At 34.9% G+C, this 128250-nt stretch overlaps 1 protein-coding gene across 5 annotated transcripts; it reads left to right on the top strand.

Annotated features, from left to right (window-relative positions):
* Positions 1-39769: 39769 nt before the first annotated feature.
* LOC149552352 (uncharacterized) lies at positions 39770-124943 on the top strand. Of its 5 annotated transcripts, none has more exons than XM_089787893.1 (2): positions 39770-40490; positions 124552-124943. In XM_089787893.1, exons 1-2 carry the CDS (start codon positions 40118-40120, stop codon positions 124602-124604), a joined length of 426 nt encoding a protein of 141 aa, XP_089644019.1. In that variant the 5' UTR covers positions 39770-40117; the 3' UTR covers positions 124605-124943. The 5 variants fall into 5 exon arrangements, with proteins under 5 accessions (XP_089644019.1, XP_089644021.1, XP_089644022.1 ...); XM_089787895.1 differs by lacking the exon at positions 124552-124943 and adding an exon at positions 67195-67637 and having other exon boundaries at positions 39771-40490; XM_089787896.1 differs by lacking the exon at positions 124552-124943 and adding an exon at positions 67178-67637 and having other exon boundaries at positions 39771-40490.
* The last annotated feature ends 3307 nt before the right edge of the window (positions 124944-128250 follow it).

The raw sequence follows: 128250 nt of genomic DNA, 5'->3' as shown, positions 1-128250 counted from the left end.
TTAGGGTTATGTTTTAACATTTACAATACAATTTTAGCATTTACAATTAGGGATAGGATTATAATTTATCATTGACAACTATGAATTAGTATTTATAGTTAGGGTTTTTAATTCAAATTGCAATGTAAGTTTAATATATATGCTTTCGTTATAATAGATATAAATTACTACTGATGCAATGATATAGATTTTTTTTCCCTTTATGTACTAACGATACTGATACACTTCCAAACAAATCATACAAGATTATTAATATAAAAAAAAACCTTTATATATATATATTTCTTCATTAAAAACAAGATATTGAAAAATAATCATCTTGTTACTATATTTTAAATATTTTGAGACCGCTTGTTTCCATGTTTATATGCTCAAAAACTTTACCAAGAATGGAAATTCTATTGAAATGTAGAATTGTCTCCTAAATTTTTAAAATCGTCAAACACAAATATTTTGATGCTAAGACAAAATACTATTACTTGAATAGATGCACATTTATAAAACACATAATCCCTTTCTTCATATGATTATTAATTCCTTTTTTGCGAGTGGTTCATCTACTAATGCCTCATATAACTCAAATACATGTTACATGTTTTTTTAAATTGCTGAAAAAAATCATTGGATAGAATAATGGTGAACTGGATAAGAAAACAAATTCAATTTGTATTCTCATGTAAAAATCTGTAAACTGAGAAATAATTGGTATGCTACTCAATAGACATGTGGAGAATAAATGGCCCTGCACACCTCCATGGAAGCTCTGCAAGCCACCCGAAAATGACTTTCAAGTTTCACTCGGACTCGTTCTCTGCCCTTATTATCGAAGCCTATCAAATCAATTATAAAACTATGACTATTTCTATCATGTCCAACAAATCAAACTTTATTCAGAGCACCACTTTTAAATAGCAGTTCAACAAATTTAAAAATATATTTTAAAATATGCAATGGGCCTTCAAAGCTATGATTTGCAGGAAAACAAATTTTCTAGCCAACATGCAAATATGCAATGCTCCCAATGTAGTGCGATTTTGTACAAAATACATGTAATGAGGCCACGAGAACCCATTTTTTTTGGCTCTCCAAGGTTAAAAATGCCCAAGTCATTGAATGCATTACATATTCTAAATATCCAATGACCCATTGAGAGTGTGATTTGCACCATTACACACATTTTAAATTTAATGCAAACATGTGATGTCTTAATGAGAGTGTGATCACATTTCCAACCATCATACACATACATTTTAAACATGTAAATTCATCTATAGGATCCGATTTTGCATTCCAACACATGCAAATGGATTTGAAAGTCACATTTTTGCATTCCTAAGTAAAAAATGCTTCAAACGCGTACATTTCAAAGGCATGATTTCACCCAAAGTGCCTAGAATTTTGCCTTTTCATCCATGTTTTGGCTTTTGAGAGCCACATTTTTGCATTTGGAAGTATGTTTTGGCATTTGAGGAACACCAAAACACCTTATGTATTAGCAATAAAAGGACACATTTTCATAAAAAAATGACCTAGAAATCTTCATTTGGAAGCCATGTTTTTGTATTTGGAGACCATGAAAATGCATTCTAAGCTCAAATAATCCAACATCAAAGGCACGTTTTTGCATTTGGAAGCTTATTTTGGCATTTGAAGACTATATTTTGGCCCTTTTCCATAAAAAAATGACCCATGTTTTGACTCTAGAAGGGCACACTTTTGATTAAAATGCCTTAAGAACATTATCCATGCAAATGTTTTGCATCCTTAAGGTTTTTTGATTTACGTTTCACCATTACATGCAAAAATGACCAAGTGTTTAAGCATGAAGATTTATATCTACAACTTTGAAATGGTCAAAGGATATCGAGTTGTATGCAAATACACTTGGAGAGTTAGATTTTGAAGAAGACTCTTACGTTTTAACTTCTCTTTCCTCCACACTTGGCTCTTTGAGCTCCAAGTAAGTAAAATATTTCAACTTTGCTTTCATTTCTTGTTTGCTTCGCTATTATGTTGCATTGTTTGGCTCATCTTTGTCCATTTGTTCAAAAGCATGCTATATTTTTTGCATTTTTCCTTTAAATAAGATAAAATCTTCTCATTTTAAATGCTTGAAAATCCTCCAAACACCAAAAACAAAATTACATGTAGAACATCTTGAAGTTTCATGTTCGAGTCAATAGCAAGAGATATGTTTTTGTTTTGTACTTAGTTTTGCATGTTTGATTGCTTGTTTTGGTTCCTTTTTGAAAGAAAGTTGAATCCTATCCAAGAATGCAAGTGCATCCACATCCTTTCACCTTTCATGTTTTTATGTCAATCCATATTTCATCAATTTTCCAACACATGCAATTACATCCTACAAACTCAATTACATGATCACCTCAAGTAATTACCATGTGTAATTACCACTTTTAATGACATTCAGAGAATCTGATTTGAGTGAAAAATCACATTTTAAAGCACCCAATCTCTTATATTGCACATGCCCAAATATCTCCAACTTGAATTTTTGGTCACCCAAAGCAAAAGCTTCATTTTGCTCACATGGAATCCACCATCTTAAACCCAAATTTGGGCCTTTTTGTCCAAATTACTTTCTAATTCATTTCCAGCCATCACATGTGTTCCATAAGTATCTAACCAATACTTCAAACAACCATCCCTCATGTATCTGTCATTGTGACTTAATCCCAATGTTTTCAAGGATCTAATCTCATTGGAAGATGTTTTCATCTTCAATGACGCACTCTTCAAGATATGTCAGAACTTCTTCAAAGAATAGTGACATCCCATCGAGAAGACATGCTTTGATTCTCAAGAAACAAATATTCATGTGGTATCCGCTTTCCTAATGGCAGCCTTGGAACCCGAGTTCATGTGGGAATGTGCTAAGCATTTTGAAAAAAATTAAGAATCAAAGATAATTTAAGTCGCTGATGGGAAAGTTGTTCTAAGTTTGCATCTAGACATAATTGAGAAGGTCTTCAAAGTGTAGGAAAATTCAAAATGTGCAAATTTGACAAAGGAGAACTCACGACAATTGTGAAATGAGGAAAAACTTGATTACATCAAGTTTTCAAATGACAATGAGCAACTCATCAAGGAGATTCAGAGGCTATCAAAAGACACAAGACCATGGTTATCAAGGTGAATCCAATGGCATGAAATACATTAACTGTCAATCCTGTGAGCATTCAAGATTGCATCATCAAGTACAAGGCCTTTACCAACAATCTATAAAATTGATTCATTCATAATCAACAGCTTAAACATTTTCTTCAAGTGTTTTTTCAACTTAGTAGTCATAGAGGATGAGTTGCATGTGATGCAATTGCATGTAATTCGATTACATGTCAGGACGATTACATTTCCTCCTGACATGTAATCTAATAATTCTTGTCACCTAGTTTTACTGGGTCAAAGTAGTTGAGTTGCTCCCACTTTTTCCTCATTTTTATCACTTATTTTCCTATATAAGAAGTGTGCCCTTTTTGGAACTTCTTTCTGGCATGAAATACATGAACTATCGATCCTGAGATCATTCGAGATTGCTTGTGGATGCCTTATGTCATGTACAACCTTGTGAAATGTGTTTATGTTTTAATAGGTTATTTAACTTGTGATTGATTATATTTAGTTATAAATTGTACTTTATTATGTGTCCACAAAATGAATTTGTGGATATGAGGATGAAAATTAGTGTGAAACATAAGAAAAAATTATAACTCTAGTAAGACACTAGATATAAGTCTTTGACAATCAAGTATGAATGATGCAAATGATAATGATTGTAATTAACACTTGCGCCTTCGAAGGGTGCAAGAGTTACACCAATAGTGTTATATATGTCAAGTGATATCACTATATTTGTGTAAGCCCACTTTTATGAAGTTTCATTTAGTGTCACCAATAATCTCAATGAGAGCATTTTTTGTGTTTAAAATGATGGAAGTTGTTTGTATCTCTTACCACAATTTGTCTAAATAAAATTGTTATAGTGTAACAATCAATAGATACCCAAAGGTTTATAACAATTCTAATCGTTGTTCTAAGGGGTGTTAATTACTCCAATTTTCCATAGATCTCATGCTTCTTGGATGTGATCTATCTCCTGAGTGGGTCTTTTTGCTACTATGTTACATTCCATTGCAATTATTTTGATTTTAATAGTAGTCATTAAATTTCTCTTGGGAACAAATGCATACCATATTTGAACCTCCAATCCATTTTGATCTCCAATTCAACTACAACTAGGGATCTCTTCAATTCATCTATCACACATATTTGCATTGATATTTGAGAGAAGAACATAAGTTGTAAATACTCCTACACTTATATTCAAATGTGATTTACATATTCTCAAGATAGTCAACATGAGCAAGAAAGTTTACCATAGAGACATAAATACAAGGTGTAGGTGTAATGTGAACCCTTGACAATTTCCAAATCCTTGTCAATAATTCCATTTCGTGCATATCCTACAATCGCTTGAGTCTATGAAATAATGACTCTTTGAGGTATTCTTTCAAACAATTCAAATGTATTATCTATGCTTCCCCATTTTGCATACATGTCTACTAGGGCATTATCAACTACAAATGTTTGACAAAATTCCCCTATTAATTTGATGAATTTTCATACCGTGTTGTAAAGCTTCCACTTTGGCACATGAAGAGAGAATATTGACAAATGTTGTTGTCCATGTTTACACCCATTAGTTTCATTTTATTAAAAAATCTAAAGCCTTTTCAACAAATTCATTGTGTGCATATCCTATAACCAAAGCATTCCAGGACACAAAATTTCTTTCTAGTATTTTGTCAAATAGTTTACGTTCTTTACACATACTCTTGCATTTTTCATACATGTGCACATATTCATATGTGATCTATGTATTCTCCAGACAATCACCACGAGAAAGAGCGATGGGCTACACACAATGATCAATTGTAGGTGTAATGTGATAAGAGTTAGTCATACGATCTAAGTATGCACAATTGCATTTGACTGAAAGTTTCCAAAGCCTTGCCAATGAAACCATTTTGTACATGTCCTATAATCATTAGAGTCCATGAAATGCCATCTCTGTGAGGCATTATGTCAAAAATCTCAAATGCATTATTTATGCTTCCCCATTTTGATACATATCTACTAGAGCATTTGAGAATAAAATGTTTGAAAAAATTCCTCTTCTTCATAATTTGATGAATTCTCATACCTTGTTGCAAAGCTCCCACTTTGGCACATAAATTAAGAATACTAAAAAATGTTGCTAAGTTTGGATTTACACCCACTACTTTCATTTGCTTAAAAATCTCTGAAGCCTTTTCAAAAAATACATTTTGTGTATATCCTATAATCAAAGCAGTTTATGACAACACATTTCTTTTCAACATTTTGCTTTAACAATTGATGTTACTACTACAATTTCTCCCAAAATCCATCTTGTCTTTTTTTTTTTCTTTTATGGATGTCCATATCTTATTTCAAAGCTCCCATTTTGGCATAGGGATTAAATCTGAAAGAATTTTTTCAAAAAATAGAAAAGAAAATCCTAGGCTTATATTCATGTGCAATCTATGCATTCTCTAGGAAAATTTAAAGGTCTATATATGAACATAGTTGAATATTTAAATTTGACTTTATTGTGACAAATATTTATACTTGCAAGGAATTCTCAGAATCACAATTCTATTGGATTAGATAAGAAGTTAAATTGAAGTATATAATTATTAGATGAGACATGTTTATGTCTTTACATTTTATTTTCTTTCGTAATGCAAATTGTTTTAATCTAGCAAATTGGGAAAAAAATAGAGTCACAAAATTGCATTGCTATCAAACAATCACAAGGGTTTGAGTTGAGTAAAGGTGTAATGCTTAGCAATTTGTAAAATTAAATTACAAATTGTCAAAGATTAACCAATATTTTACCTTTGCTTCTTCCATAGATGTCTCCTATATGTTTTGGACATGACTAATGGAAATAATTTTCCCATGCAATGTTGTATTTTTCTTATCCAAACTATCCATGGACTTAAGTATCTACCAATGCAAGTGTTGCTTCTTCCTTCTTCAAGCTCTATTGAATGAACTCCATGGTTGGGGATAGATAGGATAGTAACTTTAGTAAATTCATCATTCTATTGCCTTGATCTTGTTGTAGTTGCCTCACCTTCTATAAAATCTTCACTTTTCCACTATATGTTGTGGCTGATCTTGAATCTAGATCAAGCTGACTACTTAGGTTCCCCAAATCCTTTTGTGCTTCTCCTTTCTGGTGTTCTAGATCCTTGAAAATCTATGAATAGTATGATACTTTGGTGAACATTTTCCCTGCTTCAATTATTTTTGTTTTGATGTCCTTTATCAAGTCCAATAGCTTCTCCCAATCTTTAATAACTTTCTCCATCAGTTTGCTTACCATTTTCTTCTCCAAACTCTCCTAAAAAATGTTCACTGCAGTTGTCTACAAATTTGGACCTTGATCATCAATTTCCTTGATCAAAGTGTCTAATTGATCTATTATTGAAACATCTTCATTGTAGGGCATACTAGGAACTGCTTTTTCTAAAATATTTTTGGCTTGTCCTATGACTCTTACCTTCATCTTCTTCTTAAGCTTTTCCCTATCTCTTATGACCTTCCTCTTCACCTTTTTTGAATATTGAAATAATTATCTAGGCTTTAACTTAGTAATATCTATCGGAACATAGGAACTTCTTCTTATTCTTTGGAATCCTCCTCTTCTTCTTCTATAAGAAGTTGCACCAATTTGTACCTTTTCTATGTACTTGGCTCTAGGCTCAATTTTCTTTTCAAGTAGTATTCTTCTTTATTCTTTTCTTTCTTTTCAAGTAGTATTCTTCTTTATTCTTTTCTTTCCTTTCTTCTTGCTGACTCTCTCTAATAGTTTCTTCCCTATGCTTAGGTAATACTGCCTCTTCTTGTGCCTTACATGACTCTTGTCGATCGTTTATGTTAGTTTTTTTTAGCTTCATCTCCATTGGTTGGTGTGGGATCACCATGCTTTGTATTTCAATGTTCCACAACTATTTAGAAACATCATGGATAACATCAAAAATTATCTATTCAACTATGAATGTATCATCCAATATAATAGGCAAGGATTGATCCTTTCCTCCTCAATATTCAAAATTTTATTCCACATATCAACCGTTTCACCATGTAGATTTTATGTATCTTCACTAAGAATCCTTGTTTCTTTGTTCTTCACACCAAATTACTTCTTGTGAGCTTCATATAATTCTTTGGTATCCTTAGGTCTTAGCTCATGTTATACCCCAATTAGAGTTTTCTCTATAATGCCTTTATCTATTTGTAGGGCTCATAACCATCTGACATCAATTAGTTGTTACAATTCATTAGGAATGAATTAATATAATTCCAAGGGTGTCATGTTAATGATCTTATGAACATGCTTCTCTATTGTATCTTCAATTTTATCCACTCCCAAAAGTGTATTTTCTCTTAACTACTACCAATCCACTAGTTTCTATGATTCCTCTTCTGCTCTCATTAGTGTCAATGCATTACATTTTACACTTTTCTTCTTTAGTGGTAATGTTTCCTTATTTGACTATGTTCTTTCATCATCTTCTTCATCTCATATTTTATCACTATTTTTCTTTCTAGAGATCTCCTTTGTATATGAAGTAGCTTGGTATCTTTTCAATTGTCCAGTCTTTGTTTCTTTAGCCATCAATTTAGTCTATCTTCTCTTCGCTCTTATGAATGATGAAGAAATGTTGTCTGATGGGTCTTCAATCACTATTATAGTAGTGCCTTGTGTACTTTCTTTCTTTCCACTAGTTTTCAATTATTTGGCATCCTCCTTGTCTTCCTTTATGTCATTAGTGCTTTCAATTCTTTCTGAGTACCTACAAGAGCTTCATTGAATGTTACAAATCTCATTTATTTCTTGTCCTTGGGTTTGGGCAATAGTTCATCAACATTTTTCCTTATAGAATCATCTTCAACCTCATAGCTCATAGGTGGAAGCCAAATGGCTATGAGGTCTAGAACTTGCATAATGCACAAGTCTGTATCCACTAGGAAAAAAATGTCATTCTTATACTTTTCCACAATGTTAGTAGGGATTATTTTTCATTTATGAATATTATATTTAAAATATTTTAAGTAATCCCACATAATAATATTAAAATTCTCACCTAACTACTTTATTTATTCACATATTTGTGTGATTACTAGTCTGTCCTTGGACCATGTAACTCGACCTTTTCTTGAAAAATAATTTTGGATGTAAAAAGAAGATACATACAAGTAGGGATCCAAACTTCATTGATTTCTTCTTGTCTCTATTTATCCTCTTCATGTTCTCTAGTAGTTGGGTCTTGATCATTTCGCACAAATCATACACTATGTAATTCTTGAAAATCTGGCAAGTTGCATGGATAACATTGCTTGGGATACCATTTGTTTTGCTAGATTGGTATACTGTGTCACTTATTACCATTGAGGTAAAATAAACTTCCTTTTCTTCAATTTCCTCAATTATCATGACTCTTCCATCATATTTGGATTTGGTTAAGTTTGTAACCAAACTTGTTGGTATTTGCCTCAACGTACACTCTTCTCTTTACTCTTGAAACCTTGTCACTCTGTGAATTATAGTCTTTAATATTTTGTGCGGTTTGTGCAACCATATATATTGATCATGTACTCTTATCAACATTTATTGTATCTAGTGTGGATGAAATTTAGTAGTAATATCCACTGCGTAGGATAAAAATTAGGTATATAAATGCTTGTGCTTATCTTATAGTATTATAATTATACACATATATTTATATCTATTTTTTATTGATTCTTCTCTTGGCTCTCCTATTTTGCAATGGATATATTCTTGAACATCTTCTAGCGACAATACTCCCAGTGGGATAACAATTAAAGCACCTAACATATCTACTACAAGTGTTTTGATTTGTTGGGTGTATTCTAGTTGGAGTTCCTCTGCATTTATGACCAAGAAAAGTCTTTGAACATTCTTGTCCATTTTGGTTGAATGAAACAATGTACAAATCAAACAATAAACTAAACTAGTAGCTCATGATGTACTAATTAGGACTCATGAAAGCATGATAGAAATTCTTTGCACAAATATTAAATCAATCACAATAATTGCTTGACAATGCTCAAGATAATTCACAAACACACAAATAAAAGTAAAGTTGTGAAATAAAATCCAATTTATCATTGTGAAATAAACATTGCATTCATCAATGGTTTAAACAATACCTTCACCAAAAATAGGAATAATGTCCTTCCATAGATTAAAAAATTCTCACTAGATAGTGCTTCACCAATGGTTATGACCAATAACAGCTAGATTTATATCATGAAGTCTTTTAGAGAGGTGACTACATAGTACAATCAACACAAAAAAATTACAATCTTTACAAAAAATAAAGTCTACACAAAAATAAACACAGTAGAATCTTAAACCACAATGTGCTAATTTATCATAGCATTCTTAACTCTAGGGGATTGGTACATGATTTCTCCTTATATGTGCTCCCCCTAAGAAAATATTGTGCTTAGTTTGAAGATGAACCCTTTGCACTAGGGAATAGTATTTTTCCTTTAGATGACTTATATTGTTTTTGATTTTATTCTTTCTTTACTCAAGCCTCCTTAATCTCATTTATGATCTCATCAAGACTTACAAGATTCTTCGTTTTCCTTTCTTGTGAGTGATTAGGCAACTAGTTCCTGACTCTTTAATCTCTTGTAATTTGACCACCCTTGTTGCACTGAAAACAAAGTATTGTAAGATAATATATAACAATGCCTCCTTGTTCTCTAAATCTACAATACTCTGTAAGATGTCGAAACTTACCACATACTAATCATGTGGGATTAAACTGTCACTTTCTTCTGTCAAATTTCAATGGTTGAACAGACGACCTAGGGGTTTTTGTCCTAGATTTTCATTCCTCAGCTTTGTGTCTCTACTTATATCATGTGTAAGAGTATCTATTGAAAATACTATTACTAGGTCTACTTTAGGTCTATATCTAGACTCATATGCAACATAACCATACTTATGACAATTATAACAACGACCTTCAAATGAATTTGACTTTCACTAGTTTATTTCTACACACATTCATTTTATAAACAATCTTTCCATAATTAGAATAAGTAGGTTTGTTAGACCTCTTACATGATTTTTTTGTGGTTCCTTTCTATCTGTGTTGTTGCTTCTTGGATTCACCTTTGAATTACTTAGTGATCATGAAATTCCTTTGCCTGCGTAACCAAGATTAATTGTATGATTTTATTTCCCTTGGTTTTTTAATTGACCATCAAGTTTTTGCAAGGTATAACTGCATTACTTCAACTTTTCATTAGCATCTTTCTCACTTTTTAGATCCTTTTTAAATTTCTCATGCTCTTATTTTAACCTTTAATTCTCAGTCACAATTTGTTGATTCTCCATAGTCTTTGCATGAAGATGTTCATGCATGATAACATTATCTTAGGCAATGATGAAAAATTGTTCATTCTTTTATTTTAATGCATTCTCAATAGTTCTCTTTGCATATTTCGTAAATTTTCTAGCTTCCTCACCTACTCTTTTCCCTTCAAGATCTTCCTAAATCATGAGTGACTGGCTTTCAAGTTCCCTCTTTAGGTTTTTCACTTTTCTTTCAGATTTTGATTCTTTTCCATCAATACTGCAATTGCTTCTTCAAATTCTTCAAACATGGTTGCTTCAAACAATTGATCAATATAGTCCTCACTTTCATTTATCCTATCAGTGAGCTCTCTTCTTATGACTATGGACTTTTTAATTTTTTCCTCCAATTCTTAAATCGTATGCTTAGCACTTTGAAGTTGTTTCTCATACCATTATAACTTTCCATGATTGTTGATCTTTCTCTTAGGTTGTTAGGTTTATTATCAAAAAGACCAGCGCTATGATACCAATTATTAGGATTTTTAAGTATTGAGAGGGGGGTGAATAATTACAAATAGGTAATTTAAAACTTCAACCACCAATCTACTAAATTAAAATATTGACCTCCAAAATAAAGCATATGACCAATGAAAGAAAAGAAAACATAATAATATTAAACCACAACACAATTATTACACATAACACAATGATTTTGGTATTGTGAAAATCCTTGTTAGAGGTGAAAACCATGGTGGGGATGCTCCCCATAAGCTCACTACTGAAATAAATGAGCTTCCCTATTAAGAGCATATAATTACCTTTTTTGAGGGTCCACCCCATGGGAGTGATTTCTACCTTGTTAAAAGTACAAACATATCTTCTATTATATATATATTTTAAATGATTTCAACTTCTCTTTCAAGAGCTTACTTGGTTAAGGGATTTACAACTAGAACCTATTAGGGTTCACTCAATTCAAGAATTTGTCTATTGTAACTATTAGGAAATAACTAAATCACTGATCTAGATATGACACTCCTTTCCTATTGGATCAAATAAGTTCTTTGCTCTTCTCTAGTCTGCATCTTGATCACAAGCTTAATACACTTCATTAATATGTCTCTCTATATGTTTTCCTTATTAGAAAATATTCCTTAAGAACCATTTGGTTACACATAATTTTGCTTCTTAATCCTAACCATTCATTCAAATCTTAAGGTTCTCGCTCAAACACCTTAAGCATATTACATATCTTGATATCTCAATATAATTTATCTTGACCACTTCAACCTTCAAATGGATTTCACTATTAATCACTTGGAATAGTTAAAATGTATTACATTTCTCAATGCACCACTTTAATACTGCCTAATGATCCAATTGATATCAACTCATCATCTTATAAATTTCACTCTTGATTAACACATCATCCAATACAATAGCTCATACTATACCTTTCAATGATATTGAATCTTCTAACTGACTCCAAGTTTTCTTCCTTTTCTTGACATCTAGAATAATTCAAAATATTTACATCATTCAACCAACTAGGTTGTGCTTGTAAACATGCAATTGGATACTTACTTGGGTGATTGCATCACTTAATTCCTCTTCTACCTTAACTACTATGAAGTGCTCTGTATATTGTCAAAAGCATTGCTCTAATCATTGATCATATACTATCTTTGTTAAACCTTCACCAATCACGTTCCTTCAACAATCATGTGCTTGTCCTGATTCTTCTACCATAGTTACCACCATAGTTTCCATCATAGTTGCCATCAATGAAAACCATATATCTTCATGATTTTTTACATCAATCTATCATCATTATGCCAAAAAATACTACACATTTTCAATATCTTCACCAACCAGTCCTGAATATGTACCAAATGTCGCTAAAGTTTACTTGAAATTACCATCATTTGTTGTTATTGTTTGAATTGTTAAATGAGCCTCTAAAATATATTCATATGTAAGCCCATTATGAATAAAAATAAGGTATGTCATGCTCCAACTAAATTCTTCTAATTATAAGCTTTCTTGCATCAAATGTTTTCCAAATACATATGAAAAGACAAAATTGACCCATAAATGATAGAAATGAATGTTATATATGTTAAATCATGTCATTGTATTACTGGTGTAGAATGTTTGTTGATAAAATATTTTTAATATAGTAAAACATTTGGTAGGATAATTGCATCTTTATTATGATGTAAGTTTAATTATACTTTTTAAACAATCTTAGAACCAAATGGAATGGAAAGATTCCACCCCCTCTTGGCATTCTGACCGGTTTAGGGTTGTAAAATGCATTATAATTTAACATATGTGGTATTGCTTTAAAATTTATTTTGATACAAAATGTGACTTTCACCCTAGTTTTGAAATCTTGCTCTGAATCAAACTTAGAACTATTATTACAAGGAGCTAGGCTAAGAATTGCCAATATCTAATGCATTAAATTACTTTTGTTTCTTTGTGCACTTAAGAATTCCTTGGTACACATGGAATACACCTTGTTATACTTTTTCTTTTCTTAGGATCATCCTTTCTTTTCATAAAATTATTATCTCTACAAGTTTTAACATTATCTTTACACCATGTTTCATCCACAATGAGCTTGACAAGGTCTTGATTAGATTTTCCACTTATTATTTTATTGTTCACCTCCAGAAGAATGGGCGCATTAACGAAGTTTTCATTATCATTAATGAAGCACAAAGTATTGAAGTGGTAGTTCTAAAAGGCCAACGAATTCTGGTTTTGTGTTATGCTATCTCATGAAATACCTTAAGTTTTCATTCATGTATTTACTTCATAGTTCCAATGAAAGGATTTTCTAAAATACAATTTAGATAGTTATTGAGATGTATAATCCACAAAGAGATTAATGCAATCATGTAATTAAGAACAATAAAATTTGAATTGTCAAAATTCCTTATTTAAATTGTCACCTATATGTAAAACTTCCTTATGATTGAAAGAAGAGAAGTATTTTCATGAGTAAAATTTATTTTCATTTATGTTGGGCTAGCACAAGGATAAAAAATATATGGACATGGTTTTATTTTATTCAAAGCTATGCACAAACTATATGCACATCATTTCAAAAGAGAATAATGTTATGTCCAACTATTGTACAATGATCATGACCTTTGCGTAAATGATAGGATTCATTCAAATGTAACAAGCTATAAAATATAATATCGATTGTAGAATTTACTCAAATATAATCCTACATAATATGAATAAGATAAATTCAAGTCACTATAGAGAAAGACAATAAAATTACCTCTTGAAGTATAAGAGGAAAATAGTTGCAACATAAATAATGAGAGAACTGGAGCCAAAGCTAAACTATCTTTGGTAAGTTGTGAGAAGAAAGTAACAATATATCAATGCTATATAGAAATTTATTATAAATCTTTAGCATGCTTTGAGGAGCAGAGTAAAATTGTGGCTATTTATAGACATAGGATTTTACTTGATGCGTCAATTAACATAGTTTCTAAAATCTGTCGTGTTCACCTACATGTTTAGTTAGACAATATGATTGCCACATGAATTTCCCCTTGTGACAAGCTTTTACCATGTATCATTGCTAGCTTGCACTTCATTTCAAAGAAAATAATCATTGTGTGGCATTATAAACTACTAATCAAAAGTTTGAGCTCTACATTTCTAATATTAATATAAACAAAAAGATTTCAAAATTGAAGCTAAGATTCTTTACCACATTGGTAGTGAAAAACATCATTTAAAGTAAAGTTTCATGTCAAAATTGCACCATACTTTAAAAAAACAAAAAAAACTAAAAGAATGTCTTTGATGAAACAAAATTGCACTAAATCATTAATAATAAATATATAATAATTAAGGTGGCATATCAAAATCACTATAACAAAATGAATTGTAGGCACAAAAAGGATACCAAATAATAGAAACTGATAAAAGTTGAGCTATTAGGTGAAGGGAGGTGGGCAGATATTTATTCAAATAAATATCACTTTAATGATATGTAACAATTATACCTTGTTATCAAGTGTATAATAGTAACCTTTAATGTATCTAACATTGTTTGCACAACCAATACAAAACCACTGTGGATTTCAAACATATAATTTTGTGGATTCTAAGTTACCTTTTTTAGCATGTATGTTCAAATACTATTAAAATTTATTTTAAATAATCTATCCCTTTTTAGATTTATCTTACATATCATCCATACAATTTACTTTGATACAATAAAAACACCAAACCTTAACAAGCCCAATCACATAATATATAAAATAGGACAAATGAATATTAAATAACTAGTCATAAATTATATATGGAATATATTTGAAATCCAAACTCAAAATTTATAAATATGTGAAGGATGGATTAAATATTTGATAAGTGGATAAGAACATCAAATCTTAAAATAAAGACAATTGAATGAAATGAATAAATAAATAAAGATGAAATTTAGATCTAAAAACTAGAATACAAGCTCTGAAAGTATAATTACATGATAATCCCCATGTAATAAAGCATATATATTTTAATATAATACAAGCTCATGTATTACATTATTTATCATATATATAAATGGATATATTAGACTATTAGATATCTTCACCAACATTTGCTACCTAGCAATTTGTTTAGGGTAATGTGTTCAAAATTTTGAGAAGATTATGTTGACCCTTGTTCTACATAAGAAGAACTGAAAGGTTCATATTAAGTCCACTAGAAATTAAGTTAACTCATATAATATAATGCGAGAATGGGATTAAGCCTTAAGTGAATTTGACAAAATGAATGAATGTATTCTTGACTTTAATTCAAAGATGTTCAACCTATAACATGTAGTGAAAAATCCTCGTCAAATGTATCTTTTAAAGGTTTCATCTAGAATATAATTACTTGATAAATTTAATTGTAAATATTATTGTCACACTTTAATAATAAAATTAGGGATTTAAGTAATCAATCTAAGTGTGCAAGGAATTGTGGACCCTTGGCTAGAAAGCCAACTAAACAATAAGTTTTATAAAGATAATGGTTGAAAAATAAACTAAGACCCCCTTACAAAAATACATTTTAGTGTTGTGTGTTAGCAAAACTTATTCAACTTGAACCAATTTTTCCCCTTCTTTACATTCATAGTTTGTTTTGAGTTTAATGAATAACTAGTGGATTTTATCTGAAGTCAGATGACCAATTAATAGATGACAGGCTAGGGAAAAAATGTTCCCCTCAAGAGTTAACACAATTGATAAATCTTCTATAATAAATTGTGGTGTGGCTTTGAATAATTCTTAGTCAACTTTGATTGGCTTTTGTGGATCATTTTAGGACACACTAGTCTGTAGGTCATGAGGTGCTATCTCCCTCCTCCCCTCCCCTTATCTCTCTATATATATTGAAACAACTAGGGGAAGAGACCTAGTAGTTGTATGCATTAAATATGGGCCTTTGAACTAACCACATGCTTCAACATAGTCATTACTTGTCAGGTTCATCCAAGAATGAACATGAGGTTGTTCATCTTGAACATCTACACAATGTGACATGTTGCCTTCTATTTAGAAATGCTTTTACTATGCGCTCTCATAATTGAGAGTTTGGTAACCAGACCAACTAAGAACAAAGGATTTGATGAATACAAAATGTAAGATTATGCTAAGAATATATGCAAATTAATCTATATTTTTGAGATTTTATATGCAATATAAATGAATCAATCTATATGATTATGTAAATTAAGCTAAGAACAAGATAAAAAAATTTAATCTAGATGTATGTTGTAATGCCCTGCCAAGGGATCTAAATAATTAATCTAGAATTTCACTAAGTTTGGTAGCATTTTTTTTTAAAACATGAAAGATAAACTATTCATAACATTCACGGAAGCAATAGTAACATCCAACTGAAAGTAAACATAACATACATACATAACAGGCTACATTCTTTAAAGATCCCTTAACGTTGAATTACATCTAATCATAACTATTCTTTCAACATTGCATCCTTAGCAATGATACATCCAATGTTCTTAAACAATATACAAGTGTCCTTTAAGTAATTACATTTTAGTTTAGCTCAATCATCCACTATACATGTCACAAGGTATAAAAAGGCTTAAAAGAATATACATAATTGAAATTAAGTACATCATCATCTAATTCTAATCCATGATGCAATAACATAAATGAAATCACAAATCGTACATGATACAACAACACAAAAGATATAAACATCCATCATACAAAATAACCATATATCACAAACATAAATAACTAAATGCATGGTTCCTCCCAACCGTTAATAGCATCATTAGACCATCGTGGATCCTAGCCATCCCTCCATGCGTAACATTCCAAAGCACTGAAAAGATCATCGGTATTAACATAATAGGAATGTCACTCCTAAATCATACTACATCATATGCAGAAAGTAATCTAACATGCAAAGTAAAGCATAAGATAACATCATCTAACATATGCAAATCATCAATATAAGAAACATACCAATAAATATATCCATCATAGGGTATATCATCTATCATAATGATTCAAGAATAGAATGAAGATAAATACCAACCAAGAATGTTTCAGCCACGGTGTCTCGGACGGATCTCAAATGATAAGAGTGGAAATACACTACCACCCGACCGCGTGGAACCTAAGTGGTCCACTCCCACCATGCTGAGGAGATAATCTCAAGTCCCAAATAGGCTACCCAAATCACATAGCATAAATACTCACTAAGTACAAGAATCCTAAAAGTATACAAACTCACAGGTTCCAATCACAAAATCGACATCTACTTCCCAGAGGCACACAATGACATGTAGGAAACCTACTCTGCAAGCAAGAAAGTGTCATCGCATATATCATGTACAAGTTACCCTGGCAATTAGCTAAACTCCACGGGTCCATATTGATCCTCATGCGGCCACTAGTATCCTCTCATACTGACGAGGCATACTATGGAATGCAAGGTCGCAACCAAGTGTTCTCTCTACTCCCATCCTAGTCTGTACAAGCACTCGAGGCATGGGTGAGAACCAAAACAATTATCTTTTTAGGTTCATTTAATCCCCATTTAGTGTATAAATGTTATCACTTATTAACACAACTTACAATGAGTTACCTTGGCAGCCACTTAGAGCTCCGACCCCCATTGCAAGCCACTTCCCGACACTACAAGTAGATAACCTACCCTAAGCTCATGGAATCATAAATCACCCCAGTCCTATACAAGCGACTGGAAAGAAATACCAAAAGATAATCCACAATAAGAATCATCAAATATCCATAATAAAAACATCAAATCTCCATGAGCATCTGAAAAGCATCCATAGAAAATCATGACCACAACAGTTCTCTATTGGCAACTGAGGGCATCACTGATAATCATAAGTATCCATTGGTTCTCAATAACCAAAATATATCTCAAAATCATACTGATCGAAGACTCTAAAATGGTTGAGTCAAAACATGTCACAACATGACATCATCAAGAAATAAATCAACATTTCAGTCCCATCATGGTGACTGAAAAATAATCCAAGGATAACTGATCGATGACTCAAAAATGATTAGGTCAAGTGTCTCATATAAATACATCTCAACTCCACTCATGAGCAATAACAATCAGTAAATACAAACATCTCATAAAGCATTCCATCACATAACCATGGTTGGGTATATAAAGATCGAGACCAAATAACATCAACATGCCATCACATCTCATAACCCCCGAGCCTCTGGTAACAACCTAAGACTGGTCAATACTAGTCAACCCAAAAACTCAAAGCAAGAAGCATAGAGAATACACAATGCAAACACATGTTTTGGTTTACTAAAATCACATAGTTGAATAATGTGTGGAGTTTCAGTTTCAGTTTACCAGTATACTTCAAGTGTATAAGATTTACCATTTGACCTACACATCAACCCGTTTGTTTCCTCGATAGCATTATTCTTTCCATTATTTAAAATGATATTCTAAGAATAACTTAAGGATAAATATCTACTCATTGGCCTTTAATTAAATTGTTCTCTTTATTTAACTATGATCAATATTCTAGTTGATTAACTCTTCTTTAATGTTACTTCAACTTTTCAACATAATCAGAGGATCATTATTTATTAAATTTATAAGAAGGCCAGTTACCAGTCCTTGAATAAGAAGATTATAACTTTATTAAAATGATCAATTAAATCAATCAATTAACATAGATACACAATCCATGATCTTTTAACATTCTAATAGTTCTCAATTATATATTACTAAGTCTCACCATTAAAATATCTAAGGTCATTATTCAAGTCATCAGAATAAGACTTATCAACTTCGATATCAATTTTTTTTTACAATCTTGTTAAAAGAATTATATCAATTAAATCTTTATTACATAACATAATTATTAATTAAATCCAATTAACTCTAGTTAATTGATTTAATTAATAATTACACAACCATACCATCAACCCAATGAATATCAGTTGGCTAATAACTAAAAGTCAGCCATAATCCAATACACAAATATTCATATTCATAATTCAATAATAATATCTTGTTAATATTTAATAACAAGCTATATTGGAAATCTTATTAATAATTCTATAATAACCAAATTCATCACTCTTCAACAATGTTCCCATTAATACTTTAATAATAACAAGTTATAATAGAAACCCCAATATTAATAACCTCAAATAGTTTTTCCCCTATGTGTGTTGATTTAAAATTCAATTAATTAATACTCCTCTAAATTATTAACCAATTCAAATTGATTAATATCATTTACAGAACTTCAATCATTAACTTTAATCCGGTTAATTATTAACTATTTAAACCATTTATACTATTATTTATTAATAGTTTGTTAGACCCAACAAACATTAATAAATAAAAAACTCATCAAAATTATAAATACTCGATCTATAGAATCCTTCCATAAACTCATTAATTAATATTTGACTAACTTTTAACACCATTAAGGTATATCAATAAGTTATTTAATAATTCAAACGTATTAACAATAACATAACCAACCAAAACATAGCAATGTTATAACGATGTTATAATATAATAATGACTCCTTGTCAAGTACATCTTGATCCAATATCATTAAAGTCTCATAATTTAAATCTCCATAATATAAATTATCATCTCTCAATTATTTAATATATATTAAATAGTATTTAATATACATTAAATAAATATAAAAAGTCCACTATATGAACTATATTAAAATCTCTTCTCTATTAATAATAATTGACAAATTATTATTAATCATTTATCATTTTTTAATAAGTCGATTAAGAACCCCCAAAATAATAGATAACTTAAATATTTAAAGCTCATTCTATTATCACTATTTAATTGACTTGGTTAATTAGATAAATAAACTTTTGTTATTATAATTATATATATATATACATATACATATACATATATAATAATTAATAATCAAATAACTTCATCATACATAAAAAAATGAATTACATTATTTTATATATATATATATCTATACATATATATACATATACATATACATATACATATACATATACATATACATATACATATACATATACATATACATATACATATATATACATACATATATATATATATATATATATATATATATATATATATATATATATATATATATATATATAATAATTTCAAAATCGAATTACTTAAGTCATAATTTAACATTTTACAACATACATATGTTAATAAAGCCGAATGCTTCGACTGCGATTTTATTTATATCGCATTGCCCCTTAAAATTTCGTGCGACCTCATACTTGACATGTCGTTAGTGGGGAGCACGCATTAATGGTCAAAATCTTTTTTTTAAACCCCGCCACTATATTCAAAGAAAGGGTCATGCGACCCGCAGGTCACATGTACCTTGTGAACACGCGGGTACTCTGCGACTTGCGCAGGTATGTCGCCTGGGGGGGGTACGTTGGGGTCCCTCCAAAATACTTTTGTTAAATTTTTTAATTTTTATAATAAACATTTTCAAATAACGTTTTATCATATGCGATCCGTATTCCGCATTTACACTGTCGCGATTTTTGGTTTAAAAGCAACTTTTTAAAATAACATATGTATATATATATATATATATATATATATATATATATATATATATATATATATATATATATATATATATATATATATATATGCATATATGTATATATATGTGTGCATACGTATATGTATATATATATATGTGTGTGTGTGTGTGTGTATACAAATCATTAATCAGTATTACAACATTGTATATATATATATGCAGATTTTATATATATTTAAAAAGAGAACACATATATATAACTTTAAATAAGAAGAGCTTTCAAATTCTTTAAATTAAGAATTTTCTCTTTAAAATAATTGTTCTCTAAATTTAATCATTAATTTCTCTAATAGGTTTGACTATAGATTTAGAAACCCTTTTCAAATCTATTTATCAATTTGATTCTAATTCGAACCCAAACCCGTTTCAGATCTAAATTCCTCCTCAATTGGATCTAGGGTTTTCTATTGTTTTCTTTGCAACTGTACATATCTAGATTCCAATTTCAAATTGCAGATTCAATCACAAAGAGTATTCAGACACATATAACAGACACGATGAAGACAGGAAGAGAAAGAGTGCAAATGGAATAAGAGAAAATATCGAGTGCACCTGGACACTGATGCTAACTTTCCATGCCTCAGAAGTCCATAGAAAATCCCTTCTTTCTTGAACATTCGCAATTCCTCCAAGATCCAAGCCAACTGAAACCTCCAAGTGACTACAAATGCTTGAAGAAGCATAGAAGCATGTAGGAACATATAAGCATGTAGAAGCATATGAGCTTCTCAAATGCATGTAAGCTTTGAAGCTTGTCCAAACACACTACGAGAGCCTCTATTTAAAGGCCTCTAAGATGCATCTAGAATGTCTCTAGAAACAACTAGAAGATAAGCATGACAACTAAGTATGAGTCTTCTCCAACCTTCTAGATGAGTCATAAGGTTTTAGAGACCATGTGCTCAAATACAATGCTAAATCCTAAGTGTAGACAACTTGTGCATACTTAGAGTGCAAACTCCTGTGTTGTCTACATGACAACTCTCGAGAATTTGCAAACTCCTATGTGATCAAATATTAAAATAATGCACATTAATTAATATAATATTTACTTTACTCTTTCCGATTTAATTTATTTATTATTAAATCTTATGCACTAACTTTAATAATTCCATTTATTCTTATCTTAATATATTTGTATTTTAATCACATGAAATCTAGAGTCTTTTAATAAGTTTAATATATTTTCCACTTTTAAATTTATTTCCAAAACTTAATTGCTAAAATATTTATTAACTTAAATAAATATTATCACATTCCAACTTTAAAATTATAACTTTTATCTTCAAATTTAATTATTTTATTTTATTAATTTTCTAATTAATTAAATAAAATAAATATTAAAATATCATATTAATTTTTCATTAAATTAAACCATTAATTAAATCTTTTAATTAGGCTTAATTAATAGAAAATACACCAAAGACTCATAAGGTAAAAATATGAAAACCCATCATAGCCAAAATACATACAAAATCAAACCAAGTGTTAATATCATGAATTATGTTATCCAATGTATTCGAAGGGTACTCAACTCAGATACTTGTCCTAATTTCCAATTAGGACAAATGGCTTAAAGGGTTGGGATTTGGACTTGAGAATTTATCTCCCCTCTCTTATCATTGAGTTAATGTGATAGGGTATGCTCATCCTGGCAATTCAAGGAAGTCGATACCCGGTACCTGTAACCTACATAAAAACTACGCATGTACAAGCACAATATATACTAAACTAAATAGACAATGGCAGGAAGTGGTGCATCGTGTAGATCTTGACTAGCAGGTGACTATGACTCCCTTCCTTAACCACATCAGACATGCCATACATAAAGAAAACAAACACACACACCATACGCATGCAAGTATGGGGTAAGTATCCATAAGAAAACACATGTAGTAATAAACCATCTAACTAATCATCATCAATAACTGGAATAATGTAATAATCATCATGCATACATGAAATGTAAAGTCTAAGTAATCTCATCATATAATAAACTGAATCTATAACACAATATCTGATAGTCTCAAAACAATGTTACTAACCAACAACATAAAACTAGCTCTAAAAGAGTTCAACAATGATAACTAAAATGCGACCTAGGGGCAGGCACTACATATGCAATGTAAACTAGTATGTGAAAATAAATGATAGCAATGGAGTCTTGAATACAAAAATCCTCGAGTTTGCAATCTAACTATGATTCAATACTCATAAATTGCATCCCCTAAAATGAGAGGTAGAAGGTCTCTTTTATAGAATCTTATAACCAATCAACAATCGAGATTGAATCAAATGAACAATTAAGATGTGAAGACAATCCAATCATAATGGCAAGTTTCCCTAAATACAAGAGTTAATTGATTACTTTTGAGATGACTGATGTAGTTAACTAATTTACTTCCTTTTCTGATTTCAGTCAACTCAATGTTTCCAATTCCGAATTGAAGAGAAGATTTGAAGATAATATTTGATTTAAAGAATTAAATATGACCTCACAATTAAATATGCTTATTGATTGAATAATTAAATTCAACAATTAGGATGAGGTTATTTAATTAAATAAAATATATTTAATTCCCTTTTGACATGTATTAGCTAAAGGGGTGAATTTAATTTAATTAAAGTGCTAGTACTTGTAATTAAATTAATTCAACTAGAAGGCTAATTTAGCCAATTTAAGTTGATATTCAGGAACTAAAAAAAAGAAGTGATTAATGCAAATTAAGGGTTTTCTACACTTGACACTTAGGCCAAGTAAAGACAATTAGAATAAGAAATGCCTAGTACAATATGAATTAAACAATCAAGAGATTGATATTGTAAGATTGATGCATCATAATTGGTTTAGAATGGTAATGTGCCAATTTTGGGGTATTACATTTTCTCCTCTTTGAATTAATGTGCTAGTTGCGTGTTGATTCAAAGGAATCACAAGTCTGAAGCACAAAACACGAACATATATTAGCTTTGAGATTGATGATACGAAGACTAATTGGTGATATTTTTTAGGGTTATCTCCATGTTGAAGCTTAACCCTCTAGAGTCGGGATAAAACACCTAGATATTGGTTCAATAAAGAAAAGATTGCCATGATTCATAGGATTGTCCCTACGAAAAGGCTTAATCCTCAAGAGTTAGCATTAGAATGCCTTGATACCTTTTCATTAAAAGATGACAAGATCCATCACAATAAATAAGATTGTCCCCAAAATGAGGCTTAATCCTCAGGAGTCTAGGTAGAACACCTAGATACTTGTCCATTGAATAATGAATGAAAGAAAGATTAGGATTATCTCCAGAATGAAGCTTAATCCTCCAAAGTCCTGATAGAACACTTGAGTAGTGGTCCATAAAAAAGATAACAAACATATAATGAGTCATAGGATTAGCCCCAAAATGAGGGTTAACCCTCAAGAGTTTAGACATAACTCCCAAATACCTATCCATTGAGCTATGATAAGGACTACTATAAGTTTGATCAACTGATCGATAGATAAGATAGATAACATATGATGCCAGATAGAGGTAACAAGGATGCCCCTAGTGATGGGATTCCCAAAGAGATGGGGACATTAATTTAATATTAGGATTGAAGCACAATTTGATTGATTCATTGACGTAATCATCTTGCCCCCTCAAGAGTGAAATCAAAAGATGACACATCAGAAGAATAATGTGAATTAGTAAATTGAACATATTAGTGTGATCAAAGATTTAGATGAAAGTAGAATATATTAAACTAGCATGGAGAAGATTTTGAGTTGGTTCAGAGTAAGTTTGAGGTCTGATTGACCAAGGTTGACCTTGATTGACTAGAGTAAACTTTTGATGAAAAAGTAAAGAATTTTGAGAAAATGTTGATATATGAGATTCTACGATGAATATTGCATCAGAAAGATGGACTACACGAGTATTCGATCATGTCGGTCCCAAAATTTCAAAATACAATTTTGAGCTATTTAGAAGTGTTAGATTTCAATTTTGATCCCTAAAATGAATTTAGAGTAGTCAAATTAGCTAGGGGGTGATTAATCGATGACTTGTGCAGTCAAGAAAAAATGTGACACATATGAGAGGTCTTCTATCTCTCAAGTTGATGAATGCAATCAAATGAGTGACCGAGATAATATCATAATGCAAATCTAAAATGAAATGCATTCCTATTCTAGATGCAATCCCTAGGACTTGGTTATTGAACCCATAATATATAGTTTTCATCATAGAGCATTTTGTTGAGGCCACCAGATGTGTACAAACTTCACTAACATTACAATCATGGTAATATGAATATGATATTAGTCGTCAATTTTTTAGAATGAGATATAAGCATTAAGGCACAAGAAGCAAGAATGACTAGAACATCTTTTCCTATTAATTTAGCAAGCAAACATAAGCATGACATCACAAACACTTGGATGACCATAATGTTTCTTGCATACAAGCACACTAGATACATGAGAGATCATTCTCATGTTAAGTAATCAATAAGTATTATGTCTATAACAACAATTGCATTCGTAACCTGAGACAGAAGTGTGCTAAGCATACTCATAGTGACCCATATGTTCACTTCACATGATGAGTATCAGTATTAAACTTTAGCATAAAAATTCACTCACACAAACAAGGAGAAGAGAAAACCTCACCAAATTTTTCATATAAAATGAGTCAAGGTACACATGGCCATCCAACATGAGATAGGGGCTCTTATAGTGGACACCCTTTTTATATGAATCCTTTGGATCATTGGAACTACACCAAAAAATAGAAAACAAAGAAATGATCATGCCCCCAGTCCTTGCTCCTCTATTTGAATTTAGACATGCTAGAGTTTCTCAAAGGGAAACAAAAAAGAAAAAGAAAAAATCACAAAGAAAAGATCAACATAGCTGAAATTGTTTTAGTTTTCAATTTTAGTTTTAGTGTCACTAGATTGATGTCAAATTTTAAAGTTCAAAACATTCATGAGAAATCTCTTCAGTAGATAGACAAAAATAGATAGATAGTCAGGAAAAATGCTAAATGATGCAAGAGAGATTTTCTTTGAGAGGAATCTCATCAGTAGACTAAGCGACATGAGGCAGACACAATTAGGACAACTGGTGTCTAATGCTAGAGAGATCTCCATCGAGAGGAATCTCATCAGTAGACAAAGAAACAATAGGCAAACATAGTTAGAACAACTAACGACTGATGCAAAAGAGGCTGTCTGAGAATGTAAAGTGTTGCCCCTTAGACCAGGTAGGTTCCCCTTAGAATATGACTAGTTTCAATCAATGTAGGTTCGATCAGAGTCTCAAAGATAACTTAGAGTGTATGCATGAGAGAAAGAAACAAACTAAAGTGGAAAGCAAAAAATAAAAAGAAGGAAAGTGACTGTATAGAAGCTAGAAGGTGCATTGTGAGATGAAGCAATTGAAAGAAGAGGTACTTGTCTACTAGGTTTTCACATTCTTGGTAGCAATTCTATTTTTTTTTGCTACCATGATGTTTGTTTGCTAGGTTTTCATCAATGACACTTTTCTTCTTTTTCAGATTTTTAATTTTTTTCTCTTTTTATAAACTTTGATTTCTTTAATTTTTTTGGTATAATCAAGGTGCCTATTGCTAGGTTTTCACCAGGATAATTGATATTTTTAGGACTTTATGCAATTTTTAGACATTTTTCATGACATTTTAATATGTAAAAGATCTTCAAAGTGTATCAATTGTAGAACCTTACAGATGAAGGGTGTTGATTGGCTCCTTGAGTAGTTCTCCTTCAGTAGTTGAGAGTTGATAAGCATCCAATCCGAACATTACAGTAATGATGTATATACCAAGCTAGTTTGGGTCAAACTTACCCTTCTATACCCAATGTTGCTAATTCTTAGGGTTCTCCTTTAGAATGAGGTCACCCACTTGGAAGCCCCATGGTTTAAATTTCTTATTGTAGCTCTTGGACATCCTCTTTTGGTAAGCTCGTAAATGATTGAACACCACTTGCCAACATTCATCCAGTAGTTCTAACTCTTGCAACCAAGATATTCTATAGTCATCATTAGTAATGAGGCCCTTTAAAGAGATTTGCATAGTAGGAATCTCAACCTCAATTGGGAGGACAACATCTGCTCCATATCCTAAAGAAAAGGGCATTGTCCCTGTAGGAGCTTTGATACTTGTTTTCTAAGCCCATAGAGCCTGATTGATTTGAAGGTGTTAGTCCCTTCCATATTTGTTAACTGTGCAATGTAGGTTTTTGAGAACAACCTTATTGGATGCTTCCACTTGTTCGTTACCCTAGGAGTAATAGATGAAAGACCAATGTTGCATGATTTTGAACTTTGAAAACAACTCTTTCAAATCTTGGTTTTTGAATTGCCCCCTATTTTTAGTGATAATGGAGGAGGGTACACCATACCAACAGATGATGTAGTTAAGAATGAACATAGCTACAATTCTTCCATTAGCCTTAGTAAGAGGGACTGCCTCTACCCACTTCATGAAGTAGTCTGTACCTATTGTGATTTACTTGTGTCTATTTGAGGAGGAGGGATGAATCTGACCCACCAAATCAAAGGGCCATTGCTAGAATAGCCAAAGTGTGATAAATAGAATTAGCTCCCTAGCTAGAGTGTGAATCATATTTCCATGGAGTTGGCACTATTTTCAAGACTTAGCATATTTGATTGCCTCTTTCTCCATTTCCAATCAATAGTAACTAGCTCTAATAAGTTTGTGAGCCTGTGTCAGGCCATTTGAGTGTGATCCACAAATGCCTTCATGTACCTTAGTTAGCACACATTTTGAGTCTTTAGGTTCTAAAAACCTAAGGATTGTACCATCAAGACCTCTCCTAAAAAAGTCCTTAGTGATGATGATATATTGTGAAGTATTAAAGATAAGGTGATGTTTCTCATTCTGGGTCAGAGTATCTAGAACAATCTGGTCCTTTAAATAGGAGTACCCATGTTTGGTGTGTTAATAGTAGAGTATAATCATTAGGAAATTCAACATTTTATGGTTGATAACTTTGTATTGGTGATTGTATTAGTTGATCAACAATCACTTGTCCCTTGATAGCTTTTTGTTCTACGTACTCAATGTTGAACTCACTTAGGATCATAATCCATTTTTCCAATCTTCCTATGAGGGTAGCTTTGTTGAGTAAATAGTTAAATGGATCAATTTTTGCAATTAGTCTGGTAGTGTGAGCAAGCATGCAGTGTCTAAACCTTGGAACAATGGAAAAATAATGCATAATAAGATCATGATCTAAAACTTGCATCTCTGAGTATGTCCACATGGAGTTGATATTCTTTTCTCAAAAGAAAGCAATGAATTCTTGTTTTTCCTCAACAGATAATGATTATGCAAGATATATGATATGAGGATGTTCCTCAGTACCCAAATTTATTGGCTATATTGGTTCTATCAACACTAATGATCATTCTTGGAAGTGACTCAGAAGCACATCAAATATCCCATCCTTAGGTGCCTTAGAGAGGTTTTAACTTTCAGATATGTCTATTCTTTTTACTATTTTCAGCTCTAATAGTGCCATAATATGGATTTCACCATCAAAGTGCTTATTCCTTTTTCTTTTGATTGTATGGTTGAGATATTTGATGTCAACTTCATTCATGTTGACACTATGCTCACTAGTGGAAGGAATTATTAGTTCGATAACATGTAGGTAGCAAGAGAGAATGTAGTTATTTTGGAACATGGGGACTTTGCTAGATGTAGTGTTTGAGTTCTAGTCTATTAGCTCAGGATAAGTGAGTGAAAGAGAAGAAGTGGGTTCAATTGCATTCATAGTTTAGTCATCAAATGCATGGACAAGTAAGTCAAGATCTAGAGTGATTTCATCCATAGGTATGTTCAAATTCCTCTAAATTCAAATTACATCAACCGAAGACATGTCGACATTAGTAGAGGCTGACTCATCAGAATGAACCCTAGATTGCTCTCCTATTTTGAGTTGGTTTTCATATGTGAACTCTATTGACATTCTTATTAGAAGTTGCATATGAAAGGGAATCAAATGTATACTCTCAAGAATTAGTGCTACATGGAGTCAAATTTAAGTATTCCCCAATAGTCATGGGTACTTGTTCTCTGCTTTTAGTATCATTTTGATTTTGATCAATTTTTTGAACAGGTAAGAGAATGACTAGACTCACCCTATTCTATTTGAGTAAGAAGAGTATCAATATTATTCTTAGTAGAATTATTGTAAGTTTCAGCAGTACTGAGACGTGGTACAAAGTCATTAGGCTCTACAAAGAGTGTAGCATGATCTAGTGGAATAGGATAAGGAAAGGTACACTCATCATTAGAACTTTTTTCCTGATTATTAGACTTAGTTTGATACTCATGCTTAGATGAACTATCAGACTTTGGTAAAAAATTATTGATCCCCAAATAAAAGGGAACTTTCTTGAAGCCTAGGATTACAGTATCACAAGGTCATTTAGATGTAGCTTTAATTGGATCTATCAATCTATTATTATTGTGTCCTATATGACCATTAGATTTGTAGCCAAGTCGTTTCATCAGTTTAAGACCTTGTCCATATTTTTTAGGAGTTATTTCATGAGATTGAACTATGAGATCAACTGGGACCTCTTCTTTGTATAACCAAGCAACAATGGCTCTATTTTCATCTTCATCTTCTAAAGGTACAAAGGTGCCATTAAAGATAGTCTTAGGTGATACTACAGATAGTCTCTTTATTTTATATGGTCTCCCATAATGACAAGGAGATACATAAAGAGATGTCAGAGACAAGACTGGTTTAATTTGATATTTTCCCATGCCGATTACTTTCAATTTAAGGGTCTTCTCCATTTATTTCAGCTTCTTAACATGATTGTTAGTAGACTCTCTATTGGTTGGAACAAAATTGTTAGCGGACTTCAGCATGTTACAAGTGTAGCTGGTGTTGGTGGGTATAGTTACCTTTGATCCTTGGAATGATAACTTCACAAATTGATGATATGTTGAAGGTACTATTTGCATTTCATGAATCCAAGGCCTTTCTAACATTATGTTGTATACTAAGGTGGAGTTGCCAGATGGGATTCACATTTCTCCTATCTTCAACATTTTAGACTTAACAAAATATCATGATGATGGTGCAGATGAGGGGTTGATGCTAGAGCCATGTCTAATTCCCACTTCTAAGAAGGAGGAGATAGAAAAGATTTTGGATAGTCGAGTGGGTAGGAGTACTAGAAATAGGCAGTACGAAGAGTACCTGGTGAAGTGGAAAGGATGACCAATAGAAGACTCAACTTGGATATCAACAATAAAAGTTTCCCATTTGGGTTTCCCTCTACCAGCCATTAAGTGACAGGGTCACTTTTCAATCTACCCTGGGTGTCTGATGTAGGAGCATCCAGTGGTGTAAGGGCAATCCTGTATCACCCAAAAAATTATGCTTAGAAATAGTTTCTGTTTAATGTGTTTTCATTTCTAGATACCCATTTTGGTCAAATACGGTTCCAACTCTCATAGTTCCACTATTAGTTTTTTGGGTTAGAGGTTTTAAACACCTTGGGTTACATGTAAATGCAGAAAATGGGTTATTTTGTAATTGAGAAAAAATTATGATCTGTTAGAGGGTGTAATTTGGTGGGATGATTATACTTGTGATTTGCAGTGCTCCAGAAAAAGAACTAGGTCAAAAGGCTTTACGGTTAGAAAGTTATTGTAGTTTTAAGTTTCTCGAAGACCTCCTAAAAGCGCTTCAAAGTCATGTTTGAGGCACTAAATGGCCTCGTACGAGCCCAAAAAATGGGAGACCAGCAAAGCTTGTCCATAGAGCTATACAACACTTTGAGAGCTTTCGAGTAATGTAAACAGTTCATTAATCAGAGTCCCGATTCAAAAGTTATACCTCCCAGAAGTTGGGCTACCGTTTCTAGATTCTTCTATTTTTACACCGACTTCTAACAAGATTTTTGGAACCTAATGTTTTGGTGGTGGATGCCAACTAACATATTCTATAATTTATTCCTAACCCTAAGCCAATTGGGGTCTATTTAAGAACATTTTTGGCATTGTAAAGGTAGTTCTTAGTGGAGTTCGGGAGAAGGCACTGTGAGGAGAATTTCTCTCTAGATTCAGTCTATTGTAAGCCCATAGGGCATGTTTTTGGGTCTGTTTTCCTTGAAATGAATGTAGTAGTAGATTTTTACTAATAATAATATTTCCCTTTTCCTATTGTGTTCATTCTAGTCTTCAGTTTTGTCCCCATCAAGGAGATGTAGAAATGAGAAAAATATGACCAACTGAGATAGAGAAAGGTCCATGATGACAAATAAATGATTAAAACCCAAGAGTGGCCATTAAGAAGTGATAGAATACCCTAGTTTGACTAATGTTGATGAAGAAAGATAAAGCATTAAAACTAGGTCAAATCAAGTAGAAGGATGATATGGAAGAAAAGTGAAGTGAACTAAATGGGATAAGAAGTGTAGAAATGATGAATAGAAAAGTCCCCAAGATGGATAGAAAATGTAAGAATATGATAGAAGATCTTGAGGGAAAGATTTGAAAAGGACAACTCTAGATAACAGAAGGAAAAGGCGAGGATGAAGAATCTAGTGAAGAAGAATAAGAGAAACATTCAAAAGGAAACTTGAGCTAGGTTTTGTCAAGCCCAAGGCAACCAAACAAAACAAGATTGTGATTGTTGATCCTAAGGTGAAGGAGGATCTAAAAAGAAATGTGAAGAAGCTAGTCACACCTTTTAAACTTGAGCCAAAAAGGAGGATTATAACCAAATCCAAGGTAGCTTAGTCCCTAGCTGCAAAGATAAAATGAAGCCCAACAAAGAGGAAAAAGATAAAAGGAATTGAGTAGAGCCTACCTAAGAGGCCAAGAAGAAAATTGGTTGTTACACCTGATGAGGAGGATGATGATGAAGAGGAAACCAAGTATGGTGATTTGAGAAAGCTTCAAATCATACACAAACTACCTCCTATGACCATTGGTAAAGTATGTGAAAAGACTAGGAATTTAGCTAGCATAAAAGGACTTAAGTAGATTAAGTATGATTCTTTAAATAAAGTTGATCAAGAAAATATTAAAAAAGATATGATGGACATGATGAAAAAATTCAGATACACACCTATAGAATTAGGAGAAGGTATTCCTAAATATTTGTATAAAAAATTAGATGCTAAATGAAAGTGGACATTATCCACTAAGATGCAAATAAGAGAAACAACACTAGCATGGACAGTGCCTAATTTGGGTAAGACACACATGTCTATAGCCCTAAAATATTTTACAAAGAAATTCATGCCAAAAGAGAGGGCATACAAAATTTTGAAGAATAAAGCCAATGAATTTGATAAGGACAGAATTATGATATGGAAGAAAAAAATTGGCTTGCTAGTTCCATTAGAAGAAGAAAACGAGGAAGAAGGAAGAGATATTGTAGAATTGGAGAGTCAAGATGATGATGAACTTGATAGAATTGAAAAAGAAATGAGGAAGTTAGAGGAGAGTGAACAACAAGATGTTGTCACAATAGAGGATATTATTGATTCATCACCATAGAATTAGAATATATTAACTGAGTGAAAAATGTTGAATCAAATACCTCAGACACCTCTCTTCCATGGATCAATCCATTTTTGTTGCAAATAAAAGAGTATCCACAGATTGATAGTCCAACAACTGATGTTATAGATGTTTCAAACATGAGTAGTGAGCAATAGGGTAAGGAAATTATTGTGCTCTCATAGTCTACATATGCTATTGGTGAGAAAATAAATGAGAAAGGTGAAGCAGCTCAATCTATTAAAGAAATCATAAAAGGAGAAAAGAATATAGAATCAACATAGGCCAAGAAGCCAAAAGAGCAAGAGGCTATCCAAGCACTTATTCAATTTTTGAGTGCAATTTCTACTAACGCACTAACTATTACACATGTTCAATAGGGTATATCAACTCAATAGGAGCATACTAAACAAAAAACACTTGGACCAAGTACAAAGGGGAAACAATTATAGATATCACTGCTTAGTGATAGCACCCCTTGGTCACAATCATTGACATAGAAGATTGATACACCAAAGGCACCAGTCAGTTTAGATGAGGTCATCACCATGCCAAATATGACCTTGACAATATGACCCTAGAACAAATGGAAGATTTACAAGCTTTTATAAGTCACGAGACAAAGTAAGAGAAACTAAGGAGGTAGTACAAACAAAAGTAGGTACTTCATTATGTTAAGGAGGTTTTTGTTGATGCTTTTGATATTCATGATGTAAATGAGAAACATCCAATTTTGGATTAATTAGTGTATCTAGCTGACAAAGTACATAATGAAGACATAGAGACCAATGATAACATAATGAGATGGTTTGAGAACAATTTTTTAGAGAACATCTCAATAGAACTTTCAATTAGACAGGTTGAGCTTTCTAACCTTACCACTAGTTTGGAAGGAATTTTGATAGTCATTCATTCTTTGTATATGAAACTTTGTGATGTTGATTTCTTCACTATGGAGAATCAACACTCCATCGATCAAATCTAAGAAGACTTGAAGGCTTGTACTATTTCATTGAGCAAGAACACAAGTCAAACTCCCATTCTTGTAATAAATTGACATTTAATCAAGGAAGATTAGCTGAGTTGATGGCTAAAGACAACAACATTCAAAATAAATTGATTTCAGTCCAACTCATATTGCTATCCCATTTGGAAATAATTCAGATAGACTTATCAATTGCACAAAATCCAGTTAAGAGAGATCTATATCTCTCAATAGAAGATAGCTTAATTGATCTAGCTACTCAACTAGAAATTCAGATTCAGGTTCTTGAATCAGTCTGAACCAGATGGAATAAAGGATTGGAGGTAATTGTAGAAAATCACAAAACATTTTTGGACTACTATAACTTGACCCATGCCAACCCCAAGCCATAGCGTGAAAAAATAAGGGGAAAATCATTCATGACATAATCCATAGGGGAAATCATAAATAATGTATAATAGAGTCAAGTTTTTTGAAGACCGAATCAAAGTCTCAGGGGGAGTGTTACTTTTAATATTTTGTACTTTTGAATAGAGTGCTAAGTCATGACAAAGTTTTTTGCCACTAACGTCAAAAGAGGAGATTATCAATCTCTAAGCCTTGTTTCCTATTAGTGTCCAACACTTAGTCATTCTCTAGGCAACATTGGTCGGTCATCACTATGATCAAGCTATCCTAAGAATGCTGAGCTACATGGAGGCTTATATTTCACTACATGTTGAGCAAGTCAAAGGTTTTTGAGCACTGCAGTAGAGACCAGGATACTATACAAGTCGAGTAAAACATATGGAGACCGAAAAATGTAGATTTAACTTATATCAAGTGAGTCAGTATATGTCGAGCCTATAAAAAACTGACAGACGACATGAATGTTAGTTATGACCATGTGTCAAAATATTCAATTTTTGAGTAATCCAATTTTGGCATATGTGTTTGTAATGGCACAAAATCTCATGTAAATCATTTTGACCAACTTTTATATGACATTTATAGATTTAAGAGACAACTAAGGGGAAAATTATGCATTTTTTTAGAAGGCATTAATCCTAAGAAAGACATATTAACCAATCATAAAATCATAAGGGTTAAATGGAAAAAGAATGAATTTTGGATCATTGATTATAATCTAGAACCTTCCACGATTGTCTATTTAAGAGGAATCTAACCATAAATCACTGTGAAAGTGAAGATATGCAAAGGAAGATCAAGAATGAGCAAAAAGACTAAGGACAAAGCAAGAAGGATAAGTTTGATAAAGAGACTAGATAGAGAAACCTAGTAGCGAAGGGAAGAACAATGCAAATCAGATAAGAAGATCATATTTAGATACTAAAGAAAGAAGGTCTATAATAAGCTTCATGGAGAGAACCAAAGGATGGGGTACTAAGATATTCTAATCAATGTATCAGGGAAAATATCTTAATAGAGTGGTTTTAACAGACCTTGTTAAATCTCCTAATAGAGTGCTTACTTCATTGTAAGTTTAAATCCTTTAATCAAGGTAGAATTAATAGTCTTTTAACACTTTTAACTGAGAAAACCCCTCACAGGGTAGATCATCAAAAGTGAGCAAATTATATCCCTAACAGGAAAACTTTGTTGTTGTTGCATTAAGATTTGTGGGTGTTATCCCCACTCGAGTTTTACCTTCACCTTGGAGGGTTTATGGGTTACCAAAATATTTATTTTATGAGTTTACATTTTCATGGTTGATGAATTTTATGCTTATATAGATTTCATTTTAGTTTTACAGTTTATGAGTACACGATATTTGGTATAAATATGAGATGGATTTGGAGTGAATGCAGTTAATCTATTATTTTGTTTAAAAAGTGAAAATTTTTATAGATCCTGATTCACCACTCCCACCCCTACAACAGAGTCAAGTTTTTTGAAGACTGAATCAAAGTCTCAGGGGGAGTGTTACTTTTAATATTTTGTACTTTTGAATAGAGTGCTAAGTCATGACAAAGTTTTTTGCCACTAATGTCAAAGGAGGAGATTATCAATCTCTAAGCCTTGTTTCCTATTAGTGTCCAACACTTAGTCATTCTCTAGGCAACATTGGTCGGTCATCATTGTGATCAAGCTATCCTAAGAATGTTGAGCTACATGGAGGTTTATATTTCACTACATGTTGAGCAAGTCAAAGGTTTTTGAGCACCCCAGTAGAGACCAAGATACTATACAAGTCGAGTAAAACATATGGAGATCGAAAAATGTAAATTTAACTTATGTGAAGTGAGTTAGTATATGTCGAGCCTATAAAAAATTGAGAGACGACATGAATGTTAGTTATGACCATGTATCAAAATATTCAATTTTTGAGTAATCCAATTTTGGCATATGTGTTTGTAATGGCACAAAATCTCATGCAAATCATTTTGACCAACTTTTATATGACATTTATAGATTTAAGAGACAACTAAGGGGAAAATTATGCATTTTTTAGAAGGCATTAAACCTAAGAAAGAAAAATTAACCAATCATAAAATTAGAAGGGTTAAATGGAAAAAGAATGAATTTTGGATCATTGATTATGATCTAGAACCTTCCACGATTGCCTATTTAAGAGGAATCTAACCATAAATCATTGTGAAAGCAAAGATATGCGAAGGAAGATCGAGAATGAGCAAAAAGACTAAGGATAGAGCAAGAAGGATAAGTTTGATAAAGAGATTAGATAGAGAAACCTAGTAGCGAAGGGAAGAACAATGTAAATCAGATAAGGAGATCATATTTAGATACTAAAGAAAGAAGATCTATAATAAGCTTCATGGAGAGAACCAAAGGATGGGGTACTGAGATATTCTAATCAGTGTATCAGGGAAAAATCTTAATTGAGTGGTTTTAACGGATCTTGTTAAATCTCCTAATAGAGTGCTTCATTGTAAGTTTAAATCCTTTAATCAAGGTAGAATTAATAGTCTTTTAACACTTTTAATTGAGAAAACCCCTCATAGGGTAGATCATAAAAAGTGAGCAAATTATATCCCTAATAGGCGAACTTTGTTATTGTTGTATTAAGATTTGTGGGTGTCATCCCCACCCGAGTTTTACCTTTACCTTGGAGGGTTTCTGGGTTACCAAAATATTTATTTTATGAGTTTACATTTTCATGGTTGATGAAATTTATGCTTATATAGATTTCAGTTTAGTTTTACAGTTTATGAGTACACGATATTTGGTATAAGATATGAGATGGATTTGGAGTGAATGTAGTTAATCTATTATTTTGTTTAAGAAGTGAAAAGTTTTGTAGATCCTGATTCAGACCCTCCCCCCCCCTTTGCCCTCTTTGTATCTTGTTTCCCAATAAGACTTCCAACAATTATAGGATTTACAAACTCTTATATTCATCACATTCAATTTTTTTAAAGTTGAGGTTATGTGTGAACTAGATCAATTTCTCCATAGGTTTTGGGAACTTCCTTATTTAGTACTTTCTCCTTTAAATGGTTTTTTTTTCTGAAATCTTTTTCTTTATTGGTACTTTAGCCTCTTCTTTGAATTTTGTCATTGGTACAACAAGTTTTAAAAACTCATCCAACCACCAAATGAATTTTTTTGTTTGAATTTCAACTCAAGTCATTGTCAACAAAGTGCCCCTTTTACTAACCTTGTTAAGGGCTTTATTGGTTTTACAAACTTCTTAATTCACTAAAGTGGTTCATTTCTCTTTGAAGTCCTTGATTTTTTTTTATTTTGTCAACTCGTCTTCCTTCTATGTGAATTTTTTTAGTGTTTTGGTGAGATTTGGAAACTCTTTTGGTTGCTAACATTGTTTACTTCTTTTGAAACTATGCTCTGAACTTTTGTCATTGGAGTGCTTCTTAATATTGACTTTCTAAGAAGTTTTAAATTTTTGTTAAACCTCACAACTTACCGACTCAATTGAAAAGATTCTTAACAAGGAAGACTTTTAGAGGTTTGAGAAGTTAGCAATACCTTTATAGTTACCAAAACATGAAGAAAAGATAACACATAACTCTTGGACTTAACAATTTAACTATCAAACTTTTGAAAATTGAAATTTAGCACTTTACTTCAACATACCAAAAAAATAGATAAAATGGAAAATATTAAACTTTTGGTAAAAATGGCAGTTTGCTAAACCTCATTAGTTACTAACATGGTTACCAAAACTTACAAAAGAGTTGACATAGTTAAAATGACTAAGTATAGAGACTTTTTGAGAAGCCCAAATAATTAATGAGTATTTCTAGGATATTCAAACGTGTTAGAATGTTACTTTTGTCAAAGTGAGATGAAATTTAGGGTCAAGAAAAAATAATATAGAAGACCTAGGAAAACCCTCATCAACCCAACATTCTCCTCTTTTTTTGTATAGGTGGTAGGTTTGGTAGATACAATTTAGGGAGTAGAATGAGTAGAGAAAGGCCTACATTTTGTGCTTTTACATAAATGAAGTATCTAGGTTAAAATTTCTCCAAGTAAAAGTGGCTTAAACTCTACTGACAAAGATAAAATATAAGAACTATATTAATTCTAGGTTTACCAATTCTATCTACATCTAGTCTTTGTAGGTCAAGACCAGGTCCATAGAAAAATAACCCCCCTAATTCAAGGTTCAATTTAAAATGATAGGTTCCTTTCTCTCCTCTTTTTTATTTTTATTTTTAGATCTAATTTTTGTCACATTGCACATGTTTAAAACCCTTCATTTTCAATCTTTATCCCTATATCCAACATTCAATTTGAAAAGTTTTGATATTATTTTTAACTCCTACATAAGGACTATTGGATCCACTATGTAGCCTAGTCCTTGAGCCAAGTGGATCTTTTCTCCCTCAAAAGTAATCAAAATGGAGATAGGCCTAGTCCCTAGTTTGCATGGACAAGCTAGTGGGCCATATTCCCTTACATTACATGTGAAACAATCTCGCTATCATAAAAACACCTTCAAATCTTGTTATCTTAACTCATAACATGTGTAAAAACATTAATAGATACACCAAAAGGTATTTTTCCAATATCATGAGCACAAAAACCATGGGAAATAATTTTAAAAATAAAAACCTTAAAATAAATTTAAAAAGAGAAAATAATCATTGACCTTCAAACCACCCTTACTCCTAATAGGGGGATCCCTTTCAGTACACACATTATTGAATAATGTATATTACACATAGGATTGGAAGGACCTTGTGAAACATTTTAATAAAGGTTACTCCCCATAAAAACCACATATCATTAACATAAAATTCAAATGAGCATAATATATAGAACTAGGAAACTTGCAAAAATAACATCAAATCTTAAATTTACACTCAACAAAGGGATAAGATGTCATGCTAAAATGGCACGGGTTGCATTACATTTAAGAAATCATACATGTCATTATATTTATTGTGAAAACACCTAGAATAATGTTTGAAAATCTCACTCTTCAATCTAAGCTTCACCTTGATTTTGCTATGTTGAATTACATTATCCATTCAGCTCTAATGGATTAATCAATCCTCCCATGCCTTAGAAATGTAACTCCCGAGATGCTCATCAAATATGCCAAAAATAGGCCTTTAATCACTTTTAACACCTTCTAGCTTAATTTGATTTGTAACTCCTCACTACTAAAAATAACTCATATTCTATATAATAAGACTTTTGAGCCTAGCACCCTATTGAGCCCAACTTTTTAAAATTAAAGAGCTTGGAGTGCTTTATAACATATTTGTTATGAATTAAGGATTGACCATTTCTTAGTACCCAAAAGTTTGTTTAAAGGTCTAAAATTCAATTTGATTTTTTTATAAGATTTTAAAACCTTAAAACTTTATTGTTTCAATATTTGCAAATGATATTTGATTAGTAATGTTATCATACCTTTTGTTTAACAATTGTGAAACTCTAGGTAAATTTCCATGTCCATACATGATCAAATTAAAACTTTTTAGAAATACGAACTTTGGTAGCTTTGGTTTCTCTTAAAAATTTATTCACCAAATTAAGAAATAAAAAATAAACACTTTTTATTGGGTGATGGAAGATTTCTCTTGCACTCTAGATTAGCTTGCATGACCTTTTTTATCAAATACAAGAAAATAAGACATTGAAAGCACTTACCTGAAATGTAAGTGACAATTAAAAGATTGTCTTCTATGTAATAAATTCTCATTCTATCACATTCTATCATGTGTGTGACTATCTATACAATTATATATTTATAAACCTAAATGACAAATGTATCCAATCCATGTCCATCTATTTAATCTCTACTACTTTTAAGATTATTACATTTGAGTCCCTTTGATATTCTCAATCTTCCATAACTTTAAAACTTATTGTGATGCTTCATAATTGCCACACTCATGTGATGTTGAAACATACATAAGAATATCGAGTAAATTGGTAGATAAATAATCAAGGAAAATACTCTCAACTAGGCGAGATGAGCCCACTTGTAATGACAGCGAAATTAGCAGAATTGACATAATACTTTAAATGGAAAAAGATAAGTGGGCACATGATGACCATAATACTAATAATTCAAATGATTCCCAAGAATAATTCGGAACAGTCCAAAAAACAAAAGAATCTTTTTCCACAAATATAAAATTGATCAAGATCACGCTTTGATCTTGTATGGATTTTAGGTTATGAAAGGTGAGATGTGGAGGATCTTTTTCACAAATATGGGAGCGGTCAGGATCAATTTCGATCACATGAATCTGATCCGGGGGGAAAGAAAGGGGCGAGATTGAAGATTGATTGGGCAATTGACAATGGAGTGGATGAGAGGCGGCATCATTGACAGCTATGAAAACAGAGGGAGAGCAAAACATTAAAAAGCTCGCATACATCCAAGGGTTAAAATGTGTGGGGGCAGCTGCCAATGGCAGTGAATGATTTCGTTTCAAAGATGGTAATTGGCCACAAGTGGAGAGCACAGTGCATGTGGCCCTTTTGTATTATTGGTGTACCATAATGAGTGAGGACGGCAATGGGCCATTGCAGAGAAGTCAAGAATGGAACATGGGTGGAATCAAATCAGATTGTGGGAATGCGAAGAGTGAATGCGTATTGGACACGAGGGCATATTCTGGTTGCCCCATCTCTTTCTACCCACTTCCCTCCCTCCTTATCCCCCTTCCCATTGCCGCTCTTTCACCCATTTCTTCTTCTTCTTTCTCCTTTCTCCTTTCTCCTTCATGGCGCTGCGAAATACATAGCCTGGAACGAAGCACGCTGCCTTTCTGTTTTTGGGGGAAGAGGGCATGTTTCGTTTCAGTCTTATGCATCTTCATTCGTCAACCACTTTCACGCCCATGGATCCTCCCTCGTACTTTCAACACATGAAGGTTTCCTTATGCAAGGTATGTATTTTGTGTAAATATAGCACCACTTTTGAGTCCTCTTCTCACTATATGTTTTGCTCATTGTAGTTCTAGATGAAACATTCATTTCGATCTTCTACAAATTGATCTCCTTCGACCTTCTTCCCTCTTTCAGCGATGGGAGTTGGTCAATATTATCGCTTTTAGATTTTAGCCTCTTCAATGTTTTTTTAGGGTTTGATCTATAGCTTCTTAATCTGAATCTGGCTTCTTTTGCCTTGCTTCTTGAGCTCTTTGATGTCCTAAACTGAAGCATTCGTAATGTGGAACTGATTTATCATATCAAGGATGTATCAGCAAAACTTATCACACACAAATTTGTCCAGTGGGGAAATGTTATTTTAACTTGGTGAAGTGTAAATTTCCGTTGTTTTTGGGTTTATATGATATTATGAAGTGATGAAAGATGGGTTAGAGTAGAACTGTTTGGTTTACAAACAGCTTACTTCATAATATGGGACAGATTGATAATATGGTGTAAGGAGGATTCTTTTGTATGGATCTTGTTTTGTATACAACTTAGTTCAATTTTCCATTGTTTTGGGGTGTACCTATATGATATTAGGTAGGAAGATAGGTCGAAGTATAGCTGTTGCATAACAGTTCTTTCGAAATATATGGTAGAATAAATAGTAACTGTGTATCTTGATCTTTGTGAATGAATAGTAATGAGCTGTGTAAGAGGTTCCAAAATTAGATTATTAGGGGATCTAAGATCAAGCAAAAGCCGTCTTTTTTCTCATAGAGAAGGAGATGTTTCTGTTTTCTGATTGTTCTTAGTAATATAGAACATTCAGCAAATCTGTTTTCACACAACTTATGTCAGTGGCTAAATGTAAATTTGCACTACTTTTGGGTGTATCTGATGTTATAGTTATGAAGACAGGAGTAGAGTTGCTGCATAAGCAACTTCTTGGAAATTGGAAATAAGCGTTTTGATTTCTGTGAATGAATGGTAGTGAACTGTGCAGGAGGCTCAAAACTAGATTATTAGGGGTATTAAGACTGGGTAAGGCATCTTTTCAATACAGACTGAAGCTTTTAACAATTTTCGTTCTACAATTTCAAAACATTTGTTTATTGGATTCCTTCTTGGAATAGTTAGGGCATGGGATTTCACAATGATAGAATTATTTGTCTGTAGAAGTTTCAAATGTAAGAGTTGTGGTGTATTTAATTGCCATTAAACAGCATTATATTTTGATAACCAAACGTACACTTGATTTTGGTCATTTGGAAATGGAAAATCTACAATTTTACTTTGTATTAAGATGTACTTCCAATTGAAAATAGGTAAGACCAGTGTAGCAAATAAAGCAGACTAGAAAGACATGAAACTTGTTGCTATTGGAGCACCTGATATAGACATTTTGGCGATGAGGGAAGGGATTCTACGGAGGAGGATCTCATAGTGTTTGCCAACCAAAGTAAACCCAATTTGAGTAAAAGAAAGATTTATAAAAAAAAATTTAATGTTCATTTGGTTTCGGTTTAGCCGTGCAATTTGAACCTAGTTGTTCTTATGTTGCTTCTTGATTTATGTGTCCACTTTTCACTAGGGCATCTATAGTTTGAAAACAAATTGATCATATCATTTGGTGCCTGAAGTTTAGTTTACACAACTTAGTTCAATGGTTAAATGCAAATTTTTACTGTTTTTGGGTAAATATGTTTTTTTATAGTCAGCTAAAGATTGGTTGAAATAGAGTTATTTATTGAAGGGAAATAAGATCATTCTAAAAAGTCTTTTGAGATTTTGAGATCAATATATCAATCTAATATATAATAATTTCTTCAATAGCTTCCAACAAACTAATACTAGAACACATTATTACACTCTAAAAGCAAAAACAAACATAGTTTGACTCTCACAATTAAAACCTTATAAGAAAGTGATTGCAAATTATAGATTTATGAAAATCTCAACATTGCAACATATAGATTTAACAATTTAGAATCACAAAACTAGAAGAATAAGAGAAAAGAGAAAAACATAGATACATGCATTCATACATATGTACATACACATATATGTATGTATGTATTTGCATATATGTATATGTACATACATACATACATACATGTATATACATGTATCTATATATATGCATACATATACATATACACATGCATGTATGGATGTGTGTATGTATATGTATATTTGTATTTTTCTTGTTTGTCTTATATATATTGAAGACCCTTCCAAGTATGTGTGTGTGTGTACATTGAAGACCCTTTCGAGTATATGTGTGTGTAGGTAAAACTCTTTTAAGTGAAAACCCTACACACCAAAACATAAAGTCAATGAATTATTTAGAAATAAAATATTTGTCTGTCTTATATATATATTGAAGACCCTTTCAAGTATGTGTGTGTGCGTGTGTACATCAAAGACCCTTTCGAGTATATGTGTGTGTGTAGGTAAAACTCTTTTAAGTGAAAACCCTACACACCAAAACCCTTTCAATTTTTACTTCAAATTGGAAATAAATGATAAGACCTTACCAAAAAGTAGCATCTTCCAAGTGGGTGCCAACTTCCTAGAAAATCAAATATATAACATCTCATCACTTCCTAGAGGTCTTAGAAAGTGAATGACAACTTAGGAAGCTAATAACTTAGGATAAATTAATTAATTAAATAATTCAACATTTTAGGACTTTAACGTTGAGACACCTTAATGCCGACATTCTCCCACTTGTCAAAAGCATGTCAAGGATCTATAACATCAACTTCTTTCGACCTAAAATGAAAAAACCATATCATCAAAACCATCTACGAAACCACACAAATCTCAAACATGCTCTCGTGCTCCATCCAAACACTAGTCCAAGCAACACAAGAATAGGATCTCAATAATAAAAATGTCTATAGAATACTACATAACTCCATGGTTCTCATGAGCTATACATAAGCATCAATGACATCAACTTCAAATCCCAATATATAAAGTAATCCTTCATAACAAGCTAAAAGACTAGTTAGAACAACAACTAAATTGAATGCACCCATCCAAATGATAAATTGGTGTCACTAAAAAATAGCATCAAAACAAAAAATGATAATCTGTCCAATCACCCATAAATTGAAGGTAGATAACATAAAAAAACTCATGTCATCGACATAACCAACCCATGAATTGCAACCTCAAGCTCCTTGTGCAAACCATCTAGTGAAGACTAAATGCATACTTGAACTCTTGCTTCATAAGAATTGTTGAATATAAATTATCAAATGCATATTTAGTCTACCAATCACAACACAAAAAGTATAACCACGTAGTATGAATAACCATCCACAAAGGCATGCAAATTTTGTTGGACTTGCAAATCTCATTGGCATGATGATTGTAGAATGGTGATGCTAATAATTACCATACTAATGTGTTGTCATTGATTGATAGCCAATGAACAAAGGAAGATAAGGACATGCAGTCTAAATAACTACATGTAGACTCCTACACTGCGCATAATAAGAAAGAGCTAAGGTCAAGTTATTACAGGAAAACATGTAAAGTGACTAATCATAGACAATAGACAAAGTACGACGAGTCACCAATGATGTGACATAGTAAATGAATGTGTACACTATAGCTTGATGTAACAGAACAAAGAGTTTTTGAACATACATAGAGAGTGAAGGACTAAGGCTACACATAGGTCTATAGGGTGACTAGAAAGCCTACCAATCTAAACCCTCATAGAAGATGTCACGGGTATTATGAGAGTAGCTCAAGTATGCGATTCAAAATCTAAATGCATCTACTTTGAGAAGGATTTCTTTTTGGGTTTTGGTGCCCAACAATGGGTGATTGCATATATTGTGTAAATCTTCATTTTGGAAGTTGTTGAAGTTTTGAGAAAAAGACAGAGTGAAGAAGAATATAGATGCACATCAGAGAGCCGAAGTGGGACACACTGGTGGCTGTAGACAAAGTTAAGCAGAAATAGAGAAAGGTGATACAACGTTGATCATAGAGGAAGTGAAGACAGAGAGTGAAGAATAAGGAATCTTCAAGGTATACTCAAAATATTTATAAGTCAAGGTGTGTCATTTATTTAGATCTACCATTTGATTTCTTTCTTACCATTGCAACCATTGTGTAAGCTCTTGACCAGGCATGCTTCTGTAGAAAGCATATTGTAAATCCTTTGTCTAGGTACCTCCTAGAAGGAGTGTTGTAAATCCTTTAACAAGGTAGCTTTAAAAGGATAGTTTATGTAATCCTAACAAGTTATTACCATTCATAACTAGATGGTTACTAGAAAGAACAATTGTAGCCTCTATCCAGGCAACCTTTATCTGCAGTAGAAGGGTAGTGGGTATGTTACTCCCACCATGGTTTGCATCCTCCCATCAAGGGTTCCACATAGAAAAATTCATGTGTCATTGATGTATGATTTTTTTTGTGAGTTTGTATTCTTTTATCTTACAACCTTTTTCATTGTATTATTGTTAAAGCAACTGGTATTTAGTCTTCTTGTTGTGATAGCTCAGTTGACCAGTTGGAAAGTTTGTACTAATTCACCCCCCCTCTCAGTACTAGTTTGGGATAATAATTGGTATCAAAGCGCGGACTCTAGTAGTAACAAGATTAACAACTTGAGGGAAGATCTAATGGAATCCTTCAAACTTTAGAAGCATCTTGAAGGTGATCTCTCCACCATTAAAGATTTGAAAGACAAGTTAAGGGTTTCCTTAATGAAGAGAAAGAAACTCAGCGAGAGTCATGAATTCAATGAACAATTAGAAGAAAACAATAGTTCAAATGAGGTTGAAGAAGCCATCAGAGGTGTCATGACTGACAATGAGAAGCTAAAAAAACCATTGTTTAGATGAAGAACGAGCAAGAGGATACAGTAGAAAAAATAAGAAAATTGCAAAAAGAGAAAGATAATGCCATTCTAGCCAAATGTGAAGCAAAAGAAGCACTAAGATTAGTCCTAGAGGCTAAGAAAACAATTAAGGAAACAACAAGAAGTAGAGATGCACAAAGAGTTCAAGTAGAAGAGGATGATAACCATCCTAACATGGAGTAGTTCACACAACTGACTAAATAGGTACTCAAGCTAATTGAGGAGATGGAGAGTACAAATGAGAGAAATGAAAAACAAGAAGGTTCAATGAGAGCTTAGAAAAAATAGATGAATAACTACAAGCTCAAAGAAGGGACAAAAACGCTACCAATCTTGGATATAAAGACAACAACAAGACTGAGGAAGGTGAGTCTTATGGAGGTAAAGATCTGAACTTCAAGAAGCATGAAAGGGTATCACCTAAAGGTATGAAACCTAAGAAGCCCACCTCTTATTGTTGTGGTAAAGTAGGGCATACTTCAAATGTATGTTGGCACAAACAGGTTTCCCCTAGTATCCAATGTAATTTTAATGGGTATTGTCACAAATACCACCAGTATGGCCATACTGCACAAGAATATCAATATCACTTCAACGAGAAAAGAATTGATGGATATTGTTACTTCTATAGGATCTATCCTCCTAGGTCTTATCTTCCCTTCATCTATCCACTTATAAACTTCTCTCTATACTAAAATGGCTAGATCTCAAAATTTGTGCTTGATTTCTAGGATCTGAAACCTGTTTTGGGATCTTGGTGTACACTCGATTTGTGTAACACTCTAAAACTTTCTATCCAAGTGATTCCATGAGTTTAGAATGCTTGGATGCCAGGTTAGAGCTCCATATCCACAGAGTGCAAGAGAGTATGATTCAAATATGAAGGCTCTCAACTGAGTCTTAGAGATACTCTTCTTGCTAGTAAACCATGCAATGAGAGGTTCTTTGAGACAAGAGCGAGAATGCAAGTGTCTACAATGAGAACACTCAAAATGAAATGCGAATATGAAGTAAGCTAATATGAAATGCAAAGTGCAGCTATGTTAACAAGATGAGAGTATTACCATATCCAAGCTAATCATGCTATGTGAGCTAGACTATTGCAAAAGAACTAAACTACCATGCAAGATGCTTCTAAACTAATATGCAATGGTGATGATAGAATGAGACAAGGAATTAGCTAGAGAATAAACCTTAAATGCAAGCTAATATGCAAAGTGGTTTACTAGCAAGAAACACATAACATTTAGTCTCTTATTTCATCATTGAGTGTTTATTAAGGACATCATGAGATCATACAACCATCACTAGTGTAACTATGATGATATGAATATGATCTATATCAAATAGGAATGTGGAAATCCAATTTAAGCATCAAAGACATGTATGTCAAGATGGCTATGCAACTAGATTCCTTAGGTTTGATATAGTAAGATTAAACCTATATCAAGCCACAAGTGCCATGATAACCCTCGAGTTTGGTCTTGCAAAAATAGTCAAGGATAATACAGTTGTAAGTCAAAGTGTCAAATAGGACAAGCATGAATGTTGTAAACACTATAGACGAACAAAGTATAACCACAAGCAAAAAGCAAGAAAAAATGCCCCATGCACCTAGTCTTCTAGTCCATGACATCCTCGAAAGACTATTAGGGAGGGAACACATAGCAAATAAATCATCATAGACAACACACCAAGTAGATAAAGTTCATCATAGCTCAGTTATTTAAATGTTTAATTGTGTGTGTTTGTGTGTGTAAGTTGTTTGGCCACCTCTTCAAGACTTGATTATGAGAGTGAGAAATATCACGACATCAGAGATTGTAGGTAAACTATCTAAAAAATGTTGAGAAAAAATTGATGTCAAGTTGGGGGGTAGTGTTGAGAAAAAATATTTTGTGAGTTTCCAAAGAAACCCTAATGCACAAGGAAACCTCAATAGTCTAAGCAGTTATGTCCTCGCGACAAGGACGAGAAACAATTTCAAGTTAGGCAATGTGTTGTGAAGTGGGTGAGTGAGGCCAATAGACATAGGTGCAAGGGTCTCAAGTAACACTTATTTCTAGGTTTTCAAAAATTTCTAGGTAACACTTGACAGATTTTTTTAGGACTTTTTTCAAAAAATTTGGCATTTTTGATTTTTTTTTTTTTGGCGATACATCAAAGTGCCTATTGCTAGGTTTTCACTAAGAAGATCATTTTTTCAAGACATTTTCTGATTTTTAGGATTTTCTCAAGATCAATAAATATGTACAAGATAGCTGAGTCGCGAGCTTTTAAGCATAGAACTTCTTCAAATGTAGGACATTGATAGGCTCTGCAAGTTCTTCCACTTCAGGAGTAGACAGTTGATAAGAACTAGACTCAAATACTATTGTGATAATGTACAAACCTAACCAATTAGGTTCAAACTTTCCCTTCTGCTCTCTATGTTGTTGATTTTTTGGATTCTCTCTAAGCACAAGTTCACCTACTTGAAACTCACGAGGGTGAAGTTTCTTGTTATACTGAGTAGAAATATGCTTCTGAAAAAGCCCTCATGTGATCAAAAGCAATCTTGTGGCATTCATCAAGAGTCTCTAGTTCTTGTACTCGCATAGCTCTATGGTCTTTATCGGTTATCAACCCATATAAGGAGACTCACAAAAAGGGGATCTCAACTTCTAATGGGAGAATGGCCTTATAGACATCGACTAGAGAAAAGGGTGTAGCCTCTGTAGGAGTATGAATGGTAGTTCTATAGGCCCAAAGTGCTAGATTTATCTATAAGTGTCAATCTTTCCTAGACTTGTGAACTGTTCAGTGTAAGATTTTTAGCAATTTTTGTTGGAGGCCTCAGCTTGGCCATTCCCTTGAGGGTAGTAGATAGAGGACCAATGTTGTTTGATTCAAAATTTCTTGTATAGTTGTTTGAGGTCCTTGTTCTTGAATTGTCCTCCATTATTAGTAACAATGGAGGAATGAATACCATAACGAAAAATGATGTGCTTCAGTATAAACATTGCAACATGTTTGCTTATAGTAGTAGATAGTGGCATAGCTTCAACCCATTTGGTAAAATACTCAGTTGATATGATGATGAAATTGTGACTACTAGATGAACTTGGATGAATTTTGCCTACCATATCAAAGGCCCATTGTTGAAATGGCCAATATGTCACAGAGGGAATCAACTCATGTCTAGGAGCATGAATTAAGTTTCCATGAAGTTGACATTTCTGACAGTTTAGCATAATGGACAACTTCAGCTTGCATGGTTGGCTAGTAATACCCCACCCTAAGCAATTTTCAAGCAAGTGCAAGGCCATTAGAATGTACCCCACAAATGTTGTCATGGACTTCAACGAGTGTCATTTTGGACTCTTCTAGCTCTAAACATCTAAGCAACGTTCGGTCTAGACTCTTCCTATACAAGTCACCATAGACCAAAGCGTAATGTGAAGCATTACAGAGGATTTGGCATTTTTGGTTACACGTGAGGGTTTTAGGAATAACCTAATCATGCAGGTAAGAGAAGATAGCCACATAGCAGGAGGAATCATGAACCACAACAATGTAGATCACCTGGTTACCTGAAGAATCATAGGCAAGATGACATAGTCCTTCCACCAAGAACTCAAATCACAATTCATGTTCTTGTAGTTGGAGGATAGATGCTAGAGTGGCCATAGCATCAACAACCTTGTTTTCTACTCTAGGAATGTGCTAGAATGTCACAAAAGTGAAATAGTTCCTTAGAGCATCTATCAACTTCTTGTAGGATATCAACTTTTCATCCTTTGTTTGATATTCATTTTTTACTTGGTTTATAACAAGTTGAGAATCTCCATAGATGTGCAATTTAGTGATTCTCCATTCAAGAACCATTTTGATCCCATCTGTTAATGCCTCATATTCTACAATGTTGTTTATGCAAGGGAATAAGAGTTTGTAAAATTTGGGGATTGTATAACCTTGAGGGGAAATAAATAAGACACTTGCTCTAGCCCCATTCTATGTATGAGAACCGTCAAAGAACATTTTCCAAGTTCTCTTCATAATGTACATAATTGAGGCATCTGGAAACTCAATTTACATGGGTGTTGTATCCTCTAGTAGAAAATTAGCTAATTGGTCAGCTATGGCCTATCCCTTGATGGATTTACGTTCGACATACTGAATGTCAAATTCAGAAAGAATCATCATCCATTTAGCCAAACAACCAGTAAGCGCAACTTTTCTCAAAAAATATTTCAGAGGATCAATTTTGGCAATTTCGTGAACTGCATGTGCCAACATGTAATGTCAGAGTTTTTGAGAAGCAAATACCACTGCCAGGCAGGCTTTCTCAATACTCGTGTAGTTCATTTCATAAGCTAACAAAGTATGACTAATGTAATATATAGCCTATTCTTTACTAGTCTCACCACTTTGTGCTAATAATACTCCTAGAGAAGAAGTTGTAATTGAGATGTACAAAATCAAAGGTCTTCCCAGAATGGGTGGCATAAAAAATGGAGGTTTAGCCAAGTGCCCTTTGATTTGGTCTAGACTTTGTTGACAAACTTCATTCCAAATACGAGTAGAGCCTTTATGCAAATTCTTGTTAAAATATTGAGCTTTATCAACCAACTGAGAAATGAATCTTCTAATGGATTGGAGACGTCCTTGCAGACTTCTAAGTTGATTGATATTTCTCAAAGGAGGCATTTCCATGATAGCTTGGACCTTTTTAGGATCAAGCTCAATACCTTTTGTTGATATATTGTAGCCTAGCAATTTTCTAGAAGTGACACCAAAGGCACACTTTTTTGGGTTCAGCCTAAGTTGAAATTGTTCCATACGATCCAATATCAGACTAAGGTCTTCAAGATGGGTGTCTCGTTTTCTAGATTTAGCTAGTGTGTCATCAACATAGTCTTCCATATTTTTATGCATCATGTCATAGAAGATGGTGGTCATTGATCTTTGATAGGTAGCACTAGCATTTTTGAGCCCAAAGGGCATGACATTCCATCAGAAAGTACCCCAAGCACGTGTAAAAGTTGTCTTCTCTTGATCAGCTAGAGCAATCTTAATTTGGTTATACCCAAAAAAGTCATCGATGAGGGAGTACATTTCATAAATCGCCATCATGTCCACTATCATCTCTATGTTTGGTAGTGGAAATTCATCCTTGGGGTATGCTTTGTTTAGATCTTTGAAATCAGTACAAGCTCGAATGGATTTATCATGTTTAGACAGAGGTACAATTTTGGAAATCCACTTCGTATAGTCAATAGCTCTGATAAAGTTTGCACTTATGATTTTTTCCAACTCTTCTTTGACCAAGAGGGCTACATGTGGATGTATCTTTCTTAGTTTTTGTTTAATAGGTTTTACACTAGGAGAGATAGATAAATGATGCATGAGAAGATTTGTGTCAAGCCCTAGCATATCTAAGTATGTCCATGCAAAATTGATCTTCTTGTCTTGAAAGAATTTGGCAAAATTCTCCTTTTCTTTAGTTGATAGTGATTGAGACACGTGAATAATTTTAGAGATTCCTCTGTCCCTAAGTTGATAGATTGTGTAGGTTCGATGAGAATCAAAGATCTTTCCTAAAAATAGCATGGCAGAATACCAAGTACCTCATCCGCAAGTGCCTCGAGGAGGTTTCCACCATTAGATACGTCTTTTTTTGAAAACTTTTTTAAGGTTCAGATACTACCACAAAGTGGTTTTCCCATATGATCACTTATTTTTTCTTTTAATTTTATGAATGAGGTACTTGATATCTGATTCTATCATGTTAACTGTGGGTTCATTGGTGGAAGAAGTGATGGGTTCAATGGAATTTAGGTAACAAGCAATCTCATAGTTATTTTGAGAAGACAATAATTCAGGTCTTTGATTTTGAACCGACCAATCTATGAGATCAGGATGAATCAATGAGAGTGATGTGGAAGCTTCAAGGTTGTTAATGCGAAAAGAGTCATCTCTGGTGACATGTGAAGTCCAGCCTATAGTGAACATTGCAAAGGAGTCTAGATCAGGAATAGACCTAGAGGGACCAGTGTGATCCACTAAAGCATTTTGCAAGTCAAACTCATCTGACCCTATACTAGACTCTTTGACTACATTTGGTTGGGTTGCATAGGTGTGAATCACATCCACCCCTAGTTCACAAGATACATTTAACAGGCTTTCCCATTCGTACTTGTGAGAGTTTGTACTCTAATCTCTAGCAATTGAATGAGCAATGTTTTGTCTAATTCGTCCTCTATTTATGTCTTCATGGCCAGATTCATCTTGTTCCTGCTATTGAGAAGTGGAAGCTTCAACATCATTATTGGTAGTTAGTGTTTCTTCTCCCCAAAGGAGAGAAGTGCGAGGCATAAAGTCCTCATCTTACGAAGTGGCAAAAACAAAGGGAGAATCATCATCCTCTAATTCACTACCCATGGGTGCTCTTCAATCAAATGTTGGTATTTCATCTTCTAGCCCAAAACCTAGGCCAATAGTATCTTGAGTGTCATGACCTTGAGTATGACTTAAAGGTTCAACTAGAGCCTTTTTGTTACCAGTTAAGGACCTGTGGCCCTAATAGCCCATATTTGTGAGAAATTTATATCCTTTTCCATAATGTTTAGGAGAGATGGGAGTAGTGACTATGACTTCCTCCTCATCTTCCTCTTCCCTATAGATCCAATCTTTGATTGCTTTTTCTTCTTTTTTTGCTTCTAGGGGAACTAAAGATTGTACAAAGTGCCAAAAAGAGTCATTGTAGAAGTAGAAGACTTCTTTTTGGTAGAAGGATTCTCATAAGACCGAGGGGAAATAGGTAAAGAAGCAATAGAGTCTATAATGTATTCGCCCATCTCAAGGCTCATCTTTTTCAATTTTTATTCACACTCTGTAAAGGATAGTGTCAGCTCATGAGAAGAGCGATTATGTGGAACCAATTTTTCTGCAATAGATAATGTATTGATAAACATCGAGTTGTCATCAGGGATATTTATCTCAGTACCATTGAAAGGGAATTTGATTCACTAATGGTACGTAGACAGTACTGCTTGCATGTCACAAATCCATGGTCATCCTAACAAAAAATTGTATGCAAGTGGTATGTTTAGGACTTGAAAAATGACATTCTTCTCAATTGGACCAACTCTAATTGGAAGCACAATTAGTTTTTTACAAGGTCTTTCGACCTCATCATAAAATTTTATAGTGATCTTGCACCTAGGGTTAATGGAAAATTCAGACATGCCTAACTATTGGACCACATTGAATGAAATGATGTTCAACCCTACACCATTGTCTATCAAGACTTGGTGAACGTGAGTACGAAAGATTTGAACTTCAACATGGAGAGCAAGGTTGTGGGGATGACTAAGAGCTCAGTCATCTTCTTCAAAAAAGGTGAGGTAGTGAGGTGAAGAGATATGGTTCACCATAGCTTGGAATCATTCTACATCAGTATCTATGGGAATGCTGGCAGAACAAAAAGCTTTTTCAAGCATATGCTTGTGCAAAGGGGATAATTCTATCAACTCAAAAATGGAAATTTGAGCCAGCGTACATTGCAGTTGGCTAACAAGGTAATATTTGGAGATCCTGGAGGTAGTTGGTTGTTTATAAGATGAAGCATTCTTAAGATCATGAGCAACTTTTAGGACAACTTTAGATTGCCCCCAAGTGACAACGTTAAGCAGTTCAGTCTGTGAAGAAGAAGATTTGGCCACTCAGAGTATCACCTTAGGTCTAGCATCATTATGGTGTTGGGGAGTATTTTGTATTTTTAGGACAACTTTGGGTCTTTCATTCTCAGGTTGGTTGTCATCATTAGAACTTGCCATGCATAGATACTCAATGGGCTCAAACATACCTATAATGTTGTTTGTGTCAGCATAGGCATAGCTGATCTTGGTGTCATGATTCTTCTTAAGAGCCTTGGAAGTGTTGTGGATCCATAACACATGCCCCATTCCCTCAAGGAATAGGGGACCCCCTACTTTTTTTTCGAGTCCCCGAACTCACAGTTCGAGGATTCGAAGAAATGTTAGAGAGTCAAAATTTAAAAATCGTAAAAATCAGATGGATGGAAAATTGGAAAATCAGAAAGAAACCAAAAAAAAGGAAAAATCGAAAAAGATATAAAAAAATTAAAAATTCAAAAATATAAAAATTGTAAAATTTTCAATTTTTTTTTTTATAAATATAATAATAATAAAAAATTTAATGCACCCAAGCACCACACATATGCACGGGGCGCACATCACCCATGGTGGTGCGTGGCGCACACCTGTGCACTTGCGCAGGGGCAGGCCGCGCACCTCATGGGTGGGCACGGCTATAAAGCCCCCCCCACATCTTCCCAACTTCACAAAAACTTTGAAGTGCCAGTGCACTAAGGTATCCTCTTTGTTCTGCGCCCATGCGCGCGCTCCACGCTTGTCTACTACGCTCTGCACTCACACCCGCATAGTGTGTTTGCACCATGTCGTGTGCTCGTGTGTGCTCTGCACTCATCTACCACGCTCTGCACTTGTCTACTACGATCACACCTACGCAATGCATTTGCACTACGCGGCATGCTTGTGCTTGTTCCCTGCCCATTGCGCGCTCTCTGTGCCCATAACACAAACCACTTCGATGTCGTGCACCCGTGTGTGCACCTACTTCACGTCCTGCCCTGTGTGCCACTCATTTCCACTGCTTTGCATGCAAAATGAAACCCTCCACTGCATTGCGCCTTCATTGCTCCACTTGCGCTTGCACCATGCACGTGCTTAGCATCGCACTTAGCACACCACGCATCCACCTCTTAGTCAAAAAAACCTTTAAAAATAATAATAAATATAAAAAAATAATAATAAAAAAAAAAAAAATAATAAAATGAAAGAATAATAGATGTAAAAAATAAACAAAGGCGCCCAAATTGAGCATCTCATTTTTTTTTTTCATGTTTATTTTTTGTTAATAAAATTTGAGTGCTTTTGTGTTATTTTAAATTTTTTAGGATCTCACTATTCTTACTAATAAATGTTTTTCTCATGTCGTGCAAATATTATGGCATCCACTTCTAGAGAGAAAATGGCACCAAAACCCATTGTGTTCAAATTTCATGGCGTGCCATCAAAGTTGAGATTTCAAGATGACTATACAGAAAACAAAGATACTGATTTGGGACATACAAACTTGGGAGAGATCCTTAGAATCTACAAGAAACCCATAGAGAGATCAACTCTAGTATCTGCCTTGATCCATTCTAGGTTGGTGAGCATAGCTTCGCATCTCGTATTAGTGCAATTAGTATAATTGATTATGACACTAAACATTTTGTTGCTAAAGAGAGAGTGATTAAGAGCGTGACAAGAGAAGTGGTCTTGGACCTCCGACCCGAAAACATTGAGAGGGTCTTCCACCTCCCAAGGGAAAATCAGTTCACAAGACTCTCTTATGAAGCAACAAGGAGATGGTACAGGGAGCACCCCAAAGAAGCATCGAAAATCATCCAATCCTCCTACCTCATTGAAAAGAATCCTTTGGGCAGGGTCACAGGAAAGGTGGACATGACTAGGGGATACATGAAGGAAGATATTGGCTACTCCATCATCCTTTTGAGTAGAGTTATGGGTCTACCAGCAATTGGCCACTCAACACTTTTATGGTCAACTTCGTTGAGATAATCAGGATAGTGAGGATGCCACTAGACTAGGCCACCACACTAATTGAAAACTTGTATGAGCAATTAGGGGCAGTTAAGGAAAAGAAGAAGTTCTATATGAATTTTTAAATGGTTTATCTCCTTGCAGCAAGGGCGACAAACTACCCTAGTTTGTACAAAAGAGGTAGTATGCAAGATCTTAATGCCTGGCCCTATATTGTCTACCCTTTGCTAGTGAGGAAGAAGCTCTCAGTAGAAAGCAAGGAATACAAAATTAGAATGACACATTCATTTTTGCGGTCATCTGATTCATAGAAGGTGATTACGCAAAGAGGCTATCTAATGAGGCAATAGCACAGATAATAGTTCTCAGGGCCTACTTCATCCAATTCAAGACATTCACATATCTACGAATAGCTGGTGCCACTATCAACCCCAAGAAGCTCCCTAGATATCCAAGTGACAAAGCGGTGTTATTAGAGATTGCTCGACAGATTGAATTTGTATGAGAGGGCTAAGAGATAGAGGAGACCTTGTTGGACATGGCCTCTGGTCATAGGACCATACCAAGTCAAAAGGAAGCAAGATATTTTTTCTTTTGAGTGGGAATGGGAGAATTATCCCCTCAAATAGTACAATTCCCCTAGGCTCTATTTTGATAATATCGGGAGAGTAGAGAGTTTGGTTGGTAAGGAGTTCCACCATGAAGATGCTATTGAAGATCATTGGATGAATGCAACAAATGACTATGATGTTCGCATAAGAGAGTATTGTAGGATGAATTTGTATCTAGCAGAGAAGACTCTCAAGCTGAACATCCCAAAGGAAATAAGGCAACGAGATTCACGGGAGCTGCTGCACCCCCTGTTCAACTTGGACAAAATAGGAGAGAGACCCATCATGAAAGCTAAGGTTGACAGGGAGGAGGGCGATGATATTAATCATTGGGAAAGGCATGTCTTTAGAATGATGAAGGATTGGATCAATAAGCCTTTTCAACTTGATCTAACTCTTGACACCGTGATCTTCCATGCTCGAGCCTGCCCTGAGAAAGGTAGAGGGAAAAAAATTACAATTCCTACTTTTGCGGCCTAGTCTCCCATCAGGTCAGAGATAGTGTACCAACTTGACTGCTCTATGGATACTACCATCCTCTAGAGAGGAAAGGAAAGAACAAGAGGAAGAATACCTCCCCTCAAAGGATTCAAACAGAACAAGGCGAAGCACAAGCATCTTCCCAGCAACAGGAAGAGAGTGTACAAGGGTCTGAGGATACTGTAGCTGCTCAAGTCCAAGATGACCCTCAATTGCCTCCCTTTGTGCCTAGCCAATTAGAAGAGGGAGAGTCTGAACAAGTTTCCATTCCTCCTTCGCAAGAAGAGCCAACATCCTCTTCTACCTCCACAAAACAAAAGAGGATCAAGATCCGAATGAAGAAAAGGCAAAGGGTGACTAGGAGAATGGTGCCTTTTTTGTCTATTCTTGAGACCATTATGGAAGGAGAAGAGGAGGAAGAAGAGGAGACAAATGAAGAAGAACAATTACCCCTACAAAGAAGCACTTAGCTAGCCAAAGCCACCGAGCAAGAAAGGAGAAGAAGTACAATAGGCATATTGCCATCCACCCTAGCAAGACCCTTGGAAGTTTCTTCTTCGGAAGATGAAGTACAAAAATGGGTGGATAAGCAAAGTGAAGAAGGTGATGACTTTTTCAAAATGTCAGATTTTGATTTTATGGCCATCAGTATAAAACTAGTTGGGGATAAGATCAAGGATACCCCTACAGGTGAACCTCAATAAGAAGACTGGACACAAATGCCGCCAGATTCACAGGGTCACTCCTCTGCCCCAGAGTTCAAAAGATGAACAGGTTTAGAAGGAACCATCACAAGAGGAGGAATAGGAACAAATGGTGATCGATAAGGTGCTGAAGGAGGGACAAATGGTGGAATATTCTCAACCACCTTCCCAAGACACTGAGGTGCAAGCTACATGGTCCACTGAGACTAAGACCACAGAATAAGAGCCCTCACAAACGGAGAGTACTCTGAGAAGGAGCAATAAGGGGAAGGAAGTAGCAGAACATACTCCTTCATCCTTGAGAGGCAGGTCTTTGGTTGAGCACATCCCAAGATGGCTCCAAAAAGAAATGATGAGGAGTACCAAACCTCAATTACACACCGATGAGGAAGACATTTTTGAGATTGTAGAGATTTTGAATAAGCCTTAGTCCCCATTGCCCGAGGCACAACTGTTGGTGTTTGTCACCAATACACAAGACTAGGAATTGTTTATGCAAGTGGCTATCCCTCCTAAAGACACAAATTCAGAAACCTTGGTCCCCAAGATTATCAACTCAAAGAGGTTATGTTGGGAAGACCCACACGAGATACAACTTGATTAATGGTGACCATGGGAATCAAAGAAATCCTCAAGAGCATGGAGCAGGAAGAGGTTCAACTCTAAACACTTCAAAGGAAGAACGAGATCCTAAGGGGATATTTGGCCAAAGTAGTTGGTCCTCTTGATCCTGAGCACCCCAAGGACACATTGAATATCTTTCTTAGAGAAGGGGGAGCTATGCATATGGATCCATTTTTGAAAGCCTATCAACAGTGGTGGGAAAGTTTTGAAGAGAAGGGAACTTTGATAATCCAAGGGAACTTAAAGTTATTGCACACTACACAGGAGAATTTAAATAAAATGATAAGTGATTTTGAAGCAAGACTTTAGCATTATGGATGAGGTAAGATCCTGGAGTAAGGACTTACAAATTTTGCAAGCCATAACGGGGAAAAGGTATAGAGTTTTGATATATGTATACAAAGGGGAAGAGTTAGATATGATTGATGATTGGATAGAGAAAATAGTGAATAACAATAAAGTGATGGAAACATTATATGCAGAGATCCATAGGCTCAAGGACCAAGCTCGAGAGAAAATTTTGGAAGCAGAGAAGCATTACATCGATGCTTGCCTGGATATTTTTGAAGATGAGGAATGAGAGAATTAGTTACCTATAGAGACAGTGGTAGATAATTTTAAGAATATTTTTGTGGAAGCTACTGATGACAAAGATATTCGGCAAGCCTTTAGGACTAAAGAAGCTTTGTTAAATTGGATACCTAGCTTGAGAATTTTGCTGATACTTGAATTAAGGTAGACAAATATAGATAGAAGGTCAAGGATAAATACGAGGCTTTAAATTTACTAGTTGCAACTAAAATTACTGAGATTATAGAGAAATTCAAGGGCAAACATCCAAACATAGCTTTGGGATGAAGAAGAACAAAACCCATATGCCAAAATTTCAATTTTGACACTTAGTAAAATTTTGAGATTTTGGACCATTTTGAGATGCACAAGTCTATAGCTTTAGAGCTCCTCAAGTGTGCATTTTCAAAAAAGTTTCACCAATAGTTAACTGCCAGTTCCAAAAAATAGAGCTTTTCATGCATCAGAAATGCATTTTGACGGTAGTTTAACTCCTACAAACACCCTATGAAGGATCAACTTCCAATTTTGGCACTTCTAGACACTTACACTTTGACTTGAAGCTTTCTTTTCTTTCTTCTCTCATAATTCTTTGTTTTTTAACATGTAAAGATTCATGCATCCAATTAATTAATGAAATATGGATGGAGTCCTATTTAGCAACAATTAGATTGTTAGTTTGTATATAATTAGTTTGTTTTATTGTTTAAAAGCATTTTATTGCATGAAGAATATCTCTCACTCTCAACACCAATTGAGGAGATGATTTCTTATAAATACTTTATTGTAATATGTAATAGGGTCCATCGTTATTATGCAATAAAATTATGCTTTTGGTGCTCACATTTGTAGTGTAGTGATTCTTGCCTGAATGTGTCATATTATTGTGAATTTTGTTCATAGAATTGTGAGTGAGACAAAGGTTTATTGCTTTCTTTCTAGTTGTGAAATCTTTTAGTTCTAGTGTTTGCTACAATTTGACAAATTCCACTAACGTATCTAGCTCGAGAAGAAATCATCAAATTGTGCTTGCATAACCTCTGTCTCGCATGAGCGCACTTTTTGTGGCCTTGCAATTTGATGAAGAGTGAAATATCATATGATCATTAAAGTTTCTCATCAATGATTGCATCAATGGAATTGAGGAAGCACTGCTCCTACTTTCATTCGTTACCTACCAATTTCTTCGAAAGCTTAACTCACAGACATATTATTTTATGTATCTTATATCCGTTAGGATTTCAATTTCACATTATTTGCTTTAAAATTCTTGTTATTTTCTTTATTAACCCCCTTGTTAGAATAGGATTTCATATTAGTTGCATAGTTAGATTGCATTCATAATAAACATAAACATACAAAATATAGTTCTTTTTTAGTGTTATTTTTGAAACAGTGTGCAGATTCTTCATTTCACTTGAGATCAAAATGAACCAGCAAAGGCCTCCTCATGAGCATTCACATTTATCTTCAATTGAGAAAATTTTAGTAGGTCGCAAGATCGCCTAGAACCTTGGAGTTGATTCACAAAATTATATTTTCAAGAGAGATATTTGCAAGAATTCTTGTCATTTAGCATGATGTAAAATGACTTCTCAACAAGAAGTTTTACTTTTCTCATATTTGGGCAAGGGTTGCTTAAAAGCTTTATGCTCAAAATTTTTAACAAGGCCATCTATGACAACTTTACGAGCCTCGATGAGATCTTGGATACTGTCTTTGAGTTTAAAATAGTGTTCAATCTTATGACCTTTGCATCTGTGGTAACTGCAAATATGATCTTCTCGCCACCAAGAAGGTCTAATGGGTGGGTCATAGGAACATGAATTATCTGGTAGTGTAACCAACTTGTTTGCAATCAAGGTTTTTAAGTGTAAGAATTTTCCTAAGGGAAAAATTCACCTAGGAACTAAGAACTCAAACACAAGCACATAGTAGACCAAAGTAGACAGAGTATGATCAGAATAACAATGTATTTAATAAATGGTTCATGAGAGTACACTAGGAGTGCCTGAATATAAAGGCCTCTGAGATACATCTAAAATGTCTCGTAATCAGCACCATGATGTGTCATACAACTAATCACATGTCCACCAGATATGGATTATCCTCCATTAAGCATGAAAGTAAGTGCGGTGATGTGAGGATAAGCCTACAAGGGTGTGACACGCAAATCAGTGTTGTAGACACCATGTGCTTAAATAGAGTTGCATACTCCTATGTTGTCTACATGACAACTCAAAAAGGTGCACAAAATCCTAAGTGTCTCACAAATAAAAATAATTAAATAATGTAAAATAATTAAATAATGCATTAACCCAAGTAAAATTAAGTAAGTGTAATAAGTAAATACTTATTTACACCAACACCCCCCCCCTTAAGTGCAACTTAAGGGAATGCCCTTAAGCTTACAAACTAGGATAAAGATGCATAATGGGTCCTAGCTACTAGGCCATGTTAGGTACCCATGTACATAATGAAAATGCAATCTCTCATAAAGCGGGGAAAGAGGGAAAACCTCATGGGAAAAACCCTCCCCCAAAAAGAGAGATAAGTAAGGATGCATCGATGGATGGAGTAATCAAGACCCTCCATTACGACATACATCTAGTATATACATAAGAGAATAAGAGAAGGAAGAGAGACAGGATAGGCTCCCCCCCCAAGAGAAGAATGCCAACAAGTAAAAGCCACTCCGATGAAGAAGCTGGTCCATGAATGCAGAATGGTGTTCCTCCCCTTAGGAAGAAACAAAGGAAAAGGTACAACCCTGAAGATGTATGTTGGCCCTGAAACCTGCTCAAGTATCCCTGTACTGATGTTGAATTTCACCCCTTAAAACTATGCTAAAAAGAATGAATGCAAATCTAGCAAGAATGTATATTGAACCTATTCCACTGAACCATCTGTCTCCTCTACTAACAAAGAGACCTCCACTAATTATTGTTCATAAGGATCCACAATCACGCCAACCTATGAAGATTGATCATGTAGAGAATGGACATGAGGGTCAGAGTGAGCCCTCGCAACAACTATAGAAGAATCATCATCAATGAGAAGATGTAAGTCCTCAAGTCTGTCTCCCAAGTCAAGTGAAGCTGGAGCTGGAAGACGAGATGTACCATGTTGTGATGGACCTTTCACTGTGGCAATGTAAGCATGTGGACTAGACTGATGTGACCTCTCACTTCAACTATCGACAGAACCCCACGTGTCTGAACCTATTGAAGCAATATCGCTGGTGTCACTATCAGTTTCCACTATGTATGATGTGCAAAGAGGAGTAGAGGATAAGCTCAATGAACTTTTCTCAAAGTGAACATCCTTCTCCACAAAAATCTCATGAGTCTCTGGATCCATAAGTCTATAAGCCTTTGTATTGTCTTCATAACCAATGAAGGTACAAGGCCTAGGTGTCGGTGCCTTGCAACTCCTGGAAGAAAGGTTTGCCGATGATGGACAATCGAAGACTCTAAGGTGACTCACAACTAGTTTTCTGCCACACCATGCCTCAAAAGGAGTCTTGTCATCTAAGGCTAGATGAGGAAACCTATTAAGTATGTGAGTAGCACTACTAATGGCTTCAACTTCTAGTGTAGGATTGAGAGACTTAGCCTTTATCATGCAACTTGCCATGGTCTTGAGAATCCTAATCCTCATAGTTGTAACATCTGTCTTGTGCAGACTAAATGCTGGTGAGTTCTGAAGATCAATCCCCTCAATTCTGCAAAAGTTCTTAAGTTGTCTATCTACATATCTATTCTCATTGTCCATTATTAGTAATTTGATGGCTTTGCTTGACTTGTGCTCAACATGAGTCTTGAAGTCTTGAAGCTTATGAACCAGTTCACTCTTATGATGAAGGAAGAAGACCCAAGTGAATCTTGAAAAGTCATCAACAAATGTGAGTATGTAGCAACCTTGGCTAACTAAAGTCACTGCAAAGGGTCCTGGTAATACCATGTGAACTAGCTAAAGAACAACTGGAGCTCGAGAAGACTTCCCTTTATCATAATTCTCCTTGAGATTCATATCCACTAAACAAGATGAAAACTCTCCCTTAGAAAAGATGATATTAGGTAGACCTTTGACCATATTTTAGAGCAAAGTTGCTGAAGAGAGCGGAAGTCAAGGTGACCAAATGACTCATGCCATAAGTTGATTTGTGAAGTAGAGTGAGTTAACAAGGCTTGGGAAGGACTCTTAGGCACAAAGTGGGAGAAGGAGTATAACCTCTTGTCATCATTGACTTTTTCCACTACTACCAATAAATCATCTCTAAGGCTTCGCACCATCACTGAATCTGGAAGGAACTCAACCTTGTTACCATCTCCTAATTGTGTGATTTGGTAAATTGATAGGAGATTGGAGCTTAGATTTGGAACGTAGAGAACGTCTTTGAATTCCCCATCTTCCATTTCTACATGTCCTTTCCCTTCAACTTCCATCTTAGTATCATCTCCTACGAAGATGTGTGGTACCTTTGATTGCTTCAATGAAGAAAAGGCTTCCCTTGAAGAACCCATGTGGTAAGAGGCACTTGAGTCAAGTATCCATTCCGAAGAAGAATTTGTGTTTGCCATAAGTGCTTGAACTTTACCTTTTGAAGAGGTTGGAATAGACTCCTTGGAAGTACCTGGCACTTGAATCTTGTTCTTCTTGAGTAGATTTTCTAACTCATCGATTCTTTTTGTCTTGCAATGATGCTCGTCATGATTTGGCTTTTTACAATATGCACAAAAGAGTTTGTCCTTCTTTTCATTACTTCCCTTCTTGTTTGAAGAAGAACCACCTTGTTGAGAGGAGTCATGTTATGTATCAGATTGTGTTTTCTGCTTCCACTGCTTCTTCTTCTTGTTGCTTTTTCCCCCTTGACTTGATTTGTGATCATCACTAGCCACCAAGGCTATGGTCTTAGATGACTTGAGAAGTCCAAAATCTACCAAGTGAGATTGTTCAACAATCAACATGTCTACAAATCCATCAAAGGAAAGCTTCTGATAAGTAGATCCCATGATTAACCTGTGAGTATTAAAACTCGAAACAAAGTTGGCATACTCAGAGGGTAGCTTCTTCAGGATGTGATGAATCACCCTGTCATCTGTAATGGGATTTCCACAATCTTTTAGAAGTGCCCTATACTCATTGACTTTGATGATATAATCTTGAATTGTTTCATAATTCTTAGGATCCAAGAGAAGTAGATCATCCTCAATTTGAAATCCCTTTTCTTCATCCACTTTACCATACAACTGATCAAGTTTATCCCAAGCTTCTTTAGATTCTGAACAATTTTTAATATGGAAGAGAAGATCGCTATGTACACAGCTCCTAATAACACCTAAAGCTTGTCGATCTTGTCTTTGCCAATCAATGAGTTCTTTAGCATCAGTAGGTTTGGTAATTTTACCATCAACATAAAGACTATATCATTTTTCCATTAATCTACTCCATGCAATATCTTTCCATGTAGAATAGTTGCGTGAAGTTAGAGGAGGACATTTAAAACCCATGATGCAAAAATGAAAAGAGCACAAAATAGAGACACAAGAACATAGTGTACACCCCCTCTTTTCACTCAATCAAAAGACCCCCCCCAAAAAAGATGATGTTGGCACTTTATAAGTAGTGTGTTTACAATGGACCACTTGTCAAAATGAACAAAGTGTACTTTTTGATTTTGCTTTTACAATTACCTTATGAGGCTTAAATTTGTCACTTAAGCACTATAGCTTAGTTTTACAACAATTCTGAAAAGAATCAAAGCTTTACAATGCCAAAGAAGGCCTAATTCTGAAAGTGAGAAATTGGTCTAGACAACACTAGAATCTAACTTCAAATTTTGAAATTAGACAAAAAAATACACACTTTCAAAAAAAATAGAACTTCAAAAAGTGACCAGATGTGCTCGTACGGAGCTTCTGAAGTTGCAAAAGGCAAGATTATGCAGGTACAATCACCAAAAAATGCAATTTTTGCACAATCTGTGCACCAAAATTAGAAAACAACACCACCACTAGAAAATTCAAGAAATTCTACCTGATTTCAAAAAAAATTGCACCAAAGTAGAATTTGGATGTTCAAGATATCGGCTCGCAAAGTTAGGTTGCCAAACTAAAAAGCAATCTAGAGAGGGGTTTGGAAGAAAAACTATGATTGTAAATTTGATGGTCAAATGGCCATCACTACAATTGTAAAATGCCTAGGAATGATAGTCAAACGACCATCAAATTTAACCTAGGCAAATGGTGACGTCAGCAAAAAAATTGCACCTTCGGATGACGTGGCAGCTGAGTCACCATCCGTACTGTATGGAAAAGTACACGTGGCAGATCCGTACGATGATGTGTCATGTCTAATTGGCGACTGATGTGGCAAAAAAATCTAGTTTCCACATGATGATGTGGCAGTACCAGCTGCTGCGTATCAGTAACAACTTTAGAGGGTGGGAGTAAATTAATGAATGCCACGTGGCATCATTTTAGTCTTGGGCAGGAGTTTTTTTTAAAATCCGCACACTGGAAAACCTCAGTCTATGTCAGAGTTGCAAAAAGACATTGCTAAAGGTAGATGCCCTAGCTGGAAAGATGAAAACGACCGTCGATGCCAAAAAATGAGAACACTAAAAGTTGTCCGAAAATGTGCGGAGAGGATGCTGCGGGCGGTGAGTGTAGTCGAGGTCAGAAAATTGTTGTGTGATCGTCGAGAAATGGGAGGCAGGCCGCTACCAAAAATTGATTAACAATCGCCAAAATTGCAGATTTGATGCTAAAAATTTTGTTGGTCGGTCGGTAATGTCAATCGACATTAGAGCTCGCTGCTGCTCGCCAAAGAATACAGATCTACGGATCGATGTTGGTAACCTTACACCAAAGATGAAAGAATTCTAAGGGGTGGATATTCCTTACGATCTGTTAGAGGCCAGAAAATGTAGCAGTGGAGGATGTCGGGACGGATGCAGATGCCACTGGGATCTTGCAGGTCAACGGGTTTAATCCCACATCTATGGTGGGAAAGCACTTTGTGCTTTATAAAAGAAACACTGTGGTGGATGCAGAGTGAAAGAATCTACTGGATTTATAGTTCCGTCCAGATGGTGAAGTTGGTCACTGTTAATGCAATTATAAAGGCCGTCAATTTGTTCAGTATGGCCACTATAAAATTTGCCCTATTGCACCAAATAAAATAACCTGCGAACAAACAATATACCCTCCAAATTGGTAGATCCAGGGTGTCACTGCCTGGGTCTGCTAAAAAAAAATTTCACTACTTGTTTCCAAAAATATTGACGAAATTAAAAAATGTAGAGGAAAATAAATTTGCAAATATGAAATTAATCAAATAAATCTGCAAAAAATGACCATACCCATACGACAAATCGAGGCCTTCAGGTTTTGATTTGCAAAAATTTTTTGCCTCAAGGTCAACTTTGGGCCAAGGTACCCAAGTTATAGTCGATTTTCACCGATTCATCATTTTAGATGCAATGACGAGGTCAAATCTGGTGCTAGACACTCTCAATTTTTGCAGCACTCCATATTCAGGCTGAGGTGATGAAGCAAGCGTGGTCTCGAATGACTATGTGATGAGAAAGTCTCTATGCTCTGATACCATGTAAGAATTTTCTTAAGGGAAAAATTCACCTAGGAACTAAGAACTCAAACACAAGCACATAGTAGACCAAAGTAGACAGAGTATGATCAGAATAACAATGTATTCAATAACTGGTTCATGAGAGTACACTAGGAGTGCTTAAATATAAAGGCCTTTGAGATACATTTAGAATGTCTTGTAATCAGCACCATGATGTGTCATACAACCAAGCACATGTCCACCAGATATGGGTTATCCTCCATTAAGCACGAAAGTAAGTGCAGTGATGTGAGGATAAGCCTACAAGAGTGTGACGTGCAAATTAGTGTTGTAGACACCATGTGCTTAAATAGAGTTGCGTACTCCTATGTTGTCTACATGACAACTCAAAAAGGTGCACAAACTCCTAAGTGTCTCACAAATAAAAATAATTAAATAATGCATTAACCTAAGTAAACTTAAGTGTAATAAGTAAATACTTATTTACACCAACATTAAGACCACTTCATAAGGCTCAACCATCAGTGTATAAACACGTCATTTTTTGGTAAGTTTAGAGCTCTTGTCAAATATTTGTGGTTTCAAACTTTCTTGTTGTTTTGTAGCATAGATGGCATCAGAAGGTTAAACATAGGTTCCTTGGTCTTAGGAGTGTCCGCTACTCCTTCATTGACAACATATTTGTTTTTATTCCAAGGTTTGTCCTTGTCTTTGCTATTTCCATTATTATTTTTGTCTTTGTCCACAATAATGTCACCCTTCTTGATAGCAATGTCCTCAATGTGTTATGCACTCTCAACCATTTCATTAAAGGATGTGAACAACTATTTTCTTAAGTCAAAGTATAGTTCAAGTACCAACGTGTTGACCAAAATGTCCATTTTCTCAGCTTCATGAACTTGTCGAGGGTACCTAGAGTATAGGGATCTCCATCATTGTAGGTATGTTGCAAAAAGTTCTCCCTATTTTTTTTTATTTGGCACAAGTCCAACATAGTTACGAGATGTTGAATGTTATAAGAGTATTGTTGGATAGAGCGTTGTGCAAGCTCGTCAAATTTTTTAAGAGGGGGAGTCAATTTTCTGAACCACTCCATAGCTTGCCTTCTTAAACTTCTAGGAAACAAACACATTAAGGTAGGAGTTGTCATGCATGAGATCCATGCTAATAGCATAGAAATGCCTCACGTGATCATGAGGGTCACCATTTCTATCATATTTTTCATACTTAGGAACCTCTATATCCTTAGGAAATGGAGGCATGTATAAACTCCTATCAAATGGAAGAGCACATATTGATTCAATAAATGAAGTTTTAGGTGGCTCTTTGGAAGTTTTCAATTGTGCAAGTTGATGAGACTAGAATATGGTCTATTTTATCTTTTCATTTTCAGTTGAATTTGCAAACTTTCTAAAAACTTTGATGTTTAAGAACGTGATGTTTATGATAATTTTAGACAAATGTGTGCATAATTACTTTCTAGGACTAAAATGATATGCTATAATTACTTTTTCCTGCAGCAATGTGACATAGTGTAAACTAATTTAGATGACATATTTTGAATTAGTCCTAATGTATGTTATTACTTTGGAGACACTAATATTTTGTAGATTCAAAGGCGAAGTCAACTTAGCTAAGCGGAGTCAGCAGCCTGACCAAACAGTGGTAAATTTTATTAATGACCTTCCACATCACCAACCATTTTGTCCATAATAGCTAGTACCTATTTTCATGAAAGTAGGAGTCAAAGTAGGAAATCCAGGGGACATAAGCTCCTAGATTCATGTTCCATTTGGCACCAAAGTTAATACATCTCTTATAATATTCAATGTCATCCATTGTTTCGGTAGTTGATGGAGTCTAAAATTTAGGAATTCTATTCCTAGTTTGTGCTTAAATAACTAGGAGTTTGTGTTCTAGAGTTAATGAATTAATTAGTTGTTTTTAGTAGAAGGAAGAAGTTTTCTGAGTCTTTGAGTATTGAATGTAATCTTGTTATTTATCAATATGTATGTTTACTGTTGTTATGAATAAAAATATCATTTCAGGTTTCCATCTTTGAGTAGTTCTACCTCACTTCTCTGTGGGGTTCCACACAGGAAGTGAACTAATTAATTAGCATAGGATTTACCTTCAATTCATAGAATTAGAGTAGATTCTGTTGTTCTTGAAGCCATTGATATTAGAATTAGTGGACTATTCCTGCAGCATAGGTAGTTGAAGTAATTCTCAGCTGTATTTTCATGTTTTGCTAAAATAGATTTGATTCTCAACTTTAACATATATTTCCTGTAGCATAATCATTTGAATTTTCGTAGAATAATTTTTAATTTGAGATAAGTTTGAGCATATACTTTGCAGACACCATTTCAAGTTTATGCCCCTAGTTGATAAATTAAATGAGTCCAAATGAGTTGGGTTAGAAACACTCAGGATGTCCAATCTTGGATTAAGCAATCCATTGTTGTAGTATTTTGATCCCTTTCTTTGGCCAAGCATTTTGGTGTCATTGCTGGGGATGGTGTTAATTCAAGCCAATCGTTGTAATTGCACTTTTATTTCCTATAAAATAGAGTTTAGTGTTAAAGAAACATGTTATGCTTAGAAGAAGAGACCACCTTGGGAGATTCCTTCCTCATGATAATCAGGAAGAACCATCCAATGATGTTCATCCTAAACTAGATGAACCCCAAAGAGAGAATGACGAAGACAAACCTTTTGAAAATTTATTTGTTGATATTCAAGCTAAAGTACTTTCTTCATCTTCAAAAGAATCACTCCACCTATATGAACTTTTTTTTTGAGCCTGCATAGCAAGATAATCCACTAGCTATTGTTATTTATCAAGCACCACCTCTTCCTCCAGGAATGGCTATGCCTACCTTTCTTTTTCCTATTCCACCTTAGCAAGGGAATCAAAATTTGAAGTACATACCTACTGCTACCCTTCCAAAATTCTATGGCCTTATTATAGAAGACCCTGAAACCTTTCTCTTTGAGTTTGACATTCTTTGTAGGACCTATGACTAGACAACTAATTCCCATAAGTTGAAGTTGTTTCCCTCTACTCTGAAGGAGACTACTCTAAGATGGTTCATGGGGTTGGGTGCAAATGTTGTAGGAAACTAGACTAAAATGAGTAATTTGTTTCTTCAAAAACATAAAGAATATTGTAGAGGTCAAGATATGAAGGGGGATGACATTTTTAAAATGTCATAAAAGGAGGGTGAAAACTTGGAAGACTATGTTTCCAGATTCTTGTTCAATGTGCAATGGAATACACAACATAACTTAAATGAAGAATCTAAGAAGCATCTTTTTCTAAGAGGTGTACAAGAAGAAAACATGGAAGCCTTGGATCTAATGGTTGGAGGAGATATTACACAAAGGACTTGGAATGAAATCAAGGAGATATGTCAGAACTATTCAAGAGATACTATGAAGAAAGGTAGAGGATTAAGGAGCTTACTAGATAAGACCAATAGTGGGTCAAGAGTATCTAAGATGGAGTTATCTAACCTACTATCTAACTTAAAGCAAGATATCATTAATGATGTTGCTACTTAGTTGGATACCATGCAAGCCCAAAGGAAAAAGGATGAAGTTGATGCTATGCTTATTGAATTCTACTCTCATTGCAGAGAAAGGAAGAAGAACTACACATGCAAGGCCATTGCAACTATGAATGCACAACCAATTCCCACTAAGTTCAAAGCAATTGATGAGGATACAGGAGAAGTGATCTATGTTGCTCAAAGATGACCATGGGCTTAGAGAAAAGTTATGCCTCAAGACCCTCTAAATAATTCTAGTTATAATAATAATTAGTGGCAAGGCACTATTCCTCCAAATTTTTCCCCTCAAGGATAGAATTGAAAAAATAATTGGCCCAACCAGTAGCCACAATATAACCAAGCCTACCAACAACCACCTCAGTATCCCTAGTAAAATAATCAATGGCCTCAACAAAATAACCAGTATCCTCAGTGGGGCCCTAGTCAGCAACCTAGCTATCTACCAGGGGAATTGGCAACAACTACCTCAGTGGGGGCCTAACCAATCACCTTAGCAACAAGCCTTGATGCCTCTACCTCAGTAGCAAGCCCTAATGCCTCTAACTCCTACATCCAATGCTATCCCACAAAAGCAACCAAAACTTCCTACTCAGCTAGCACCAAATCCCAACAATAAGCAATAGCCTTGTTCTTTGCCAATAAATAATATTCATTTAAGGTCTAGAACCAAGTTGCCTCCACCTAAAGGACCTATAATAACTAAGATTAATGATACTGAACATGTTCCAATAAATCAACCAGCTGATGCCTCAATTCCCCTACCTATATAAGCATCTATTCCTCGATATCCACAATGGTTAGTTCCTACAGCTCCATCTAAACCAAATCCTATAGGAACTGATCTCCTAGACTAGCTTAAGAAAATGACTATCGAGATTCCCCTATTAGATGTGTTGGTGTAAATAAGTATCTACTATTTACAGTTTACTTAAGTTTACTTAGGTTAATACATTATTTTATTATATTGCTTTATTTTATTATTTATTTAGGTGAGATACTTAGGAGTTTGCATACTCTCATGAGTATTAGAGCATGAGGACATTCTCTTCACATAGTCATTTGAGACCATTCTTGCTTTAGCACCTTGACCCAGATTTGGAGAATCTGCAAAAATTGGGAGTGTCTAGAGCCAAATTAAAGCTTGCCATTGTGTCCTAAATGTCGATTTGGTGAAAATCAACTATAAATTCTCCTATGTTGGGCCAAAGTTGATTGTGAGGTAAAAAAAATTTGTAAACCGGCACCTAAAGGCTTGATTTATAATTTGGTAATGGTCAGTTATTCAATTTGTGCATTTATTTTTAGATCTAAATTTTAGTTTATTCTCTACATTTTTGAATTTGGGGTATTTTTGGAAAAAAAATCAGCCCTCCAAGCCCCTACAGAGAATTTTTTTTTTGTAGGGACTAGGTAGTGACATCCTGGTTCCTGCAGAGAATATTCTACAATCAATTTAGAATATTTTTTTTTAATTAATCGACGAACTATTCATTTGGTGGTCAAATTCTAGCCTAAACTTGACGAATAGAGTGGTAACCAACATATACATTCTGAGAAAGTGCATCTATCGGTGGGCACCGAAATATTTACCATCGATTGTGCCTACACCTTCCGACACTTCCTTTGTTCTATGCTTAAGTGGGCTTTCTTTTTAAATAATTGCAAATCCCCACTCCACATGCGTGTGGGACTAAACTGTCCCACCACTAGCATCTGAAATATCTACTCTTGCCCACAAAATAAAATTCTGGCTACCCACCTATTTTTCAGCTCTCGACGACAGTTTAAATCCTGATGCCCATGAATCAGAGTCTAGCTCATCTTTTGACCACTCCCACAGATGCCACGTGACCTTGCCATGGTGCACACCATATTGTACATGTCAACAACTTGTGTGTCATTCCATATACTATGTCGTCATCAAGGGGTTGAAATTTGTTGATGTCACCAAGTTCACGAGCCTAAATTTGAGAGTCGTCTGACCATCATCTAGGGGCTAAATAGAACTACTGCGACGACTATATGCCCATCAAGTTTAACCCCATATTTTTCTGATACAACCCCTCTCCAAATTGATTTTTGATTTTGTGGTCTAACTTTGGGAGGTCATATCTTAGTCATCTAGACTTCAAATCAGGTGTGATTTTTTTGAAATTGAGTAGAATTTTTTGAACTTTTTAGTGGTTTAGCTCTTTTCTTGTTTTGGTGCATGGATTTGTCAGAAATTGTATCTTTTGGCTACTGTACCTATCTAATCTTACATTTTGCAACTTCAAATGCTCCATATGGGCTCATATGGACATGAAAATAGGTTTTTTTTTTTGAAAGTGCGTTATTTTTTATTGACTTTCTAGATTTGCAATCATATTATAGGATTGTGTGGACAAAAGTGTCACTTTTAGAATTAGGTCCTTTTTTGCATTATAATACTTTGATATATCTTCAAAATTGTTATATATCTAAGATACATTGTAATGTTCCAGTTTTGAACTCCATAAGAAGGTTGTAAAAAGAAAAATCAAAAGTCCACAAAGGCCAAAATTGGCAAGTGGCCATTGTAATCGCACTACAGATAAAGTGACAAAAGCCTCTTTTTTGGGGGGGTTTCTTGATTAAGTGAAAAGGGGGGGTGTTCTTGGTGTTGTGTTTCTTTTTTTCTACTATGTTTTCTTTCATTTTCTACATCATGGGAAATTTTAAGTTTCCAAAATTAAATGCACATAACTATGCTACATGGTCCATTAAAATATGGTGTCATTTAATGCATAAAGAAGTTTTTGAATATGTAGATGGTACCCTTCCTAAACCAATAGGTGATCAAGTATCTGCCAGTGAAATCACTAATTGGCAAACAATGGATAGGAAAGCCCTAGGTGATATTTGTTTGAGGGTTGAAGACAAGATCATATATTAGATCCAGAAGTCTCGTACATTAAAGGAAGCTTGTGATACCCTCCAAAACCTATATGGTAAAGTGTTAGAGGAAGATGTTTTCAAAATTGAAGATGAGCTTGTCTCCTTAGATCCAAAGACATTTGATTCCATATAGGATTTTATCATAAAGGTGAATGAATTAAGAATGAAACTAGATGATTGTGGGAGTCCTATTAAAGATGACAGATTAATCTATCTCATTCATAATAAGCTGCCATCTGAGTACTCCACATTTGTTTGTACTTATAGCACTTCAAAGACTACATTAGGGTCTACCTATTAGAAAGTCTCTTTTGATCACTATGCTGAACTATTGGATAAAGAAGAAAAGAAGTTTAAATCAATGGGGATTCTCAATTCACCTAAGTCTAAGGCATTGGTGGCCAATAATGAGGGTTCTCAAAATTTAGCTGGTTAATCTTCAAATAAAGGAAAGGGCAAGAATAAGAAATGAAAAACTAAAAAATTAGAGGATGCAAAAAAGACAACACCACAATCAAATCAATGCAACGAGTCTTCCTCAAATTCAAATAAGAAGGGAGACAATAATAAGGACAAGAAAAAGTGTGCTTATTGCAAAAAATTGGGTCATGAAGAACATGAGTGTTATCATAAAAAGATTGATGAATTAACAACCATCATGAAGAAACATAATGTTCCACTGCCTAATGCTTACAAGGAGAAATGGTCTTCATTAGATTCAAAGGGCAAAGGGAAAGCATTCATGAAAAATTCAAGTTCTTCAATGGAATGGATTCTTGACTCAGGTGCCTCATATCATATGAGTTCTTCAAAAGGAGATTTTTCTTTATTGAAGCAATCTAAGGTACCACACATCTTTGTAGGAGATGATACAAAAATGGAAGTTGAAGGGAAAGAAAATGCGGAGATGGAAAATGGAGAGTTCAAAGATGTTCTCTATGTTCCTCACCTAAGTTTTAATCTCCTCTCAATTTACCAAATCACTCACCTTGGAGATGGTCATAAAGTCGAGTTCCTTCTTGACTTAGTAAAGGTGCACAATCTAAAAGATGGCTCATTGGTTGTAGTGGGGAAAGTTAATCATGACACAAGATTGTATTCTTTCTCCCACTTTGTGCCTAAGTCTCCTTCACAAGCCTTGTTGACATAATCCAATTCACACATCCAATTATGGCATGAGTGGTTTGGACATCTTGCCTTCTACTATCTTCAACAACTTTGCTCAAACAAAATGGTCAAAGGTCTACTTACAATCAACTTTTTCATAGGTGAATGTTCAACAAGTTCAATGGATATGCATCTAGAGGAGAAGTTACATAAAGGCAAGTCTTTAAGAGCACCAGTTGTTCTTCAGTTGGTTTACATGGTATAGTAGGTCCTTTTGCAGTGACATCAATTAGCTAGGGTCACTACATACTTACTTTTATTGATGACTTTTAACAGTATACTTGGGTCTACTTTCTTCATCACAAGAAAGAAGTGTTGGATAAGTTTCTAGCCTTCAAGATTCATGTTGAACAAAAATCAAGGAAAGCCATCAAGGTTCTTCTGATGGATAATGAAAGCAGATATGTGAACAAAAGACTTAAAGAATTTTGCAAACTTGAGGGTATTGATCTTCAGAATCCACCAGCATTTAGTCTGCACAAGACAAATATTGCAGCATTGAAGATCTGATCTCTTAAGCCTATGACATGTTGCATGATACAAGCCAAGTCTCTTGATCCATCACTTGAAGTTGAAGAAATCAACAGTGTCAATCACATACTTAATAGGTCTCCTCAACCTACCTTAGATGAAAAGACTCCTTTTGAGGCATGGTGTGGTAGATAACCAGTTGTGAGTCACTTCAGAGTCTTTAGTTGTCTAGCATGGGAAAACATATCTTCTAGGGGATGCAAGGCACCACCACCTCGGCCTTGTACTTTCATTGGATATGAAGACGGTGTGAAGGCATACAAACTTATGGATCCTAAGACACATGAGATTTTTGTGGAGAAGGATGTACACTTTGAGGAAAGTTCACCAAGCTTATCCTCTAATCCTCTCTGCACATCATACATTATGGAAACTGATAGTGACACTAGTGATAGTGCTTCAACAGATTCACATACATGGGATTCTATCAATAGTTGTAGTGAAAGGTCATGGCATTAGTATAGTCCACATGCATATATTGCCATAGTGATAGGTCTAGCACAATAGGGTACAACTTTTCTTCCAACTCTAGCAATAGAAGATGACTACATAGCAGATATTTTGGGTTTGTTTGTGAAGTCATACATAGCAGATTTAGGGGACATCATTGATGATATAATATTCTCTTTGATGGAGAAGATCTTTATTCAATTATTGCAAGGGCTCACTCTGACCCTCATTTACATTCTCTACATGATCAATCGTCAAAGGTTGATGTGATTGTGGATACTTATGTACATTAGTTGCAGGAGGTCTCTTTATTAGTTAAGGAGACAATACATTCTTTGGGATAGGTTCTACATTCATCCTTGACAGGGATAGTTGAATAGGTTTCACAAACATTATCAATCATCAAGATTCTTTCCACACACAGTGAAATCATCTCATTTGTACCTATGGTATTTTTTCTTCTAAAGGGGAGGAACACTATTCAATGATCCTGGACCAGCTTCTACATCAGAGTTGCTATCATTGATCGGCACTCTTCATTTGAGGGGGGGGGGAGGAGACTACCTTGTCTCTCTTCTTCTTCTCTCTTGTGGGGGGGACCTTTTTCTCTTTTGGGATAGTGTTCTTGTCACATTTCTCTATTGTATATACTTGATGTATGTCGTAATGGGGGGGTCTTGATTACTCCATCCATCCATGCATCTTGTCTTTTCATCTCTCTTTTTTGGGGAGGGTTTTTCCTATGAGGTTTTCCCTCTTTCTCTGCTTTATGAGAGATTGCATTTCATTATATACATGGGTACCTAACATGGCCTAGTAGTTGGGACCCATTATGCACTTCATCCTAGTTCTTTTGAACTTAAGTGCATTCCCCTAAGTTGCACTTAAGGGGGGGTGTTGGTGTAAATAAGTATTTACTATTTAAACTTTACTTAAGTTTACTTAGGTTAATGCATTATTTTATTATTTATTTAGGTGAGACCCTTAGGAGTTTGTGTACTCTCATAAGTTGTCATGTTGACAACACTGGAGTAAGAAATTCTAATTCAGCACATGGTGTCTACAACACTAGAGTTTGCATCATTAACTGAGTTGTCATGTAGACAACACAATTATTCACACTCCCATTTTAGCACATGTTGTCTACAACATAATTTTGCATGCTACACCTTTTTAGGCTTATCCTCTCATCATCGCACTTACTCTTGTGCTTAATGGAGGATAACCCATATCTGGTGGACATGTGCCTAGTTGTATGACTTATCATATTGCTGACTTCTATGAATTCTAGAGGCCTTTATATATAGGCACTCCTAGTTTACTTTTATCAAACATTGAATGAATATATCATCATTTTGATCATACTCTCTCTGGTCTACTATTGTGCTTGTGCTTGAGTTCCTTGGTCTTGGGTGAATTCTACCCTAAGAAAAATTCTTAAATGATGCACTTAAGGAGATTCCCCTTTACAATAAATATTTGAAGGAAGCATATGTCAAGCAACCTAGTAGTAAGAAAAATGATCCTCCTACTGTCCATGTGTTGGGACAACTTTCTAATTTAATGTTGAGTAAAGCCTTGATGCCTAAGTATTCTGACCCAAGAAGTCCTGTGGTTACCATACACATAAATAACATCCAAATTCGAAATGTTTTGGTTGATTTAGGAGTGCCAATTAATGTCATAACTAGAGAAGTCTTGTTAAGACTTAGCATTATTGGATTAAGGGACACTCTTATAATACTTTAGTTAGCAGACAAATCAACTATCAAGCCTGATGGTATGATAGAAGATATTATTGTAACCTTGGATTCCCTAGATTTTCCTTTAGACTTTTTTGTGCTATCACCTAGAGGCACCTTGGAGGATATCCATTAATGTAAGGAAGACCTTGGTTGGCCAATATAGATGCATGCATTGCATGTCAATCAGGAAATATGACAATATCAGATGGTGCCAAGACTAAAAAGTTAACTCTGTACTCTCTTGTACAACTGCAACTAGATCTTGACCAAGTTTCTTGGCTAGACCTTGGTGATGATCCTTCAGAAGTTAATTCTATTCAAAAGCTCATGACGCTTGAGAGAAACCTATTTGTTGTATCCTAGGAAGAACATGATATACTGGCTTCAATATTTATTAATTAGTATGATTTTGAGGAGTCCACTTCTAGAAATCCTACCAGAACTTTACAAACTATATTGCCTAAATGCGATGCACCTCAATCTCCTATAGCACTTGATTACCTTCATAAATTATTATCCCATGAAATTAAATCTCCATCAACAGTAGAGGTTTTCTAAATGGATAAGGTAAAGAGAGTTGAGATTGTTGTAGGAAAAGAGTTGAATATCAATAATGACCTTACTGGATCTCAGATAACAAGTCTCATTAAACTATTGCAAGATAGTTAGCAAGCCTTTGCATGAGACTATAATAACATGAAGGGTTTAGATCCTAGTGTTTTACACATAGGATATTTATTAATTTAGAATGTAAGCCAGTGAGACAACCCCAGAGGAGAGTAAACCGAACATTAAAAGATATAGTCAAAGTAGAGTTACAAAAACTTCTTAGTGTTGGATTTATCTATCCTATTTCTAATAGCCAGTGGGTGTCACCTTTAGTTATTGTTCCAAAGAAGGGAGGAAAATGGATAGTATATGTAGACTACAGGGAGCTTAATAAAGCCACTAAAAAGGATCACTTTCCTCTACCATTTATTGATCAAGTACTAGATAACCTAGCAGGAACGAGACATTTTTCATTTTAAAATGATTTCAAGGGATATAATCAAATCTAGATCTCTCTAGAAGATTAGGATAAGATAACATTCACCTGTCCATGGGGAACATTTTCTTACTTCGTCTTACCATTTAGATTATGTAATGCACTTGCAACTTTTCAACGAGTGGTACTTAGCATATTTTCTGACATAGCTGCTACTTGTGTTGAAATCTATATGGATGATTTCACCACTTAAGCTCATGCCAACTTAGAGAATGTGCTAAAAAGGTGTCAAGAATACATCCTTTCTCTTAATAGTGAGAAGTTTTATTTCATGATGGAAGGAGTTGTTCTTGGCCACTACCTTTCCTCTTGTGGAATTCAAGTGGACCCTACAAAGATTGTTGTAATTACTAATCTACCAACACCAACCAAGAAAACAGATATCAGAAGCTTTCTTGGACATGTAAGTTACTATAGGAGGTTCATCAAAGACTTCAGTAAGCTTGTTGCCCCATGTACAACTTACTCAAGAAGATAGCTGAATTTGACTGGATAAAATATTGTGAAGCAGCATTCCAGCAATTGAAGGATGTTTTCACTACAACACCTATTCTTAGAGGACCTGATTGGAAGCTACCTTTTCACATTCATACTAATGCATTTGATACTACTTTAGGAGAAATTTTGGGACAAAAAGAAGGTATTTTTGAGCATGTCATTTACTATATTAGTAAGAATTTGCAGGGTGCTGAGTTGAATTATACTATCACTAAAAATGAATTGCTTGATATTGTGTATGAAATTAATAAATTTTGGCATTATATAACAAGCTATGAGGTCTTTGTCTACACTAATCACTTTGCTATGAAATATTTGATGAACAAACTTGCTATTTCTGGTAGATTAGTATGTTGGCTACTCCTCATGTAGGAGTTTAATGTGAAGATAATAGATAAACTAGGTTGAGCCAATGTAGTAGTAGATTTTCTATTATGACTTCAAGTACCTGATGATCCTATAGCCATAGATAACAACTTACCTGATGAGCATCTATTTTCAGTAGAAAGTTATAACCCATAATTCATAGATATAGAAAATTACCTTGCTAGAGGAAGAACACCACCACACTTTTCACCCAAGCAACGTTGTCTCTTGGTCAAAAAAAGTTTCAACTTCTCATGGATAGGTGGGTTGATGTTCTACACTCGACCAAATCAAGTAACTCATCAGTGTGCGAGGGAAGATGAAACCTATGACATTCTATGAGCATTTCATGATGAACCATGTGGGGGTCATTTTGTAGCGAAGAGAACAACCTACAAGATTTTAACAACTAGATACTACTAGCCTACTCTCCACAAAGATGCAAAAAATTATACAAGGGAATGTGATCGATACTAATGCATGGGAAGGCCTAGTAAATATGATGAAATGCCTAAATGACCATAGGTGGTGGTTACACCTTTTGACAAGTGAGGTATTGACTTTGTTGATCTAATAGAACCCTCTTCTCAAGGAAAATCATACATCTTAGTATGTATTGATTGTGCAACTAAATGGGTTGAAGCACAAGCTATGACACATGCTAGAGATCACATAGTAGCAAATTTTCTATATGAATACTATTCACCAGATTTGGAGTACCTAAAAAAATTGTCATAGATCAAGGAGCTCAATTCACATCCAACCTAATTGTAGAACTCATGAAGAAGTACATGATCCATCATGGTACATCTTCCCCATACCATCCTCAAGCTAATGGTCAAGTAGAAATCACAAACAGAGAGATAGAAGCAATTCTCACCAAGACAATTGCTATTCACAAATGGGGCTAGGTTACCTGGCTTCCTGAAGCTATTTAGGCTTACAAGACTATATGGAAGAGCACCACTAGATTTACCCCATTTGAATTACTTTATGGTAAATTTGCTTCCATGCCTATAGAATTTAAGCACAAGACTTTAAAAACTACTTTGGAATTGGATGTTGATCTTTCAAAGGCTCAAGAAGATAGGTTATTGCAACTAAATGCCCTTGATGAATACTACAAATCTACCCTACATAATAATTTAACAACAGTGAAAGAAATGGCATGATAAGTTCATCCATGACAAGAATTTTTCTATTGGAGACTAGGCCCTGCTATATGATTTTCATTATCAACAAACTCTAGGAAAATTCCAAATTTGTTGGCTTGGACCGTATGAAATCATTTATGTGTTTGAAAATGGTGTTGTGCGGCTCTCTATCATTGAACCTGTTCACTTTAAACTACTTGTTAATGGGCACTACTTAAAACTCTACCATAAGCTATCTAGTTGTGAAGAGTTCCTACAATAATTCCAGCCATCTATTGATTCTACGACTCCTACAACAACTGCAAATGAGTTTCCCACTCATTTGTCATCCTCTCTCTAAGAGCATTTCGCTCATCATAATAAACTATTTTCTTAGTGAAAGTATTTTCTCTGTAATAATTCCACCTCACTCCACTTTTTCTTGTCTTCCACCTTAGCTCATCCTCTATCAACTTGCATGACGGTATCATCTGACAACATGAATTACAAGGTTCATATACATACTCAACTTACAACTTTTTTTTAATCTGTTGTTCTATTTTTAGTTACCTTTTTCACTAGCAATTGTAGAAGCTATTGCCTACTTTAGTTGGGGGGAGGGGTATTATATTTCATTCATTTTTTTTTAATCATTATATGTTCATGCTATTCTTTATATGCTGCCACACGAGAAAAAGAATGATGTGATGTGATAGTACCTTTATGTCACACATTTTTGCAAATTGGTAAGTATGAGTTCCAACTTGTGTAATGTCCCCTTTCTAGCATTCATAGCATGATGTTGTCGTTAGCCTATTTCCCCACAGTCCCATAGGCTAACTAGGACATTAAAGGGGCTTAGAGGCCATTTGGCCTAGACAGTTTCAGTTGCAGGTCTTTCTGAGGGGTTCTAGGGCAACTTTGGGCATACTTACTATTTATAGTAAGTCATCTTGGACATGGCGGGACATTCAGTCACAGTGGTATGTCGATGGTAATTGTTTAAAATTGACAGGAAAACTTATTTACCATTGATAAGATTTGTTATGCATTGATAAAGCCATTTTATAAAGTTAAATTTAAATATTTAACTTTATTAATGCATAGACTATAGTTTGTGGGAAATATTTAAATTAAAAGAGTTCCCTTTATTTTTATAACACATTGGAGACATAAGGTACATAAAGGGAGTTATGTTTTATCCCACATTGAGAAAACAAAGGATTGAGCTCTTGTGAGAACACTATAAAAGAAATGGAAGAGTTTTTTTTTTTTTTGTATGCTTGGATGAAGATTAATGTTATGTTGCTGGATATCTAATTATCAGGCTTGGAGGATGGAATCCCTCTTTGCTAGCATTCTCTTCACTATTGGAAGACACAATCAGGAGGATCAAGGGTGTTTTCACTTCAAGAAATACACTGGGTTTTATTTGGGGCGTTCGCATAAAAAAATTTAAAAGGGTTTGAGATACAGATCTAAAGTTAGTTATTGCTATAGTGCCACATGAACAGCATTTTCTACAGTCGGCATGAACAATATTTTGCTATAGTACGGCACGAATAGTGTTGGTATCAAGTTTACTTGTTTTTCTAGCTGATTAGAAGTTTGGAGGGCTACTGACTACATCTGCAAAATACTACGACAACTAATTCCAGGTTTCTTCTGTCAAATTTTGATACTTTGCATAATAATTGTTGAATACAAGTCTGAATAGTTGTTGCAGCCTTTAAGGCAGCTGTAAGTGCACATCTACATTTAAAAATCACCCTTTATCAGCAGATTGAAAGAGTTTCCAGATTTTTCATATACTGTTGAGTGTGTGCCAAGTGTTTGTGAAAATGTTATGATGTGTATTATGCATTTTAATGTCACTTCATAGTTGTTCGCAAATCTACTCATTGGAAAGCAATTTATTGAGGAAATCAGCTTTATGAGTTTGCATACAAAGTGTTTGACAATATTCCTTAAGTTAAATTTCTACAAGTCAAAGTTCAAATCAGGGGAGGATATTACAGTGGTATCAGAGCTATAAGTCTTTCCATCCTATGGAGGTCTCATAGGAAATTTGGAACTGGCGGATAGAGGGGAAAGTGTTTGATGAAATGTCAAAACACTAAAATCAGAGCATTTATGTTTGAGCATGTGACAGGGGCCTTATAATTTCTGCAATACCAGAGCAAGACAAAGTAGGAGTTCAGACCTGCAAAGCAAACAGTCTAGTTCATCCGTACAGGGGGGTATAGAATCCAGTCATACAAACACAACAGAGGTATTCTTTGATCACGACAGCAATATGGGTGACCGAGATGACAGGAATACAAAATTAGGTGGAGGCGGGAATGCCGGTCCAGAGCCTAGAGAGGAAAGATTCTTACAGTTATTAGAGACCTTGGTACAGGGTCAACGAGTAGCAGAACAAAGGGCACAGGAACAGAATCAAAGATTGGATCTTATGATGCAGATGATGGCTCGTCAAATGGGGTTGAATGCTAACATGGGTCGAGGAAATAATCAGAATGGTAACAATCAGAATAGAAATGATCAGGATGGGACACATAATGGAGATGAACAAGTTGGGAACAATTTCGGTCATGCACCCCAGCGAGCTAGGACAGTGAGTTCAAGGCCCATGATTCCTACATTTCCTCCTAGAGCTCCAGAGCAGCTCATACTAGAGCCCTAGATTACTGATATACATGACCAGTTGAGGAGAGATTGGGAAGCCGGTGGGCTAGATTTTACTGCTGCAATTACCTTTAGGGAGTATATGGATGTGCAGATGAAACATATGCCACGTGGACATGACAGGAACTAGAGCTATGAGCTACGGAAGAAAGTAGGGAGACTTGAGTTACCATATTATGATGGCTCAGGAAAGTCTACAGTAAGAGCTCGGGTTCAAAAGCTTGACACATACTTTCAATTGAATCCTATGCTCGAGGAAGAAGCTATTAAGTACGCAACAATTCATCTGGATGGGTTAGCACACGAGTGGTGGCATCATGGTATGGTCACTATGGGACATGCACACATTACCTCATATGTGGAGTTTACAGAGAGGCTGATTGAACGTTTTGATAGGAAGGATCCAAAAGTCCATTTCAAGGAGTTAGCTCAGCTTAAACAGTGGGGATCATTGGAAACATACATTTCAGAGTTTTAGAAACTTGCAGTGTTAGTAACAGATGTATCTGAATGGAGGATACTAGGTCTATTTATGGATGGGTTAGCTGATCCATTGAGAGGGTGGATTAAAGCTCTCAACCCTCCCACTTTGCAGGAAGCCATTAAGAAAGCTCGTGACATGGATTCCTCTTCATCTTCAAAAAATAAATTCTAGGCAAAGACTTTCCCTTCAAGGAAAGATAAGGACAGAAAACCTTTTCATAAAGAGGTTCAGCCAGCTAAGGAGGAAAGTAAGAGGTTGGACAATGAGACACTTAATGATCTCAGGAAGAAGAAACTTTGTTTTCATTGCAGGGAGCCTTGGGATTTGTCACATAAGTGTCCATTAAAGAAAAAGCTAAGCAGATGGAGTACTTTTCAGCCGAAGAGTCAGTAGATGGAGATTCAGAGCAGTCATCCGAATCAAATGGAGATGATGATAGTTCTTCACAGGAGGAAGCACACGGTGATAGCACGATAGCTCAGTTGTCAAGTATACAAGAGGCTGTCACTTTTAGAGTTAGGGGAACCTTGGATGGACAGAGAGTTGTGGCACTCATTGATACAGGGGCAACACATAACTTCATTGATGAGAAGTTTGTGACACACAGAGGGCTACATACAGAGGAGCATAGGGGATTTAAGGTGATGGTTGCCGATGGCTTCAAAATTGAATGTACCAAGAAAATCTCCAACTTGCAGCTTCGTTTGGGAGATTATGACATGATAGGAGATTTCTTTGTGGTCAACATTGGTGATCAGGATATGGTGCTTGGGATGAACTGGATGAAGTCTCTGGTAGAGTTTACATTTAACCTTGAGAAAATGGAAATGAGGTTTGAGGAAAATGGTAAGAAGATAGTGCTCAGAGGTTTTTCAGATGGGAGACTTGGAGTGGTGTCACTCAAGTGGATGCAGAGTTTCTTTAGACATGATCAGGTGCAGTGGGCAACAGAGTTTAGAGTAATGCCTGAGATGACAGAGCAACATAAACAAGAGTATCCACCTGATGTACAAAAAATAATAACCAAACATACTAAGGTGTTTGGTGAGATACCTCCAGGGAGACCCTCAGATAGGGGAATCGAGCATGTTATTGAATTAGAGGAAGGGGCTAAGCCAGTTATCATCACACCTTACCGCCATCCGAAGAGATGTAAGGATGAAATAGAAAAGGCAATTAAGGAGTTGATTGACATGGGGCACATACGGCCAAGCAAAAGTCCTTTCACTTCTTCAGTAGTATTGGTGAAGAAGAAGGATGGTACAATGAGGATGTGCATTGATTATAGGGAGCTAAAAAAGAAGACAATCAAGAACCGATACCTTATCCCGCACATCGATGAGCTTATTGATGAATTGCATGGTGCATGCTACTTCTCCAAGATTGATTTGAGATCTGGCTACCATCAGATACGGGTTAGAGAGGTGGATGTGGAGAAGACAATTTTAGATGCCACTATGGACATTTTGAGTTCTTAGTCATGCCCTTTGGGTTGACAAATGCCCCTGCCACTTTCCAGTCCTGTATGAATAGAGTGTTCAGAGATCAGTTGAGGAAGTTTGTGTTGATATTTTTTGATGATATACTGATATACAACCGTACTTGGGAGGAACATTTGAAGCATATTGATACAGTGCTCAGTATTCTAGAGAGGGAGTCATTATATGCCAAGATGAGTAAATGTGAGTTTGGGATGACAGAGTTGCTCTATCTAGGGCATATTATTAGTGCAAGAAGTGTTCGGGTTGACCCAGACAAGATCAGGGCCATTTTGGATTGGCCACCACCTAGGAACACTTCACAACTCAAGGGATTTCTCGGGCTTTGTGGGTTCTACAGCAGATTTGTGAAGGGATTTTCACAGATAGCAGCACCACTTATAGATTTGACACGGAAAGATAGTTTCAAGTGGTCAAAGAGGGCTTAGGATTGTTTTGACAGGTTTAAGGAGCTAATGAGTACATGTCCTGTTTTAGCCATTCCAAATTTCACCAGGCCCTTTGAGCTACAGTCTGATGCCTCGGGAGAGGGCATAGGAGCTGTTCTCATGCAAGACAAACATCCCATCACATATGAGAGTAGAAAATTATGAGGTGTGGAGAGAACCTACAACATCTACGACAAAGAGATGCTAGCAATCATGCATGTGCTAGCTAAGTTCAGGCAGTACTTAGTGGGAAGCCGGTTCACAGTAAAAATAGATCATAATAGCTTGAAACATTTCCTTGGACAGAGGGACCTTAATGACAGGCAACAGAAATGGGTGAGTAAATTATAGGCCTATGATTTCGACATAGCCTATGTCAAAGGGAAGAAAAATATTATTGGAGATGCTTTATCTAGAAGTCATTTGCTTGCTATTGGGATAGTCATGGATGATTGGAGAGAGATGATCTTGGCAGAATATGCTAAGGATAGTTGGGCATCTAGCATTATTGAGCGAGCTATTCAAGATAGTCGATATACTGTCGTAAATGATCTGATCATCTACAAGGAAAGGATTTATTTAGTACCCAGGTCTGCTATGAAGCAGAAGATTTTGAGGGCATTTCATGATTCACCAATGGTAGGACATCCCAGATTCTTTAAGACATATCGACAGGTGAGAGAGCGCTTCACTTGGAAAGGACTCAAATCAGAGGTGCTTCAGTTTGTGAGCGAATGCCCTGTGTGTCAGCAGAACAAACAGGAACATTCTTTTCCAGGTGGTTTACTACAACCCCTACCCATACTAGAGAAGAAGTGGGATAGCATTTCCATGGATTTTATCACAGGCCTCCCCAAGGCATAGGGTCAAGATTGTATCTTTGTTGTGGTAGACAGATTGACGAAATTTGCACATTTCTTTGCAATTTCGTCTACATATTCAGCAGTACAAACAGCATAACTATTTTTTCAAGAGGTATTCAGACTACATGGGATACCACGGAGCATAGTCAGTGATAGAGACAGTAGATTTATGAGCCACTTTTGGCAGGAGTTGTTCAGGTTATGTGGAACAGAGCTCACTCCGAGTACCAGCTACCACCTCGAAACTGATGGGCAGACAGAGATAGTGAACAAATGGGTTGAGGGGTACCTTCGAAACTACATTGCAGGAGAGCAGAAGGCTTGGGTGAAGTGGCTACATCTAGGGGAGTATTGCTATAATACCTCTTTCCATATGTCTATTTAAAAGTCCCCTTTTATGGCACTGTACGGGTATGATGCTCCTAATTTTTTGGATTTGTTATTTGGGGACAGCAGGGTGCCTAAGGCCAAGGATACTTTGCAGGAGTGCCAGGACATTATGCGATCCTTGAAGGAAAATTTGCAAAAAGCACAAAATCAACAGAAGTAATATGTTGATCAGCACAGGGTTGAGAGGTCTTTTGAGGTGGAAGATATGGTGTACCTCATGTTACAACCGTATAGACAGTCCTCTCTCAAGAAGAGTGGAGCAGAGAAATTGAAACCACGCTACTATGGACTGTTCAAAGTAATCAAGAGAGTGGGCGAAGTAACTTATGAGTTGGAGTTGCCTGCAAACAGTAAAGTGCATAATGTGTTCCATGTGTCACGCCTTAAGAAGGCATTGGGTCACAATGTGGTGCCTTCAGTAGTATTGCCACCTCTTAATGATGAGGGAAAGCTTATCTTGGTTCCCGAGGCCATACTTGACTCCAGGGAGAGGGTGCTTCGTAGGAGGACTATCAGGGAGTACCTAGTGAAGTGGAGGAACCTACCTGTCGAGGATACTACTTGGGAAAATGAGCAGATATTGCAGCATCCAGAGCTGAAATTGCTTGAGGAAAAGCAATTTTGGGAAGGGCGAACTATAATGTCCCCTTTCTAGCATTCATAGCATGATGTTGTCATTTTCCTATTTCCCCATAGTCCCGTAGGCTAACTAGGACATTAAAGGGGCTTAGAGGCCATTTGGACTAGATAGTTTCAGTTGCAGGTCTTTCTGAGGGGTTTTGGGGCAACTTTGGGCATACTTACTATTTATAGTAAGTCATCTTGGACATGGCCGGACATTCAGTCAAAGTGGTATGTTGATGGTAATTGTTTAAAATCGATAGGAAAACTTATTTATCATTGATAAGATTTGTTATGCATTGATAAAGCCATTTTATAAAGTTAAATTTAAATATTTAACTTTATTAATGCATAGACTGTAGTTTGTGAGAAATATTTAAATTAAAAGAGTTCCCTTTATTTTTATAACACATTGGAGACATAAGGTACATAAAGGGAGTTATGTTTTATCCCACATTGAGAAAATGAAGGATTGAGCTCTTGTGAGAACACTATAAAAGAAATGGAAGAGCTTTTTTTTTTTGTATGCTTGGATGAAGATTAATGTTATGTTGCTGGATATCTGATTATTGGGCTTGGAGGATGGAATCCCTCTTTGCTAGCATTCTCTTCGCTGTTGGAAGACACAATTAGGAGGATCAAGGGTGTTTTCACTTCAGGAAACACACTGGGTTTCATTTGGGGCATTCGCATAAAGAAATTTACAAGGGTTTGAGATGCAGATCTGAAGTTAGTTATTGCTATAGTGCCGCATGAACAGTATTTGCTACAGTCGACATGAACAGTATTTTGCTACAGTACAACGTGAACAGTGTTGGTATCAAGTTTACTTATTTTTTCGGCTGATTAGAAGTTTGGAGGGCTGCCGACTACATCTCCAAAATACTACGACAACTAATTCTAGGTTTCTTCTGTCAAATTTTGATACTTTGCATAATAATTGTTGAATACAAGTCTGAATAGTTGTTGCAGCCTTTAAGGCAGCTGTAAGTGCACATCTACATTTAAAAATCACCCTTTATCAGCAGATTGAAAGAGTTTCCAGATTTTTCATATACTGTTGAATGTGTACCAAGTGTTTGTGAAAATGTTATGATGTGTATTATGCATTTTAATGTCACTTCATAGTTGTTCATAAATCTACTCATTGGAAAGCAATTTATTGAGGAAATCAGCTTTATGAGTTTGCATACAAAGTGTTTGACAATATTCCTTAAGTTAAACTTCTACAAGTCAAAGTTCAAATCAAGGGAGGATATTACAACTTGGTACTTAATACAAAATTAAGTGATCTTAAATGTTAACAATGTCAGTTGCTTAAAATAGGTACTATCACTTGTCTTCTCATCTTGTTCCAAGTTTTTCCATTTTTTTTGAAATTACTCTTATAATCACTTTGGAGGAACAATGGGAAGTGATTTGAAAAGAAGAGAACCAACTTACCATACAACATTGTTGGGAGATGTAGTTTGTCTACCTATATTTCAAGCCAAGGGGTGGATAAATTAGATGTACAAACTATCTACATGGGATGAGGACCTTACCTTACAATTATTGCAAATGCTAAGGGATGGTTTTTCCACAATGAGAGGAATAAGGGATTCGTTTTCACCCAAAATTGTAGCTAAGATAATGGAATTGTCTCTAGTAGGAGAGGAGTTTTCAAATGCATTGGACCCAGTGTTAGCTAAAGCCCAATTTATAGTGCACACAGACCCACCGCTTCAGATAGACTGAAAACAAGGTACAATCGACACATCTTTACTAGAATTGTTTAACCAATGTGCTATCTATATTATGAGATATTTTGCTTGTGAGGGGAGACATTCATATTTGCATGCAATGCATTTCAAATTTTTGAGTTGCTTAAGACATGATGACTACCCTTTAAATGTTCCTCATTTTATGTATCACATTTTGTTAAAAAGAGATGCTATAGTGCAAAAAGGAACCCTAAAAGATTTTTCACACCACTATTTTATTAAGCTCATCATAGAAAAAGCCCTCAAGGAACAAATTGGGATATCTTGGGATGATTTTATTTCAAACAATGTGCAAAATCTTGTTAGGCAACCTGTGGAGCAAGTTGAAGAGGAAAGAGAACCTCAGGAAAATCCTATAAACCTAGCACTAGGCTCTTCCTCATCCACACCTAAGAGGTCACAGAGAACCCCAATTTCCACTCCTATAGCTTCTACCTCTAGGTCAGGTCCAACATCTAATAAGGGTAAAAGAAAAATTAAATTTTCCCCAATTACTAGCTCTCCTACAATTCCTACGGTTTATAAGAAGAAGAAAGGGAATGTACAAGAAACATCTTCAGAACTTCCTACAGCTTCAATGGTAGCAGAAGTACCCCTTAGGCATAGAACTTGAAGGAGCCAATCATCTATAAAACTTGATGAGGGTGTGTCTTTTTAATCCCCTGTATTCAAAAATGTAACTATTGAAAAAGAGAAATCCTCTTCTTCTAACAAGGATAAGATCATCATTGAAGATGGTTCAAATGAAGAAAGTGCAAAACATGTGCCTGCAGTAGCAGGAACATCCTCTGTCTAGCCACCCATCATTTCCATAGATTTAGACAATGATGATAGTGTATCTATAGGAGTTGTAGACTCTCCTCCTATTCTTCAAAGAAGAAAATTTCATGAAAAAGATATTGGAATAAATTTGGAAATAGTTAACACTGTTGCTAAATAGATTCTTTTGCAAGGACTTGATGCTTTAGCCTCTGCATCCTAGCAAGTTGTTCCTCTTGGTCCTTCACCTGTGTCACATGTTACTTAGCATCCTAGTTTCACTATTTCATTGTTAAGCATTATTTCATAGCTATCTAATCAGGTAATGAGAGAGAGAGAGAGAGAGAGAGAGAGAGAGAGAGAGAGAGAGAGAGAGAGAGAGAGAGAGAGAGAGCCTCGACAAAACCATTTTCAATCAAACTCAAGAATTGATTGAAAAGGATGTGGAGATTGAACAATTAAGTAGAAAACTTACAAAAGTCACTACCATGATTCCTAACTTGATGTCTTGTCACTCTCCTTCTCCTATTTATGTTCTCTTTTTGAAAGAACAATTTGTCAATTATCAGATGACCTGTGTAATGCAAGTTAAAAGTTTAACATTGAATACTCCTTAGGAATTCTTCCAAGCTTTTCATACTGCCCTTGTAGCCATCAAAAATTTACTCTATGAACTCTTTTTACATAATTTATTAGTCCTTGACAATAGAGATTGGAACCCTCTACTTTATGTGGGTGATATTCAACTCAAGGCATTGATGTCTTGGATCTAAAATGAAGCTAGCAGAGAAAATTAGGGCCACTAGTATAGAGAATTAGAGTATGAGATTCCACTTTTTCTCAGGCCTGAAGCCAAGGATACCAGAATACTATACTATTATTGGTTAAAGTTGTTTAATCAAAATCCAAAAATTGGATTATTTCTCCTTTAAGGGAGGTAGCCTATCAAGAATATAAAGCTATGGAAGAAATAAATCCTCCTACAACAAAGCAGGGAAATCAATGGCATTGGATAGGATTGAGTAAAGACTTGTAGAAGAAAGAACCTCATTCTCTGTTGAATCTTATCATGGCTACTCAGCAAGCACCCTAGTACATTAAGCTAGGGGAAGAAAGAAAAAGTGATTGGATCCCTTTAACTTTTTAGCCTCCACTTCTATTGTCCCCATTGCTTGCTAATAAGTAATATTTAGAGATATTTGATATGACAAAAGACCTCTGCAGATGGGAAGTGTATAGGAAGAGTAAAGGCTTTTATTGGAACTATGCTATAGGAGGTAAAGGATAGAGTATTCCCTCAGATTTTAGGATGGCTGCAAGGGTCAAAATTTTCATGTTTCCTTGAGGAAAAGTCAAATTTTTAGTTGGGGGGAATGATAAGACTAGAATATGGTCTATTTTATCATTTCATATTCAGTTGAATTTGCAAATGTTATAAAAATTTTGATGTTTAAGAACATGATGTCTATGATAATTTCAGACAAATGTGTGCATAATTATTTTCCAAGACTAAAATGAATATGCTATGAAATGATATGTCATTTGATTACAAAATAGTGAGAATGATGTTTTTCTTCCTTAGCTAGGTTCGGTAGTTCTCTTGCAACAATGGGACATAGGCTAAACTGATTTAGATGACATATTTTGAATTAGTCTTGATGTATGTTATTACTTTGGAGGCACTAATATTTTGTAGATTCAAAGGTGAAGTAAACTTAGCTAAGTAGATTCAGCAGTCCAAGCAAATGGTGGTAAATTTCATTAATGACCTTCCACATCACTAACTATTTTCTCTATAATAGCCAATACCTATTTTCACAAAAGCAGGAGTCAAAGTGGGAAATCCAAGGGTCGTGAGCTCCTAGATTCATGTTCCATTTGGCACAAAATTTAATACATCTCTTTTAATATTCAATGTCGTCTATTGTTTTGGTAGTTGATGGAGTCTAAAATCTAGGAATTTTGTTCCTAGTATGTGCTTAAATAACTAGAAGTCTGTGTTCTAGAGTTAATGAATTAATTAATGGTTTTTACTAGAAGGAAGAAATTTTCTGAGTCTTTGAGTATTGAATGTAATCTTGTTGTTTATGAGTATGTATGTTCACTATTGTTATGAATAAAAAGATCATTTTAGGTTTCCATCTTTGAGTAGTTCTACTTCACTTCTTTGTGGGGGCCCACATAGGAAGTGAACTAATTAATTAGCATAAGATTTACCTTTAGTTCATATAATTAGAGTAAACTCTATTGTTTCTACAACCATTGATAGCAGAATTAGTGGATTGTTCCTGTACCATAGGTAGTTGAAGTAATTTTGAACTATATTTTTATGCTTTGTTAAAATAGATTTGATTCTCAGCTTTAGCATAAATTTCATGTAGCATAATCATTTAAATTTTCATAAAATAATTCTTAAGTTGAGAGAAGTTTGAAGCATATATTTTGTAGACACCATTTCAAGTTTATGTCCCTGGTTGATAAATTAAATGAGTCCAAATGAGTTGGGTTAGAAACACTTAAGATGTCCAATCCTGGATTAAGCAGTCCATTACTATAGTATTTTGATCCCTTTCTTTGACCAAGCACAAGTTGTTTCCTTAGTTCTTGCATTTCTTCTAATAGGATTTTAGCCTCAATAGGCTCTCATTTTTTGATTATTCATTTCGCATCAAAACCTTGGGGGAGTTTCCATCCTTTCATTGTCATATACTAGAAGTATTGATCCCCATTTTTCTCTAAAGCTTTTAGCATCAATTTTTTAGCGAGCTCATCTTGTTGAAATCTAACAACATCTTCATTAGTGATTTCCTCATCACTTTCATTATGTGATTGTGATGGTCTGGGTAGTGATGGGCATGCTTTCACATTGACTCTAGGAGTTCTTGGAGGTGTGTGATTTCAGTTATTGCCACCAATGGGAATGTGTTCAAAAGGATTGTGATAATGATCTCTTTTGGTTTCATCATCATGTGTATGAGGGTTAGCTTCTGTAATCACCTAAAAATGGTCATCTAGACTATTAGCCCCCTTTTCAACATTTTGGATAAATTAATTTAATCATTTACCTAGACCAAATTGCTAATAATCAATTTATTTGATTATAACCTATAGTTTTACTATGCTATCCTAAGTTCATTATTAGATTAAAAGAACATGTCCCCTTTTAATTAAATAAAAGACCCCATTCTTCTAACCCACTTAAAGTGCACACATAAAGTCCTTTTTCTATTTTGCAATTAAAAGAAAAGGCTTTGTGAATTTTGTCTTATATGACAAGTCAACTTATATTCTATTGGTTGACTTGTGTGTGCACATGGATCATTCCTCTTTTCAAATTCCACCGTTGATCATCCACCATCTTCATCTTGATCTCTACCATCCATACATCTTTAAAAGGGAGAGAGCTTTCCCCCTCATCCAATCCTCATTTTGAATATTGTTATGCTGTAGGTTTTCTAACAGGTTTCTTTGGAGCTTTGTGGAGAACTTCTATTTCTTATCTACATTCTCTCATCCATGGCATCATGGCATTCTAGCTTAGCTTAGCTTTTATTTTTACATGTAGCTTAATCTCACATAGCTTAATAATGGTATTGTAACACTCTCATATATGTTTTAGCATAGCTGCACTTTTCATCTCATTCTAGCTTAATTTTCATTTGCATTGCATTCTTGAGGAACTCCTTGGGACATTTACATTCTTGCATCTTGTCTTTGGAACCTTCCATTGCATGGTTTACTAGTAAGAAGAGTATCCCTAAGGCTCATTTGCGAGCCCTTGAACTTGAAATACACTCTCTTACACTCCATGGATAGGGAGCTCTAAGCTGGCATCCAAGCATTCCGAACTCATAGAATCGTTTGGATAGAAGGGTTTAGAGTGGGACACTTTCGAGTGTACAGCTTCAACTTGTTGATCTACTCTTTCTCTAGCATGAATAGCTTCCATAAGTCTTTCTTTTTCACGTGCTCTCTTCTAAGTAGCATGTAATTATTTTTGGATGCATGTTAGTCAAAGTGTTTTCACTTATGGGTGTGTCAAAGGGTGTTCCAAATGGGTTCTCAAAATTGTAAAGTGGATTTTGCTGAATGTTTGTTGTTTGCATTTGACTAGAGTTAGGATCTTCTACACAAGGTTTTCTATGAGGGTGTCTAGGTGGAGTCTTTGATTGTTTGAAAAAAAAAGGGGAATAACTACCGTTACCAACCTGAAACCTAGTTTTGACTAACATGTAAGGATGTGTGTTTTCTTAATAGGATGAGAGGAGTGTTTTAGATTTGAAGCTCTTACAATCTGCAAGAATTTTCCTTAGGGAAAAATTTCACCCAGAAACTAAGAAATCAAACACAAGCACAACTATAGACTAGAAAGTAATATGATCAGAATAATAATGTATTCGATTCAATATGCCCATAAAAGTACACTAGGAGTGCCTGTATATAAAGGCCTCTAAGATGCATCTAGAATGCCCAAGAATTAGCTACATGATAAGTCATACAATTAGGCACATATCCACTAGATATGGGTTATCCTCCATTAAGCACGGAAGTAAGTGCAATAATGAGAGGATAAGCCTACAAGGGTGTAACATGCAAATTAGTGTTGTATACAACATGTGCTAAAATAGAGTTGCATACTTTTGTGTTGTCAACATGACAACTCAAAAAGGTACACAAACTCCTAAGTGTCTCACAAAATAAAATAATAAAATAATGCATTAACCTAAGTAAACTTAAGTAAGTGTAAACAATAAATACATATTTACACCAACACCCCACCTTAAGTGCAACTTAGGGGAATGCCCTTAAGCATATGAAACTAGAATGAAATGCAAGATGGGTCCTAACTACTAGGCCATGTTAGGTACCTATGTACATAATAAAATATAATCTCTCATAAAGTGGAGAAAGAGGGAAAACCTCATGGGAATTAGCCTCCTCCAAAAAGAGAGATAAAAAGGGATGCATGGATGGATGGAGTAATCAAGACCTCCCAATTACTACATACATGTAGTATATACAAAAGTGAAGAATGAGAAGCATAAGACCTCATAAGAGGAAAAAATACCCCCCCTCCCCCCCGCCCAATAAGAAAGAAGAGGAAGAGAAACAAGACAGTCCCCTCCCAAATGAAGAATATCGACCAGTGATTGCTACTCCAAGGAAGAAGTTAGTCCAAAGTGTAGAATGATGTTCCTCCCCTTTGTAAGAAACAATGGAAAAGGTACAAGCTTGAAGATGTATGATGACCCTAAAATCTTCTCAAGTATCCCTATGTTGATGTTGATGGTCACTCCTTCCAACTGTGTTGAAAAGAATGAATGCAAATATAGCAAGAATGTCTGTTGAACTTGTTTCAAGAAACAATCTATCTCCTCAACTAATAAAGAGACCTTCAACAACTGTTGTTCATAAGGATCCACAATCATGTCAATCTATGAAGATTGATCATGTAGAGAATGGACATGAGGGTTAGAATGAGCCCTCACAACAACTATAGAAGGGTCATCTTCATCAAAGAGAAGATGTAAATCATCAAGGCTATCTTCCAGTCTACAATGTATGACTCCATGAAAAAACTTGCAATGTCTATCATGTAGTCATCAACTACTGCTGGAGCTAGAAGATAACATGTACCCTATTGTGTTGGACTGATCACTATGGCAATGTATGCATGTGGAATAGAGTAATTTCATGACCTCTAGCTGAAACTATCGATAGAAACCCATGTGTCTAAATCTATTGAAGCACTATCGCTAGTGTCACTATCAGTTTCTATAGTGTATGAAGTGTGGAGAGGATTAGAGGATAAGCTAGGTGAACTTTCCTCAAATTGAACATCCTTCTCCACAAAAATCTCATGAACCTCTGGATCCATAAGTCTGTATGCCTTAGCATTGTCTTCATATCCAATAAAAGTACAAGGCTTAGGTGCTAGTGCCTTGCATCCTCTAGAAGATAGGTTTTCCCATGCTAGACAACTGAAGACTCTGTAGTGACTCACAACTAGTTTTCTGCCACACCATGCTTCAAAAGGAGTCTTCCCATCTAGGGCATTATGAGGAGGCCTGTTAAGTATGCGAGTAGCACTACTAATGGCTTCAACTTTAAGTGTTGGATCAAGAGACTTTGCTTTAATCATACAACTTGCCATGGTTTTAAGAGTCATAATCCTTAGTGCTACAACATTTTTCATGTGCAAACTAAATGCTGGTGGATTCTGAAGATCAATTCCCTCAAGTTTGCAAAATTCTCTAAGTCTTCTATTCACATATCTGTTCTCATGGTCCATTTGTAAAACCTTGATGGCTTTCCTTGATTTTTGTTCAACATGAATCTTAAAGGCTTGAAGCTTATGAACCACTTCATTCTTGTGATGAAGGAAGCAGACCCATGTGAAGCATGCAAATTCATCAATGAAAGTAAGGATGTAGCAACCTTGGCTGACTGAAGTCACTGCAAAGGGTCCAAATAAAACCATGTGAACCAACTGGAGAACAATTGGTGCTCTAGAAGACTTGCCTTTATCATACTTCTCCTCGAGATGCATATCCATTGAACATGATGAAAACTCTCCCTTAGAAAAGTTGATGTTAGGTAGACCTTTGACCATGTGTTTTGAGCAAAGCTACTGAAGAGAGTAGAAGGAAAGATGACCAAACTGCTCATGCCATAAGTTGATTTGTGAATTAGAGCGAGTCAACAAGGCTTGTGAAGGATACTAAGGCACAAAGTGGGAGAAGGAATAAAGCCTATTGTCATGATTGACTTTCCCCACTGCAACCAATGAATCATCTCTAAGATTACACACCATCACTGAATTTGGAAGGAACTCAACTTTATGACCATCTCCAAGGTGGGTGATTAGGTAAAGTGATAGGAGATTGGAGCTAAGGTTTGGAACATATAGAACATCTTTGAATTCCTCATTTTCCATTTCCACATGTCCTTTCCCTTCAACTTCCATTTTAGTATCATCTCCCACAAAGATGTGTAGTATCTTTGACTGCTTCAATGAAGAAAAGTCTTCCTTTAAAGAACCCATATTATAGGAGGCACTTGAGTCAAGTATCCATTCTAAAGAAGAACTTGAATTTTCCATAAGCACTTGCCCTTTTCCCTTTGAAGAGGTTGGAGTTGAATCCTTGAAAGTACCTGACACTTGAATTTTGTTCTTCTTGAGTAGATTTTCTAACTTATCAATTTTTTTAGTCTTGCAATGATGCTAATCATGAGTTGGCTTTTTTCAATATGCACAAAAAATTTTTTCATTCTTTTCATTACTTCCCTTCTTGTTGGAAGAAGAATTGCCTTGCTGTGAGGAGGATTGTTGTGTCTCAAATTGTGTTTTCTGCTTCTACTTCTTCTTCTTCTTCTTCTTTTTGCTAGAACTTTTCCCTCCTTGACTTGATTGGTGCTCATTACTAGCTACCAATGCTTTGGTCTTTGATCTTGTGAGAAGTCCTAAATCCATCAAGTGAGATTGTTTAACAATCAACATCTCTGTAAATGCATCAAATGTAGGCTTCTGGTAAATAGTGCTCATGGTTAACTTGTGAGTATTAAAACTCAAAACAAAGGAAATATACTCTCAAGGTAGCCTCTTTAGGATGTGATGAATCAACTTGTCATCGTTCATGGGATTTCCATAATCTTTAAGTAGTGCCTTGTACTCATTGGCTTTGTTGATGTAATCTTGAATTGTGTCAAAGTTTGATGGATCCAAGAGAAGTAGATTTTCCTCAATCTAAAATCTCTTTTCCTCATCCACCTCACCGTACAATGCTTCAAGTTTGTTCCATGCAGGTTTGGATTCCATGAAACTGGCAATGTGAAAGAAGAGATCTCTATGCACACAATTCCTAATAATTCCTAAAGCTTATTGATCTTTTTTTTTCAATCAATGAATTCTTTAGTATCTGTAGGTTTGGGTATTATACCATCAACATAAAGACTGTAACCTTTTTCCATTAATCTACTCCATGCAATATCTTTCCAAGTAGAATAATTATGTGAAGTTAGAAGTGGACATGTAGGTGAACCCATGATGCAAAAAAGTAAAAGAGCACAAGAGAGAGACACAAAACACAGTACACACACCCCCTTTCAATCAATCAAAAGCCCCCCCCCCCCCCCCCCCCCAAAAAAAAACAAAAGGATGATTTTGGAACTTTATAAGTAGTGCGTGTCTAATGGGCCACTTATCAAAATGAACAAAGTGGACTTCTGATTTTTCTTTTTACAACAACCTTTTGAGGCCAAAATTAGGAACTAAGCATTGTAGCTCAAATGTACAACAATTATGAAAAGTAATTAAAGCATTGCAATTCAGAAGAAGGCCTATTTTGAAGGTGAGATTTTTGTCCACACAATTCTAGAATCTATCTACAAACTTGGAAAGTAGACAAAAAAAATGCACTTTAAAAAAAAAATAGAATCTATTTTTGTATTAAGATGAGCCTTTACAGAGTGTTTGAAGCTGCAAAATGTAGGATTAAGTAGGTATAGTCACCAAAAAATGCAATTTTTAGAAAATCCTTGCACCAAAACTAGAAAATAACACCACCACTTGAAATTTTAGGATATTCTACCCAATTTCAAAAAAATTGCACCTGATTTGGAGTCTAAATAACCAAGTTATGGCCTTGCAAAGTTAGGCTGCCAAATCAAAAAGCAATTTGGAGAGGGGGTCTAGAAAGAAAATTGCTAGCTTAAATTTGACAATCAAATGACCGTCATAGCAGTTCAAACTTACTAAAATGATGATCAAGGTTGTCAAATTTAGGATCGTAGAATGATGACATTAGCTACCCCAAGCCTTGTGATGACATCGGCATGATGTTAGGATGATGTCAGTTGTATAGAAAAGTATGGATGGTACAAAAAATGCACATCTCTACTGACCTATCATATGGATCTAACTTGGTGGTGATGTTGTGCTAACTGGATTATTTGACATGGATTTGTTGAGTGTATGCTGATGTTGTAGTTTGTCTAACATGTCATTTGTGGATTGGTCCACGTAACAAAGACATGGCCATAGGTTGTGTTGTCTAGGTAGACCAAGGAAATGGCACCACGCGGTGCAAGGAGGACCCCCAATGGGAGATATTTATGCAGTAATAGCCTAAATCTTCTTGCGAGCACCGAAGAGAAGTGTCAAAAAATGTTCACGTGTTGAGAACCTACTCGTTGGTGGCTAGATTATGCAAAGCCATGTCAGAGAATGTTGTACTATCACTGACAAGATTTTGGAGCATCTAAAAACCTACTTATGGGTTGGTTTTCATTTTCGTGGGCACCAAATTTGTGGGTTTTATCCCACATTGATTGTGGGAAAAGCCCTAATGTTCTTTAAAAGAACCAAGGCATGCACTCAATACAAACAAATGGCCAATGATATTGGGCCTTCACTAGATGTGTTGTATACAGTTCTTAGAATGAGGTGTCATCACCAGATTTGGTTGGCTGGGAATTTGTTGAGACTTTTGCTAGATTTGGTGAACCTTTGACTAAGGAATATTCACTGTAGCAAACAATAGCAAATAGAAAATTCCTCCTTGCAAGGCCAGGGTGTGACTACCTAATTCTGTAAAAAAAAATCTGCTAGCCCAATTGGGCAAAAAAATTCTGAAAATACCCAATTCAGAAATAAATTGTAGAGATGAAATAAAATTGTAGATATGAAATAATTGAATTGCAGATCTAAAATATCATACCCAAACTTGCAAATCAAGGCCTCTGGGTGCCAATTTGCAAAAAAAATTGCCTCATGATCAACTTTGGCCTAGGATAGGAAAATTTATAGCCAATTTTCACCAAATCAGTGTTATGCATGCAATGGCAAGGTCAAATTTGGCTCTAGGCGCTCCCAATTTGTGCAATACTCCAGATTCAAGCCGAGGTGATGAAGCAATAGTGGTCTTGAATGGCTATGTGAAGAAAAAATCTCCCAACTCTGATACCATGTAAGAATTTTCCATTGAGAATATTCTTCTCAAGAACTAAGAACTCAAACACAAGTACAATTGTAGACTAGAAAGGAGTATGATTAGAATAACAATGTATTTGATTCAATATGCCCATTAAAGTACACTAGGATTGGTTGTATATAAAGGCCTCTAAGATGCATCTAGAATGCCTAAGAATTAGCTACATGATATTTCATACAACTAGGCACATGTCCACCAGATATGGGTTATCATGCATTAAGCATGGAAGTGAGTGCGATGATGAGAGGATAAGCCTACAAGGGTGTAAAATGAAAATTAGTGTTGTAGACAACATGTGCTAAAATAGAGCTGGGTACTTTTGTGTTGTCAACATGACAACTCAAAAAGGTACACAAACTCCTAAGTGTCTCACAAAATAAAATAATAACAGAATGCAATATAATAAAATAATGCATTAACCTAAGTAAACTTAAGTATGTGTAAATAGTAAATACATATTTACACCAACACAATCAAGAATAATCACTTGTCAAGGTAGAATAGATGGCTTGTTAAAGGTGCTCAAGAATTTATAGCACTAGTGACTTGAGCCAAGCGAGTGAGCAAGAAGCTCAATAGAAAATAGCTAGCATAGAATGGTAATCAAATTTTGACAAGTGATCATCAATAATTGAGACTTACATGTGATAGACTAAACTCATCTTTTCAACTTGTGACAACACCTAACATATGGATTTGTGACCGGGACTAGGAAGAACTAAAGTGACAAGACCCTAGATCAAATAAAGTGGAATGCAAACACTATGTCAATAGAAAAAGACCCAAGTGATATTCTTCCAAAACTCAGGTGACAGTACGACAACACAATATATTGTACAACATAGCTTATAATATCAGTGTGACACTTTCCTCTTGGGTGATAGTTCACATAAGGTAGGACAAAAAATTTTAGTATAGCAAGGCAAAAAATTTATAATAGTAGGGTGACACAATTTTTGGAAATAACTATTGCGTCATATTTCTCCAAAGAGTGTGTAATAAAGTGTCAGTTTTGTGTAAAAATGACAAGTTTTGACTCTAATTTGATGTGTTTTGGTTTGACAATCAGATAGTTTTCAGACCAGAGAGTTTTAGATTTCAATTTGTGTCGAGTAACAGAAAGGTTTGCAAATAGTAGGGGTTTTTAGCATGTCTGAAACAATTGAACAAGGGTCAAAAAAACCTTGTCAATATGCATTTTTGATATTAGAACAACCTTCCTACCAATTTTATCGAGATGTTTAATTTGTAAGAATGTTTAGACAAGTTAATACATTCAAAAACATTAGCCAATCAATCTACCTTAGAGTCATGGATCATTACTCAACAACTTGGCCCATGTTAAGTTCTCCTTCACCTCACACCAAGTGGTTGCCCATAACAGATATTGGCTTTTTCATGGAAGTGCCATAAGCACAACCAAGGAAACACAGATGGTGAGTGTAAAATTTGGGGTGATTCGGGTAATCCACAAGGATCGATCCTTGCACCAAAAAGTTGAGTGAAAAAATAGGGTAGCTACTAACTTAGAGTGTTTAGAAAGGGCTTCCATTTGTAATGTTCCTCTTGTACCCAATTACGGGACACCCCACTTTGCGGTGGGTAATAGACCTCATAATCACAAGAGCACTTTAATCATTCTTTCCTAGTGATCTCCTCATGGTCGCATTCTCACAAGAAATCACACTAAGAGAAGATAAAAAATACATCTACCAAGGTTTTGTGTCCTTGATAGCCTTGAGTTTATAGTGAGTTGAAATAGCCAGGTTTTCTTGTCCCCACTTGGATCATTCCTCTTGGTCTCCCAAGAGTAAACCCTTTAAAGGATTCTAAAAAACACAAATTAGATCCACTCTCAAGAGACAAGATTTCTAATTCACCACAAGGATGAAGAGCATACTCTCCTATCTTGATCATTTCCCTCAAATATACCAAGAAGATCCAATTATCCCCTTGCTTTCAAAATCCAAAGGCAAGCCAAGATTTTTAATTCACCACAATGGTGAAGAGCATACTCTCTTATCACCAAAGGACCTCAATTGCAAGTTTAATGTGCTTATGGAAATGAAACAACTAGTAGTATTGCCACACATGAAATAAAAGAAATACAAGAAAGTTTGGATTTTTATGCTTTGGGCAGCCCTGCAAACAATTGTTAATATCCCTTGTGCATTTGAAGCTTTCACGTGCATTTTTAAAGGTGATTATGCAAGCATCTCAAGAAAACAACCTACAAACACTACTGTTAGCCTCACAATTTAGTTTGAAAATAGCATGAAATCTACAAATAGCCTACTGTCAAACAACCATAGAGCTGTAAAATCTAGAAAACAACCAATAACAATCGAGAAAATGACCAAATCACTCAAACAACAAGCAAATTCAAGTTAGGTGATAGTTTATGCTGGAAGACTGTCATACGATACTTCTCAGTATACCTGTGTGATAGTTTTTTCTTATGTGATATTTATTTTTAAGTCAGGTGATAGAACTTACAATACCGATGTGATATAGTTCACTAAGAGTGTGCAATACTTTTATCGAAAAAGTATCGCACTTCAATACAAAAAATGCCACATGATACTAGTAAAGTATTGCCTGAAAGTTGTGACTATAAAAAAGAAAATGTGAACAAAAATGTTGAAAATGAAAGAAATGTAGTGAGCTAAAAAGAAAAATTAGGACATTCTGCCCCATGGTGGGTGCTAAAAATGTACACTTGATTTGTGTCACACTCTAAACCTTTCTATCCAAGTGATTTCATGAGTTCAAAATTCTTGGATGTCGGCTTAGAGCTCCCTATCCATAGAGTGCAAGAGAGTATGATTCAAATATGAAGGCTCTCAACTAAGCCTTAGATATACTCTTGTTGCTAGTAAACCATGCAATGAGAGGTTCTTTGAGACAAGAGCAAGAATGCAAGTTTCTACAATGAGAACTCTCAAAATGCAATGCAAATATGAAGTAAGCTAATATGAAATGCAAAGTGCAGCTATGTTAACAAGATGAGAGTATTATCATATCCAAGATAATTATGCTATGTGAGCTAGACTATTGCAAAAAATACTAAACTACCATGCAAGATGATTCTAAACTAATATGCAATGGTGATGATAGAATGAGACAAGGAATGAGAAGTTCTCCACAAAGCTCCAAGGAAACCTGTTAGAAAACCTATAGCATAATATATTCAAAAGATGGATGGATCCTTTGACAAGGGGAGATCTATTGCTTTTAAAGTCATATGGACAATAGAGATCAAGGTCAAAATGATAGATGATCAAGGGTGAAGTTTGAAAATAAGAGTGATCCATGTGCACACACAAGTCAACCAATAAAATAGAAGTTGACTTCCCATATAAGACAAAAGTCACAAAGCCTTTTCTTTTAATTTGTAAAATAGAAAAAGGACTTTATGTGTGCACTTTAAGTGGGTTAGAAGAATGGGATCTTTTATTTAATTAAAAGGGGACATGTTCTTTTAATCAAATAATGGACTTAGGATAGCATAGTCAAACTATAAGTTATAATCAAATGAATTGATTTTAGCAATTTGGTCTAGGCAAATGATGAATTAATTTAGCTAAAATGTTGAGAAGGGGGCCAATAGTTTAGGTGACCATTTTTAGGTGATTGCACTCAAAGGTTCTGGCCCCTAGTTGTCAGGGGCATAGTGCACCCCTCACCAATCAAGGCCATAGTGTGCCCTTGATTGGGTCTTATTTTGGGTCCTCAATTTGGATACCGTGTTTAGATACCTTTGAGGTGTCAATTCCTAGGTAGGTCAGCCTATGAGAGTCTGTTAATTTTGAGCTCTATATAAACCTTCCATTTTCTCCATTTCTCATCCATTAATTTATCTCATATCATATCAAGTGATTAAAAAATCAAGCACTTGCAGTCAAGCCTTCAAGTATTAAAGCATTCCTCCATTGAAGATCAAGGATTCAAGCATTCAAGAAACTAAAGGAGTTATCTTAAATATCTTCTTCAATCCATCCATGATCCTTTGTTACATCTTCTACATCCATTTATCTTTATCTTCTTGATCCAATTCAATTGGTGAAGTAAGCACACTACATTTGATTCAAGAGATCTGACTATTGTAACTTGAATTCATACATTTACTTTATATTCATGTTACTTCAATTATTTTAGAGGTTAATTCATAAACTAGGGTTAACCGAGGAAACCCCACCCCCCCCCCCCCCCCCCCCCCCCCCCATAAACAACAAAAAACCTTTTCTATTGGAGGTTGCAGATACTAAATCAATCAATAAGTTGTAGATCTTAGTACCATATTCCACTTTCATTAGAACTATGAAATCAAAATCAATATCGCACACATTATATAAGGGCCAACTAGTTCATTGCTGATCATTTGATTCACCCTTATGATTTGTAGGTTTTTCCCATTGCACAGTTTCAGGCCCAAATTTGACAATTTGCATTCATTTTGATTAGTACATCAGCATAAAAATATATTTTATAAGTATTTGATCTACCTTCTCTATTCTTTCAGTACATTAAGTTATATCTATCTCTAGCTTCTTACATCATCTAGGATTTTAAAGGATTTGGATATATTTTCCCTTATTCTCCCTAAATCTAGTTTGCATTAGTGCTCCTTACTTGTTTGGTTTGCACTAATCTCTGTAGACCTAGTTCTTTATAATTGGGATTGAAAGGATTTGTATCCTTGAATTCCCTCCTTGTGTAATGTTATATGTGTGTAGTTATGTGATGATCTTAGGTTCTATATCCTTGGTTCACATTTCCACCATTAGAATTAACAAAAAAGAAAGGCCCTGATAAGGGCAAAACTCACAATTAAGAAAAGACATCAGTCCAAGAGATAGAGAAGGATCTAAAGAAAAGGATAACTCACTAAGAGGGAGTAACACCAAATAGGTCTAAGATGACCAAAAGAAGATCACATGGACACTAGAGTGTAATAAAATCTAAATCCTCAAAGGGGATGCTCAGTCTATAGGAAGGAGACAAAGAATCTGGGAAGAAGAAGAAGAAAAAGGGTTGACACTCATCACCCTCATCATCATCATCATCTTATAACAAAAAAGATGAAGGAGAATTGTTTGAGCATGATGTTGAAGAAGAAATTGAAATAAACACAATAAAAGAGGAGCTTGAAAAACAAAAAAGGGAAAGTTGATGACATGAGTGAAAAGGAGATAAGGAAATACTATAAACTGGTTTGCCGGTATAGACTCCTTATGAGAACATGCAAGCGAAATCAACAAGCCTAGACACTAGTGAAGACCATAGACCTAATAATAGACTTGGCTATAGATGTCCAATGACTCCAATAGTGACTTGATAAGTCAATTGAATCAAATTTTTGACAACATAGACATCAATAAGGTAGTAGTAGAGAAATCAAAAGTGAAATGGGTGGAGTGGTTCACAAACCTACTTGAGTAGAGGAAGGTATCATTGGTAGAGGCTAAAGATACAATGGTGGAAGAATTAATGGACATCACACTAGTATTATAGATAATGTAAGTGTTGGATACAATTGATTAATTGTGTATTGTCATTGATGTTACACAAATGTCATATCATTATGAATTAGTATATGCTAAGCTCACTTGGGTAGTGAATATAGTTTTCTATGTCTACTACACATTCCTACGGTTGCCTAGTTTAGAAGGAAGTGTTTACCAAGTTTACTCTAGTGTTGAAGGAAAGTATGTAAAAGATGAATGTTAACCAAGCTCACTCAATTAATAAAGAAAAGTTGGATGGAACTAGTGCTAACTGAGCTCACTTGGTTTCCAAAGGATTTTCGCTAGTTTGCAGTGTTAATTGAGCTTCTATTGGTTAACATAGAAACTTGTTTCTAAGTTAGTTTGTATCGAGCTAGGTTGACTAACGAAGGATTTTTTATTTTGGCATATTAAGCTTAACTGATTTATCTATTTATTCCAACCAAATGAGGTCATAAATATTAATTATTCTAAGTTTTATTTGAGCCTGCTTGAAAAAATGAAAGATATAAGTATAAGATCATGTTGCCATTTCAAAGTGATAAAGTATGAAGATGTTATTGAATATTTAATGATGAAGAGAGGCAAAAAATTTGAAGGATAAAAAGAATATCCTTGTGGAGCAAAAAAGTTATATTTGATCAGGAAGGATCAAGTACAAGCCAGAATAGAGATCTATAATCAGCGAATTAGTTGCATTCAAATTAGGTCATCTTATTGTTACTCTCTAACCATTGTAGCAGTGATCTAAATCTCCTAACAAAGTTGGCTTAATAGCTATTTGTAAATTCTCTAAGAAGGTGGTAGTTCTATTGAATTGTCTCAAGACCTCTAACAAGGCCACTCCTAATAGGGTGATTAAATCCTTTAACAAGGTCACACCTAACAGTGTGTTTTGTAACCTTTAACAGGGTTGGCTCCTAATAGGCCTCACTTTAGAAGAGTGAAAATAGTAACTAGTTGCAATTGGTGGTTTTTCCAAAATTGGGTTTTCATGTTAAATCCTAGTGTCAAATGTGTTCATGTTATTTTATTTTACATGTTTGCAACTAAGCTAAAGTAATGGTAATCACAAATAACATCTAAAGTTTGCATGTTAAGCATTTACCAAACTACAACATTTTATGTATGTTTACCAAATATCAAAAGTATTTAGTTTTTAGTTCGTAGTTTGTATTGACATCTAAGGGATCTGGAAGTTATTTCTGTAGCAACTGATTCACCCCTCCCCTCTCAGTTACTCCTCTTATATTTCCAACAATAAGATCCATCAAGATTCATGCATAACTTGGATAACACCATGAAGAAAGTTCAATGGGAGATTAAATTAATTCAAGCACATTTGATGCCATGATAGGTTCAACTATAGATACATAGTGAAAAATAGAGAGAAAATCCATCTTCTCAACAAGATAAGAGTTGAATAGGAGAAAATACCACATAAAATTTTAAAGGTTCAATGTTCCTATCACCTCTAGTAAAAATTATTTAAGAGCACATAAGGTAAAGATAGGGAAAATAAAGATCTATAAACAAGGGAGAATAAAAGGGGGGGGATGATGAATAAAAGAGACAAGAGAGGGAGAATAAAAAAATAAAAAAATAAAGGGGAAGCATATGCATAGAGGAGAATGCAAGAAAATGAAAGAAACTACATGCAAATGAAAAGGAAAGAAAGTATAAAAGAGGAGAACACATAATGAAGGAAAGTATAGAAAGGATAAAAAATGGAGAATGAATCTAGATGACAAGGGAGAAGAAAAATAGGAAAGAGAAAAGGTAGAGGAGATTGTGTCGAGGGGGATTTCCAATAGATTATTTAATTTAGTCTACACTAGTGTAGATTTTTCCACTAGTATAGTACAAGGAAATCAAAAGGAAAGGTTGAAGCCTAAATGTTCTAACAAATAGGTCTAGAATGGTTGAATTTTTTTCCATCAATGCCAAATGGGGAGATTATTGGACTTACACATCTCATTGGCATGCTGATTGTAGACTTGTGATGCTAACAATTAGTATACTAATGTGTTATCATTGATTGGCAACTAGTAAACAAATGAAGATAAGGATATGTAGTCTAAATGACTATTGATAGACTCCTACAATGGACAAATCAAGAAAGAGTTAAGGCTAGGTTACTACAAGCAAATAGATGAAGTGAATAATCATAAGAAACAAACAAAATATGGCGAGTCACCAGTGGTGTGACATAAAAAATGAATGTGTATATTGGAGCTTGATGTGACAAAATATATAATTTTTTAATATACATAGAGAGTGAAGGACTAAGGCTATACATAGGTCTATAGAGAAACTAGCAAGCCTACTAGTCAAGACCCTACTAGTAGGTGTTATGGGATGACTAGCTCAAGTGTACAATTCAAATTTTGAATGCATCTACTTTGAGCATGATTTATTTTTGGATTTTAGTGTCTAGTCATGGGTGATTGTATTTATTAACCAATCAATTTGATGCAAGGAAGGGGACATTCCTTTATAAGGAGAAATGGAGGTTATAACATGGAAGGTTAGGGGCCTCAATGCCCCTAAATAATAGTGCTTTCTAAAGTGCTATCTAAATCAATATAAATCAAACATAATGATAATCTAGAAAATCAATCCACCTATTACTACATGGGATGGAAAAATCATCCATGAATGGAAATTAATATATATTCCATTAGGGGTCAGAGTAAAAAGAATTCAAGATAAAATTGCTAGATCCTTAATCCATTGGCAGCCTCCATGGCTAGGATTTGTGAAGCTCAATTTTGATGGGGCTTCTAGAGGAAACCTAAGTAAGTCCAATATCGGTGCTTGTATTAGAGAGTGCAAAAGTTTTTTCCTTCCAATTTCAATGGCTCCCCTTCCTTCTGGGACTAACAATTTAGTAGAGGCTGAAGCTTTATTTTTAGGTTTACTTCTTGCTAAGAAAGGGGATTTTTAACAGGTTCAAATTGAAGGTGACTCCTTAGTTATAATCAATGCATGTATTAAGAGGAAAATGTCATCATGGTAGCTTCATTATATACTACAAAAAATTAGGAATTTACTTGACCAAATTAATGAAATGACAATTTTGCATACATATAGAGAAGGAAATAAAGTTGCAGATTGCCTATCTAACCTTGGTTATGATGGGATCACAATTTTTACATTACAACCTTTCACATCCATTGAGCACCACAAAGATTTGTAGAAATTGATTTATAATGAGATAGTGGATTGTCAACAGTAATTGGCATTTTTACTTATATTTGTATTGTTGATATTGTGGTGACTACTTAGTCTTTGTCGAGCTCTAGTACTCTTGTCGAGCTCCAACACTTGTTGAGCTCTAGTGCTTGCTGAGCAAGGTAGGGCGATGCTCTTGTCAATTTACTCAGACATAGTGTTTTTCGAGTGAACTCAAGTCTACTATCGACCGAGTTTCTCAACCATAGTGTTTTCCAAGTGACTCGAGCTAGTACTGACTGAGTGTTTTTTAGGCACCAAGTGATGGTGTGTTGATTGAGCAAGGCAGTGATGATGAAGTGGGTAGTGTTGAGTGAGTGACTGGTTGTCACCGAGTTATACTTTGGCAATAACGACCCACACAAAATTTCTCCATTTTGGATCCTCCTAAGGGTTTTGTTATTTGGGATTTTATGATTGCATCTAGAAACATTGTTCTTAAATACATTTCCTAGGAATTAAACTATGGTGACAAGATCAACTTTTGGGGAGATTCTTGGAATGGGCAACCTCCTTTAATTGCAATGCCAAAATATTCAAAAAATTGTGTCAGTCTCAAAAGCAGAATGGGAAATCTTGTTGTTCACCATGTTCAAATAGAAGGTGATTCTCAAATTATAATAGAATTAAGTGTTGATTATTGCCCCTTTCTCAAATCATTCTGGCATGTACTTGGTGATGTTAAGGTAATTCCTCCAAATTTCTTTTTCACTACCCAGCATCATGTAAGTTGTCATCACCTGGGTACAATTTGATTTCACATTGGCTATGTGGTTTTATTACATACGACAAGATCAATATGGAGATCAATTTTGCAATATACTCAAATGACTTTTGATCCTTCATATGCTCAGAACGTATTCACAACAGGTGAATAATTATTATCTTGCACGGGTACTATGAAGATATTTTCTATTATTTTTATAAATGGTCACAATGGCTTATTCAACTTCATACATCGACATAGTTGAGCGATCTTCGACATACCTTGTTCAAAAATGTCTTTGCCTTTTGAGTTATGTGCCAAGTGTGAATCCTATAATTAGTTTCACTATTCTCTACAGCCCAAAAATTATCATCTATGGATTCACCCCAATGTCAATGAAGCTATTCTACTCCTGTGTATTGATGATAGGGCCATGGAAATGATGTTCTTCATCAAGTCTCCTTCAATTCATCGAGGTCTTTGACAAGTAAATGGTGAAGAAATTATGTTCCCTTCTATGAAACATTTCCTACACCCATCAAATGTTGTGTCCATCTTTCTTTCAAACACCATGGACTTGTTACAGTCAGTTCACTTGCTAGAAATTTTGGTAGCGAAAGTGCCTACTCTTCAATTTTAGAATGAAAATAAACTCGCAAATGCCATGTAGTAGTATGATCTTTGGTCTGGGCATGCATTAGTGGGTGGTCTCTTCTATAGATCTCAATTATTAAGGCGACATAAATACATGGTCATGTTCGATGCTCTTTAGAAAGCATTTGAAAAATAGAATCCTCGCATTATGAAATCTGCTCTCCAAACCACTACAAGGGCTTTGGGTCATCAATTGGAAGATAGAGTTAGGTGCACTAGTTATACTATATTGGATTTGTTGAACCTTTCGAACTCTGATTATCAAATTCATGAAGGGCCTCGTTCATGTGCATTCCAAGATTTAGGTCCAAATTCGAAAGATGACATAGTCATTACTAATCGAGTGCATTGGCTTGGTACACCAACTGAGACTACATCACATGAACCAGGACATGTTCAAGAGGAGGCATGCATAACTATGGGGGAGCCCCCTATCACAAATACTATAGATGATGTTGTTATTGGTTCAGGCTTGGGTTGGGAGGTTGCTCCATTGCCAAGTTTAGACTTTGGGTGGGGACACTCTTTGCAAATTGGTACTACCTCAACTTCTACTGATGGTGTTTCATGCGAGGATATAGAGGAATGAAAATTTTAAGGTTTTTAGGTCTTCCATTTTGTGGGAATTTTTGACAAATGGCATGTATATAATCATTTTATATTTTTTGGTTGAGTTTGGGACCTTCATGCCTATTTGGTTAAAATGTTTTTGAAATTGTAATAACTCGACAAATTTCAAATTTTGATTTGAATATCCCCTCATTTTATAATTTTGATTGAGTTCATCAAAATAATATGTTGTAAATATCAATGTTTTATACTTGTACATATTGCGATGATGTTGGATTTTCTTCTTGGTTCCTTCCCAGTTGAGTACTTGAACCAATTTTATTAATATAATATATTCAGTGGTTCATCCACTTTTTCCAAAAAAAATAAATTAAATGATAATCTAGAAAACTAGAATGAATCAAGATGAGTTAAATGCTTTTCAAAAAAGGCTAGGCTTTAGAAACATCTTTGGAAGCCCAACTACAGGGGCCTTTGGGGATTTAGAAATCATTTGGAACCCTCACATGGTCAACATTACTCCCCTAAGGAGTGAGAGAAACTAGATATCTACTAAAATCAAATATCTAAATTCCAATCTTCACTACACTTTAATTAACATCTATGGGCCCATTCTGATAGCGAATAAAAGAGGTATATGGTTTGAAATAGGCGATTATATGCAATCCTTCCATACCCTCTTTATATTCAAAGGGAATTTCAATGCAATATCCTCACCCTCTGAGAAGAGAAGTGATTTTTTAAAACTATCACAAGCATCAATAGATTTTAATAATTGGATAACCCAATATTCCCTATTAGAAATAAAATTCAAGGATAATGATTTCACTTCGAACAATAAAAGGAAAGGCTTCAACCAAATAGAAGAAAAATTAGATAGGTTTTTTACATCAATAAATATTTCCAATGATGTCTCTCATTTGGCATCTGAAACTATTGGTGTAAATAGGTATTTACTATTTACAGTTTACTTAGGTTAGTGCATTATTTTATTATTTCTCTTTATGAGACACGTAGGAGTTTGTGCATCTTCTAGAGTTGTCATGTAGACAACATAGAAATACACAACTCTAATTATGCACATGGTGTCTACATCACATGAGTTTGCATCATTCACTAAGTTTTCATATAAACAACACAGTTTTTTCGCACTCCTAATTTAGCAAATGTTGTCAACAACACTGATGTGTGTGTTTCACCTTTGTAGGCTTACCCTCTCATCATCGCACTTACTTCCATGCTTAATGGAGGATAACCCATATCTAGTGGTCATGTGCCTGGTTGGTTGGCTTATCATGATGTTGATTCTGAGGCATTCTAGATGTATCTCAGAGGCCTTTATATTGAGGTACTCCTAGTGTACTTGTACATAGATTGAATACACTAGGAGTGCCTCAGTATAAAGGCCTCTTAGATACATCTAGAATGCCTTAGAATCAGCATCATGATAAGTCCAACAACTAGGGACATGTCCACTAGATATGGGTTATCCTCCATTAAGTACGAAAGTAAGTGTGATGACAAGAGGATAAGCCTACAAAGGTGAAACATGCACATCAATGTTGTAGACAACATTTTCTAAATTAGGAGTGTGAAAAACTATGTTGTCTACATGACAACTCAGTGAATGATGTAAACTCTTGTGGTGTAGACACCATGTGCATAATTAGAATTACGTACTTCTATGTTTTCTACATGACAACTCTAGAAGATGCACAAACTCCTAAGTGTCTCATAAAGAGAAATAATAAAATAATACAAAATAATAAAATAATACACTAACCTAAGTAAACTTAAGTAAAGTGTAAATAGTAAATACCTATTTACACCAACAACCCCCCTTAAGTGCAACTTAGGGAAGTGCACTTGAGCTCACTAATGTATAATGGGTCCTAGCTACTAGGCCACGTTAGGTACCCATGTACAAAAGAAATGCTAAGAATGATGCAATACAATCTCTCATAAAGTGGAGAAAGAGGGAAAAACCCATGGAAAAAAACCCTCCTCCAAAAAGAGAGTTGAGTACAATAAAGAAGATGAGAGAGAGAGAAGAAGACCTTAGAAGAGGAAAAATCCCCTCCCAGGAGAAGAAGAGAGAAGTCAAGGGACTCCCCTTTCCGCAACATCCCACACCCCCAAGAGATCTCAAAAATGAATGTACTTGACCTCAGTGAAGGGTTCGGTGAATATATCAATGACCTACTCTGCTATAGGATAGTATTGTAGTGCAATAATTTACTCATGTATTAGCTCTCTGATATAGTGCATATGAACCTTAATGTGCTTTGTCTGCTAATGCTAAACTGGATGCTTAGAGATTTCAATGGCACTTTGATTGTCACAATGAATAATTGTCAGCTTAGGTAGATCAAATCCAAACTCCTCTAGGATATGTTGTAACCAAAGAGCTTCTATATCTGCATTGACAGTTCCTCAATACTCAGCCTCTGTGCAAGAAAGAGCAACATTGTTTTGCTTCTTACTTTGCCAACAGATAGGACTGAAACCAAGGTGAAATATGTACCTTGAAGTAGACTTCCAAGAATCTAAGTCTCATGCATAGTCTGAATCTGTGTACCCAATCAACTGAAGCCCTGTACCTCCTGTATAATGAATCCCATGCGTGTGTGTTCCCTTGATATAGTGCAAAATGTGCTTGGTAGCCTTCCAATAAGCTCATGAGGTTCTTGCATAAAGTGTGAAACCATACTAACTACAAAAGCAATATCAGGGTGTGTGTGTGTCAAGTATATAAGGCTCCCAACTAACTATCTATATAATGTTGCATCAACAAGTGGAGTAGTGCACTTAGCCTCTAGCTTGACACTTGATAGGAAGGGAGTAGGAGTAGGCTTGTAGTCACTCATGTGAAACTGAGAAAGCAAGTCAAGAGCATACGTGGGCTGTGGAAGTGTAATCCCTACTACAAACTATGTAATCTCTATGCCAAGGAAGTAATGTAGCAAACCCAAGTTTGTTATGAAAAATCTATCCTATAGAGAGGTCTTGACACTAGCTATGATGGATGCAATGCTCCCTGTAATGATCAAATCATCTACATAAAGCACTAAGATCAAGTGAGAGTCATCCTTCTAAAGAATGCAGACATTCAAATTAAAATGACATTTGGTGAAACCTGCTAAGAGGAGGAAGGAATCCATTTTGGCATACCAAGCCCAAGGAGCCTACTTTAAACCATAATAGACTTCTTTAGTCTACAAACCATGGTAGAATCATGTACGAACCCCTATAGCTACTCCATATAAATTTCCTCATGAAGGTCACCATTCAAAAATGCACTCTTAATATCCATCTAGTGTACAACCCATCCTTGAGCTATAGCAATTGCTAGAGTCAGGCAAATGGAGTTCATTTTGGCAACCGATGCAAAAGTCTCTATATAGTCAATACCTGGAACTTGTGAGAAACCTTTGGCAACTAGTCTAACCTTATTCTTATCAACACTTCCATCCACTAAAAATTTGGTTTGATAGATCCACTTACATCGAACCACTTTTCTTCCCTTAGGAAGGGGAACTAAGTCCCATGTATTATTTTTCATCAATGAATTGTATTCTTCCTCCATAACTTTATCCCATTCTGGAATCCCTGATGCTTCCTTACAAGACTGTGGATCTGAAGTGATGGTCATGTATGGATGTGGAAATGACTTGTGCTATGACCTAGTCCTCCAAGTGTTTGAAGGATTTCCCACCAATGAACCTGCTACATCAAGGGTCTGTTGTGCCCAATGAGGTTTAGTGGAAGAAGATGAAGGAATTTCCTCAACTGTTTGTTGACCCTACAAAGGTGGTGTCCTAGGAGTCAAGGTTCACTATCATCACTGTGATCACTATCCACATAGGAGGAAGAAGGAGGAGTTGAAGAAGCCAAGCTTGGACATGTATCTTCAAAGTGAACACTCCTCTCATAAAAGATTTTGTGAGTCTTTGGATCCATTAGCTATATGCTTTGAGATGATTAGGATATCCAATAAATATGCATGGTTTTCTTTGGGGTTCTAATGCCTTTCACTTTTGTGGAGGTATCCTAGACCATGTTGGACAACCAAAAACTTTGAAGTGCTTAACACTTGGTTTCCTACCACACCATGCCTCAAAAGGTGTTATCCCATCTAAGGCCTTATGCGAACTTCAGTTTTGGATGTAGTTGGCATAGCACGTGGCTTTAGCCCAAAACACTAGATTGAGAAACTTGTGTTGAAGCATGTAAGTAGTCATTTCCTTAAGGGTTATGTTCTTTCTTTCAGCTATACCATTCTACTGTGGTGTGTATGCAATTGAATGTTGAAGATCTATCCCCTCATGTGTGCAATAGTCTATCAGTCTAGAGTTGACATATTCTCTGCCATTATCTATCCTTAGGATCTTGATGGCTTTCCCAAATTTCTTCTCAACTTGAGCTTTGAATGTGATAAACTTGTCAAAGACTTCACTCTTATGACCAAGGAAAAAGACCCAAGTGTACCTTGAAAAGTCATCAATAAATGTGAGAACATAGCTAGCCTTACCAAAAGAAGGTACTAGAAAAGGGCCAACTACATCACTATGAACCAATTCTAGAACAATAGTTGCCTTCGAAGACTTCCCCTTGTCATATTTCTCTTCAGGATGTTTACCTACTTCACAACCTAGACATACTCCCTCTGAAAACTTGACTTGAGGTAGACCAATGACCATTTCCTTGCTGCTTAGTTGCTGAAGGTAGTGATAATTAAGGTGTCCAAATCTTTCGTGCCATAGTTTACTTTGAGTGTTTGAATGAGTCAACAAAGCAAGAGATGTGGACTTAGGCACAAAGTGTGAAAAAGAATAAAGTCTAGTCTCATGGTTTGCCTTTTCAATCACCACCATTGAATCATCTTTTAGATTTTTCACCACTACTATGTCGAGGAGGAACTCTACTTTGTTGCCACATCCATAATGAGTGATTTGATAGATGGAGAGAAGGTTGGTGCTAAGGTAAGGAACATGTAGTACATCCTTGAAGACACCATTCTCTAACTCAGCATTCCCTTTACCTTCTACTTCAATTTGAGTATCATTGCCCGCATAGATGTATGGTACATTTGAAGGTTTTAAAGAGGAAAACTACTCCCTTGAAGCACTCATATGATGAGTTGCTCCTAAATCTAGAACCCATTCCTCTACATTATTTGTACTTACAAATAAAGCTTAGACCTTGCCCTTTGAAGTGGATGAAGAACCCTTATCCTTGTATGCATTTGGAACATCAATTTTGTGTTTCCTCATAATGTTTACCAATTCATCAATTTTCTTATCTTTGCACTCATGCTCATCATGTCCATTCCTCTTACAATAGGAACATGTTTTCTTCTCATTCTTGTTGGAATTGTTCCCCTTTTGATTGTTCTTGGAAGAAAACTTTCCTTGTTGTCATGAAGAATGTTGAGTGGAAGAAGATTGACTTGTGGAAGCTTGTTGTTTTGAGGAGGACTATTGTGTGTCATCTTGTGGCTTAGCCTTCCATTGCTTCTGCCTCTTATTTGAGTTTTTGCCACTTGAATTACATTCATTTGCTACCAAGGCTTTGGTTTTGGAAGACTTGATAATTCCCATTCCCACTAGATTGTCATGTTCAAAGATCAACATTTCTAAGAATTTCTCAAATGAAGACTTAACATAGGCACTACCCATTGTCACTTTGTGTGTATTAAAGCTAGAAACAAAAGGAGCATATTCAGGTGGAAGATGAGTCATGATGTGTTTGATCATCTTTCCATCTTTAATGGGTTCACAACAATCCTTTAGTTGTGCCATATACATTTCTACTTGGGTGAGATAGTATTTAATTGTGTCAAAATTTTTAGGATCCAAATTGAGAAGTTTATCCTCTATGGTGTAAGCCATCTCTTCATCTACTATCTCGTACAAAGCTTCTAGTTTAGGTCAAACCTCTATTGGATATATAAGCTTCCTAATGTGAAATTTGACAAGATTAGAGATATTTTTCAACAATGTTCCTGGGGCCATCTCTTGTTTGGATTCCCAATCTTCTTTATGAGCTTCACCAGCATCAACAAGAGGTTTCTTGGCTGCACCAATGACATAATGCCATAAACCTTTTTCTACCAATGGCTCTTTAATGTTTTCTTTCCAAATAGCATAATTATGTGGAGTTAACTTTGAAAAAGAACCCATAATGCAAGAACACAAGATAAAGGAGACACAGTACATAGTACACACCCCCCCTTTTCACTCAATCAAAAAATCCCCCCCAAATAAATGATTTTGGCACTTTATATATAGTGTGTTTACAATGGCCCACTTGCTAAAATGGACAAAGTAGGCTTTCTAATTTTTTTGATTACAACCTCTATATAGAGTACAAATTTGGACTATTACAATGTAGCTCAAAATTACATCAATTGTGAAGCATTACAATGCAAAATAAGACCTCTCTCTAAAAGTGATAATTTTGTCCAAATAAGACTATAATCTAACTATAGATCTAAAAACTAGACAAAAAAAATACACTTTCAAAAAAAATGAAACCTGAAAAGGAGGTTTGATGAGCCCGTACGATGTGTTTGAAGTTGCCAAAAGCAAGATTAGGCAGCTATAGTCACCAAAAAATTCTTATACTAACAAATCCATGTACCAAAACCATAAAATAGCTACACCACTAAAAAATTTAGGAAATTTTACCCAAAATAAAAAAATTGCACCTAATTTGGAGTTCGTATGACCGAGTTAAGGCTGTTTGAAGTTGGGCTACCAAATCAAAATTGCATATGAAGAGGGGTCTATAGAGGAAAACACTGTGTTAAATTTGACAGTCAAACGGTCATCATAGCAATTCAAAAACACCCTGGAATGACAGTTAGATGATCGTCAAATTTAAAATCGTAGTTTGTTGATGTCAGCCTGTGATGACATCACCTTGTACAGATGATGATGTGGCATTTATGGATTGTATAGAAATTGAATAGATTATGTAGATGTGTAATGCTAAGTAAATGTATGGTTAGTGATGTGGTTGACAGCTAGGTGCTTACATCAGCAATGAGTGGACAATAGTGTGGCAAGGCAGCGAGTAAGCATTCAACACGTGTGTGTCACAGGTCTATTCGACAGTGGCTGACTATAGGTATGTTGGAAAATAACAATGTGACACGTGTCTCGCATGGCAGTACAAGAAACTACCATGTGTTCACTGTGTACAGGATCTTTTCTGCCACGTGTCCGAGTCAAAAACCCCCACGTGTCTAAGACTATGCACAGTTTGGACCTAAAGTTTATCGCCAAAATTTTTGCCAAATTTTTAAAAGCATCATTGGGGTATCAATGTTTAGTCCCACATCAACTAAGTAGTTGAGGATAGTGGTTAATAAAAGACAACGTGCGTAGCGTACAATGTAAAGTTAGTCGGTGCGGTGTGCATGTACTTGGCCACCGATTCTAAGGGGAAAGAGGGCTGCTAGAATTCAAAATATTTCAAATTTTGAAAGGAAGTTGTTGTAGGTCTACTGATTCCTTGGAATATTTGATAGAGAAAAAATGAATAGCCTACCATGAAATAATGTAAATTTCCCGCTGTGTTGCCTGCAAAATAATTAAAATATTCTGCGGACTAGGACTGTTATGCACTGCTCAGGGCCGTAGTGTGACTGCCTAGTGCCTGGGATAAAAAAAATTCTCTGATGCCCAATAATCTGATACAATTTTGAAATTATAGAGAAAATAGCAGAATAACCAGAATTCTAATTTTTTTTTGAAATTGCAGAATAATGAAGATCTAAAAATGAACTAATCAGATCGAAAAAAGACCATACTTGAATTTGCAAATCGGGCCTTCAAGTTTCAATTTGCAAAAAACAATTTGCCTCCTAGTTGACTATGGCCTAAAATAGGAAAATTTATAGTCAATCTTCATCGAATTGTCACTCTAGATGTAATGGCGAGGTCCGCTTTGACTCTAGACGCTCCCAATTGCTGCAGATGCTTCGAATCTAAATTGGGTCCCTTAGAGAGATGAAGCAACAAGCTCTCCAATGACTATGTGATGAGTATCTCCCTCAGCTTTGATACCATGTAAGAATCTGCCTTAGGGCAGAATTCACCCAAGACCAAGGAACTCAAAACACAAGTACAAACTAGACCAGAGTATGATCAGAATAATTGTATAGCATTTGATTCTATGTACAAGTACACTAGGAGTGCCTCAATATAAAGGCCTATGAGATACATCTAGAATGCCTTGGAATCAACATCATGATAAGTCCAACAACTAGGCACATTTCCACTAGATATGGGTTATCCTCCATTAAGCACGAAAGTAAGTGCGATGATGAGAGGATAAGCCTACAAAGGTGAAACACACACATCATTGTTGTAGACAACATGTACTAAATTAGGAGTGAGAAAAAATTGTGTTGTCTACATGAAAACTTAGTGAATGATGCAAACTCCTACGGTGTAGACACTAGGAGCATAATTAGAGTTGTGTACTTTTGTGTTGTCTACATGACACTCTAGAAGATGCACAAACTCCTAAGTGTCTCATAAAGAGAAATAATAAAATAATGCACTAACCTAAGTAAACTTAAGTAAAGTGTAAATATTAAATACCTATTTACACCATAGAAACTCTCCCTTTTTTTGGATTAGACCATTACCTTGTCCTCCTATATCTTGAATTAAGTTGCACTCTAGTCAAGAACTCATTTAAATTTGAAGCTATGTAGTTTAAGGATGAGTTATTACTTAAATTACTTGAAGAGTGGTGGGTTAGCTCAAAGGTAGCTGGATAAAAAATGTATAAGGTAGTGTTGAAGCATAAAATAATTAGGCAAAACCTTATTCAATAGACTAAAACTAAATTGGAAACATCTTCTCTACCAAGTCTGAAATTGAATCAAATTTAGCCAAGGTCAATTTAGAATTCATGCAATGAGGGATAGATGAGGCTCTATATCTCAAAGAAAAAGACATTAGATTGAGATTTGAAGATATTTTAGCTAAAAAGAGATCTTCTGGAAACCAAAAAAATAGGAAACTTAGCTAAAACAAGGAGATAGAAACAATAATTTTTTTTTATAATAGCACTAAATTGAGAAGAGCCAATAATAAAATATCAAGGATAAAAGATAACAAAAATATCATGCTAGATAGTCCTATTGATATTTCCTAAGAGGTAGTATCATTTTCTGAAAAAATGTTGAACAATCTTAAAGGACCATCTTTAGCTTTTCAAAATTCTTTCCTCTATAATATCCCTAAACTAATCATGGATGATCAAAATAAAGTTTGACTAAGTAAAATATCCAAGAAAGAGGTTACAACAACCCTCTCTCAAATGGACCATGACAAATGTCTAGGGTCAAATGGCTTCTTGGTTTGCTTCTTTAAAACAATTTGGTACTTTATGGGGAGTGAAGTCACAAAAGCCTTGGAAGGGTTCAAAAAATCAAGAGGATTACCGAGAGAAGTTAACTATACCTTTGTATCTTTCATTCCCAAGAAGGACTTTATGGGATGTTTTAAGGACTTTAGACCAATTGCATTGTGTAATACATAATACAAATTGTTGTCCAAAACATTGGCTAACTGAATGATAAAACTTCTTCATTTCCTTATCAATGAGGAACAAACTAGCTTTGTCCTAGGAAGATCCATTTATGATGGGATAGTCATAGCTCAAGAAGACATCTGCTCTCTTCATTATAATGGATCCCCAAGTATGCTCATCAAATTGAATATAAGTAAAGTGTATGATAAGGTGGACTAGAGATTCTTATGCAATTTTTTGTAAACCTTTGGCTTCTCCAAATAATGAATTAATCTGATCTTTGAATGTATTTCCACTCTTAAGTTCTATGTTTTGGCCAAAAGAACCCCTAAGGGATTTTTCTGACCATCTAGAGGTACAAGATAGGGGGGCCCTATTCCCCCCTTCCTTTTCATCCTTATATCAGAAGCTCTAGGGAGAGCATTTTGTAGTTTTAAATCTAATCACTCCCTTAAGGATATACAATTATCAAATGAGAAAGAGACTTCAACTCACCAACAATTTTTTGATGGTACAATATTGTATGGGGAAGCTATCTATAAGGAAGTTAAAGCCTTCAAAAAGATTCTTTAGAGTTACACATTAGCGTTTGGTCAGGAAATCAATTTATCTAAGTTTGAAGTTTTCTTCTTTAGTACCAAGGAAGCTTAAGAACCTGAGATTAGTAAAAATTTTAACATAAAAAAAAAATCTCTCCTTGTAGATATCTGGTCATCCAATTAGAAAAGGGGAAAGAATATCCTCTAGTTGGGATACTCTTATTAGTAAAATTAAAGCCAAGATCCAATCCTAGAAAGGAAAATGACTTTCTTTGGCAAGAAGAATCACCATGCTCAAATCAATTTTATCTCGTATACTAATCTTTCAACTACTAGTCTTGAGTTTGCCAACCCAAAAAAGTGATAATATCAATAAACTACTAATAAAATGTTTCCTCTAGCAAAATTCAAAGAGAAAGAAAATTGTTTCCCTCCTAGCCCGAGACAAGGTTTGTCAATCTAGAATGGAAGGAGGCTTTGAAATCAAAAAATTGAAGGATCAATCCATCGCACTTAGGGCCAAGATTACTTGGAGAATGATCTATTTCCATAATTTGAAATGGGATAGAGTTCTTTACAATAAGTATCTTAATCAAAATGATCCACTTAGCATTATTAGAATAAAAAAACCTCCAAGTGGTTCAAACCTCTAGAATTTTATGCTTAGTTGTAGATTTATAATTCTCAATATAGTAACTTGGAAAATTGGCAAAGGATACCAAGTTTTTTTCTAGACTGACTCTAAGGGAGGTTATCAAATAATTATTAATATGGAAAGTCTACAATCCTCAAGAAGGATTGTGGAAAATAGTCTAGGCACATACTTAATAAACTATGTGGAAAAAGATAACCACTTACTAGAAGGATGGAAATGGAAGTCATTCTCATCCTATAAAATTCCACATAAGGAAGTTGAAAGCTTACAAGGAATTCTTATGGAAAGATATATCACTTTCACTGGTCATTAAGACATGTTAATTTGGGATGGATCATGTATACCAAAAAGTAGGCACACTTCTATAAACCCTTATTCTCAAGAATACCCATGAAAGAGGGCATCTCAAGATGCGGCTTGTAGCTCTCTATCTATGGCATGAAAAAGTACAAAGTGATAGTATGGTAGCTCTCAAATGAACCAAGTTATGCAAAATAATGCTTTGATAAAGAACAAGAAATGTCTCAATTATGCAAAATTGCTAGAAAGGGGGCTCATAGTCTAGATGACCAATTTTTGGTGATTACAGATCAAAGAATGGTGTATATAACACTAGAGATCAATATAAGTACATTTATAATCTCATAGATCACCCTGAGGTGACATTACCCCAATCTCTATATTGGTCTTTCTTATGCTTTCCCAAAGCTAAAGCTTTATCTTGGTTAGATCTTCAAAAAATAATTTTCACTACAAACATAATTAAAAGAATTGTTCTTGAAGGGACATCTAGATGTCCATTATGAAATTTTTTAGAGGAGAATGTTGGCCATATTCTACTAAACCAATCCTATGCCTCTACCATATGGTATTGGTTTTGGAACAAAATGAACTATAAATGGGCTCTGCCAAACTCAATTATATAATTCTTACAATCTTGGCCTAAGATGAATTTAGATTGTATATACCATGGTTTATGGATCTTATAAAGATAAATAGGAGAATATTTAAGAACTTGAGCATGCCTCATGTTTCACTTTCTACCAAAATAGAGGCTTCCATTATTGAAACCTTAAGGAGCAAAATCTTGAGTCTTAACAAGACAACACTACCAATGTCTTCTTGGAATGATAAGATGAGAATCCGATGTCCTAATTTAAAACTCCCACATTTTCATTGTAATGGACGAAAGGATAGTAAGGAGAAAAGAGATCAGTGTCCCCCCATGGAGAATTGGGTCAAACTCAATTTTGATGGAGCCTTAAGAGGTAATCTTGGGAAAACTAGGATTTTTTTTAGTATTATAAACCATCTTGGAGATCTTCTTGCAAGTTTCTCAAAAGCAATAGGTATTGCTACTAATAATGAAGTAGAAATAAGAGCTCTAGTAGAAGGTCTTTGGATGTGCTCTAATTTTAACTTCAATCAGGTAGAAATTGAGGGTGATTTGGCTATAGTGATTAATGCCTTTAGAAGTCAATCCATGCCTAATTGGAAATTGAATACTTTATTAACCAAAGCCTTGGAGATAGCCTAAAATATTAGAAAGATTACAAACAACCACATATATAAAGAAGGTAATAGAATTACAAATAATTTAGCAAATAAGGGGGCAAATGGTATTAATGAATCCATCATCCTTCCCTATCCACAACCTCCTTAATCTCCAAAATTTTTAATTATTAATTAAAATCATATTTTTAATACTTAACAAATTCATTAAATGATATGTTCTAATTAAATTAATCTCGAGTTGATTTATAAAGTGTACTTGAATACACTATTTATTTTCACTAAGGCTTGGGCTAGGGTGGCATGTACTTATCATGCATGAATCACTCCTTTCTATGTGTGAGCCTAAATTACTTCTAACATCTTGGATAGTGATGACATTTATTTCCTCTTTTCATTCCTTATTTAATGGGGAATTTTGGGCTTCATTTTGCATTTTGAAAGCCATGGACACCATCAAGCTTACTTTCCCATCCTATCTCATGGCTTTTCATAACCCAATTATGATAGATAGGTTAAGACAATTCATAACTATGAGAAATAAGATTATTTGCAGAGGAGTTCTCTAGTACTAGGGCACTCAATATATTAATTGTGCCTATAGATTCCACACCAATGTAGATATAGTGGCCATGTTTATAGCAATAGCTCAACATTTTTGAGACACCCAAAAATAGACAAACTTGCTAGTTTACATTTAACGGACTAATTATTCTTCTATTAATTAAGGGTTCTTAAATCATTAATTAATCATATTTATTCCTCTATAATCAAATCTTTGCATCATTTAATCTTCCCTAATATTAACTAAATAGTTAAACTTATTTAATTGATAAACCTTTAATTAATTTATTATTATCAGTTAATTAAATTCAATTTCTCATGATTTAATTAATAATTATTGATTATTTAGATTAACTAATTTATTCCTCTTTATTAAATTGAATTTAATATTCATTCCACATCAATTTCAATTTCAATCAATTTCCATTTAATTTCAACTAATACCATCTTTCTAATTTAATTGAATTTTTCAGTCGATTAAATCAGAAAAATTAATTTTATGAGGAATTATAAAATTAGAAAATTAGAAAATCTTCATAAACTAAAAAATTAATTTTTCTGAAAACCCAAAATCATAATACATTTAAAAGTTTGCATTTTGAATTTTTGGAAACTTGATCTCTCCAAAAATTGAGAATATCTTAGATTTTATCCTTTGTCTTTTTCAATTTAAAATTAGAAACTTTCCAATTATCTCTCCAGTCTCTTTCATCTTCATCCGTTGATCATGATTTTCCCAAATTGAACTCAACCGTTTATAGATTTTCAAAAAATCTATTTAAACAACCCTCCTATCTCTTAATTTAATAAATCACTAACTTTCACATCGAACCTCTATCAGTTTTCTATCATCTTGTTATCATTTGAAATCATATCTTTTTATCATATTTCTTAGAGCTCAGCGTTTAAATGCTTCAAAAATCACAGTTGAGTGCACAATCCATACGATCAAAGAGAAGCAACAGAAGCTTGGAGTATTTGATTGGTTTGCATGTTTTATTGTGTGTTTCCAATTACTCAGTACTTCTTATTTTTTTGTTCATACACTCATGTTTGGTAGCTTATTTGATTTCATTATTAGATTATTCAATGCTACTAATCCTCATTTCTTGAGTGTACAGATTTAAGCCTATACATTTTGGTGAACCTAACGTGAATCTAACAGCCCCAGTAGGACCAAATTATTACATTTTCAAAGATTTGGTCATAACTCTCAAAATACTAAATGGTTTAGCCTAAAATTGTTTTTGTAGGTTGACGATGACATAAAGAGACTACAAAAAATAAAAATAATTTTTTTTTAGATTTTTAAAATAATTTTTTAGATTTGCTCGTAAAAAATTAATTATGGGCGTAGTTAGATAATATTTCTAAATCTATTATATTTCTGGAAAGTTCTTACAATTATAGAGGGGGTATATTCTCTATGATTTTATTTTTGATGACAAATAATAGCCAACATCAATAGATCTTTGAAAACTGGTATGTTTTGATAAATCAGGTCCCTAGGCCACAAATAAACATATTTTCAAAAATTCTTACATTTTTGGAAAGATAAATGATTTTCAATAAGGGTTTATTCTTTTCACTTCTATTTTTTGGGACCATAAATTAATCAAAAACTTGTATCTTTATGACTAGGTTGAAAATCATTAAAAAATCATGTTAAATATGGAGTAAAATATCAATCTATGTGCTTATCCTTTCTAAAGTTCATTGGTTTTTATTTAATATTTATATCCTTCACTTTTTAATCTTGTTTTGGACTAACATTTTTGGAAGTTGCTGTGGATGCTAAGGAGTTGGAATGATTGCCCAGGTACATGCAAAAAATAAAACAATCTAAAAAATGCACCTAGGCTTGCCTAGCTTCAAATCAGGCAGGCTTGTAAACTTTTCTATGTGTCATTTATTTGTGGCATTTTAAATTTCATGATCTAATCATTCATTTTTCCTTCTAAGGAATAAACAAACATTGAAACTAAAGCCTTTTGTTTTCCACTAGATAAGGCTTGGAAAAAAAAACCATGTTTGTTGTGTTTGGAGGCTAAAAGTAGTAGGGATATGCTCTCATCCTTCTGGATGATCAAAGTCCTAGACCTACTCTTAGTTTCATTTCATTTCTTTTAATAGGTAGCATAAACCTTAAGGGAAATACCTCTCGAGACTTTCCTTAACGAGGATAGTGAGAGGGAAAGCCAAGAGTGAAAAAACTAATTTAACCACACTTTTATGACAAAGAGAATGTAATAGCCTTCCTCTAGTAGTCCTCATAGATTGTAAAAAACCTCTTAGGTGTTGGTGGGAAGCTCTCAAAAGAGAGGTAAAAGTAGATTCTTTGAACAAAATTCCTAACTGGATCCCTGTTTATCAAAAACTACCTTTTTGGCCAGTTCTAAATCAAAATGTCCTTAGGTATATTGCTTGGTATCTATTCTTGCACAAGACTTGTCAAAACAATCTAGAAAAAACATTCAATGTTTATCTCTTGTGATTATTGATTGGAGTGAGTGTTTTTCTTGTTTAATTTTTTGTTAAAATCAAAATTGCATGTTGTACAGGATCCTTTCAGATGTCGAGTTGGCAATCTAATAACTGGTGCAGAGTTCTTTAGCTGTGCTAAGTTCTTCAGGCTTCAAGTGCTGAGTTCTTCTATAGTGCCGAGTATACAGGATCCTTTCAGGTGCCGAGTATGCATAAAAGTAATTAGTGTTGAGTTAATGGGTGCTGAGAAATTGAGTCTTTAATTTAGATGACGAGTTTTTTTGAGTGTCTCTGATGCCGAGTTATGCTTATCAGATGCCGACTTACCCTATTTATAAGTTGATGTTGTATGCAAATGAATTTAATGTCACATGCTTTTATTTAGAGCATTTACACTAACTTGACCTCCAAAGTACAATTTGCAGGATCCAAATCTTTTATTATCTGATGATTTCCAATTTTGATGTCATGTTGGTCGATTGCTTCATCTGAAAAAATCCAAATATTTAAGGAGTAATGTTTGTAGTACTATTTACAAGTAGGATTAGGACGTCACTGGAGAGATTAAATGACAAGCTGCAATTTGATTATTTAATAAGTCTCATCGCATCATCTCAAAAAAATCTACAAATGCTAAATTAGGCAAATTCAGTCTGTAAGCTGAGATTGTGTTGAAATATGAATTCTGAGTGGGATATTGATTTGGCCTACGCAACATGTCATATGTAACATCATTTAGTCATGCCAAAAAAAAAATGAATTTGGCTATAGCCAGCCTTAGATGAAGTTGTGCTTCCTAGGCATATAATAGATGAGGTGCTGAATCAAATGTTCACTATGAACTCACACTTGATTAGTTCAGCCATTCGGTGCATCATTGGTGAGGAGCTTCTCTTTCCCTTGGCACTTGTGTTTTTATATCCCTCCCAGGTCATATCTATTTTCCTCTCCAATGCCATGGATCTTCTACAATCTCCAGAGTTACTTCAAGGATTGGCTCATAAGGTAATTCTGCCACATTTCTTATTAGATTATAAATTGGAGATGGCCATGCAGAAATATGATTTATGGAATGGTATGGCTTTAATAGGTGGTCTTTTTTCACATTTTCAAATCCTATAAAAGCATGAATTTTATATTGTTCTTGAGGTGATGAAGAATTCCATAGATAACTACAATATCAATTATTTGAAATAATATTTGCCTTCTGATCCATGATTTTTGGGTGAGTGGGTGGTGGAAAGAATCTTGTCAGTTGGAATGGCCATGATTAATTTGCAGTCGGATCTTAATGTTTCAACCCCCACTCAGTTGAATGCATTGGCAGTAATTCCACAACCATTGGAATAGAATCTTTGGGATTCAATCAGTGTGTCTAACTCTAATTTAGATTGGCTCGTACATAATTCAATTTCATAATTTGGCTATGGTATTCTCTTTTTTGGTCTCTATCTCTTTTGTTCATGTTCTTTCAGTTTGGGCAGAATTGCAAAGCAATGGTTCATCTCGGCAATTATCTTTTTTTCAATTGGAGGTATCTCTTATGTTGCAGCTCTAAGTCTATTTGCTGCCAAACTTTTTGTATATTTATTATGCAGAAGCTTAGAGTGGGTTATCCTAAGATGGGTGATAACCTTTTGTAATTATTTTCTATTAATATATACATACATGTAAACTTTAGGGATGATGTTGGGTTTTCTTTACTGATTCTTTCCCAGTTGACCTCATTGAATCAGATTAATAAATATTATAGTAGCTTGCCATGTTTGCTTAAAAAAAAAGTTTCGTCAAACAACCTTCAATTCAAAATTCAAGGTTTTCCATCAAGGATCCCAAGTCCTTAGAACCAAAAAATCATAATAATAAAAATAACAAGTCTAAATCATAGATACAAACCTTTCTCTACCAGACTTCAATTCAAAAGATACTTTAACATTGGAATTGCGAAAACAACAATTTGAATCACACTTCAAATCTATATCAAGATGTCTCTTCCATACCCTTTTGGTCAAAGATAACTCATGCAATCTCAAACAAGGAATAACCCAGATGACTTGTACTTGAATTCATGTTCCACCTATGATGAGGAACAAGATATTAACTATTATGATGACATAGACCCTTTTGTCCATTTAGAAAGATCCCCTAACATGACACAACAACAATGAAAAACTAATGCAAGAACTGCGAGTTGAGATAGATAATTTTAAAAGTTAGAGGCAATCAAAGTCTTACACCGTGAAGGACATATATCCCTATCTTGATAATCAATCAATCAACATGCCTCTGATCAAACACATGTCAATGAACATCTATGTACTTCATCACATCCATTATCGAGGATTTTTGATACAAAAAAAATTGAAAATATGTCATCCTTTGGACATCACTCAAGAATGATTGAGCGTAAACCTATGGTATCACAAATTCAACCAACCAATGACATGCAACATGCAAGCATTAACATGGTATCACCAACAAGATCAAACAATAAACAAAAATTCCAATCTAGTCCTTTCCATTGTTTGCAGCAAAAATTAGTTAATAATCGTATAATTATTGTTCAAGAGAATCAAAATTATCTACCCATGTCTTGCACTGGAACATATAGCTCCCATGATGAAATTATCCTTAAAGAAGCCTCCATAATTCCCACCATTCCTCCATCTCCTAAAATGTCACAAGAGGAATTTATTCTATTTTTAACAAATGATATATCTAGTAATGAGACTTTCCAAGGCCTATCCATAATAGAATTCCAAGGTAATCCCTTTCATGATATAATTCCCTTCTATAATGCAACTATCCTAGATCCAATGCCACTATATACTCAATTTCCAAAAAAGTCCATCTTAGAAAATCCCATTCAAAGCCCTTCTCCCTCATATCAAAATATTGAACCCTTCCAATAATCCACCTTTCATCCCCCATATCAAGAAAACAATCAAAAGCATGAAGAAACAAGTCCTAAAATAAATCAAGATCAAGATCCCAATAATTACCAAAACTATCCAATTTTTTACCAAAACCCATATTTTTGGAGTCCCGTGAAGATTCTACCATCCATGTCCATCCTATCAATGATGATTCACATCTATCCAAAGATCAAAGTTTGATTCCAAATCTTATGGACCTTACATTTCCTATTCCTCAGCAAGATCATTAATCCAATCCATTCTTCCATATGGTTTCTTTCATAGTTAATAGAAAACCACCTTTAAAAAGGAGTCCAATAATCACTTTCCAAGTCAAGATCAAAGTATCCCTTCACCTTCATGTCCACTACAAGATCCCATCATCCATCTAGATCCTCCTCATGATCCTACCATTCCATCATCTCCATGTCCTAATCCTCCATACCTTCCACAAGATCCCATCCTCCTAAAGAATCCTTTCATTACTCTTATTCCATTACATGATCCCATTAGTCCTCCTAACCCCCCTTATGATCGAAGAAAATTTTTGCAAGTTCTTCATGAACCCCATACATGTCAAATAGGTTTATCCACCTCCATCCAATCTAGTCTACTTCAAAATCCTATTATTTCTTCCATATCATAACCCCCCCTATCTTGTATCAAGTATCCTTCTCGTCAAATACATTATCAAATCAAAGGGTTAGACCTTGATAGAAAAAAGTATATAAAAACCCTTCCATATCAAAGAAAATTCAAATTACCATGGCCACTCCATTAGCTACAAAGCTCATTCTAAAGGCATTGGTTTCCCTTTCGAATCCAAATCCAATTGTACACCGCCCCCCCCCCCCCCCTTCA

Source organism: Cupressus sempervirens, chromosome 6 (assembly GCF_028749045.1).
Source record: "Cupressus sempervirens isolate cs-2001-9-10 chromosome 6, ASM2874904v1, whole genome shotgun sequence".
Lineage (NCBI taxonomy): Eukaryota > Viridiplantae > Streptophyta > Pinopsida > Cupressales > Cupressaceae > Cupressus > Cupressus sempervirens.
This window is presented reverse-complemented; position numbering and strand designations above follow the sequence as displayed.

Bases quoted from the DNA above. Each gene is read 5' to 3' on its own strand.
- LOC149552352 (XM_089787891.1), top strand. From the start codon at position 40,118: ATGGGCCATTGCAGAGAAGTCAAGAATGGAACATGGGTGGAATCAAAT. The intron at 40,491-40,559 runs GTATGTATTTTG...TGCTCATTGTAG, and splicing joins TGAAGGTTTCCTTATGCAAG to TTCTAGATGAAACATTCATT.